We start from the raw sequence: 144,179 nt of genomic DNA on the forward strand, positions 1-144,179 counted from the left end.
GGCACTTGAATACTGGCATATTGCCAAAAAGAAAAATATAACTAAAATAAATGACAAAAATGTTATTAATACCTTAAAAATAATAACAATATTAACAATTATAATATTGATAATACTATCAATTATTTTATTAGTAGTATTAAAAGTATTATTATTATTATTAAACCTATATTTAACCAGGTAAATCCCACTGAAATTTAAGAATCCCTTTACCAAGGGAGCCCTGGCAAAAACAGCAGCAAGGCTCGGACAAGTGGACGTAGTCATCGAGACGTCACCCATTGGTTTGTGGACTGCCATTTAGATGCCTTGAGTTTGGCGATTTGGCCGTCGCCATCTTGGATTTTTGCAACCGGTGAATGGAAGTGATCATATTTGGAATCCGGAGGAGTGACGTAGAGACGGTGTATACGTCTCTGGTAGCGGCAGCGACCTGTCAATCACAGTAAGCCCGCCCTAAAGCATACTCTGCTTTATCGTATTTGACTCTAAATAGACCATAATTAACTAATTGAACATCAAGCTGTATTGAAGAAGACTTGAAACTAGCGATTGAGACCATAAACTCATGTTTACAATGTTTAAAATCAAGTGAGAAGAAGGGTAATTTTCTCATAGACAATGGGACTTCCTTTTGCAACCAGAGGAGTCGCCCCCTGCTAGCCAATAGAGAGAATGTTATAAGACACTTCAGTATTGGCTTCACTTGTCTGAACCGGAGTTCGGCGCTGGGTGAAGGCCCATTGTGGAGGGGCTCTAACACTTAGACCACATGCTTTGAACCGGCATCGTCTATAATCAGGTGTGGTTGCATATACGCATCAATAAATACTCTTATAACATTAGCTATTGCTCTGGCGTGGTCTGAATCTGCATAGGGAGGTTGCCTGAACACTGTGGGGAGAAGCACTCAATGTTCAGTCGGTTTTTGTTTGTACTCGACAGATATACCCGACTTCTGTTGAACAATGTCGGCATACGGTTTAGACACAAATCGTTTTTACATAGAACTGGATACAGCGGATCCTCTTCCTCATTGTTGGGGCCCATAAAGTAAGCAAACTAAGGTCTCCTTTAGCCCCGCCTCCCAGCCCAGTATTCCCATTGTTTCTTTTGTTGTCCGTTACATTTATTAAGCATGCTGTAACTCTGACATATGAAAAGAGCTCAAAGACACTGCCTCACTCTTAAATAACTGTAAGACGTTGCCATCTGCTTCTGGTGGAAAGCTACGCTGATTCAACATGAAACAAACATGCTTAGTCTGAAGGGGTTCCATGACATTTTCCAATTGGGTCATTCAAGGTAAAGCAGAGACAGAAATAGAGAGAATGAGTGGGCAGATTAACAGAAGACAAGCAGCAGAGAGCTTATGACAGAGGGGGAAAAAATGCCACTACAGGAGTAAATGCAAATGTTAAATCCAGTGCTTTGTTGATGTAGCGAGGTGAACAATCGTAAAAGCTGCATTCGTATTCTTGTGACCCGTTTGCTCTCATTTGTTCACCATGAAAGAGCGGGACTTCAAAGCAGCGGCTAAATAGGTAGAATTAGATCATTAGAAAATTCAGACATGCTGTTGGGTTCAATGACCAAACAAAGTGGCCGTTCATATAAAGGACACGGAGCTTTCAGGTGTCAAACAAAATGCTGCAACCCCCATTGGTTCCCAAACTGGGGCGTGCTATAAAAGCATAAAAGGTGCCCTGTGTGGTTTTCTTGTGAATAAACAAAGTCATGTTTACATTCAGAAGTTACTCTCCCAAAAGGCATTGTGTCTACGCCCTGAGATCTAACAAACATTTCTATTTGAAAAGCCTATATATATATATATATATATTTATTTTCTGTCAAAGAGGAGGATAACGTGAAACCTGCAGCAGAAATGGGTACCTCGATGCCCTTGAGCACAACAAATTTCAAAACCTAGTTGTAAAAATGTTACAACCATAAAGCTTCTAGTGATCAAAAAACCGACAGTGTCCCTTTAAGACTTTCCCCAATTTGGGAACCATCGGGTTGCACTATTCTTATTTTTTTGTGGTCACCTTTTTCAACATAGTGGTGTGGCATGTCCCCCAAAATTTCTCTTACATCCAGTTTCTTTTGTGTCTTTTATATCCATGTCCACTTACAAGACTTCAGGAAATGCATGCTATGGTAATATAACTTTTTGTTTGTCGTTTGTATTTTGTGCCATTTTTTGGCAAAAAACAAAAATGAGCTTTGTAATAACTTTAAGCAACATTGCACATATATATATTCTATGTAGGAGGTTGCAGCGAAGGAAAATGTGTGTAGATTGGGACATTCGAAATATTGAAAATACGTGTACCCGCAAAATTAGGACCTGACGGCAGACGATCAGACTAAAGGCTCCACTGCTTTAAAAAAAATAAATGAAACTGCCATAATATTTCAATTTCAATGTTTAAACCCGCACTGAAAGCCACATTAGAGGTGCGGTGGAGAAGCTCGCCCCCTCCTTAACAGTGTCTCTGGAGATCCGCCCCATTTGCTCCAAATTCCTCTGTCAGGCATGGACGCTCCGCCACCGACAGGAAACAACACATTAGAGCTTACGGAGTAAAATGCTAACTATCTCCTGAACAGCGCCAAACTGTACGTTTCCCCTTCTCCCCTCCAATTTGCTTTGCTAAGAGATCTTATTGATACTAACATATTTCGGTTAGATGTTTCTGTAGAGTTAAATGATATCGTACATTTGTCAGATATTTCATTGTGCTTTTCACCGTGCACATGACGGCATGCTGATTCCCCTGAAATACTTATTAGAGCCCAATTTGCATGCAAGCCAGATTCACCAGACTGACAGAACAATCAGTTAGAGAAACTTCCTCTATCACCTCCGTTTAAGCCCATCATCACTTCAGTTATGACAGTCTAATCAATTCCAAAGGGCCATCTCCTGGCTTTAGGTGCATGTGTGTGGGTATGCGTGCATACGTGTGTGTGTGTGCATGCGTGCGTGCGTGTGTGGAGTCGGGGTATTTGTTTGGCACCGAGCAGCAGCAGATGTGAGAGGTAATTTGGAGCCCTGAGAGACGCACTCTGATGTGTTACAAAGCATCATGGGTAAATTCATTGAACTTGAGTGGACTTCAATGACACAGTGTTCCGTTCTTTCCGGACACTTTCTTTAAGCTGGCCTTGAGCTTCTGGGTCCCATGTTTGTGTGTGATAGTCAGGATTACCTTTACAGAGTGAAGGTTTTCCTTTATATAAAAAAAAAAGCAAAAAAAAGCAAGCTTTGTTTTTATTCACTTTTAAATGTGTTGTTTTTTTCGTATTTGGTGTACACTCACTCATTAACTTGCACTGCAAATGTTAAATAGTGAATGAAAACGGACGTAGCGGTTGCACTGAGTGTACACACTGTACACTGTGTGGGGCGCAGGCTGGCACTGGTGTTTGAACTGCTCGAGGCCACGTTTATATAACTGGTTTCCTAACACGGGAATGGGTCACACTCATGCTGCAATTATGACATAACACACACAGAGAGCGAGCGAGAGCGAGGGAAAGAGAAATGAAAAAAAGAAAACAGCAACAAAGTTAAAAGAAAAAATGCTGACCAGCTGAACAAGGTATAATTAGTCAAATAAATGTCCTCAAGAGTGGGCATGGCCAGAAGAGTGGGCACGATACACTGTTGATATCATCACACACAAACGGTGCTTGCCATCAAAACAGGGTGAGAGAGAGGCGTGCGTAGCAGAGCTGAAATTACATAATAGGACAAACTTCCATCTAAAAAGGTGGGCAGTGACAGTAGCAAGCAGATGCAAACTGACTGCTGGCAGCAGAGTTTTTGACATGAACAGACAATGAGGTCACGAGCCGCCAGGGCTGTTTTTTTGTTTTTGTGCTCACCCAGGGCCTTTGGCGGCACCAGGCGGCAACCTCCAGGTCTGAAAAGAGAAGCGGAAGCGTAAGAGTATTCAACTTGCATTCTCTCTAATGGCCAGCAGGGGGGCAAGTCCTCTGGTTGCTAAAATAAGTCTATGAGAAAATGACTACTTCTCACTTGATTTATTACCTCAGTCAATTTTGTAAACAGTTTGCGGTCTCAATCTCTAGTTTCAAGTCTTCTTCACGACAGCATGATGTTCATTTAGTACATTATGGTCCATTTAGAGTAAATTAGAAGATAAAGGAGTATGCATTGGGCGTGGCTACCTTGTGATTGGCAGCTCGTTACAATGGCGTTTTCAGGTCTTGGGGTTGTTCGTCCTACAACTTTAACCGTTAACCCTAAATTGTAACCTTTTTGGTCCCCAAAAATGTCTTACTCAGCGTTTCGTTGTACTTAGCTCCATCCTCTCGTGTCACTTCTGGTTGAAAAAAAAAAAAAAAGATGGCAACAGGCAAAATCCAAGAGGGCGACGGACAAAATGCCTGACTCAAGGCTTTAAAACATCGGTCCACTAACCAATGGATGGCGTCACGATGACTACGTCCACTTCTTATATACAGTCTATAGGCGGCACCCACCCATAGCATAGCTTTAGCCTTATCAACAATGGGACGTTGACACCAACTTGTTTTCAGCTTCTCTCCATTCATTCCTTTTGTCACCCAAAGAGACACTAAGCCAAAGCTTCACTCCATATAACACGGAGCAACGCACAGACAAAAAACACACCAGCACTGGCCCGGGGGGAAGCACAAGAACGGCGGCGGGAGGAAGTGAGAAGACGCAGTCACATCCACGGTGTTGAGCAGAGAGATGATTCTCTCCACCGAAAAACAGAGGAGGAAGGCGGCTTGCCCACAGAAGACCTTCTTAGTGATGGGTTTTGTAAAGTCAAAGACAGAAGATCACCTCCGCCGCTGTATACGTTTCATGATCATGTTTATGTCAGAAGTCAGCCATCGGCACATAATGTCACCCGACTGCTTTGAAGTGCACTAAAACGTGCCGGCAAATGTCTGTCATTCCCATGCAACATTCAAGGAGAGGCCATTTGTCATTCTATCATATCAATTTTTCATGAATTGACTGCGCAGTCACAAATGGCTTGGCATTCGACAACATCACGAGATGTAAGTGCAGCACAGCACCTATGTTTTAACGCGACCACAGAAAGCATGGTGGCAAGGGAACGTGGGCTTGCTGCTGTCCGTTATTATTATTGAATTAAAACAGACAAATGACATAAGCGTCTCCTGCAGAAAAAAGAAAAGAAAATGTCTCAATCCTTTCGGCGTTTCCTCTGAAGGTCAGTCTGCTCCTGATGTTGACATCTGGGTGAAAGTGATAATATTTTCATCGGGGGGCCTTCAGCCAATCTGCAATAATCAATATGAGGGCTGACTTTTAATGGAACTGGAACGGCTGCATGAACCCCGACTCACCTTGATGCTTTGTTTATTGTAACCCATTGGGCTCCGGGGGGACAACGGCTTGTCAAATCTGCCCCAGAGTGCCATGTATAAAACCACCTGAGCAGCACTGCAAGTGTGGAGCGACGTGAACAAATAAACAGCAGGAGGCACTTTCAATTAAGGAGAACCACAGCCAGCAAAGTGAGCGGAGCCCTTCGAGGAGAACAGAATAGTTGCGTGTAGCTCCGTTTCAGCGGCGCTCAGCGATGCAGCATGCCTATGAAGTGCTGCTGCTGTTTGAAAATCCTGTCCGAACCTTCATGCACCGACACTTCCAGAATGACACTCCTCTCCCCATGGACACGGCACAAAACACTGGGAAACCATAACAGTGGAGCTGGCTCCGTTTTCTTCGATTCAGAGCTGCTTAGCTGTATATCTTATGTAAATTGGTAAAAGCAAAAACTTAGCAGCAGCTTCAAAAGAAATCATCGTGTTTGTCCAGGAGCAGTTAATTTTTTTAAATCAGTGTCCTGAATTTGCTTCACAGCATTTTGACGAATGTCGTCGAAAGCTGTGAAAAAAATAATTATGACCACACACCTTCTGTTCGCCGAGACAACAAGCTGAAATTCCAGGCGTATGCATTTGCTTTGTTTTCAGCGTTTGCTTTCCCCCGTAAATAGAAGGCCCGAACAGGCAAAGCAGCCCACAACAAACCGCCTCCTGCCAACATATAGCAAGCTGATAATGAGTGACTCCTCAGTGCTAATTTGCTGTGCTAATTTTACCGGCAAACCTCGCAGGCTTGAAGACACGCCGCTATGGCAGAATGGATGAACAGCAGGAAGCTTAACAGCAACACGGTCACGCCGTCAACATGTGTGTGTGTGCTGAAATGACGATGCCCAAATTTTTTGTCACCACAACCCCACTGATCATTGTTAGAGAAGAACATAATATATCAGTGTGCACGTGGTGCTTTAATTAAGTTAGCCGATTGTGAAAACCAGAGCTTTAGTTACCACTGAGCTACTCTTTCTGCACTCCAAACTGAAATAATTAACTTACACTACCTATAAAACAACTTATTTATTCTTTTAGACATGACTGCAGAATTTTTAGAAAGGTTTTCCTTGAATTTACCTTTAGCCATCTCAAGCATAACATGCAACAAAAATGGGCATTTTAGCTTGCTTGCTCACCAATAAAATATTCACCACACCAAATCAATTGCATTGGAAATGATGTTTGCCGACACTAGCAGCAGTGCAGCAGGTAGTGTGAGAGAAACAGCACAGGAGAGAATGACAATGAGGGACAGTGAATGGTGTGGTGCTTCAACATAGCATATGGAGAGCAATCTGCTGTGCTGTTAGGTCGGGGTTTCCCCTGCCAATCAAATGTAAGGTGGCTAAATCTGAAAAATAATTAAAAAAGCATTTTCATTTTGTATTAATTTTAAAGGCCTAAAACCACTGCCTTAAAAAGATAATATTCTAGGCATCAATGTAGTTAGTCTTAAAGCAAGACTATGTCGTTTTTGAAAGATGGCTTAACGCATTCTTATTCTTATAAAATAAAATACATCCTTTCTCGCTTCACTACATAGTGTGACCAGTAGCTTACATTATGGTGGCTAATGTTGGCAATTTTTAGATAGATGTTAGATAGGTGTAACTGATTTTTTTTTATTCTTCTATAATTGTGCTGCTGGACTACATTTTACACTTTACCATTATCATGTAATTGTCAAAAGCTCTATGCTTAAGCTAAAAAAAACATTGTCTGGAGCTGATTCCATGGAGCAGTTAAGCATTCGTATTAAGAAGTTAAACATTATGACATAATATGAAACATGCTGCATCTAATAATAATGTGTTGAATAAAAGACTGAAAAGTTAGGGAGTTATGGGCTCCGATATGAGGCTTAAGTTCTGTTATTAGTGTGTTTTAACATTTCAGTGCATATACATTTTGTTAGCTTGAATTAATTTATTATATCTTGCTAGAGGAAACAAAGTTCTGCTTTCAGTCCATCAGACCTTTAAAACATACATTTTTGTAATAGTTTTTATATTGAAATTTTCAATTTTTAATCGCACAATTAAACAAATCATGAATTCACATAATTTACAGAATACAATTGCAGTTGCAGTATTGGTGGAACAGAAATGATTATCTTATATTTACAATATTAAGCAACAATAAAGACCGTCTAGACCACTTTTCTGCTGACGTATGTTTTTGGCTGGAGCGAAGGTGGAACAATAATTCTCTGAAAAAGCCTGCTCTCCTAGCAACAAGGAGTGGGGAAGAGGGACATGGTTGAATTAGCAAGCTAGCTAGATAGCTAACTAGCCAGCTAAATTAGTGTTCGAAAAATTCACTCGAGCCGATGTAAAAATCATTAATCACAGGACATTTATTCTTGCAAGAAGGAGACAGAGTTGATTCACATACAGAATATGCATCAAGGCTGCTCGAAGTTCTGACTCTGAGCCTCTGATATTTATACTAAGTAAACACATGCAATGGGCTGGCACAGGGTCATTTACGTCACAAAGGATAACACATGAATTGCGTTTCACACAGGCGTCTACGTAGAGTATCTGGAACATCGCTTTAACAATTCGTTCTAGTACAAAGGTCAGGAAGTCATGGTCGCAAATCAGCCGGGCGTAAGTATTGACGCCTCTACGGGTTTATTATGGCTTATTTAGGGTAAACAGCTTGAAGTGTTCTTTCGGCCGTCAACTGCTTCTTAACAGACTAAACATTTGCTGAGACTGGTGTTACAGAAAGTTCACACAAAACCATTTGAGGACACAGCTCTAAACACTTAGAGGACATGAGCTTACGTCAAATGTATAACATTCACTAATTATTAAATGCATAATAATTTGTCATTTAGATTTTTCCCCAACAATTAGAAAAAAACTCAATACTTCATCCACACAATCTTATTACAGCGTAGCAAAGCACATTGCTATCAGCAGATAAATGACACCTTTGTTCGGATAATTTTCTGTAACCAGCGTAGCATGAAAGCACGGCGGAATTAGCAAGCTAGCTAAGTAGCGAGCCATCCATTAGCAAGCTAACCCGTGCTTTCATGCTGCACTGGCTACAGAAAATAAGGCCAACAGCTGGCCATCTCATATCTTTCTAATAGTTTAACCTTATAGTAACATCTCTCTCTAATAATTTAGCCTGCTGTGGTGCAGCGGCCATGCCGGCTGAGGATATTAGCAGAGGGCTAAAGTCTGAGGTGATTTGTGTTTGCCTCTAGTCTGTCCCTTGTTTTGCCTCCCCCAAACATTGTGATGCAATCATGTCTTCGACCGTAAAAGGGTCCATAGATCATGTTAAATTTGAGACCGTTTTTGGAATGGTAAATAACCACTCTGTCTCGGCCCTGTCTCTGAGATAAAGTAGGGTTTAGCACAATAGCTCAGCCAGCGGGGTAGCTGTAGCAGGTACGTAATCTATTAAAGTCACGCTGTCCATTTGCCCGCTCCTTCATTCCGCTTGGCTACCCTTGGTCACTGACTAAGACGTTTGCTTTGGGGAGGGAGGGGGTGCTTAGCTTGTTGAAAACCTGGAGTGCACACAAATAGCTCATGCATGCACAATGTCTGATATAAACTCCATCTCTATTAATATTTGAAATCCTGCAGCTCAATCTCTTATCGCTCCCTTCCTCCGCTGCTCTGAGAGCAGCTACATACTATCCATCTTGTTGGTATCAACTGCTCCCTCAGTGAGGCAGGGGTTTGCTCAGTGATTCAGTTAAAGTGGAAATCTCAGAATATGTCATCATCCGCGGCTGCAAAATTTCTCAAGGCCCGAATCTAAGGACAGAATTGATATTCCACTGGTTATTGGGTGGTAAAACACTGGCCATGCTGCTCTGCACTGTAACTGCATGACTAGGGCTGGAGTGTAAATCTGTAATAGGGTATAACTGGGTATTGAATTATTAGTACCATCACATGACCGCTCCTCTTCAAATTAAGAGACGGATAAGAAGATGCAAACAAGTTGGTCACTCGTGTGAACGCAACCGCTGCCATTTGGCAGCAAAGTAGGTTTTGCAGCAAATGACAAGTGACAGCCAGCAAATCTTGACGACACTGTGGAAGATTTGCATGCAGACGGTGGCAAGCGACAACGGGGAGAGAAAAAAAAAAAAAAAACACGTTCCCATTGCCATCTAAGAATCAATCATCCACAAACTGCTACGAACATGAGCGTGTCGGCAAACTCCACTGACAAGCCCTGAATCCATCCAACAACCGACAATGATGCAGACATTTGGGAAAACAGTGAAATATTGAAGGACGAGTGCGGGGTATCTTTACTTATCCATGCGGTGAATTACGCTCATGTTTAACCACATCCAAGTTAGTACATACAAAGCCCAAACAGTAAATGCTCAAATCACGAACCATTTTTTGTATGTCTAATTTACAAAGACAGAATATAATATGAAAATATATTGTCAGTACAGTCAAATAGTCTTTTTTAGGTGTACATTTCTCTAACTGCAGTATACTACTGCTTTAGAATCTGTGTAATCGTGTACATTTACAATTCATATTGTGGTTGTTAATATTATTATGAAGTATTTATCAATATTATTGCTTCTATGGGAGGGATTTCTAAAATCATTAATTGAAATGATGCAGAAGACACAGTAACCTTGCTCTGTCACTTGCTATGCTGTAGCTGCACAGATAATTTCTACAATACCTGAGTTAGTTGTCTTTCACGGTAGAAACATAGCAGTAATCACAAGAGTCATACCCAGAGGTGACATAATAAACAACATGTTCCTACTTCTATTTCTAGCTGGTTGGACTATTTTCTCCGCCCCAAAAAATCTCAGATTTCCTAAAGGTATCCCAGAGTCTTCCTTCTATGTGCTTTGAGAATTTTTGAAATTGGTTAAGTATTGAACGAGAGCGCTGTAACCTTCAGCCACTCAATGGGCTGCAACATAATCCTTCGATGAACTTGTGCAGCGTCAATGGACGTCCACTAAAAGTGCATGAGTGGACATGACTGGCTGAAAAAATGTTTTTGTGTCTGACAACATTGTGAAAAGGAATCCAGCAAAGAAATAAAATGTTTTTCTTTACCCTTCACTTGATCCGTTCCGTTTTTTATTGCACCTAATCAAGTCTTCCTCACTGGGAAGTCTCGTTCTAAAGTCTCGCGAGAGGTGACTTATAGCCGGAAGACAATGACGTAAACGTGAGTGAGAGTTGAAGAGAGGAGTGCCGGGAAGAGTTTGTTGTGTTGGGAGTACATGAGAGCGTAACTTAAGTGTTATCTAAACAATATTCAATGTCATGGCTGAATATTTAGCTGATAACCCTCTCGCGAGACTTCACCTTGTGTGAGACTTGGATAGACACAATAACAGACACAAACACATCCTATTTTAAAAATACCGAAGTTATCCTTTAATACCGTTGGGTATTAAATGTGCTCAATAAATAAATCATATGAGTTAAATTATGGTATTACATGCAGTGCTATACCCATGCTGTGCACAGCTACATTTTAATGGAGGATGATTGATTAAGTAGGAAGGCCTCAGAGGTTATTAAGATTAACAATGACGTTATTGCACATTGATGAAAGCTTAGGCCAAAATGTCAATGTGACTTACACTCTCCTGTGTGTCATTTGAATAAAGTTCATCAATTAATACAGTTTCCGTGTGTTGAAGCTCTTTCACTCTGCTGTGTACACCAGTCTGCTTCCTCTGATGTTCACACACATTGACAATTTTAATGATTGGAGTAGTTTGATTATTTTCTTAGGCCTGAGCCAATTCCACTTTCAAACCAATTCAACTACTTCTTCTGAATTGCCATTCAGCGCACACACACACACACACACCTTACCCAGAGTGATAATTATAACTTAGTTGCCCATTAATCAGCGACAGCTGTAATTATACTAATTCCAGTGTGTAATCTGATCAAGGTGAGGGAGATCAAATCACAGCCTTTCTCTCCTGCTAGGCTGTAAGGGGGCTTCAGTAATGGCAGCGACAGCGGTGGGGTTGTAAAGAAAATTGGTTTGGACCAAAACAATTTGATTCGACATGGTGGCTGATTAGCGGGGCGAGGTACAAGCATGTGCGCAAGTACAGCTATCTCTGTTGTCTGCGGGCCATTGTGGTGACTAAATTGCTTTTATTAATTCAACAAATGTGTTTATTTTTAGAAGTGATAGCAACCTACGAGGAATGGTTGGCCACCTGCAGTATCACAGAGACTAAAACTATGTAGGTTTCAATGTTTCATAAAATAATATTCATATGAATCAAATAATAGACCAGATTTCAGGCATTTTCAGCATATTTTCGTCATATTATATTCTTACCTTTGCTGCTTGTTTACCTGGAGACCCAAAGAGTAATAACTATAAAACTACGATTACTACACATCGCTAATAATGCAAGGGTTGATGTAAAAGATAAGAAAAAATGACTGAATCAGACAAAGAGTTGCTGTCCTAAGTTTGTATTTTACTCTTGGTGCAACACAAGCTTCTCCAGTAGCTCTTAGTTTGTTTTTTTACGTTTTGTGTAGGATATAGACTACATATCCGGGATGTCTGGATCAGCTTTTCTGGCCTCAATCCAGATCAGGGTCCTTAATTATATCCGATTATATACATTTACTTGCCTATATGTCGATTAAGTATCGACAGAAACACGTAGTCCTCTCCCAGTTGTACAACGGTGGTACAGAGTGATGCTTCTTTTACCTCAGAGTACAAAAACCCGACAAACAGCCACGCTGCTGCCTGCAACGTTTGTCATTGCTTTGGCTAAAAAGCGAAAGCTGCTAGCTGACTGTTGCATAAAGCGCTCTTTGCTAATGAGAGTGCAACCAAATTCTGTTTCATATTCTCTTATTTTCCCCTCGCGTGTGGAATGAAATGCCCTCAGTGTAGCGGTAGCTCCTTAAACCCTCTTCAATCCTGTAAGTGCATTACGACTGCGGTAAGCTAGTTAGCCGGGTTTGCTCAAAATAAACCAAAATAAACACACTACTCAATCAATTGCTTGCGCTTTTGCCGTGCAATTTATTTTTTACTGCAGTTGTGGTTTTGAAAAAGATGATTAAAAAAACACCGCCCTCCAAACTCGTTATATAACCCGTGCTGCGTTTATGTTAGCTGCTTAAATATTGGCATTGGTGAGGGCCTCCGAACTCCAGCATCAGTCAGGTCACATACTGAAAATGCCACAAGTGTATAATCATACTCATGCTATGTACACAACATGTCAGCACCAAATAACGGGGGTCATCATTCATCCTGTAAAAGTACACAGGAAACCATGTTCCAGTAGAGAGACGTAAACACAGCCCTGCCATTGTTGTAGTATGCATGAAGTTTAATCACCGGTCCAGACGCACCGAGTCCCATCTGTCGTTTGTACAGTGTAAAACAGATGTCACGGAGACAGTGAGCAGACTTGCTCGCCCGGGTCGGACCTACGCTATCAGTGACGGCAGCCTCTTGTCGCGGCTTCGCCTGGACGTCTACATTGTTTTCACATCTGGCCGCTGCTTCCGGTCCCAGGTTCCAAAGCAAACGTGGTACCGGATCCACCCGGGTCCCGTACGGTCACAGGCACGAGTGGACGGACAACCAGCGTGCACGTACGATGCGCTATTTGTACGGCAGCGAGCGAGGGTTAAAAAAAGAGAGATGGTGAGAAACAGATCAACGGAGTGTGGGTGCAGAGTGTGAAAGAACACAGGTACTCTCCAGATGGATTCTTCTCAGAGAAATACATGCTCATCAGTGTTGCTGCAGCACTCTGGCTACTGGCTCACACGGAACATATGGTGTCGGAGCATCTGAAGAGAGACGCCAAAGTACAGTAACATAATTCTGTTAAAACATAACGCAATCTCTATTTTAAGATATTGTAGGGAGGGGGCTGATGTTGATTCACATTAGACTACATGACTGAACTCAAAAAGAAAAAAAAAAAGAGTCAACAGCTTTCCAAAAGCAACATTCGAGGGAAAAGGCTTCATGGGAAAAGAGGATGGATGTTGGAAGGAACTTTTGAACAGAGGCCAAATTAAGGGAATTCATGTCCCGTTTGAACCTGGAGCGTTTGTTTTCCTGGATTTCTGCTGATGGCATAGCTCAATCTCTACTAATGCAGGGCTCACAAGCTGCTCTGAGTGAGGGCGTTAGCCCAAAATGTAAAAAAAAAAAAAAAATGTCTCCCACTTTTTTTCAAAACCTTATCGGGTGATGCTTGGACTCCTGGGGAAATTTTGAGTTGCTTTCTGTTTGTAATTTTGGAAAAACGCATGACCATCTGTTACATTTGGTCAACGCCAGAGGGGTCAGAGCACCTGGTGTGGGACAGAGGTATTATAAACTACAAGGAGAGAGCTGCAGGAGTCGTAACTCAGTCACATCTGAACATGAAAACCTATATTTCTTTGATCAATAAAACCTTTATCTCCAAATGTCCACCACAAATAAAAGTCTATGAATCTGCTTAGAAATCATAGAAAAAAAAAACGTTCCCTATAACTCTAGAACGTCTGCGTCCCACCTAGTTGTCCATCCATTGCTAAGAAGAACTGCTAACAGCTACTTCAGCATACTTTAATGGGGCCAGTTGGCCACAATGTAAACAAACAGACTCGATTTTGTCCAACCTTGAAAACCTCTGGTGTGGGACATTGATTGCAGGTTCTCATTAATTGGCAAATATTTAAGAATAAGAAATTAGGATACGGAGGGCGATATCGTTTGGAAATGATTAAATTATTTCAAACATTGAAGGAGGGGCTGGAGCTTGTGGAGAATTTCAGTATTAAATGCATTATTAGTAGGATTTAATAACACCCCTAGTGGTGAGTAGAAGTGTCACAATAATAAATATGTTAGTCACAATATGTTTCCATATGGAATGTATTAAAGGTTTACAATATTCTTACTTATAGAGGATATTATATGTTACAGTATCTCAACACATTGAATGTATTAAATCATAGAAGTATAGTCACTGTAGGTATTAAAACACTAAGAATAGTCTTGAGGGTCAGATAGGGATTCTGAGTGAGGTGTCAGACATGCAGCAGCAAATGGAGGCGACCTCATCGATGGAGGATGGGACCAGTGGGACGGTCAAATGCCAAGCTGACCAGCAGGACAGAGAGGAGGAGTCCAAGATGTTTTGCGAGGAGCCAAGATGTTTTGCTAAGGTATCGATAATGGGAGGGGGCAGAATTCAAATGAAGCCAATCACTAATCGCCACGGAGGGTCATTCACATGTTTTAGGACAGTATCGGACACTTTCCGACTGTCAGGGGATATAAAAGACAACGTTCCAGAGAGCATTCCTCAGACCACTTCCGCTCTCGTTTTTCAGAACCTGGACTGGCCAGACCTGTGAGTGAGGTGCGTGCATGTGGTCTCTGCTCTCGAGAACATTACTATTGATAGTTAATTCAGTTTGTAAGTGAACTTTGTGTAGTACATTAAATATTGTTTTAATTTTGGACCGGGTCCAGCTCATTCTTCTGATGCGCGTGCGCAGTAAGAAGCTCGCAGCAGAAGAGTACCTGCGGCCTGCAAGCTCCTTCATCCTTTGTTCTTAAAAACCTAACAAGCTCATTAAATGCTCCAGCAACATAATCCTGAGCAACCTGGAGAGCCGTTTTAATAACACTTCACTAATGTAGGTCAGTCCGGCAGGTTTGGAATCAAAACTCCAACAAAAAACCTCCACATTATTGTCCAGAGGGGTTAGCCTGGGCATTAAAAATAAAAGCTGAGGATTTCACTGGTGCAGAATTTTAAAATGTCCCAGCTTGAAATGCTCCAACTAAAGCGAGAGATGGAAAACTTCAGCGAAAGCCCCCCCGGTTGCTGCTGATTGAGGATAAAACCTTGGTCACAGGTTCACACTGTGTGTAGCCACACACGCAGTAAATATAGTGCGCCGATCTGTGTGTGTCTGTGTGTGTGTCGATGTCCTCAGACAGGGAGAGATAAACTCTAATCTCGTCTTGTCCAGGGAACATACAGTAGCAGACCTTCTCTCAGCTTTATACATAACCCAGCTCAGTTTTCCGTGACACCGCAACACACAACCCTGATGCATTAGTCCTGGCTGTGGGACCGAAGGTCACCCTTTCCAGCAGCTCCCATTTCATTGGACCGCTGCTTAGATGCACACACACACAAAAAAAAAAAAAACGTGCTCATGACACTGATGAAATATTGCTGGCCTACTTCCTGGTGGTATGAAGATTAAATCATCCGAGGCCCTTGTAGCAGCAACACGAGGAAGAAAAAAAAAAAAAAAAAAAAAAGCGAAGCTCCCATCATCATCATCATCATCACCACCAGCATCGGGACCTGACAGTAGTACTGGGCGGTATACCGGTTTTAATTTCGCGTACGATATCAATTTTTCACACACCGTCATACCGGTGCATAGCCGAAAACAACTGCTGTCACTCTTCAACAGGCAGCAAAATAGATTGTTCGCTGCTAAGAAGGCTACAGTCAGGGCAACCACGACACCATAGTTTGTGACACAAACTATTTGTAACACTAATAATTGTACATTTATAAAATTACACCGCCGAACGACATGCTGGGTACAGCTCGCTAGCTAGCCAGCTAGCACAACAATCTGTTAACAGCTGGGAGAGGCTCCGTTGCTACAGTAACGCTACATTAAAGAACAGAAAGGACCGATGCAGGATGAACAAAGACAGACCGGATATGCACCGACAGAGTCTGTGCCCAAGAGAGGAGCTGTGTCTGCTGTTTGGAAGTGTTTTGGTTTTAAAAAGTCTGACGTCCAAAAGACTATATATTGCAAAGTTTGTCGAGCCACTGCTGTTGCCGCTGGTGGTAACACGAGCAACTTTCTCCATCGCCTCAGCAGAAAACACTAGTTGGAATACCAAGAGTGTGATTTCGGTCGTCAACCGGTAATGTTAACGCGAGTGAAACAGTGAAACCAAAGCGTCACACATCGCTTGAAGAGGCATTTGCTCGAGGCACTGCATGACAAGAAAAGCAAGCAGTGGAGCAACATTACGAACGCAATAACGATCCAGCTCTGCAAGAACATGGTCCTGCTACAGACAGTCGAGGAAGACGGGCTCAGAGCAATGATTAAAACACTGGATTCAAGGTATGTCTTACCGGGGCGAAAGTACTTCAGCCAAACTATCCCAACATTATACGAACAAACGAGGACACCCTATAGTAAGCAAAGCCTTTATACATGACATTAACATGTTTTATATTCTATGTACTCCTGACAGTAGAGTAAGCCACTATAAACCTATATAAAAACAGTCACGGAATGAAAAAGATACCTTGATACACATTTTTGGTCATACCGCCCAGCACTACCTGACACTGTATCACCTAAGCATCATAGACATCAATGTGACCTGCTGCAGTGACGCCAAGAAAAATGGTGCACATCACCAACAGCTTGTACAGGGGGTTTAGAAAGCGGATGCTCTGAATGTTCAGAAGTATTATAGCAACTGAAGAGGGTTTCACGGTCTTCCTGTACAGACTTTCACAGCTGGTCCACATATGAATAAATGCACTATTGCAAAATCCTCTCAAATCGAAAATGTGGTAAAGAAATCTGCCATGTCTTTGCATTTATATATATTTTAAATACTACTTGGGTGCCACAAGCTCGTCCAAAGTCCGTCTCACTCTGCCGCCAGCAGCAACACACTGCGGCCGGATGAGCGCTGGCTACCTCGCAAAACACTGCACTAAATATTCATTAGAGTAACTGAAGGGAGGTGGACGCAAGAGGGCAGGACGCCACGTGTTGCTTTTCAAACCACGCCGCTGCCAAAGAAAAAGAAAAACCACGCTTGCAAATGTCAGCGCACACGGACAGAACAGGACATCGGCTAAAAATGCAGATTAACAGCCAATGGAAATCAACAGCAGGTTTGGCTCACGCCTCCGCACGTGAAGGGGCTGTTTGCAGGTCGATGATGTAAGCAAACATCTCTACTTTTTCTCCACCTTTACCCTGAGAGAGAGTCCCAACAAACACAGCATGGTGCCGCTACCTGAGCGCCACCGGGCACACAGCCCCCCCCCACGTAGCGACCCGCGGTGATCAGGATCATCTCAAGGCGGCCCTCCTTCTCTACCCGACAGTTCCTTCCCCCCGGCACACAGCGGGAAAACGGAGACCATTTAAGAGGAGCGCAAGAAGGGACGATAAATGTCTCTTCTTGTTAATAACGCCACAGGTGTCTGTCTGAGCCGTCCCCGGCTCTCAAAAACATTAACTGAACTGAACAATAACTGCTCAACGCTACGTAAAAATGTAGAACTAAAAAATGTAGCGAGTGCTAAAATGATTAAAGGATGGTCAAAATTGAGGAGGAAGAGGTCAAAACATCCTGACTTTTAGTCCCTAGCTCAAGATAGAACTATCCTACACTTCCCACAATGAAACTCTATAGCGTCTACCCTGCCTATATGATGAACACCCATGTCTCAAACTCCAAGTTGACATTTTTAAAATCTCAAGCCGAAGCAGAGTTCAACCTGATGACATCATCGCGGCCATTTTTTTTATCAGACTTGAGAAAGCTCCTTCAGAGACAGAGGATATTATACAATCATTTCCACAGGCCAAGTAGTACTCCCAGTGATGAGTAAACCTATCTTCATCTTCAAGTGAGTGAGTGAGTCATCACAACACGAAAAGGACAAAAGGGACACGCATGCATACATACATACATACATTACTGTACGCACTATACGTAGATGTATCTCCATGCCCTATAATTAATCATCTGTACACAACAGAGCACACAAGGGGTTTTGAGACGCAATCGAACGGGGGTAAGTGGAGGAGACGGGCAAAGAGAGACAAAAAAGAGACTGAGGAGTCCAGGATCCCCTGATATTTGAGCCGATCTAAAAATAGCCACACTGGGAGCACAGATATGAATTGTGCTCGTCAAAGTCTTCAGACGACGTAGGAAGGAGAAAAGGGAGCGAAAGCTTCTCTTCTAGGTGAACACCAGGGGTGAGGCGCGTTGCCTTCAGGTGCATGGATAAGTTACACCATTGTTTATGAGCTTTGTCTGGTGCTGAATATGAGCCCCTCTTCACTTCTGTGGGATTGGTAACCATACGCCTCATTTGGCTCATCATGTCACTGGAGTAACTCCAGGGTTGAACGAGACGTGTAGTCTAGTCCTCCGCAGCTCGGGCACAACACGGAGTTTGTTTTGCATGTGAGATACCAATGGCATATCTGCAAGGATAGCCGCGTTTACGTTCACGTATATTTTTCTGCGCATTTTGAAGCATTGCATTAGAAAAGCTGCTGATGGTGAAATTCGCAAAAAAACTTCCACCATTGCACAAAAATGTTTTGACGCTTGCTTGAGGTGGTTTTTTTGCTTTTGAGTAGGAAAAGAGTGGGTGAGATGAATGCGATCTGGAAACGCCATATTAATTCTGACGTATAGTGCCGTCAGCGCATTCCCACATATATATATATTCATAATGTCTTCGTCTCAAGACAGCATGAAACACGGCCAACACTAAATTCCTGAAGACCTCTCTCCATTTTTCTCTCGTATATCGGAGAAGGTGACTTGTTTTGTTCCCGGTTGGAAACCTCTACTTCTTCTTCTACTCTGTTTTAGTGGCGGATTACAGCCATGATAAAAGCGCAGCCTAGACCACCAACTTTTGACAAAACTAAAAAGTAGCCTAGTTCTCTGATCGTGCTTCTCTCCGTCGATCATGCTCCCACTGTTGCACCCGTTCGTCACAGTGTGTATGAGTTTCATCTAAATGTCTGAGACATCGCCGTGTCTGAACTCACCGTTCCACCGAGTAGTCGAGGGGAAAGCTCTTTTATTTGCCGATCATTTGAAGTGTAAAAACATCACACGCCGCGCCTGCAAGACAAAATGTAGATCATTAATACACGTGTGAGATATATATATATATAATATATATATATATATATATTTATATATATATATATTTATATAATATATATATATATATATATATATTATATATATAATATATATATTATATATATAATATATATATATATATAATATATATATATATATATTATATATATATATATATATATATTTTTAAGTATTCTGGACTAGCTCATTCAGTATCAGGTCTATGGACAAGGTCTATGTTAATACCACCATAACATTTAAATAATTTAAACATTAGAAAAAACGGAGATTACTGGATTCATTCCTTAAGTATGCCAAATAAATGTGCAATGTCCAGTAAATGAACAAAGTAAACCTCATGAATTATGAATACATTTTTGTTTTAGCACACTTAAAAAGAGCATTTGCAAACAAATAGCCGAATCTCTTTGTTTCTGAGAGAGAACAAACATTTCTAAATGTACATTAATAAAAAAAAAATAAAGATTGTTAATTTAGCCTTCCTGGTGTTGGCTAACTTCTTTCCATGGCAGCCATGCTGAGAAGGCTGTCTGCAGATATGCCTGCAGACATTTTTCTGTTAATTGGCCTTTTGAGCGCAGGTATCGGCCCATGCTGCTTATCTCATAGTGGCATTAATTGGCCTAACTACTCTGTACCCACTCAATACGGACAACCTGCTTTTAACTGGAGTGAAATAAGGCTTTTTTAAAATGATTTACACGGCTTTTGTTGTCACGCACAGGGTGCATTTGTCTGCATGATTTCTTGAAAAGGAGCAGACGTATGACTTTTTTTTTGAGCAGATGCCGCACATTCAACCGGAAAGCAGCGACGAAAGAGGAAACAAGGCCAAGAGTCCCTGCAGGCGGTCGGTGGGACATCACGGACCACCGCTGCATGAGAAGGAAAAACCCTCGTGGCCCTCCTGCCCCTGCCCCGAGCAGCCCGCCTCCAACCAGCCCCAAAACAGAGCGCCAGTAAACGGCCACAACCTTCACAGAAGTGTGGGGAGAGGGAGCAGACGCTGCCCCCGCCGTCCAATCATATTAGTGGTTCCACTGTTGCTGGCACAAGGACGGAAAAAAATAAAAAATAACAAGTGAACCTGACTTGCATGGTTCTAGATTAATTAAAATCAAGTTATTTGTCTCGCACTGCCCAACCAACCAGCCACTCAAAAAACTAAAAAAGAGCAAAAGATACTTTCAGGCACCAGTAGCACATTTAATGCAGGTAACATACATGAGCAATGGAGTGTTACCTTATATGTAGCGCCCTGCTAATTTGTTTACATCTTTTTTTTAATGTCTATAAAACAGTACTTTTGCATTTGTGTTCATAGTTTGGAAAAGTACTTATGTGTCCAACAGTTCGAGTTGCCCTTGAACCTCTCCTGTCCTTATAGTATTGGTTGGTCAGGTGTCAAATGTGTTGCCAGCCAATCAGAAGAATCTGATGAGACTCTGGGGTAACCTACCGGGTTCTCAAGGGGGCGGGACGAAGGACCGGGAGGCGGGAAGAAAGAAACAGGGAGAGCGGAGAGGAATGAGATGGTGCACTGTTGTTTTTAACGTCAGAAACACGGACACTGGACAATGTGAATACATAGTAGAGAACTGAAAAGATAGTATAGAAGTGTTTATCAGGAAGCTCTAACTGTAGTGAGGTTTTCTTTTCGGGGAGACGAGAAGGCGGACAGGACAGTCTGCTAAGGGCCCAACGCGGATGTTCGTGGAGTAACGGTGCGGCTCTGAAGAGGAATTAAGTGTGCTGCTTTTCATGGTAGTTTTCTGCTCGTGACTTCAACTGACGGAGCAAAAGAGGATTTCAAAGCACTAGCCTGTTTGAAAGGTTAAGAAATCAAGTCGGAGTAACCGAGGAACAGTGAGTAGTTACACCACAACTGTTCCTTCAGGATTTCAACTGAGCTCCAACAAGCGCGCCAACGTACTGTCACACGGACTATCACCTCCTTGGTATTATTGTGTTAAATTGAAGGTTTCCAGTCCAAGCTACTATCGTTCCTAGCGAATGAAGGGAAGACTATAGCTGATGTCACAGGCTTGCTTAGCCCTACTTCTGCTCAAGCAACCGCCCTAGATCTGAACACCCAGCTTGTTAATGCCATCTCCTCACTAGTTGAAAAATGCCAAGTCACACCTGCAGACGGTCCAGGCTATCGCAAACTTTGTTTGTTCTCTGGTGTCAAACCCACCCCTCTTGGAGAAGAAGAGTATGACTCCTGGGCAGAACAAACCACCCACATGCTAGGTGAGTGGCAGTGTTCCGATGTCATAAAGAAACAGAGAGTAGCTGAGAGTCTTAAAGGGCCAGCCGCAGATATTGTTAGGGGGTTCAGAGTCACTAATCCTTATGCCACTGCGAAAGACTATCTTCAGGCCCTAGAGACAGCTTTTGGAACCACAGACAGTGCTGCTGACCTCATGGTGAAGTTCCGCCACACATTCCAGCAAGGAGGCGAGAAACTATCGGCATACTTACTCAGACTAGACAAGCTATTGCATGGAGTCTATCGTAAGGGTGGAATGGAAGTGGCTGACATGAACCAAGTACGCATCGAACAAGTTGCAAGAGGCGCTCTGTCCAATGACCTCGCTGCCCTACGCATAAGATTGACTTACAAACTGAAGCCTCCTCCGAGCTTCACTGAGCTGCTTCGTGATGTAAGAGAAGAAGAGGAGATGCTCCTTGAAAGATTAAGTGTAAAGACTGTGGCTGTTGGTAGCCGCGTGGAATGTTCTACAGCCTCTGTTGTACCAGTTCAACCAGCATCAGGACCGGCACCGGTGTCTGTCACACCAGACAGTGATCCTGCAATAGAGAGTCTCAGGAAAGAATTTCAAGGGCTTAAGAATGATGTTGCACGCCTGCTTTCTGCCTCTGTTGCTGCGTCAGAAAGTGCAACACAACATGTAGCTCAAAGCCACCACCAGAAACCAAATGGAAACGCATATGCACGTGGAAAGGAGAGATCTCCCAAACCCCAATACCGTGATGATGTCTTTTGCTATAGGTGTGGGGAAGATGGTCACTTCCGGCGAGAGTGTGAAAACCCAGAGAACCTCCGAAAAGTGAACCAGCGTCTCCTGAAAACAAGACAGCCAGCGGGAAACTTCCCAGGGGCTCAGTAAGGGAACGACCTGATGCTCCGGAGAAGATACGTTCCACAAAGTGTGACATGCTACAGGAAGGAAAGGCTAATCTGCCAGAGGGTTTAGTTGGACCTAGCTCTATTGTCTCTGTACAAGTTGAGGGCATTTACGCCAAAGCATTACTTGATAGCGGATCTCAAGTTACTCTACTGTATCGCTCCTTCTATGACAGGTATCTAAAGCACCTGCCTTTGACCCCTATTGACTGTTTAGAGATTTGGGGCCTCAGTGTGGATGACTATCCATATGACGGCTATGTGTGCTTGAAACTTGAGTTCAATGAAGATGTAGTTGGAGTAGCTGAGACCATAGAAACACTTGTGCTTGTGTGTCCAGATCCGGCCATGAAAGGTGAGGCTTCTATTTTGGTTGGTACAAACACCTCTATAGTTAGGAGACTCTTCAGTTCCTGTCAAACCCATGGAGGAGATAATTTCCTTCATGCCCGCTCTGTTCATCCAGTTATAAAAGAAGCTTATGAGAAGTTTCAGGAAACCCCCGTTGACACAGCAAAGACAAATAGAGGGACAGTCTGGTTCACGCGAGAGAAGCCTTTCACTTTGCCACCTGGTGGGGTTGCAATAGTCACTGGCATTCCAAAATTTCCTGGAAGTAGCCCTGGTCAAGCTGTTCTTATTGACCGTCCAGAGGAGGGTTGTTTCCCAGAAGAGCTTCTGGTGATGCCTGTCGTTGAAAAGCCAAATGTGGTCCATTGTCGTCGCATCACAGTCACTCTGAGAAATATGTCTGATCATCATGTGACATTGAGACGTGGAATGCAAATTGCACACCTCTTTCCGGTGGATGTGATAAATACAGTCCCTGAAAAGAAAGAGCCAAGGCTGTCTACATCTAAACTTTCCCCCTCCTCTTTTGACTTTGGTGAGTCTCCAGTGCCTCCTGAGTGGAAGGAGAGATTGTGTCAGCAAATGATGGAGAGAAAGGAAGTTTTTTCCTGCAGTGAGTTTGATGTTGGTTGTGCAAAGAGTGCACAACACAGCATTCGTGTGACGGATGAGAGACCATTCCGAGAACGTTCCCGACGATTACCACTAAGTGATTTGGAAGATGTGAGGAAACATCTCAATGATCTCAAAGAGGCTGGGATAATTTCAGACTCCAGAAGCCCCTATGCTTCCCCAATAGTTGTGGTTCGCAAGAAAAACGGAACCATACGCATGTGCGTGGATTACAGGTTGTTAAACAGGAGGACAATTCCTGATCAATACACAGTCCCGCGTGTGGAGGATGCTCTGTCTTGCCTCAGTGGTAGCCAGTGGTTCAGTGTGCTTGACCTCAGAAGTGGATACTATCAGATCCCGTTAAGTCCTGCTGACAAAGAAAAGACAGCATTTATCTGCCCAGCAGGATTCTATCAGTTTGAGCGGATGCCACAAGGGATTTGTGGAGCACCGGCCACATTTCAGCGAGTCATGGAGAAGACTGTTGGAGATATGAACTTACTGGAAGTTTTGGTTTACCTGGACGATGTAATCGTTTTTGGGAAAACATTGGAGGAACATGAGCAGCGCCTTCTCAAAGTACTGGACAGATTAAAGGAGGAAGGACTAAAGTTATCTTTAGATAAATGTAAGTTCTGCTGCCCTTCTGTAACCTACCTTGGTCACATTGTGTCTAGGGATGGTATTGCTACAGACCCGTCCAAGATCAAAGCTGTGAAGTCTTGGCCACGCCCAGAGAACATCACTGCTCTTCGCTCTTTCCTTGGTTTCTGTGGATATTACAGGCGATTTGTCAAAGATTTCTCCAGAGTTTGCCACCCACTCAACCAGTTACTGCAGGGCTGCATTGTAGCTGGAAGGCAAGGGAAAAAGGCAAAGATAAAAGAAAGAAAGACACCAAAACCAGACACGGAAACCAAAGACTGGTACCACTCCAAAGAGCCATTTGGACCTAGGTGGGATGAAGACTGCGAAAAGGCTTTTGAGACTTTAAAGAGAAGTCTTACAGAGACACCTGTTTTGGTATTCGCCAGCCCAGAACTGCCCTATGTCCTGCATGTAGACGCAAGCCGAGAAGGTTTGGGAGGTGTTCTGTATCAGGACCAAGGAGAGGGATTGCGCCCAGTTGCTTTTGTCAGCAGAAGCCTGTCCCCAGCAGAAAAAAACTATCCCACACATAAGCTGGAATTTTTGGCTTTAAAGTGGGCTGTCACCAACAAGCTGCAGGATTACCTCTATGGAGTCAAGTTTGAGGTACACACAGATAACAACCCATTAACCTATGTCCTAACTACAGCTAAGTTGGATGCAACAGGTCATCGGTGGTTGGCGGAACTTTCAACCTATGACTTTAGCCTAAAGTATCGCCCTGGAAAGCAGAACATTGATGCGGACGCATTGTCTCGGCGCCCTCATGCAAGTCGAGATGTTTCTCATGAGGAGGAGAAAGCCATGCCAGCCGCTACTGTCCAAGCTGTCTGTCATATGGTGGAATTCAGACCCCGTCGCTACTGCCACCGCAGAGCTGTTGACCTTTTGGGCTCTTCCAAACATGCTGTACCCCGTGCCTATTGCAATCTGTCTTTCTTGAGTGAGCAACAGCTCCCTGAAATGAATTCTGCAGATATATCACATTCTCAGCAGGAAGACCCCTGCATTGGTGAAGTGTGGCATGCTGTTATACAGAACCGTGTTGAACGTGCAGGCAAAGACAAGCATCCTGATGTGTCATTGTTGCTTAAACAGTGGGAAAAACTAAAGGTCAAAGACTGTATTGTACAGACTGAGTACGCCACCAAACAAACCAAGTCGCCAACAACTGTTGCTTCCTCAAGAGTTCAGAGAGACTGTACTTCAGTCCTTGCATGACAAGTCGGGCCACCTCGGGTTTGACAAGACCTATGGCCTTATAAGAGAGGTTTTATTGGCCTCGCATGAAAGTACAAATTGAAAAGTACTGTAAAAGCTGTCCCAGGTGTATTCAGAGAAAGACACTGCCCAAGAGAGCTGCTGAGTTGTCGCACCTTGAAAGTGATGGACCGATGGATCTTGTCTGTATAGATTTTCTGACGATTGAACCTGACTCCAGGAACATTTGCAATATGCTTGTTGTTACGGATCATTATACACGATATGCTCAAGCTTTTGCAACTAAAGATCAAAAGGCATTAACAGTCGCCAAAGTTCTGTGGGAACAGTACTTTGTCCACTATGGTCTGCCCCGGAGAGTGCACTCAGATCAGGGCAGAGATTTCGAAAGTCGCCTCATCCATGAACTGTTGAGCATGCTTGGCATAAAGAAATCCAGAACGACACCCTACCACCCTCAGGGAGATCCACAGCCTGAGCGGTTCAACAGAACTCTTCTGGATATGCTCGGAACCCTTGAAACGCCAGACAAAAGCAAGTGGAGTAAACACATCAGCCACCTTGTCCATGCGTACAATTGCACGCTGAATGAGTCGACAGGCCATACTCCATACTTCCTAATGTTTGGGCGAGAAGCCAGACTGCCTGTAGATGTGAAATTTGGAGTCTCAAGTGATGGTACCTCCATCAAATCCTATCTGAGGTATGTTAAAAACATGAAACGTGATCTCCAAGCTGCCTATCAGTTGGCTGAGAGTATAGCAGAGAAGAAGAATGAATGGAACAAGCAACGCTATGATCAGAGAGTTCGTTTCTGTCCATTAGTCTCTGGGGACAGGGTTTTGATCCGGAACCTCGGACTACAAGGGAAGAACAAGCTTGCTGATCGTTGGAAGGCTGCGCCTTACATTGTGGACATTCAACTGCCTGGTTTGCCAGTGTTCAAATTAAAACCAGAAAGTGGACAGGGCCCTGAAAAGGTATTGCACCGCAATCACATTTTGCCTATCGGACTGGAAGTGCAGTTACAACCTAAAAAGAAGGAAGAGACACACAAACCTAAAAGGAGAGTCAGTAAAAGGCTTAAGGCAAAGACAAATGAGAACCGTGATCTCTTTTCTTTACTGGCTCCTGAGCATGATGACAGAATGGAGTCTGCATCTGACTCAGAAGAGGATGAAATGGGTGTATGGTTTGACTATAATCCACCACGAGAGTCACAGAAACCCAAACCTCAGAGCAATGAACACTCTGAGCCTTTCTGTCTGGATTTGGATTTAGCTGTCTTCCCAAGTCACTCACAAATGGAAGAGACCACAGCTCAGGAACCTGTAGCAGAACCTGTAGAGAATGAGGAGGAACCCCCAGTTCAAGACAAGGCTGCTGACAGAATCGTTGAAGCTGAGACAGACACTGAGACACCGATGATAAATGAGACAACGGAGAGACAAGACAGTGTGACAGAAAGCTCAGACGAGACAACACGACCTCAAAGACTAAGAAGGGTACCAACCAGACTAACCTACGACATGCTAGGGAGCCCGACCTCAGTAGCAGTCAGTATACATAGTGCCACCCTAGTTAAGGTTGACGACAAGAAAGATTGTTTGTCCTTATCTCCCATTAAGAGATACAAAAGCACTTTTTACAAGTGGATAGGTTAAAGGGAATGTTTGTAAACTGTTTAAAAATGTGTTTTGTAAATGTCATGAGGGCATGACCATTTTTTGGTGGGGGGGAGAGTGTAGCGCCCTGCTAATTTGTTTACATCTTTTTTTTAATGTCTATAAAACAGTACTTTTGCATTTGTGTTCATAGTTTGGAAAAGTACTTATGTGTCCAACAGTTCGAGTTGCCCTTGAACCTCTCCTGTCCTTATAGTATTGGTTGGTCAGGTGTCAAATGTGTTGCCAGCCAATCAGAAGAATCTGATGAGACTCTGGGGTAACCTACCGGGTTCTCAAGGGGGCGGGACGAAGGACCGGGAGGCGGGAAGAAAGAAACAGGGAGAGCGGAGAGGAATGAGATGGTGCACTGTTGTTTTTAACGTCAGAAACAAGGACACTGGACAATGTGAATACATAGTAGAGAACTGAAAAGATAGTATAGAAGTGTTTATCAGGAAGCTCTAACTGTAGTGAGGTTTTCTTTTCGGGGAGACGAGAAGGCGGACAGGACAGTCTGCTAAGGGCCCAACGCGGATGTTCGTGGAGTAACGGTGCGGCTCTGAAGAGGAATTAAGTGTGCTGCTTTTCATGGTAGTTTTCTGCTCGTGACTTCAACTGACGGAGCAGAAGAGGATTTCAAAGCACTAGCCTGTTTGAAAGGTTAAGAAATCAAGTCGGAGTAACCGAGGAACAGTGAGTAGTTACACCACAACTGTTCCTTCAGGATTTCAACTGAGCTCCAACAAGCGCGCCAACGTACTGTCACACGGACTATCACCTCCTTGGTATTATTGTGTTATATTGTATGTTTCTGTGGGTCACAATGTTGATGTTAAAATAAATGTTGACTGTTAAATATCCATTTGTGGAAGTAATGTATGCCAGGGCTACATAGGAATGCATGGGAGTTTGAACTCGTAGAACAGTATAGCTGTATTAAGCTAACCAGGCCTCTCTGCACATTAGACAGAGTATATTCATTAAAATTGATATTGTAGGCACATTCCTAAATTCTATATTTTCGTAGACCCTCTCCAATTCACCTCCCATGCAACAGGAGTATAATCTCAAGATCCTGAACTAAATTTGAATTGAGTAGGTGGGCTACATATATAACCTCCAAAACTGTAAAACTTCACAATCCTACTCAAACAAATTACGATTATTTAAGCCCATACCTTACGTTCTAGCAGAGCAGGTCCACACTGAAAAGCGCTGGCTTGTAGCTTAAAGGAAAGGTGTGTGTTGCGGACCATATGGTATCCTCTTGGGCATATGGGCAACTTAGTTGTAAAAAAAACAACCTCTGCATCTACCGCATCCTCCAATGTCCTGTGGATATGAGTGTGTCTATTTCGTGTGTGTGTGTCCATTATCTGTATTCAAGACACCCACCAAGGTGCTCTACACCTGTCTGAGCTGCCACAAGGATCTCTTGCACAGGAGTCACCTTCCCAAAAGTTTGCTTTAATTTACATATCACGTAACTGTGCCTGTATGGCTTTCAATGGGAAAGCCAAGTTCAGAATAGGGCTGACAAAAACCTGAGTTCCACCGTGTGCCGGCATTCTTACTTCTACGGGTGTACCGTATCACAGCAACCAGACGCAACCATGGAGGCTCAGCTGAAACAAAAATGCTGCGTCTCATTGTCCTTATGTGTTCTGCATTCAACAATGAAGTCGTTTTAAAACTGTCATCTTTGTCATTTAAAGAGCAACAATATACCTAATATAAGCCTGAGAATAAAGCAGATTTATACAGCACTAAATTAAATGGAGTAATTTGCAAACAAAAAACGGCACTAACGCCACATATTGTGCTGTTGCGCTAAACATTATCACCGCAGGGAAACTCCTTTCCTTTATTCCTTAATTCCTTTACCGCGACAGCCATAGTCCGGTTCAAATGTATTTACTTCATGGCGAAGATTAGTCCCAAACGGTCGAATCTTTCTCAGAATTGGTCTCGCAAGATTAGAGCTGATTTCAAACAGTTGATGGCGTTTTGAGCCATTTTTAACCATTAAATGCAGGTTTTGTTAAACTTTGTAGGAAATGTCCTCATCACCACCAGCACTGATGTGTTTTATCACAGTACAGTCATATCATTTAGTTTACTCTTTAATACAAGCCTAAAATCAAACAATATTCCACTGAAATTGAAACTCCTATATATAGATATATATATATATATATCTATATATCTATATCTATATATATATATATATCTATATATCTATATATATATATATCTATATCTATATATATCTATATCTATATATCTATATCTATATATATATATCTATATATATATATATATATATATTAGTGCTGGGCAAGTTAACGCGTTATTATCGCGTTAACGCATTCATTAATTGACGCCGACAATTATTTTATAGCGCGTTAACGCATTTTTTATTTTATTTTGAAAGTCCGTGGAGGAAGTCTTCAGCAGACTACGTTGATGCAGCGTGTGGGAGTACACGGAATACACGGCGTTACAACGTGCACCAGCTGTCAGCAGACACTGAGTGCACCTATATGCTGAAATTCACGGTAAACGCATTCAAACGGCACAGGTCAAGAGCGAGCGAAGGAGAAAGTTAGCGGAAAGATTAACGTGAGACAACATCCGGTTTCTTCAGACGAACATCCAGTTTTCAGAATAAGATGCCAACAAAGTATGAATTATATTCACATTAAAGTATAAAACATGCTGCATCTCGTGAGTTAAAGGGAAAATATACATATGATATAAGAAATATGATCGCTACTGTGTAAAGGGAATACTGCTGTTAAAAATAACCTGATGTGTTTAAAGTGTTTGTAAACCAAATGTTATTGCCCTTTTGTTCATATAGCAGTACTTTTAAAATAAAAGTGCACAATACACTACTTTTGAATTCATTATTGAACTTTGCCATAACAATGAGATTAATCGTGATTAATCGCAAAAAATCCATGCGATTAAATATTTTAATCGTTGCCCAGCACTAATATATATATACACATATATATATATATATATATGTGGCTGCGAGTTGCTGTGACTCACCTAGTGTTTTTCTCTCACTTGTGTCTCGTGACTGAGCAATACAACAGAGGAGCGTGCGGCCAAGTCTCTAAGGGCACAAGCGTACGCTGCTAATTTAGCAATCAATTTGAGAATGCTCACCGACTGCTCTCTGGTCTGGGGGATTCTGCCGCGCCTCCTCCACTAACTATCAAGAGCAGAAGAAAAAAAATAGAGGATGTCTGTGGAGAAACAACCCCCGTAACAAGGTGAGAGCTCATTATACAGGTGCATCAGGACGCACTGCCTTGCCAGAATGGAGGGAAATGACTTGTGTCCCAGAGATGACCCTCGCTTCCCTCCAGCAGCAGCGGTTCACCCTGACAGTCGGTTTCCACTGTGTTGCTAATTCTGTTACAAAATCCTCAGCAGCTGCAAACAGCTCCTGATTCAGGCTTCTTTTTTTTTCCACAGATGCTGTGCTTCCACATGAGCAGCCGAACACGGCAGGCAGATGTCAATCATGGTGCATTAAAGACAACAACCAGTAAGCAATTTAATGTTAATGAATCGGGAAGAAAACGCTTGGGTTGCTGATTCTTAAATGAGCTTCTCACGTCGAGGCGCTTCTTAATTTGTGGAACCTGAAGACAAATTTCTTCTTTTTTTTTTTTCCTCGAGTGCCGACCGCTGTTAACGGAGGAGCCTGCCCCCCTGAACTAATCCGAACTTTCAACACAGCGCAATTAACCCCGTTTCCAGAGAGTGAGAAAAAGTTCACTTGCATTTCTGACATCACGTCTCCCGGAGGCGGAAACCCAAAACGGTGCTCAACGATCTGTGTTTCCCGCTTCCAGTTAGTTCGAGAGACGACGCCCGCGGCCAATTAGAAATCTTTAGGTCTCTCTCATCTCTTTTGCTGAAGGTCGAGACGTAACACAAAGATGACCTCTTCCTGAGACTTCCTCTTACTGCGGCTGCATGTTTACAGAAAGGTTTGCGGGACAAACTGATAAAAATGCAGTCCATGTTACACTCGTCTCCAAACATGACATCTTCTTGGTAGTGCGATTCAGTGAAGGAAGACATGCAGCATCTCTGTTGTCCCTGAAGCATTATCTCATACATATGTATCCAGTAGTGCTTTTTTTTTTTTTTAAGTTAAAATGTACTTTTTTTCTTTCCCCTTTTTACAAAGTTGCTGAAAATCACAGATAAATTAAAGTTCCAGAGCATTATATAGGACTTGCTGTTATGTCATGCTCTAAAGCCATGCCCGGATGTCCACAGACATTCCACAGCAAGAAAACCCTCATCCGTCACCAATAACTGCGAGAGACATTTCTGCGAGGCTTATTGTATATATATTCTGGTAGGATTTATTTCTGATCCTTTTGTTTATGGTGATCCCGTTGCACACTGGGTGCACCAGCGATCAAAAACACCCCGGTGACCTTCTTTAAAAACACTGGATCTCGTTCCTAACAGACGGCGTCAGTGAGGCGTGCGGCGCACCAGTGAACAAAAAGCAGCCTTCAATTACAATGAATGATGAATGACAGTGTTAGTCGGCTAGTGTAAACCTTCAGTGACCTCCCGGTGACAGAGTTATTGTTCCCGGGTCAGATGCATTTGTTAGAGTGATGATAGATATATATATATATATATATATATATATATATAAATATATATATATATATAAATATATATATATATATAAATATATATATATATATATATATATATATATATATATATAAATATATATATATAAATATATATATATATATATATATATATATATAAATATATATATATATAAATATATATATATATATATATATATATATATATAAATATATATATATATATATATATATATATATATATATATATATATATATATATATATATATATATATATATATATATATATATATATATATATATATATATATATATATATATATATATATATATATATATATATATATATATATATATAAATAAAGGGGAAACTACATCAAAAATATTCGTACGCATGGGTGAGAGTTTCCGTAAGTCTGCACACAGTCTCCCGTTGGCGTGGGAAGTGGCGGACGACTCTTTCAGAACACCGTATTGTGCATGAATGAGACCCCCGATGATTCTGCGACAGCGACGGGCGACCGCAACAAACTCCAGCGCACTTCTGCATCACTGTGCAGATGGCGTGACAGCTCATGGTTTTTCGAGGGGGCCTGTTCGCTGCCAGAAAAAGCCATCACTTCTGAAAACTGAAGTTGGGGATTAGGATGAAAGTCACATATACAGAGAGAGAGAGAGAGAGAGAGAGAGAGAGAGAGAGAGAGAGAGAGAGAGAGAGAGAGAGAGAGAGAGAGAGAGAGAGAGAGAGAGAGACTCATTTTCGCCTACTCGAAATACTGCTGCAAAGGTGTCTCCGGGGAATTAACATCCGAGTCAGTCCAATCGAGCTGCTCGGCCGCCTGATATCGGAACGCTGTGAATGTGAGTGGCTTTGTGAATGGGGATTGTACAGGCAGCGCTGAGAATTCAGTGTTCAAGCCTCCCCTGGTTAGCAAAGTTATTTTTTTTGGAGAGAAACCTAGCAGGATAAGCCCCTCTGCCCTATGGAATTAACACTAGTTTGAAATGTGATGTTTCAAGCGAGAGACATAATTAATTACTTGAACAACAAAGCACTAAGCCAAGTCATGAACCATCCTGAGGCTAAAGAAGGATTAACCTCCAATGTAAGATTTAAACACTTTTTTTCTTTCTGTAGCCAACGCAGTTAGTTAGCACCTATCGTGTTTCTTTCTGCTTTCAGACTGTCTACCCCACATCCCTTTTTCTTTTTTTTTATAGCCCTACCCATCTGCTTTTCTTGCTTGCTCCAAAAAAAAGAAAAAAAAGAAAAAAAAGTGTTTTGACTCGTTTGACACCTCTGTTGACAGCTTGGTGCGTGTTGACAGTGCACAAGGCAGCAAAAGGCAGATTTCAGCCCAACCCCCACAAGGAGCTACAGAAGGTTCGGTTTCAGCTGACGCTTGACTTGCTGCCTGAAGACGGCAAGTATTCAGGGCCAGCGGTCAGAAGTATGGCTGAACGATGAATCGGTTAAGCCCTGCCGTCGCAAAAAAAAGGGCTAACACTGGAACGCTATCCAATCCATTTTATTGATTTTTTTAAGGAAACTACTAAAAGGTCCCTTTTTCATGACTAATCTTGAAGAGAAACAGAACCCCCAAAAACGCTGAAAAGCATGTTTTATTGAAACAATCACCAAATCTAAACTGTTCTAAACCGTTCGTTCAGAAGCAGTAAAAAAAAACGACATTATTGTCAGACTTTCATCTCTCCGAAGGTCCTTGAATATATCATGTGGGATGACGCTTCTGTCAGAAAAAGCAACCAAATACATGCTTAAAATTGTAATATTTCACAAAAACACTGTATTCTGAATTTTTCATTTGAAATGTCCGAAATTAACAGTTTGCTTTAACCAGATCCTGTAAAAAAAACAACAACATTAAATGATGCGCTCTTCAGTGCAACTGGGAAGTGTGGAGAATTTCAGTATTAAACGCATTATTAGTAGGATTTAATAACACCCCTAGTGGTGAGTAGAAGTGTTACAATAATAAATATGTTAGTCACAATATGTTTCCATATGGAATGTATTATAGGTTTACAATATTCTTACTTATAGAGGATATTATATGTTACAGTATATTAACTCATTGAATGTATTAAATCATAGAAGTATAGTCACTGTAGGTATTAAAACACTAAGAATAGTCTTGAGGGTCAGATAGGGATTCTGAGTGAGGTGTCAGACATGCAGCAGCAAATGGAGGCGACCTCATCGATGGAGGATGGGGCCAGTGGGACGGTCAAATGCCAAGCTGACCAGCAGGACAGAGAGGAGGAGTTCAAGATGTTTTGCGAGGAGCCAAGAAGGGATCGATAATGGGAGGGGACAGAATTCAAATGAAGCCAATCACTAATCGCCACGGAGGGTCATTCACACGTTTTATGACAGTATCGGACACTTTCCGACTCTCAGGGGATACAAAAGACGATGTTTTAGGGAGTTTACCTCAGATCACTGCAGCTCTCATTTTCAGCTAACTGGCCGCGCCGGACTGTGAGGAGATGCGTGTATGTGGTCTCTGCTCTCGAGAACATTACTATTGATAGTTAATTCAGTTTGTAAGTGAACTTTGTGTAGTACATTAAATATTGTTTTAATTTTGGACCGGGTCCAGCTCATTCTTCTGATGCGCGTGCGCAGTAAGAAGCTCGCAGCAGAAGAGTACCTGCGGCCTGCAAGCTGCTTCATCCTTTGTTCTAACCCTAACAGAAGCCATCATTGACTTGCCTGAGATCAACAGACACAAAATCTGTGAAACTTCGACTGACCTGCAGGCTGTTGAACACATTGTATATATGTAGCACATGGATCCTCAGTTTTGTTAACGTTGGTATTACTGATGGACACTTGGAAAAGTGTTGGACATATAGCTTCCATTGTTTTCCAATTATTGTAAAATAAAGTATCATTGTAACTGTATCATGCTGCATAAAAGAGATGTTTGAGTCTCTACTTCTAGCCATGATTGTGCAGTTTCCACAAAGGTGCAGGACTTATATACTGCAGTAAAAAATGAGGCCACAGACAGTGAAATGTGACAGGAGCACAAAAAAACTGAAACTGTTTGAACTCAAAAGCAATAGACACCACACTTCAAGCTCAATTCAACACACTTGCCGCTTTATCCTCACTCGGTCTGGTCTGACCAGTAGCTTAAATTTGAATTTAAGTTAGTTGTTGTGTAACTGACATCTCTACTTATACTGTTACACTACTGTTTTGCATTTAACCTTATCCTGTAGCCACAGTGCAGCAAACGCTAACAGAAGTTAGCTTTCAAATAGGTTCACGATCTTTAGTATTGCGGCTCTTAAAGGACTATAGTATTATCGCAACAAAAGAGTGTTTAGTACATCTAGTGGCACACCTCTATATTAAAGAGCAACTCTTGACATTACTACAAAAGACTAAATGTTGTGGAGGCTTCATAAATAATTGTCACCCATCAAGAGAAACTATGTCTGAGAGCCACTTTGCAGTTCTCAGCCCGACACGGGACACACACACACACAAAGCATCAGCCTGATTAACCCCCCCGGCTTTATACACAGTATAGATTATGAGTCACAACCACTCTTCAGAAGGGGACTAAACAGAGCGGCTGCATTAAAAGAGGTCACTCTTGGTTGACTGACTACATCACATACATTGCGACCCCATGGTGTCACCGTGGGCAAAAGTGTGTGTGTGAGTGTGCACGTGCATCCGTTTGCACGTGTATGTAACAGTTAACTGTTGACGCCATGCACAATCTCCATGTACTGTGCTTTCAGCCGAGGCCATGAACATTCAAAAACTGGATATTAGCAACCATAATATGCTGTGGTTGGCCCCTCTGTGCTCATTGGGCTCAATGTAATTTGAATCCTGACCGTAAACTAGCCTATAGGCAACAGTTAGGCATGGGCACACATAGCATACTTAATGTAAAAGATGTGTGAGGGGTTATTCGTGTCATGGTGTGATTCATTATTGCATAATTAGTAAAACAAGTTTGTGTTCGTTGTTGTTTTACAGTAGTTGCGGCTGCCAGTCCAGGCATGTCAATGTGATGGTGACATGCTGGCAGGTCTGTGAGGCTTTGCTAGCTAAATGCTAACAACAGCAATGTTAACAACAGCAATGCTAACAACAGCAATGCTAACGCGCTGATGTTTTGCAGGTGTAATGTTTACCGTGGTTCACCATCTCAGTTTAGCGTGTTAGCATGCTAACATTTGCCAGCGCTAAACAAAGTGCAGATGGGAACGTCTTGCAGGCTTTTGGTGGTAAACTAAAGTATTATTATTAGTTAAATTATGGGCCTGATGATGTCGCTATTTATGGGATCACCACGGTTGCAAATCCTCCTAGGTGGACCATGAATGCCGATATAAATCTCGGCATATCACGGCAATCCATCCAACATATATTTCAGTCAGGACCAAGGTGGTGCACATTCCCGTCCTTTGTGCCTTGCCGCTAGCACGGCTAAAAATGGCAGCCAAAACCCAAAGCAGGGAGCTATCGAAATGTGTTAATTTACTGACTCAAAGTGAACAGGTTTCTGATTAGCGTGGTATACACTTGGCAAATGCAACAGATGGGTTCAGTTAGCTGACATCCTCTGCAGCATGGAAGGTTTAGCACTCGCTCTTCCTGAACCGGTACCACATGTAAACACAGACAAATAAGGTCCTGACCCAAGTCAAATAGAAAACAGACCAATCAGGTTCTAATCCGGGGCTTAATCTATTAGCGTGTCTGAGCAAACGTTCACTTCAGAATGAACAAAACCACAAATTAAAAAAGGTAATGAGCTTAAAGCAAGGTGGGGGAAACTTTGACTGATTTAGTCTGCATGCCAAAAACTTGACACGATTTACTTTAACTTTGTTTAAAGTCTGGCTGTTCGTTCAGTGCAATACCAACACGTCAAATGTTGAAGGGCCTAAATCCCTTTTAGAGTGGCTTATATTTGGACACATTTCCTTCATTGTCATCAATTCTTTCCAGATGACACAACCCTCCTGGATGTGCGTTACTCATGTCACTGTGACAACCCACTGAACTGTATGTATGATGTCACCTGACAGCAGTGGACGGAGTACTGCGAACTAGATATTTGCTGGGTGCAGTTTGTGTGGAACAGGTGAGCTAACCTCAGAAGGAAATCAAAAAAAAAAATGTTATCCAGACGACGGAGACGAGGTCACTTTTCAATTTGACGGTCAGAAAAGGACGGAGCACGAGGAGAACTTCACCGGAATTAGTTAGGCTGCAGATTACTGTGCCGAAGACAGTGAGAAATAACGCCTGCATAGTACATTCAAGCTGTAAAACTGTGCACCCACATTTTTCAATGTACCTTTTTTGGCACTGCAATAATACATTAAGTGTTACCTTTTGTGTCAGTTCCTATACACACTGGTGATTGCTTAACACGTTGTGTAGATGATTGTAAACCGGAATAAAAGGTGTGGATGAACACTTTTGTGTCCAATGAGGCCATCTCCACCAAACAATGCTGGATCGGAAGTGTGCCAGCAGCGGAACTTTAACAGCAGAACAGTTTTCATCTGACAAATTGACTTAACATGTCATGTCAAAGGGGAAGTTTGGGAATTTTTGACATGGACCTTATTATCCCAAGATTGAAGAAAGTCCATAAGAAAACCGGTTTATGTGCTCACACCGTATGAAAGTCTGGGTACATCTACTGCTGTGAACATGATCTCAGTCACAAATGCACAGTAGTTAGTTCTATTGTGAATGCTCCGCCTTGGCAGAGAGCATGAGTTGGAAATCGAACTGTTTATTAAAGTTAAAGGTCAGCAGAAATGCAATCCATCCAATGTTTGTTGACATGTATTTGAGTTCCGATAAAAGTGGAGGACCGACCAAGCGACTGACTGATAGATACACCAGGGTTGCCGACTTTAGAGCTGCTAACGGGACGTGAAAAAAAGGGTACTACGTGTTAAAAAACATGCCTGTTGGCAAATCAATTGTCTGATTATTGTGATTTTGAAACGTGTTCAGATATTCGGGACACAGGAAATTTTGCAGTCATATACATGCAGAACTGGGAGCCGTGTGACGGCGTAGAGCGTGCTGCCAACTGAACATATGGAAACCAGTAAGGGAGAAGAAGCAGGGAGCTGTGATGTGGCCCCGCCGTGGTGACGCACGGTGTCTGGGAGACTATTTTAAAACAGCTTTCATTTTACAAGCCAGCCCCACCCTTGACTTCCTTGCCAACTGCAATGGCCACCAGTTAACAACACCAACTTGTTTTTTTTTGTCTGGGGTCTCGCACACAGTCAACAACACCACCCATTGTCATCATGAACAACTTTTACTGCACAGACTTCACAACTGGCAGCTACGGAAATGTTATTCCAAAATGAGACAGGAAACAAAATAGAAAAAGAGTGTTTAGCAGGTGGGAGAGTAGGATTATAACCTGTGCATGTAGGCCACCCGCCAGGCATGCCGAAGGCGAGGCCACGGCTGGTAATGAATAATGCAGAAACGCATTTACAAAAATAAACGTGAACGTGCACTGCGGGTAAAAGGGGTGAGGAAGAGGGTGGTGCCGTGGGAGCAAACACAGGAACCGCGAGCAGCGACTGCTAAAATAGGCGGAGCTGATCAGATTGATGTGGATTCAAGGAGGAGATTTTAAGCCTGGAAGATAGTTTATGTGTGCGTGTGCGTGTGTGTGTTCGTGTCCACTCTCGGACCCTGCAGAATTCTCACTGAAATAATTCCCTAAAAGCAAGTGTAATGCAGCGGGGTTTTCCTGAGCCGTCAGCTTTTTTTTTTTTCTCGTCGTCTCTCCCCTCTCCCTTTCTTCCTCTCTCTCATGCATTTGATGTGCTTCCTCCTAATCTTCCCTGGGCTGCCGACCTCACAGAGACAGAGGACACACTCAACCATTCAGCCATAACTGCTCACATCGCAGAGAAAGCTTTCCTTGTTCAGTGTGCTTAAGTGTTTGCCCCTGCCTGTGTGTGTGTGTGTGTGTGTGTGTGTGTGTGTGTGCATTTTTAACAGTATAATTTGCTGCATGATATCAGAGTCACCAGCTGCAGAGGGAAGATTTTATACATCCAAAACCCATTGTGGTACTGAAATACAACTCTGTAATTGAGTGCGGTACTCTACTCAGATATATACTGTATATATATATATATTTTTTTTTTTTTTTTCTGCCAGCAATGAATGGGAACTCTGTGATTCAGCGATGACTGTAGATGATTCAATAGCTGAAAGGGGGGAATGTCACCCATTTTTTCAAAGCCAAACAAGCGTTTCCTCCGACCCTCTAGGAAGCTGCCAGGGCAGGCCGGAGCAGGTCACATGACTTCTTGCCTTGGATGCTGACATGGCGTGCTCCGTTTCCAATCCAGCACAAGACCAAATAGTCATGCCAATGGAAATATGAAAGGGAAAGAGTATTTTTTTCTTTCTTCCAAAAGACAAAAACTAATTATATCTTACAAAGTTCTATCACTATTCTGTTTAGCATTGCACTGCTTTACCGATACAGACGAACAGGCATCTCCTGCCATCACCAAGGTAGAGTCTATTTTTAGCTCGTTTACCCCAAATTTTGCAACCTCTGAACTGGGAAATCTGTTAGAAAATAACAGAGCCCCTTCTGCCAGAGTGGTGAGCGTTGAGCAGCAGCCACGCTTTTTGTTTGTTGTCGTCGTTGCGGTTGATGTAGCATATGTGCACTAGTCTTCATCCGCTGCCACAGAACTCCTGCTGAAGTCAGAGCAAGATCGGTTCGTATAACTAAAAGAAAGACTTTGCAAAGCAGTCGACAGAAATTATTTAAGTCACCCCGAAATGAGGCAGTGGAGGTCTCAGTTTGTTTCATTAGACCAGATTCATGTCTGTTTATGACACACAAAAAAAAAGGAAAATTGTAATTAAGCTACATAAGCTGCTTGTGATCCGACACATTTCAGAGCCCTGGCAATTCTTGCTCCTAAAAATGGCGGAAACATCTTGCGTATAATGACAATACTCTTTCAGTTTTGGTGAAAGAGTGAGCAGTGTGTGAGTAAAGCAGGCACATAACAAGTGGATAGAGTCGGGTTAGAGTCGCAAGACCAGCAGGGAAACTCCAGATTAGAAAAGGTCAGCAATGCTTTGGTGCCCTCGAATAAAACACTTCACACTTACTGCTACAGGGGAGCATTTAGAACCAAGTAGGATTTTATTTCCCCGAGTGTCTCTACGCAGTAAAATGTCATTATTGTATGAAGGGAGTTGCTGGAAAAGAGCTTGCAATGCACGTGGTATGAGAATGTTTCGAAGCCTCCTCCTATTATGGCCACGGGCTTTTATAAATCCCTGACATGCAACAATAAAACGCATCGCCCCTCCAAGTGCTTTTCAAAGTCCAGTGGGCCATGTCTGAGATATCACTTGTGACACATGGACAAACAATGGAGCGCACCCTTGGGGCAACTGGCATAATTGTAAAAATGCCAGGACAGAGTGGTGGAAAACAATCAGTCCCCAACGGTTTTCATTGAAACATAATCGATGAGATGATGGGTCAAAACAAAAAGGAATGCAATTTTGTTCCATTCTTTTAAAATGCCGTTGTGTCACGGAAGAATACTGTGACGTGGCTACATTGTAGCCAACTACTGGGAAAGGGAAGATAATGGGACACAAAAGATGAAAAATGAAACCGCAAGTGACTGAGCCCTCCGAGGACAAACGTGCCTCGTCATTTATGTTCGGCGGCCACAGCCGAGGCCCGACCGCGAAGCAAATGTTGCTTTGTCCCCCAAAGCAACATTTTCTGCTCACAGCATGAAGGGACATGTTTAACACGCCCGTGAACAGTATCAATAGGCTGTAACTATTTTGACTAAGCTGCAGGGAATCATGAGCCAAGTCTGTAGGATACGTCTGGGTAAGTGAGACTCTCAGAGGACAATTCAAATGAAGCCACCCTTGGCTGTCTATGCTGAGCTGTCACAAGTGGCATAGTTAAGACGGTATTCCAAAAGTTCTTTGGATGTACAGCAACATGGGACACAAATACTGTATGCGTTTGCCTTAAAAGTTTTTTGGGGATAATAACAAAGTTGTTGAATGTGACTGCACCTTCCAACGGGCAGAGCATTGGAGCACTTCATCCTCCTCTTTTCAGAAAGAAAATAGCCCCCCCCCCCCCAAAAAATAGACGGTATATGAAAAGTGGACGTAGTCGTCGCGACGTCACCCATTGGTTTGTGGACTGCCGGTTTTGAAGCCTCAGATGGCATTCTGGCCGTCGCCATCTTGGATGTTTTGCAACCGGTGAAAGGAAGTGATCATATTTGGGCTGCAGAAGAGTGACGTAGAGACGCTGTATACGGCTCTGGTAGCGGTACCTTATGGCAGTGGTCCCCAACCACCGGGCCGTGGATCATTTGGTACCGGGCCGCACAGAAAGAATAAATATTATATTATTTCCGTTTTATTGATTATCGGAGTCTGAAAGAAGTTTTATTTTGAAAAATGACCGGATTCTCTCGCAATTTCATCCGCCTGTGCCTCTTGACACATGTCAAGACGCTTATCTCGGTCACGTGACCTCAAAAATTAAGCCCGCAAACTAGTGAAAATGAGTAAATAACTTTTGGAGAGCTTCTTTGCAAAGGGAGAAAGGCCCACTAAGGAGACAGAAGAAGAGCTACAACTTCCAAGAAAATGAAAGCTTCATTTAACAGACAATATCAGGAGTCTGATTAAATATCAGGAGTAATTCTGACACGCCAAACCCGCTCTGCAGAATATGTGGTGACAGAGGAAAATCAGCTGCTGGAGATTGCAAATGACAATGGCCTTAAAAGTGTGTTTGAGACAACAACTCTGCTGGTGTTTTGGATTAAAATCAAGGCTGAATATCCTGAGATTGCCACTAAAGCACTGAAAACTCTGCTTCCATTTCAAACATCCTCTTTGTGAAGCGGGATTTTCTGCAGTGACGGCAATCAAAACAAAATTACGGAGTAGACTGGACATAAGGAACAGACTTCGGGTGTCATTGTCTCCCATTACCCCAGATGCGACAGTCTCGTTGCAGAGAAACAAGCTCAGGGCTCCCACTGATTCAGCGTTATTGTCAGTTGTATTTATTTATGTATTTTATACTTGTTTTCATGCCGATCATATTTTATTTCGTCGTGTTTTTCCGCCACACCTTGAAGGCCGGTCCGTGAAAATATTGTCTTACGTGAAACCGGTCCGGTTGGGGACCCCTGCCTTATGGGACCATAATTTACAGAATGAACATCATGCTGTATTGAAGAAGACTTAAAACTATAGTGATTGAGATCATAAACTCATGGTTACAGTTTTTACTGAGGTAATAAATCAAGTGAGAAGTAGGGCCGTTTTCTCATAGACTTCAATACAATCTGACTTCTTTTTGCAAACAGAGTCGCCGCTCCCTGTGGATTGGATTGGATGGAGGGTTGGATATTCCATATGGACAACTGACTGGTGTAAGAAGATCAACTGTATTCTTTCATTGAGCGCATCGCATTCAGCACATCCCGGCTAGTGTACCTTGGCTACTCCTTCTGTCTGCATGATGCATTCAGAGTGTACTATGCCCATCACTTCTCATGAGTCAAATTACACATCACTCCGGGCAGTGTGTAAACATTATGTAATGCAGACCCTTTCCTTATAAGTTCATATATATATATATATATATATATATATATATATATATATATATATATATATATATATATATATATATATATATATATATATATACACACACAATATATATATATATATATATATATATACACACAATATATAACTTTTTTTCTTTTTTCTTTTAGGTTTGTTTGTCTTTATAAACTATGCGGCCACACAGAGGTTATGTGCAGGCTAAATAACAGAAAAGGCCATACTGCTAAAAACAGCACAATTCTAATATCTCCTGTGGGTGGCTCCTTTGCAACAAGAGGGACTAAAAATCCGAATGGGCACCGAACCTGATTCATAACTGCAGATTGACCACTGGGGCAAAGGAAGCTGCATTGGGCACACACACAGAGGGACAAACAATTAAAACTACTTCTGTGATGTGTGAAATGATTAATGCAGTACTGAATTGTATAACCAGAGGAGCATCCAAATATATTTATTGGTTTCTTCAACTAGTATTTCTTGTTGTGTGGCAGAAAAACACACCACCTTTTGGGACACATTTAATACAGTCCTGTATTCGGCTTTAATTAGCAGCACAGCATACAAATTAACTGATCTACAGCTGGGCTTATTTACACCATCAGTCCTACAACTATAAATACCCTGCTGAACTGAAGACGTGGCGGAATGAAATATTGCAGCCATGGCGGTGATTTGTGATTGCAGAATCAACCCCCCCTTTGCGTCTTTTTTACTTGCCCGACGAGCATTTTACTGCACACCAGAAGCTGCACGAGTCTTTCTTTTACATCCTCTTACAGTTGACAAGAACCTGTCCCACTGTACAGCAGAGTCTTGGAAACCGTACGTTGTCAAGCCCCCTTGAATTATCACGATTGGTACGATTTGTTTGGGTGGATCTGAGCACAGCAATGATACTCATTGCAGACCTAAGTAGCCGAGACCTTAGAGCGTTCTCCTTAGAGTCGTAACTCTGTATGTCCATTGCAAATAAACATCCATAAATCCTCCTCGTAGCTCCAGGACTCCAGGAATCATAATTCTTTTAAGGATCAAAGTGATAGCAAAAAGGAAATGCTAATTGCTAACTCTGTACTTATAATGGTGTGAATTTGATGAACCTAAACAGCTGAAACTAAGCTAACCAACTGACTCCATGGCCACATACTTCCTGTCATATCCCCCCAAAAAAGAACAACTTATGGGAACTTTAGTTTTAAACCTCAGAGCACGATTATCCCTAAAATAGAGGGAAGAAAAATAATGAAAATAGGAGTGAAAAAATCCATTACTTCCAACTTTTTTTTATCATTTAGTTTGATGGGAGGCCCAGAAGTGTCAGTGACATTGAAAACCCGTGGTTTAGTAGAGGTGGTCCTGGTTGGGCTTCAGGCTCCCACAACCAGGTCCGCTTTGCATACTGGGACGCGAATGACAAAAATCAATACTTCCTAGCAGCTAGACAGAGAATGAACCAAGAACTGACCTGGATTAGCAAACAAAGTACAGAGAACAAAGAAAAACACATTGCTGAATAGGCTGTATTTAGTGTTGGACGTACCCTACCTTTTACAGCAGCCGTTTAGGCACCTAGCTAGCCATCGACTGATGTCACGATGGGAAATTAAGTGATGTGCAATGGCGCATGCAACAAAGGGGGGGGGGGGGGGGTAAACAGACGAATATCTGCTGTGTGACTATTCTCACCGGGGTTTAAATCCGTGAAATAAAAATAAATCACCAGGCAATAGCCGACTCACTGATGACACAGGACATATATGTCACTATGTAATCAATCAAAAGCTTTTGTCCTGGAGTTGATGATGGCTTCGCTGAAAAGGGTCATGACTGACTGCAGAAGGGGGGAAGGGGAGGTTCGTACAGAAATACAGATACACGCATACAAACGGGCGGATGCGAGGCCCAGCTCACTGGCTGACTAACCACAATCCCATTTATCTCTGCCACGGAGCGATCAAACGGTGGCCTCATAAATCATAACAGCTGTCACTGTCTGCGCTCCCGTTAGCGGCCCACAAGACTACAAAATGAGCGGAAGGGAAATTAATATTATAAAGAGTCTTTGGACTGCGGGCACAGGTCCGACCTCAGCCAGCGTCGCCGGGATACATATTTCATCCTCTGTGGTCGTTTCACCGATAAGGCAGAGCTTCACTCCATACAGACATGTGTCAGAGGTCTGGAACGACACGACGAAGGTCTAAAGTGCAAATGCAGAACTCTGTGTATTGACTTTGTGGAGGGGGAAGAAAAACAAAATCAATGTTTATTGATCAGAAACTTCCAGCGTTTCAATATCTAATTAATATAGGAATTAGTCGATGCGCCTCGTTCATGACACATTCACACACACAGGCACGATGGTTTTCCTGGGCCTGACTTTCCACTGTGCCCTCGTCGGGGCCGTACAGAAGCAGGGCCACAAACGTGACCTTTTCCTTGGCAACTTTCTCAAGTTTGTCCTGTGGTGGGGGGGGGGGGGGGGGCTTCTGTAACCTGAGTGATGCTATCCCTCCATAGCACAACCATAAGTCATTTATTTTCTATATTCTGATGTATACTTTCCACAAGGAGATGGTTTGGACACATAATGAGGATTATACTTATTTTCATGTTCTTACGATATATATATCTATATATATATCTATATAGTGCGTATTGAAGAGCAAAGTCTGTCCTTGCGTGAAGTCACAATGTTGAACTATTGAAGCGGTGACGCATGGAAGAGATGGGAAGAATACGATGAGTGAGGCCAGCCGGAGGCGCAGGTTAGGCTCCAACGCTGTGCCCTTGAGGTCTGTATTAGGAGTCATCCTCCTTGTGAAAAGGTCACTCCTAACCCCTCAGTGGGTTCAAGACGACGTCAAATGAAGGACTAACGGCTTTTGTTCAACTATGTTCATTCAAGCGGAATTCTGTATATTACATATGAATTACAGCATGCCATCGTCAAACACACAGAAAAGCCCTTCCACAAGACACCAAAGTTGAAGGGTGCCATAGAATATATATATTTATATATGAGGTCTATCTAACAATAAAAAAAGCCTAATTGAACTTCCATTCATGGCTATATGTCCATGTGAACGGCTTCATATCCATAAGGTCAAATTTGTCCATCTAACCTCACAGAACTCTATAGTGCAACAAAGTGGGATTCAGTGAATGAATGATGGCGATTCAATAACAGGATATTGAGCTTTTCCCATAGAAACACATTCAATACATCTATTAGGGGTGTAAAGTACCATCGCTATGGATCAGTGTATCGATTCAATTATCAACGATCCAATACCATCGATGCAAAGTGATGACGTCGATATGCGTCATTTTAAATTGAAATTCCCATGGTGTGTCCATTTAAGCAAGATCAAAAACCCCTGAACTGAATCAAAATCATATTCTGACAGACTTTGTATTGTTGTCCAAAGAATCAATATAACGTTGTGATATTAATAATATTATAAAACTTTGGGTTTACACCCCTAGTGTGTATGCAGACAGGATTTAATTATCAGAATACCAATATGTATTCATAATTTTGAGTTAGCACTATAGCTACCAACAAGTAATTAATACTGTGTTGAGGGAGGAAAAACAAAAAATTGAAAATCAAACATCACTCTTTAAAATCATCCAAATGTCTTTAAACAACTTTTCAGACAGGGGGAGAATAGCTTTGGTCTATATTTTCAAGTCTAGTTAAAGAATCCTTATTTACTGCATCTCCTACAGGATGATATGCAACAGCAGCCGTTCAGTCCGTCAGCGGCAAACATGAAACGGTACACTCCAGCACTGCCTGTGACAGTCAACATCACTGCATCTAAAGGCAAAAAAACTAAAGATCCAAATAAATTTTCCACCAGCGCCTATACCGCATAATCACACCATCGGGGAAACTACAAGAGCTAGTTTTCTTTTGGGACGACTTGTCTTTCTATCCTTTGGCTGGTTTTAGCTGACCTAGCTATTTTTACAGGGACAACCACTGCAGTACACAATGTGTGTACTGATGCCGGTGGTAGAAGATGCTGAAATGCTCCATCGCCTGTTAATTTAATCTGATTTATGGATTTTGGAGGGTAGTTTTGACTTCTGGGCAGAATGGCATGACTTTTTGCAACCTGCAGAGCACAGAGATGGCCTTGTTGTCAAAGCCAAAACGTAGAACTTCACTTGGATAACAAGACATTTGAAAAGAAAAAAGAGACTTCAGTACCTCTCACACGAACCAGTGTTGGGTTTTGGGCAGTTCAGTCTTGTTCCAGACCTCTGAATCACCGCGGAAATTTAAATAGTCCGTTGTTTTTTTTGTCCATTTCCACTTCTAGCAAGTCACATGCACATCAATGAAAAATACCGGAAAACGGCAACAAAATTGGCATTGTGAAAAATGTTATGTTTACTGATATTAGCAGTTTGTATCCCAACTTAATAACCAAATAATAATAATAGAGAAGAAGGCCTACTGATTGGTTTGACCTCTGGATTAACTGACCCCCAGAGTGGCAATCGGTTGGATGACCCAGTAATAAAACACCTTTGCATCGTGTCACCTTGACTTCATGGATCTTCTGTCTTGATCTACAACGAAAATAACAACATAGAAGGGGAAACAAAAAAGAAAGGCATAGGTTGCCAACGGAAAAAGAGAAGCGTGCCTTTAAATTACGGTGTCGGTGAGGGGCTGCATGTCTTCGCACGCCGTCATCCATCAACAACTGGAACCTGGATCTAAAGCTTTTTTTAGAACCTTGACGGGGGGGGGATTTCCCTCCCCTTGCATCCAATATATACTAGCTTCAGTATAAAGAAACGGCGTGAGATGTATGTGATATTTTCCCTTTGGCAAGTCATGGCACACATTGCTCCGGGCCTAGAATTATTCAGGAAGCTCTGCATTTACTACACTGAAGGCTGGTGGAAGGTTACAGCTAGTCTTTCCTAAATCTGTTCTCAGCCTGCCCAAATGTAATGACATTATTACAACCCATTATTTTACTACACAAACGCTCCTAAGTGAGTTGCCTTTGGTTAGTGCTGACTGCATCCATTCGTCTGGAGCCCTCCAGAACGCAATACGTCTGCGTCTTGTTTTTGCTACTCCTCACACATCCATTGAATAAAAACAGAACTGCCCTCAAACTGTCTGTAAACCGGAGAGCCCAATTACCAAGTTATAATGGCGGCAGTGCTGGTGAACTGCGGACCCAGCCTGGGCATTTCATGTTGCACGGTCCCTAAAGGAAGAAGGCGCTGCCTCTGCCGCTCCATCGCGGTGTTAAGACAATTTAAAACGAAAACTGCCATGGGGGTCAGAATATTTGTCTCCATGCAGGAACGGGATGCCAGTTGCACATAACAGCTCCGGTTGTTTCATACAACAGTCACTGTATTTCCTCGCAATTAGCCATTTAAAATAAAGAAAAGGCTTAGAACAAGGTTGAGCTCACCTGCCACTCCTTCTGTCTTGTTATAAGTTTACTTATTCATAAGCCTGCCTTTGTATGTTTGAATAACAGTTACTGCTCACACGCTGCATGTATTTCTAAGTAGTTATTATCTGCTTTCTGGTATGTATGGGCCCAATCTGTGCCCTCGTTCCATGCGTTTTGTTTTTGGTTCCGTTTTCCCTCTTCCCATTACCCTGTGTGGCCATATGGTGAAAATATGTGTTCTCATCTTTTATTCAAGAATCAAGACTTCAACCATCTGTCAAACTATTGCCAAAAGCAAGTCGGGAGGAGAGCGTAACCATCTATTCCATCGAGAAAAAACCTGCAGTGCCATTCTTTGCCCTTCTTTTGCTTAAGAAACACTCTCCAGTTGTGATATAACTGATGCTACTGTAGCATCTACGCTAGTGCTGGGCGGTATACCGGTATTAATTTCCCGTATGATATGAATTTTTCATATACTGTCATACCGGTGCACAGCCGAAACAGCTTCTGTCGCTCTTCAACAGGCAGCAAAATATATTGTTCACCGCTGAGAGCGCTACGGTCGGAGCTAGTTATCTTAGTGCAGGGATTCCCAAAGTGTGGTGCGCGCACCCCTGGTGGTGTGCGAGCTGCCTCTCGGGGGTGCGCGAGAGGAAAAATGTAATGGTGGTCTAATGGTGCAGTCCTGTCTCCTAAAAATTACGTTCCCCCAAAACTAAAATGCATTCTCAATTACGTTTGACCATAAAGGTATTTTCTCCCTGATTACATTTGTGTTTGACGTATTACAAATACGTTTCTCATCAACATATCTTTGCCATACTCTAGTCTTTATTATTTTTCTGTGATCTGCCTCGCCTCTACCCCCGCCACCCACAAGTTGTTGACCCGCGGCCTGTTCCGAGGGCTGATAGACCTGACGATGGGGTGCCTCACGGCGAGGGCGGCTGGAGACCTCGCGTCCGGCACCAACGGGTGAGCGCCGGCCACTCGGAACCATAAAACCAAGTCCCGGATTTCACCCCGGGGACATTCTGGAGGTATTGTGGCCGGGTGATGTGCCTCGTTGCTGGGGAGGTATGAGCCGAGAGTGGCGAGGTGTTATGGAGGTATATTTTATTTATTTGTATTCATCTAACCCTAACCATAACTTCCACAAGGAAGCCACGTCCCCACCCAAACCTAACCCTTAAGAGAGTTACGGTTACTCCCGGATTTTACACGCGGGCCTTTGTGGAGGTATTGTAGCCGCGTAATGTTCCTCGTTGCTCGGCCTGGATGAGCGCGTTTCTGCTGGAGACAGGCGGGGTGTTTTGGTGGTATCTCGGCCGACAATTCGGTGTTGTTCCCGTGCGTGTATGAGCGCATTTCTGCCGGAGACAGGCGGCGTGTTGTGGTAGTATTCTGTCCGCGTAATAGGGAGAAGGAGAGGGAAAAAAATGTTAGTGTTAAAATGTTGATTAGAAATGTATTTGTAATAAGTCAAACACCATTTTTAGGAGACAGGGTTGCATGCATGCCTGGTGCAGTTCTGGCTAACAGCTGTCTGAAGCCCTCTTATTTACGTCGCCATTTGAACACCAAGCATGCCAGTGCAAGTCAAAAGCCCCTTACATTTTTATATCGAAATTGGAGGAGTTACAAAACAGCCCAAAACAACTGCAGTCTCATTCATGTGTTGGGTCTACAAAAAACGCACTACGGGCTTCATATCGGGTCAGTTACAGAATAGCAAGAAAGGGGCTACCTCACACAATCGCTGAAGACGTGTGCTTGCCAGCTGCCAAAGAGATGGTGGAATTGGAGAGAGAGAGAAGCAAAACAAGTTGGACATGATCCCGGTGTCCAACAACACTGTGTCGCAGCATCGATACTTTGTCCGAAGACATCCTGGCTACATTAATCGGTCGCGTGAAGAAGAGTGAGTTCTACTCTCTGCAAGTAGACGAGTCTACAGATGTGGCCAATCTGGCCAATCTTCTGGTGTACGTCTGTTACCTTTTCGAAGGCACGGTGCAGGAAGTTTTTGTCTTTTTTGTATTTTTTATCTCGTAAACAAACGCTACGCGCGAGCAAACTGTTCTCTCATTGGTCCGATTTTTATGCGGGTATAAATAGGCTCCGTTGCTTTTTTTTTTTTAAGGTGTGGGGGGGGGGGGGGGATTCGGGATGCGTGAACCCGGTCGGGATGTAGAAGGGGGTGCATGGCCTAAAAAGTTTGGGAATCGCTGTCTTAGTGTATTGAGAGGGAACCCTAATCATGGTTATAACTTTATAACAACAATTAACAACCCACAACAAACGCTCTTTAACAGGGCAAAACACCACGACATAACAGTTTGTGACACATAAACAATTTATAACACTAATAATTGTACATTTATACAATTTCGCCGCCGAACTGCATGCTGGGTACAGCTCGCTAACAACAGTCTGCTAACAGCTGGGAGAGGCTCTGTCGCTCCAGTAACGTTACATTAAAGAACAGAAAAGAGCGATGCAGGATGAACAAAGACTGAACAACAAAAGGTATTTTGGTTAGACACATATGCAACGCTGATTGCTGTGCAATATGTGTGGTGTACGTTGGTACATAGAGGGTGATAAGAAGCTGTACTTGGAGGGGCTTAGGACCCAGGGGAATGTAGGTGAAGGAAACAGGAAGTGACGGAACAGAAGACACGCCACACAAACAGCTGTTCGCCGCTCGCTGGCCGGTTCTTTTCGGCGTTAATTAATTAATGCTTTAGCACAAACAAAAAAAAAATACCGTGAAACCACCAGAATCTTACAAAATACCGTGATATGCATTTTTGGTCATACCGCCGAGCCCTAATCTACGCTAACCTCTTTGGGAGCTGCCAACACTCGACTCTCCATGTCGCGAACCATGCATGCAGCTACAAGCAGCTACAAGCAGGACGCCGATTGGTCAGAGCCAAGTCAGTGTTTATCATTCATTTCTGTACACTTCTCAATGGGTGGACGCGTTTTCTCTTCACTCTAAGATGTGCAAATATTAAATAGCCTTCATACAGACGCTACGAACTGCATACTGACACCTCTCCATAAACCAGTCACCACACACTCAGATCTTAGAGCTGTGCCAAGATTCCCTTCATTGATACAAATTTTTTTTCCTATTACTATTACCTCTGTGCAACAAGCGGCGCTAACACAGGAGCTAAAATGCATTCAAGTGTGGGAAAATAATGACATCAGTCTGTACGCCACACCTTTTTCCTGCAGGAAACATATAGTCATAGTCCATGGGGGTCAGTGGCAGATTTGAAGTATGTATAATCCGGACAGTTCCGGTGTTAAATGAGGGAGCACAGCCTGCAAGAAAGAACACTTCATACTTTGAGCAATCGCATCCATCCATCAGCTTTTTTTTTTTTTTTGTAAACCCGTCCCTGTGGCACACTGACTTTACCCTTCAACTCATATACCCAGTGGGAAAGATAGTCTTAATTCCGGGGACGAAAGACCCTCACTGGCATCGGGCGCATGCATCAGCAGACCTGACAATGTGACGGGGAGGAACTCCACACTCGCAAGATCACGCTGGAGGGCGCCGAGGAGGAAGGTCGGGGGGGATGGAGACTGACAAAAGACGGGGGAACTGGTCGAAGAGAGGAGGGGGGGATGAATCAACAAAAACTGTGCTGTCAGCATCCCCAGGGCCAGCTGGGAGCGTCAAGCGAGTTGACGTGGGACGCCGAGTCTCCCCCTCTTCTCCTTCCTCCTCCCTTCCATATCTCCCTTTGTCTTTCATCCATATGGCAGATTCCACCTCTTCCCCTCCCCCTGCTGCGCACTCTATTGAAATGGGGACACACACACACACACACACACACACACACACACACACACACACACTATTTACGGTTCGATTACGGCCCAACCGCCCTCCAGGACGAACATCCTCCTCACCGCACAGTGCCCAGATGTTGAATGCAGCACGAAAAGCTGCAGCGGGATCATCGCGGCGCTGGTGTCGGAGGAGGAGGAGAGGAGAGGGATGAAGCCTGACATGCAGATATGACCCGTAGAAAACACGGCTATCATTCTTTAAAAAAAAAAAAAAAAAAACACAGGAGCCTTTTTTTTTTTTTTTTTTTTTTAAGGTCGATAAGAACAAAAATGCAGCTGAGAACAGCACAAAGCCTACTGTAAACAGACAGCAAATCCCTGTGCAGTGTACGCAAGTTGAGAGCGGAGGGCTCTGCAGCAAGAGTACACACACCTCCACAGAACAAGGTAATGAAGTGTGCGCCAATGATTGGACAGAACCCCTGGGAGGCACAGCACTATCACTGCTACAGAGGTGAGTAATAGGACTGCTACGTCTTCCTTCCCAAAAAAAAAAAAAGAAAAACACGAGCGCTGCCTGTGTGCCTGCTGACGCATTCCACTGGAGTCTGCAACTCTCTGGCTCTGCAGCCTGTAGCCAACTGTTAGAATGCAAAGCCCCTCTGTGGGACGCAGACGCCTCCTTCATACTGGGGCAGCAAGCAAGCGTACATGTGCCACGCTGCTTTTGACGATAACTAAGGGGTCTTTGTTAATGCACCGACTCTGGCCATAGCATCAGGTCAGGGGGTTATGTGACACTGATACCAATAGAGCACTTATTTTGATGCCCATCATGTGAATGGAAGCTGTGTGTGTGTGTGTGTGTGTGTCTGTGTGTCCGTCCCACTGGCTAGCTAACTGCCGCCGCACCGCACAGCTGTGGAGCGGTTAGCGCTGATAACTTACAGAATGCCCACACCCCTCCGGTTCCCTTCCAGGTTAAAACTGTTAGCTGTCAACAGTGCTGCCAATGTTCGCGCTGCTAGCACAATTAGCAGCTGGCACAATTAGCTGCCGGCAGGAAACCCCGGTCGCGTGGGTTGTAGCTGCTGCTGTAGTGGGCCGATCACGCGTCACATCAAATCGAAGAACGCTTCAGGTGATTGGTTTTTGAGCAAAATCATATAATTACCAATACCCTGAACTACTTTTTAACAGCGTATTTACAAGTTACCAAAGACCAAGAAAACAAGCACATATTCACATTTGACAAAACTTAAGGCAGTGAATTTTCAGGAATTTTTGCTTTAAAAAAAACAAAAACTAATTGAAGACTTCAGGGCTAGTCCTTTGTTCAGTATTGGTGCAACGACATGCACACGTTCCTTTACTTGAGGTGTGCATTGTTTCTGATTTGTGAATGTCACATAAGAACGCCATGCCATGGTGCCATGGTTAGTTTTGTATCCCAATTCTACCGCCTTTTTCTTTTTTTACAAAACCATTTAAGCAACAGAGGAACATGTGGAACTCACTGCTACGGCTTTGACCCCTGCTCGCTTAAGTAATAACCGTTTATATTACTACCGAGATGAGCGGATCAGCAAACTGCAAAAATTGTAATTTAAATCAAAGTGTAAAAGGAGAAGCGGCCATCTGCCCTTCGGATCCCAAACAAAACTAGAGTGTTACTGGAAGTGTTGTTCCCAGACTTTCAAACGGCCCTCGCTGTTGCACTGCCATTTGAAAAAGGCAGCGCGACACTTCTTCTGCATGTGTGTGTGTGTGTGTGTGCCGTTGTTTAGACTCCGTCTGCCTGACAGCACTCTCCACTGTCTATTTAGGTCATCGGGTTGGGTTACGACACAGCTCAATAGTTTCACTTAATTGATAGACAATCACCCTGGTAAATGGGTTTCGTCTGCAGCGGTCACTGTTTTCAGCCCAGTGGTCCTTTGCCAGATATTCCTGCCGTACAAATGAGGATATACTCTGAGCTACTTTGATAATTTTCTCTTTTGTTGGTTTTCTTATAAAAAGCAGCACTAAGATGTGTAACTTGTATAAAAATGCATGTCAGAAGTGGCGAAATGCCGTGACATTTTCATTTAAAGCTGGTATTCTAATAATGGCCGACCCTTAAATAATAGCCAGAGGTGGCCAGCACAAACCAATAAATGCTGGTTGCCAACAACAACGGCTCGCATGATGAAGTCATCATTATGGTCCACAGTCAGGCCATCTTCACGTTGCTGCTCCAAGTTGTAACAGAAATAATTGTTTCATTGAATTTACTTTTCAATATTTTCACTTTTTCCTCGATCGGCATTTAGGTGCCGTCGTTGAAAGTCAACACTTCCTGTCGATGTTTCATTATAAAAGCCTACCTACTGGAAGGCTAGAATATTTGAATGTGAGAAATGTGTAGTTTAACGTTGACTGGGAAGAATAGAAAAGTTAAAGAGATGCAATCAATTGGTCTGAGAAGAGAACCGGAGACATGACACTTTTAGTGATGGAATTAGTGCTGCGGAAATATATTACTGAATTAATCAAAACAGATAAACATGAAGGAAGCATTGGGCATTAACAATAGCCATATATTTATAGCAATTAGCAATAAAAGCCTGTCTCTAATATACATTTCAACTAAAAGCCTGGTTGTCTCTGCCATTGAGGTAAATAAACAAATTTGAGAATTAACTGTATTTCATTTTTGTTTCTGTCTTTATGGAATCATTTTTTTAAGAGCCATGTTCAGTTACAATCAAGTTGAAATTGTATCCAAATACTTGTTAGATTGATTGCCAAAGTCCCCTTCTACTTCCTGACATCAACAAACAGACCACTGACTCTATGCTTCTAGCCTGTGGGATAAGAGTCTAATTTAATATTCACTAATACTCTCCAGGAGACTCACATTTTCACTTAAGAAAAACAAAAGGCTTGTGCAAAAAAACGCACACACAAAAGGACACGCGTCCCGGCTTAATCGCACACTGCACCTCAAGGTGTTGATGGGAATGTAAGCCTCTTAAAGAAAGAAAAGCTGCTAATGAAGTTCAGCGCGGCGCACATCTGAAAAGTGCAAGAATCGGGGTGCTAAAAAGTCACACGTCCTAATTTAGGCACATCTTTCAGCACTGCTCGGGCTGAGTGAGAGGGTGCGCAGCCTGGGGAGGAACACTCAACCATGGGAATAACAAAGAGCATGTGATTCTGTGAGTGTGTGTGTGTGTGTGTGTGTGTGTGTGTGTGTGTTTGCCCCGCGGAGGGATGTCTATGCATACATGCAGACAAACTGACAGAAGGAAAGAGCCAAAGTGACATTACAGAAGCCTCCGAACGGAGAAATAAAACACGGATGATTCACAAATAACAGCAACATTTTATTTCTGACGACGAGCTTAGCTGAAGAAAGCACCAGCGCTGGAAATGAAGAGCGAGTGTGAAAGAGACCCGTCTGACTGCCAGTGATGAACTTCTGATGCGATCCTGCGACCGGCACACTTGTCGGACGACAAGTCAAAAGGCTGAGAGCCAGAGTTGTACAGACAACACAGCAAGCTTTAACTGTTTAAACACCGATGCAAAAACAGTGTATTATCTTAACTGCATATTACTCCTGCTTTGAAATCAATTTTAATGATTGGAAATGAATGGGGGGAAAAAACACTTGTTAGATTAATCAATTAAAAGTAATCGTTTTACTTACCCTAGTCATGGTTATAACAACAATTAATAACCCACAACTAAAGCTCTTTAACAGGGCAAAACACCACGACACAACAGTTTGTAAAACAGTAACATTTATAAAATTACACCGCCGAACGGCATGCTGGGTACAGCTCGCTAGCACAACAGTCTGCTAACAGCTAGAAGAAGCTCCGTCGCTACATTAAAGAACAGAAAAGAGCGATGCAGGAGGAACAAAGAGAGACCGGAGATGCACCAATACAATTTGTACCCAAGAGAGGAGCCGTGTCTGCTGTTTGGAGGTTTTTTGGTTTTAAAAAATCCGACGTAGATCAGAAGACGATATATTGTAAAGTTTGTCAAGCTGCTGTTATTGCCTCTGGTGGCAACACTAGCAATTTACTCAATCACCTCAGCCGAAAACATGTGTTGGAATACGAAGAGTGTATGCGATTACGGTCCTCGGATGCTTTTTTGGGTATTTTGGTCAGACACATAAAATACCGTGATACACATTTTTAGTCATACCACCCAGCACTATTACACTGTATATTTGAATAAATCACACCAAACAAGAGCAGTCTTACAGCACAGCAGACCCTAAATAAACAGAACCATTATTATTAGTCATTGTTAATTTGAGGAGATGGATGAGACGGACGTCGAAACTTTCGTAGGCTCCCTAAACGTTCTGTGAGAACTCTTAAAAACAAATCAGTAATCGGCAGAGGATCAGCTGATTGTAAAGACATTACATCCAGTCATCGGAATCAGCTGTCATCAGACTGATTGCCTGAGAGCATCCATACCCACTGCTCTGGTAGATCAACTAGAGGGAAAGCCCTCACAGTGACCGCCGCTGAGAGGAAACACCAAGGGAGCAGTCTGCACGACCACATTTCCAAATATATTTCTTTATAGGAAAACCTAACATTACTATACAGTTCTGTCAAATACCATGTAATAAATCCTGCATGAAATTTTTGCAATGCAAACCTCAGTTTTTTTTCTTCTTTTTGTGTTATTGATACATAATGTGGTTTTGAGGAGTTAAATGTAGTTGGGCCTATTTTCATGATTTGCTTTTGCAGAGCAAAGGAACCTGCAACTTTAGGCACGCAGAGACACACAACAGAACATTCCACTGTGGCGCATACAGATTTTCCACTACTGTCGCTATCTGAGAAAAATTCCAGAAATTGAAAGACTTGTCTCAAGTATTCTCAGTATGAATGGAACATGTAAAAATGAATACCACGGCAAGATTTATTTTATTTTAACGTTCCAGATGAGACAGACCAGTTCCTGACTTTTAGTGAGTGATCTTAAGAGTCTCCTCGGTGGCCAAACCTTTCCAGTTTTTCAGAGATTTCCTAAAAAAAAAAAAAAAAAACGTGCGTGTTTTGACGATTGTTTTCTGAAAGCACGTGGCGCTGCGTCGCTCCGGCATCACCGCAGCAGCTTCTGTACGAGCACTGACACAAATTGCCCAGGGCCAGAACAAATCCTGACCTGTTTTATAGAAACAAAGGGATCAAATTAAAATGTTCCCACTGAGTGAGCAGAGTACACAAATATGCCCCCGTGGGCCGGCAGCACCTGCTACGCTCTGCTCCCAGCAACCCCCCCCCCCCCCCCTCTGAATCATGTTTAGATCCACTGTGGCATCTCTATTGGCTCAAAAACCACCTGACCAGAGAGAGGCTCAAGATTTCAAAACAGTGTGTTTATCAGTTTTAACCTCAGTTAAAATGTTTAAGTCTTAAGTCAAGTCTGACAGTGAGGCACAGAGCTTGTTGATTTACTCTTAAGCCGAGGTATCGCTAAAGACATCGGGACTGAAAGAGTCGGAACAGGGCATCCCTAGTTTGTGGGGTTCCATTATGAAAGCCCCGTTCTCAAGCAGTTCTTAGCAGTAGATCTGAACAAACGCAGGATCCAACATGAGTGGGATGTGTACTTTAGAAGTGGTGTTCAGGGACTTCAAATGGGCCTTGAGGGAGTCCTCTACTAGCCCCAACAGAGACAGAAAAATACCATAAAACCCTTCGCTTATCAACACCAATAATCCGGTCTGTTACAAAACAGGTTTTGCTCAATTCTGACACATCATAGCCATAAAAACACAGGAAGCGAGGAGCTAGAAAGGCTGTTCTTTCACAAAGGGCATTTAGCCAGAAGGAATTGTGGTTAATTGAGGAAGTCTTTCTCAGACTGCCGGGGCTTGACCTCTTCGCCTTGAGTCTCTCCAGCACAGAGAAACGCAATCTACTGGCCAAATCTGAGCATAATTAAGCCTTTCAAATGGGAGCGTGGAAGCGAGCTCGCCCAGGACGGCGCACTAAGAGGCACTCTATTTTTTCTAACTCTTGCTCCTCCTTTTCTCTGCTATATATAGCCATATCACCAAGGGCTCCGTGCAGAGCTACATACAATATGGAGGACGAGAAGGAAACGGAGGTTGATGAATGTGAATAGGGCAGGCAAGCGGAGGAGAGGGGCGCTTCATTCATACACCAAGCTACAGAATATCTTCACACATTTAAAAAGTTTGAAGAAAAATACGGGCGATACGGCCAAATTCCATTTCTCGATAACAACATATTATTATCTAATATTACTATATTGCACTATAGTAATTTAATAAATATTCTATTTAAAATTACAATATGGTAAATCCTGTTTTTGCATACTCCTTTATGAATTATTTTTCTCAATTAAAGTTACTGTGAGGAACTTTTAACAGTCTCAATTTAATACCGATGTCTCCATGTGACCTCCATAATTAAACAAGACCATCAGAGAGAAGATTGATTCTTAATGCTTGTCATGCGGTGCCACCGGGTTGGATTTCGTGCAAAATTAAAGGAAATCATGCAGGTTCATCAGAAACTCCTTCAGCTCAGAATCCAGCAGGGCCTCCAGCCGCGACCAGCCCACCTCGGACAGAACCACATCCTGGCTTTAGTTACGCCTTCTACCTGCAGTCGCAAGCTCCGGTGGGAGGTGGAGGGCTCAGCGCCCGGCAGAAGCATCCCCTCCTCCAGCCAGGAGCAGAGCCTCGCATCGCTGCTCCGACGGTGCCCGCTGGGAGCCAAAACCAACACCACACTACTGGAGGCCCAGGCCGTATTGCCGGGCCCGTTGGAGGAAAGTGAGGCACAGGAGAACCAGGACCAGGACTGCGTGTAGCAGACTGTCAGCCGGATGCTGCAGCAAAATCAGACATTTTCTAAAGGGAGTCTGGTGCTCGGAAACACTACTGCTTTTTTCCACAGGGGCCGCCAAAATCAACACAAAATATAAGTTCCTTGTAGTAACTTTAATTAAGAACTTTAAGTTTCAAGTGAAATTAGAGGAAAAAAAAATAGACATTTACAGCTTCTTATTTGTTTACATGTATGCACACAATTAGTAATCAGATTAAGGAAACAGTTAGATTTTTGAGATAGTATGCGCTTGTTATCAATTTAGGCGACATAACTGTGTCCCACGATATCTCGATACATGAATTCATCGAGATACAGTTCCGTTGAAAGACAATAAATTGTATTGAATTATCTGGGCGATAATTCAATCCTATAAGAGGGCAGAGGATTTACTGTAAAAGCACAAGGCCTCGGAGCAGAGTAGTATAAAACAAGAAAAGACTGTTTCCACAGCTACTCCATGTGGCCTGCATTATTGATGGGCTTAGCCTAATCCGCTGCGAATACATGTACAGCCACATCATGACACAATCCATGTTTTCGGGGGCGATACACACGGTGAGCAGCTATGATGTGAAACCTTTGTGCGGCTGCCTGTTCCTGTGCATACGTTCACAAAGCCTGCCCGAGACAGTGTTGGAAAAGCACGCTGTGACTGTACGGAGCATCACGGCAGCACACTATAGACACACTCTACGGCAATGTGGCAATTCCTCAAGGAGATCCACTGCAAGCTCACGTAAAAGCAATGACAGGTACACTAATGTTTTAGGCATAAGTACGTCTGAGAGCAGCGGTAACCTCCCGCAGCCTGACTGGGAGGTGCTGCGTCCACGCTATCCAAACATTATATTTCAACTTTAAAAGTAACTGGATTGCGTGGATGCAAGATAAAATACTTCTAAAGAGGGGGACAAGGCTGGTCTGGTACATGCTATGTGGCGTGAAAGAGCTAAACAGTTGTCCAAAGCAATATCAATAGAACTCAAGTTCTGTATGTAAAGTCAAAATAAGACAAATTAGTATTTTGAAAACTTAACAATGGTATCTATCTATGATATATATTTGGCAGTGCATTTTCAAAGTAGGGGTAATATTTTTGGTTAGAGTTGTTCCAATATTAATACAACAGTATCAGATGTGCCAGCCTAAAATGCTGGATTGGGTCTTCGCCAGTACTCGAGTCAATGCACCGATCTGATATCACGTTATCATATCATTCTTCAGCTCATTCATGCCACACAGGAACAACAACACTACGCTACCCAATCCGATCGGTACTGCACATGTGCAAACTAGTACTACACCCCTGTGGTTAAAACACGCTTGTGCGCCCTATTTTTTCCCCTGATAATGCTACACAGTTAACAAATCTGTGTTGATATCGGCAGGAGGATAGCTAATAACCGTTAGCTGTTAGCAGCCGCTGGGCAGCACAGTCCTGCTTCACTAAATGAGGGAGCTAACAGTTAACATACGGCGGTTCCATCAATTTGCATTACGGTGCATTCAAACGCCATTTCAGTAAAAAGGAGTATTAAGCAAAAGTAAATTATGACGCCATCATGATGTGTTCAAATGCAATCTTGTAAAATGTAGGTATGGTGAGAAACTTGAATAAATAGTTGTTTAATTCACTTCACTTAAACCCTTCACTTTCCAGTGGTTAAGTGGAACAGTTATATTCAAATGACTGAAAGGCAACCATGGCTGCCTAACACTCTTAGAATAACATAAAAATGATAATGTGCATCTTTAATATCCTGCACACAACTGCGAGTACATGGCTTTGACGCTAACGTACATAGACTGATATCCAACACCACCCTGGTCATGATCCTCTCCGAGGCTTTGACGCTGGTGTGTAGCTTGTAGTTAGTAACGGAAGCCTTGAGCAAACATTATATATGATGGCATGTTTTACACAGACTGACTGATACGGACCACTCAATTACAGACCATTTCATTTAATTTTAATGTCAACTATCGTACTTATATTTATTTTCAACAGTTTAGAAGAGTGCGCTCATAAAACACTGTGCTGAAAACATTTCAGTGTCTCTACCCTACAGATACAGACATTCAAACTGTAGTAATGTTGCTGATAAGATGTCAATATACAGTCTAAAGATCATTTTCACTGTCTATTTTGTTGTGAACAACACGCGACACGTGGGAAAAAAATTTAATAAAAATAGGCGACACTTTGAATCTGTAGAAGAGACCCAGCAGACACGCAGCTGAGCACACCTGAGCTGCTCTGACCTGTTGACACGGGCGCCGACATAAAAAGAAAGAGGTTCCACGGCGCTGCTCACACAGGCCGTGTGAAAGACGGCCCACTGATGACTGTACTTACACGGTGCTTTTCAAACAGAGGAGAACAAAGCGCTTTACAAAGCCTCTCAATCGCCCACACACACACACACACCGCCATCACTTCAGAATTCACAAAGAACAATAATAAGTTTAAGTGTGATCAAAGGAAAATTGTTTTCTATTCATTTTTTGCAGATGTATCAGGGCACATAAATGCTGGCGACAAAACAACAGATTTCAAATAACTGCACATTTGGTCTGAACACATTATGGTGCGCCACTCAACACTTTCAGCTTTAATTATTATTATTATTATTATTATAACAATCAAAACTAGAAAGTTATGAATCAACAATAATTTAAAACTCAAAACACATCTAATCAGGACTGTTTCTACTTTCTGATTGTTGCACAGATAACAAGAGACCCCCTTTGTCTTGGTTCAACTTTAACCAGTTATAGTTACTGCATTCACTTTTATTTTTACTTCTAGATTAGAGTTTTATTAAAAACATTGGCTCAAATTGGGGATATTGTAGTAACATGGCATAAGTGTTGTCTTTTCCTGGTTTTAAAGGCTGCTTTACAGTGAAGTGATGTGAAGAATAGCCGCTAAGAAAGCTCCGCTAATTCAGTGATAATGGAAATGTTGGGTTTTAATCAGCAGTTACTCAACAGCACGACTCAGTCAGCTGGTCTCAGCTGTGCTCCAGGCCCGCTCTTCCCTTTAGAGGAACTCCCGTGTGTGTGTGTGTGTGTGTGTGTGTGTGTTTCGAGACCTACGTTTGATAAATGGTCCAGACATGCTGCCCACACCTGAACTCTGGTCTGAACTCGTGTGGTCTCGCTTTTAGGATCCAAACGCGAGCCAGGTCCGAACTCGGAGCAGTACCGTGCTGACGGTTAATGCGTCCTGGCGTGGCATCGAAAAAGACAAACGCGGTCAATTGACTCCTCTGTGTCTCCTCCACATCAGAGCCAGCATATCTTCTCGCGGGAACTGGGACCGCTTCAAATGCACTGGTGGCTCATTGGTCATTTAGAGCTAAAGGCATCTTTGAAGCTCTAAACTGGTAACAGGTTATGAGCCACCCCTTGCCTTTTTCACATGGAGGTGATGCAGCTCATGTGTATCCTGTCCTCTTAAAACTTTCTTCATATTTGGCATTGGGAAATTTAGAAACGACAAGACAGGATGGTGCCACACACACACACACACAGGACTGACTGGTTGACGCGACGCCATGACATGCTAGCTGCCGTTTACTCAGCTCTGCTGATAACCCAGTGCGAGAGAAGAAAACAGGATGCGTGTTTCAGGAAAAAGCACACAGGACAAAGGGTGAGTAGCTGGAAGCAACAAATGGCACGCTGATAACGAGCGCATGGGAAGTCAAAGAGAGTTTAGTTCTTTTGACTTCCCTTAAGAAATGTTTCCTTTTCGAACAATTCAAAAGTGCCGTTAGACAAAAAAAACGGACTTCCGCTTGTAATTACAACATTGTTAGCCTCATCGGAAAAAACCATGCGGACGGGCGGCTCGTTTTCATCCCCATCACTGTTCATGACACCTCGTATGAGCGAAGTGAAGTCAACTTAGCTGACCCTGGTCCTACCAACCTTAAGATAACACTATAGCACTGCAGGGAGAACACAAATATGTCCAGGAAGGCACCCAGCAGTGGAGGCAGCTAGAGGGATTTCATTTCGTGCTAGCTGTGCGTTCAAATATTTGGCTTGAAAACAAATTATCGGCCAGTCCCTCGCCAAAAGGGACAATTTGCCCAAATTTGGTCCTTGGCAGGTATACATTTGGTCTGGCAAAAAAAAGAAAAAGGAAAAAAAAAGAAAAGAGAATTCCTGACAGTGTGACAATCATTACAAAACCCCAAAAGGGAAAGCAGAGTTACACAAAGTGACAAACAAAACATGCCCTTTCTGGGAAGAAGATAATTCATTTTTGAGGTTGTGTTTAGGTCATCAATCATGTTTTATGTAGGAGTATATTTGCTGAAGGCGAGCTAAAATACTTGCATTAGAGAATCCAGCAGCTTATGACACTAACAACTGCCCCAGTGGTATTCTTCAGGTACGTTTGCTCAAACAACAGTGTACTCCGGGGAAGGGGGAACGCATGGATCGATTGGGAGGCGCGGAGGTGACGGCTACCATTTTTGTTGCGTCCCGTTATGCGTTACAGGAGAATAAAAAATACCAAAATAAAAAAGGGGGAGTCCTGTGACAATGCATCAGCACGAGTGGCAGCGGTAGCAGCCTCTCCACGGACACAGAGCCGGCGCAGCACCTCAGCTGCATACAGCTTTCCTGAGATGGCACGATGCAGCAGAGCCGGGTGAACTTTGCTCACACACACACAGTTTGCAACGCCACTCTCAGTGCCTGGTCTAAGCAGTTTTTTGTTTTTTTTTTCCCCTCTTTAAACTTGTCACCTCAGCAAGTGGAGTTCTGCAGCAGCTCCTGTGAAATATACACAGTAAGGTCTGGTGTGTGGCGCCGGCCCCTTCGACTTAGTTTTGAGCAGTATTTGCTAAGGGTGCCCCCCCCGACAGTGTTTAGTTTTAGCTGACTACTCGCAACTGGATTTTGCAAAACCTCAATTACTCCCTTTAACTCGGCACATCAGCCAAATTGCTTTTCCCGCTCAGCTGCAAGTGGATTCAATCACTCCGCATTATTTCTTTAAACGAAGGCAAGAGTTTGTCGGCGAAATGCTTCTCTGTAAAAAAAAAAAAGAAAAGAAAAACAATCCTACTATGCTGCATTGTTAAAAAAAAAAAAAAAAAAAAAAAAAAACTCCATTTGTGGCACTCCAGCCACAAATGCATGAAAGACTTACGTTTTATTTGGTTTTAAGAGATATTTTCTTCAGAAAGTAATTCTCCACTTCGTGTTACTGCTGGGCGGTATGACCAAAAATTTGTATCACTGTATTTTTTAAGATTCTGGCGGTTTCGCGGTTTTGTTTTTTTTCCTTGACTGTGTTTTTACACAGGTTTATAGTGTCTTACTCTACTATCAGAAGTACATAGAATATAAAAACATTTAATGTCATGTATAAAGGCTTTGCTTACTATAGGGTGTGCTCGTTTGTTCGTATAATGTTGGGATAGTTTGGCTGAAGTACTTTCGCCCCGGTAAGACATACCTTGAATCCAGTGTTTTAATCATTGCTCTGAACCCGTCTTCCTCAACTGTCTGGAGCAGGACCATGTCCTTGCATAGATGGGTCGTTATTGCGTTCGTAATGTCGCTCCACCGCTTGCTTTTATTGTCATATGTGCCTCGAGCAAATGCCTCTTCAAGCGATGTGTGACGCTTTGGCTTCACTGTTTCACTCGCGCCAACGTTACTGGTTCCGACGGCCGTAATCGCATACACTCTTGGTATTCCAACTCGTGTTTTCTGCTGAGGTGATGGAGTAAGTTGCTAGTGTTACCACCAGCGGCAACAGCAGTGGCTCGACAAACTTTGCAATATATAGTCTTTTGGACGTCGGACTTTTTAAAACCAAAACACTTCCAAACAGCAGACACAGCTCCTCTCTTGGGCACAGACTCTGTCGGTGCATCTCCGGTCTGTCTTTGTTCATCCTGCATCGCTCCTTTCTGTTCTTTAATGTAGCGTTACTGTAGCGACGGAGCCTCTCCCAGCTGTTAACAGACTGGTGTGCTACCAGCATGCCGTTCGGCGGTGCCTGTTGAAGAGTGACAGCAGTTGTTTCGGCTATGTACCGGTATGCCGGTGTGTGAAAAATGTATATCATACGTGAAATTAGAACCGGTATACCGCCCAGCACTACTTCGTGTAAAAACCTTCAACGCATTAATTTAGCGATAAGGTTAGAAAATGTGAGCTAAAACCTTACGTTTCCGGGGACCAGCTGATTTTACAGTGTATTTCCACTGAAAATAGTCTTCTCTCAGCTCTCGGTACGTGTCGGCCGATTAATCGGCTATCGGCCTTTTCCTGCTCCAAACTATCGTTTATGTATCGGCCTTTAAGATTCCACTTATCGGTCCACCTCTACTTTTAACCCTTTGAGTTCCAGGGATCGTCCTCATTTAAGACCTCAAGTTCCAGCCTGCGCATCCCGTAGCACTCATTAGGAAACACTATGGGTGTTGATAATGAACTGGATCTTGTCAGCGGTTTCAAGAAGAATCATTGAGACTTGTGTAATATGTGAAAGCCTAAAAGCCTGACACATCCCCACCTTTCTCATTGAACAACAGTTAGTTACATTTTATTGCCATTACTTTTATTCATTGTTCTTGACCGTAATAAGTTGAAATTGTTGCTGCCAATATAACAATCAAGAAAAAAAACAAGGAGCACTGTCAAAGGGCAGATTTCAAGTTTTGATATCTGCCGTCTGGCTGTTTGGTGCCTTTGAATGTATTGCCGCCAGCAGCCTACAGAATCCCTGTGTAACACCAGAGGTGCAGTTGATTTTGTGAAACCATCACAGAGAAGAACGTTATAACCCTTTGAGCACTTTATTGCCAAACGTTGCAGCTTTCGCTCCAGCCAGAGCGAAACCTACAAATCGCTTTCTATTCACTTTTTTTCAGATATATTGCGTCAGCCGATAAGTGAGACAAAAATATCAACACAGACGGAGCTCTAAAGCGTGAGCAACCGTTACTGTGCAGGCATTAAAACCTTTGCAAGTCGAAGGTGATACAAGTAACTGTCCAACAAGCATGAAGTTGCCCTTTTTTCCCCCCATCCACCTTCTGTGCTCAGCCAAAGATTGTTTGTACGCTAAAAGAAGCATCACTCTGTCACTCCACTCCACAGTTGTGTGTTTTTGTAGTTCCAACTGCTCCAACAGTCTTCTGTAAACTATCTGCTCATCACATCACCGAAGTTAGGAGTCAAGAGTCTCACGTTCATCATTTCGTATTAATGATCCCTCAGAGAACCCAGCCAACATTAATATCTTTAAGAGGCTGCAGACGGCTCGGTCTTAGAATGAATGAGGCTGAATGGAGACACTGCTGTCATATGAAACTGGTCAACCCAATGAATCCATTAGTAACAACAGTGTCATTCTAGCTTGTGGGGAAGGGAGATGGTCAACGCTCAGGAGTTAGGCAAAATGTTGTCGAGGGAAAACCGGCCTGCCGATTTCTCGAAGGACTCCCTTGACCTCTCACCTCAAGATGTCTGAATAAAAAGGGATTCCATGGGTTTGACCGATTAAAGCAATCAGTTTAACTTCATACTCATCATCTCTCACACACACACTCTCTCTCTCTCTCTCTCTCTTTACTGGACAATCGATAACGTAACGGCAGGCTTGCAATACGCTGGCGGCAAACTATCTACCTGGCATACTTTGTCAAACAGCTGACAACTTGCAGCTAAACTAGGAGATTTACTGGGAACCTGGCAGCATGTGTCTGTCGGAGGGAAAAACCTAAATACGGATCACAAAGTGAGACCATTTTTTCTGAAACTTGATGTCCACGCATTAAATGACCTGCTGTGACCTCTAAGGTAATCACAGCCTCAGCCAAACCTTTACAGCCACAAACTACAGACCTAGTTAGAGGATGTATGGCTTTCCTAGGTGTACTGACAATGAGGGGTCTTCTGAGCAGAACAAGAAGTGTGCGCCATCCAATTACTGAAAAATACAATTCTTGTGGAAAACACGGGCATTTAGCTACAGAGACCAAAACCGTATTCTGCACCAGGCTGTAAACGTAAATGTTTAACTCTGCTGTGAGGTTTGACATTTAAATGATGTTTTCAGCACATCCGTGTTGGCTTCATTTCTCAGCATCGGAGGGTGCCGCCTTGTTTGATGCTCAAAAGATGCAATAGGTAACTTTCAGTAAACGAAAAAAAAAAAAATAAAAAAAAGAATGAAAACAACTAACCAGAGCCTGGAGGAGACTCAAATGGAGTGTCAACCACTGCTAGCTAGTGAGACAGAGACGGATGGATGGCTCCATAGCTAGCTTGCTTGCTAATTCCACCATGCCTTCATGCTACACCGCCTACAGAAAATTAGTCACTCATCTGGCGATAGCAATGTGCGGACAAACAGACTTTTATGCAGAGCCGGTCGGACATCGGAGAAGTTTTCAATTCCACTCATTCAGTGGTCGGCTAGTTAGCTTGCGTTTACCCACCATGCTTTTCGCGCTAAAACTGCTTTCAGAGAGTGAGCCACACAGCGTGGCTGGCTGGCCAGGTAACATCTGACCACTTCTCCCACATGACGCAGACATGCAACACTGCCAGAGCATCCACGGGTGCATCGTGGTGAAACTCCACTGTCTGGATTCAGTACTTGCAGAGATGACATGCACAGTTGCAGCAAAATCTGATTTCATCTTCGATTGTCCTCGTGCTTTAAGTAAAAGCAACAGGGGAATCAGATTGGGTGTTACTGACTTTTCAATAATCCAGTTGTTACACTTTTTAGACAGGAAAAGAGGCACTTCCAAATACCGTGCAGGTTAGAACCGCACTATGTATACGTACGTCAGTCCACGTAGTTCAATCTGTTTTAACCTACTCGCCGGGGTTATGCAAACCACGCGAGCACATCCGTACACTGAGACGCATACCTGCATAACACTTCCAATACATTGCAGCAGCAGCAGCAGCTAGCATAGCATCCATATGACTGTATCCCTGCGGATTGTTGGCTACATGATGCGGTCTCCCGGCGAGACCTTCACAGGCACCACTGACAGGGAAAAGCTGAGGTAAGATGACAGCCATAAATCCCGCTGTCGCGCTGCGCACACACGAGGTAATTTCGCAACGCTCACAGAGGTAGCAGTACATATTATGGTGAACCACTGTTGTCATTTTGACCGGCAAGTCACCACATCCGCGCCGTTCAAGAGGATCGCTAGCCTTAATATTACATAAATACAACCGGAACCTCAAATCACATTAGCAAACCCCGTTCGTTTCATCCTCCGCAAAACGAACGAAATAACACGCCGAAAGCCTACTCACGGTTTTGGTACTGCAACGGAAAGTTCGGATTTCCGGATACGTTGGTGATCTTCTCCGCCACTTCACTTCAAAACAAAGGTGACTGTTTTCCTCCGTGTCGTCGCTGGCGTTGGAGAGAAGGAGAAAAAAAAAACCGAACAGAGGATGAGGGCTGTTGTACGCTCGCATGTACTGCAGTGTTCACAGCCTCCTGTCGGCATTCTCCTTCGTCTTCATATTTTTGTCGCGGTCGGCAGAGGAGATGGTGCACTAGCGCCGCTGAGCGGTGTGGAGGCGCTAGGGGATGTTCCCTTCAGCCTTCTGCCTCGCTTAAGGAGGAGTTTCAAGGTACCGCCGGTTAAATGTACTTCCGCTCATGATTTTTAGAATAAAAACCAACAGAATGAAAAGTTTCAAACTGGTTAGATGACTGTAGCATGTTCTCACTAATTATTACATGTTCATTTCAGCCGTAACATTGAGACATAAGAAAGGATTTGTGTAAGTGTTTCACACCAGAACCTTTCCTCATCGCTTCACTTGCATGTCTTAATCTTGACTTTTACCTTCATGACTCACACTAACAATTCCATGTTGGACATAACGTATACAAACCATTTGCATTGCATTATATTCTCCACTCACACAACTGTAGTTCGCAGGAATAACTGCAGATGGCTTGGCCATTAGCAAAAAACAAAACTATATTAAAGGAGTGTCACAATCCACCGAATACACAATTCCATTTGACTTTTATTTTTAAAAGTCATGATTCCATTTTCAATTATTTTTTTCAGCACTGATGGCAATGCCATCGTAACATAATGGTGTCTTGATTTGTTATGATCAACAGATCATTGGTTTCATGCAATGACATGCATTTTCTTCTGTAAAAAAGTATGTACCACAGTATATGGTCAAATTTAATAAGCTTTTTTTTATTTTACCAGTCAATTGGGAACAAACTATTTTATAACAAAAAGATGATCCATCAGATAGCAGGGGGTTACTTTACAACACCTTGAGTTTCTCAGAGTTTAAAGTACACCCAGTGCCAGGGCCGGCCCTGTACGTCTGGGGGCCCTGCTCGCGCCCTTTTTTTTCAGCAGTAATTTGAATGCTTACATAGTGTTTTTATGCAGGTATAAAGACAATCTGACGATGCTACTGTTAATTAAATGCACTCACTGAAACACTCAAAGTAAAGCTGACTACACATGCCATTTTTTCTCCTACTTAGTTTTTGTCCGAATGCTTTGTGGTGAAGATGTAAACATTGACATTAACTGTGTGTGTCCACTAGGTGGCTCCACACCTCCAGTATTAAAAATCTACTCTTGACCATTCCCTTCATTGTTTGATTATACAGCTGGTCTACAAGGCTCCAGACTATTTTTTTTTTTTTTTTTTGCCACAGTCCAGAAAATAATTTCATCCGCTCTGAGGTCAGTGTAAACCATCAAAAATTCTAAATGTTACCCTTTTACTTTGCTATATTCATTTATAGTATTTTTTTCTTCCTAAAAACCACACAATCCAAATGATAAGGAAATAAAATATTGTATTTTTATGTATTAAAACAAATCTTAGTAGTTAGTAATTAGTAGTTTTTATGATGTATTATAAGTTGCTTAGAGGTTGTGTAAACAGGTCATAATTCCCTCTCTAATATCTATTTATGTTGTTGTAAACACTACAATTAACACTACATTTTACATTTGCCCAATTCTCATTTTCACTGAACAGAGCCTGAACGCTTCATAATATAACTGAGTGGAACCTTCGTTTGTTGTCCGTTAGCGGTGCTGCTATCATTAGCTCTCCTGTCAATTTAAACGCGGGTTGGTTGTTTACAATGTAACATTATCAGAGATCGGCGACTAGAAAAGCATTCGTCGGCAGTTGTCCGTTACACCACTCCCGTCCGATCAATTGTTTTTCCCGTTTTAACTCGAAGTTCTAATTCCTTCCATGCTATCAAATGAGTCGCCATGATAGGGACTCGTTTCATGAGACTTCAATATTGCACCGAATAAGGCCCAGTCATTCTGTCCCTCTGTGGTGAGCTTTGAGGACTTCTTTGAAAACAATTTTCAGCAAAAGCAGTATAATGCATTATTCTACTTTGAATATGTCACCAATTACGTCTGGTAGTGAAAGCTTCTATTAAAATGTGACTTGGAGAATTTAAAGTCTCTCTTTACCTGCACAGGACCCCGGCAAACCAAGTCAGTCCTTTCTTGGTCAGATGGATTTGATGGCCACTGAGCAGGATCAATTGTTGGAGAGAGAGCAGAAACCGAAGACGTTGGTTGTCAAATATCCATTGGAGCTGTGGGGTGAAATTAGTTGGAACATTAGTTGGAAGCTACTTGTGTTCACACAATTACATTTTCTAACTAAGATAAAGACTTTGTGACAGCAAAAAGGGAACTTACTAACTTTATCTTAATTATTATAACATGAATAAGATCAATTTAATGTAAACAAATGCATAGCATTAACTTTACATTGGCAACATATAGTTAACTTACCCGCATCATCATCTGCTGTGGTATCCTCTACACCTGAACCAGGAACTGCAGTAGAATCATCTCCAGCTGCTGTGTGGGACAATTATAATATAATATAATATAATTATAGAACATGCAGAATACAAGATAAGTTACACAAGGTAATATACAAGTACAAGAAGATAACACAGTGAATTTGGATTTTACATTTTTTTTTTTTTTATAGGCTGGAGTACAAGTAGCTATCAGTGTACACACCGGTTGCACACACAAAAAGAGAAGGCAGTAGGAACTTACCAGTGCTTTCATCATCTCTCGTTGAGCCTGGTGGTCTATTTTACTTTAAATGGGGCCATAATTTACTAAATGAACATCATGCTGTATTGAAAAAGACTTGAAACTAGCGATTGAGACCATAAACTCATGTTTACAATGTTTACTGAGGTAATAAATAAAGTGAGAAGTAGAGTCATTTTCTCATAGACTTCCATACAATCTGACTTATTTTTTCATCCAGAGGAGTCGCCTGTGACCGCCTGTCAGTAGAGAATGCAAGTTTTAAGACTCTTCCTCAGCGGCTTGACTCGGCAGAACTGGAGGTAGCCACCTGGTTGGGACTCACCGGTACGCAGTACCGGCACTTCTTCATTTTACTCCACGTCCTCTCCTTATCAGGTTCTCTCGGTGATCCATAATAGCGATTCATGACAACCCAGCGACAGCGTTTTTGCGTCGCACCTCATAAGCCGTCTGAATGTAAAAACCAAAACAATGTGGAGAGCATCCCGGAAGAGCCCACGCACAGATGAATGTCTATTTCTATATAGATTCTCAATGCTTGTCATCAGGGCCACTGGGTCAGGTTCTGTGCAGAATCAGATCAAACCATGCAGGTTTACCACACACAGGCAGGTAGCAGGCAAACCGGTAACACAGAACACCATTAGGGTGGGGAATTCACACAGACGTGAAACTAATTGAGGCAGGAAGCAAAAGTTCTCGGAAATTAGAAAAAGGTAACTATATCAAAATAAAACAGGAAACTATGAAATAATGATAAGATACAAAAAAAACATAAACTCAGAGCAGAACAGATCATGATGCGCCGAGGACCAATTTGCATTGGGCAACCCTGCCAGTATTGTCCCCAACAACACAGCTCCCAGGGTCATGATGGTGCGCAAACCCCTCCACCATTTTAAAAGGGAAATTTGCCTTCATTTTTGTGGATGTCCAATCACTTCTGATAGTAAATGTAATCCCCTGAAGGAATACATTCCCCAGTGCATGCTATTTTGACGGAAAAAGCTGATTTCTCCTACTTGCGAAGTCGTGGCGGCTGTGCCTACATTACCAATAAAGGAAATTTTCTTACACCATAACAGAAAATACCATCATACACCTTCTGAATTAAACCGTCTCTTTTACACTAAAAATAATGCAGATTTAATTTCCTTGTCAACTCTTTGTTAAACACACTTAATTTAAGTTGGACAGAAATAAAATAAAACTCACCAAACCATGTCTTGGTTAGGCTTTCCACTCTTCCGGCATTACACGCTGTTTTCCTCACTGTATTTCTCTGCTGTGCTGGCTGCCTGCTGAGCAGGTATCCTGCTGCAGCGACTCGTTGGCGGCTCTCACTTCTTGTTTAGAGGCAGACCATTAAATTACAAAAACTGCAATGTAACATCTCCCCAAAATCGTCCCGCTGGTCTTGTTTGTCTATTCCAGTTTATCTTCGGTGGAAGGTCTCTCTCCAGCACACCTAGTTCTAAGTGTGGAAGAAAACATCCATGCATAGTAACAGACACACGGTGCCCTTTCTCGGGGTATCCAACTAAAAGTGCCCACGCTGAAATTCATTACATCACAATGATTTAATTTCTGATGGCATCGGAGGGTAAGGGTCCTATCTGGAGGGTCCCCTGCCGGCCATATCGTCTTTTAAAAAATCTTACACTGCAGTTCTTCCTTGCCCTGAACATGTCTGTGACAATGCCTATCACCGGATCTGTGAGGGCGACGAGTGGTAGAAGGCTTTCAACAAGCCCATTGGACATTATGAGTATTTGGTATTGCCTGTCAATTCCTGGCCTCTTCCTGACTCATGGAAATGGTTGCAACGGTTCCTGGTGTTCGCCAACTTTTACCGGAGGTTCCTCTAGGGCAGGGGTCGGCAACCTTTACTATCCAAAGAGCCATTTTGCCCTATTTTCCACCAAATAAAATTTGTCTGGAGCCGCAAAAGCTATTTGATATCACAGCTTATAAAGTTTTGTATATAGTTATATTATATATACAAAAACTATAGTTTGTTGTATTTATGAAATTATATAACAAGAATAAAGACAATTCTTGACATTTTATTGCTATTTTACCTGTTCGAACAATATCAAACTCTTATTAAGAGAGTTTGCTGCAGCAGTTGAGAAATCATCTCCAGCGTGATACTTTTCAGCAAATGCTGTGTGCTTGTTCTGGAAGTGTCTTTCAACATTACATTTTTTGCACATATCAAACATACAGGTAAGCAAGCATCGTTGGCAGTGAAAGTAAATGAATACGTCCACGCAGAATTAAACTCTATTTTCCTCCGTGACTTTTCTTTTTTTGGATTTATCCATTGATAGTTTACCGAGGGCGAGGGTCTGAAAATCATGATTAGCCACTTGCAGGGAAAGGCGCTTGACAGGTGTAATAGGATGTGACGCACATTTTAGTTGACAAAATATTAAAACATTTTTATTTAAGGTCAGGTATTACTGACCTTGTTGTCTTTACTAGCAGCTGTTGTCCAGTTAAAGTCTACATTATTACGGAGGAAGCAGCTGTTATTGGAGCGAGCAGCGTGTCCAGCGGCGTTATCAGACCTACGGAGCGGCCGTCTGAAGTCACGTTAGCGGCTTTGAGCAACCAATCCACTTCCTGTTTACACCGGCACCCACCCACATGCCCACTGTACGTGAATAGTCACGTGATATTCGAGTTCAGGCGTTTGAGTCTGGACGGAGATCATTTAGAACAGTGGTCTCCAACCTTTTTTGCACCACGGACAGGTTTAATGTAAGACAATATTTTCACGGACCGGCCTTCAAGGTGTGGCGGAAAAACACGACGAAATAAAATATGACCGGCATGAAAACAAATATAAAATGTTTAAATAACATTTAAATAAACACAACTCACAATAACGCTGAATCAGTGGGAGCCCTGAGCTTGTTTCTCTGCAACGAGACTGTCGCATCTGGGGTAATGGGAGACAATGACACCCGAAGTCTGTTCCTTATGTCCAGTCTACTCCGTAATTTTGTTTTGATTGCTGTCACTGCAGAACATCCCGCTTCACAAAGAGGATGTTAGAAATGGAAGCAGGGTTTTCAGTGCTTTAGTGGCGATCTCAGGATATTCAGCCTTGATTTTAATCCAAACACCAGCAGAGTTGTTGTCTCAAACATATATTTAAGGCCACCGTCATTTACAATCTCCAGCAGCTGATCTTCCTGTCGCCACATATTCTGCAGAGCGGGCTTGGCGCGTCAGAATTACTCCTGATATTTAATTAGACTCCTGATATTATCTGTTAAATGAAGCTTTCTTTTTCTTGGAAGTTGTAGCTCTTGTTCTGTCTCCTTAGTGGCCCTTTCCCCTTTGCAAAGACGCTCTCCAAAAGCTTTTTAGTAATTGTCGCTAGTTTGCGGGCTTTTATGAGGTAACGTATCACGTGAGCGAGACGAGCGTCTTGACATGTGTCAAGGGGCACAGGCGGATGAAATTGCGAGAGAATCCGGTCATTTTTCAAAATAAAACTTCTTTCAGACTCTGATAATCAATAAAACGGAAATAATATAATATTTATTCTTTCTGTGCGGTCCGGTACCAAATGATCCACGGCCCGGTAGCGGTCCACGGCCCGGTTGGGGACCACTTATTTAGAAAACGATGCTGAAATGCCATGTGGATGGAGATCGTTTAAAACAAAAACGTATTAGTTTGGATGTAGACTCAGAGAGCCGCAACAGAGGGGCTGAAGAGCCGCATGCGGCTCCCGAGCCGCAGCTTGCCGACCCCTGCTCTAGGGCTACAGCCCTGTGGCCATATCACTTACGGCCCTTACATCCTTTAAGGTGCCGTTCCAGTGGTCTTCCTTGGCCGAGGAGGTCTTTCAGAACCTCAAGGCCCCCATTCTTCAAGTTCCTGACTCTTAGAGACAGTTTGTTAAGGAGGTGGATGCCTCCGACGTTGGGGTTGGAGCCATCTTGTCCTAGCGGGCTGCCCACGACCAGAAGCTCCACCCCTACGCCTTCTTCTCAAGACGACTTTCCCTGGCTGAGAGGAATTAAGACACTGAGAACCGGGAATTGTTGGCTGTCAAGCTGGTGTTGGAGGAAAGGTGTCACTGGCTCAAGGGGACAGATCACAAAAATGTTGAATATATTCAGTACACCAAAAGGCCGAACTAACGACAAGCCAGATAGTCGCTATTCTTTACTAAGTTTAATTTTTCCCTCTTTTACCGGCCCGGTTCCCTCAACGTCAAGCCTGACACCCTTTCCCACTTGGTGGGGAAGGAGGACTCCAGCGCACCAGGGAGGTTCTGCAGCGACGGTTCAGGTGGGCATCCCTAGAGGAGGTCACTAGAGAGTTTGTCAACTCCTGCCCTGTATGTAACCATGACAAGCCATCACACCAGTTCCAGCAAAACAGCAGCTGCTGCAAGTCAAATACTTCAGGCCGGTTCAACAAAGAACACTGGTTCCTTCTACTCCGCCTCCACTACCACCCCGGTTCATTGATGGACGTCCTGCCTACATGGTTTGCTGCCTGCTACATTCCCGCCGCCGTAGAAGTAATAATTGGTTGACTGCGAAGGGTATGGTCCAGAAGAGAGGTCCTGGGTTTCGCCCGACTCATCAGGGAGTTCCACTGCCTCCATTCTGACCAGCCATCCAAGACCTCCATACCCAATGGGGCGCCATCCTGGAAGCTCTTTTCTCTCTTTCCTCCGTGGCTTCGACAGCGAGGAAGGCAAGGATGAATCACCCCATGATGCTGAGGAGGAGGCAAAGATGGACAACTCCGACGCTGCGATGCTCTACTGAGTTTGGCATTAAAATTCATTACCTACTCTTTCTGGTCTCCTGTGTGTTGCAATTGGGTTCCATATTGATATATATTTAGCCTATATATTTTGTATCTATAATTTGACAAAGTCAAAATGATTATGGCATTAAGTGAAGATGACAAACAAAAACGTATTTCAAACAAGTAAGACATATTTTGCCTATAGGCCTATGATTGATGCCTCCTAGGCCATTGCAGTAAGCCTACTTTTGGCAAACATTTGGTTACTGTGAGACTACTGTCAGAATACTGTACACAATATGTTTTGCTTTTTGAGTTGATCACTGTGTAATATTTGATGATCATAGTGTCAAAGATTCTTGGCCTACGGACATGGCAGACTACACAGTGGACCTCAACCAATCCAAGCTTTCCTTCTTAAAAACTTGCATGGTGATATAGGTGATTGAAAATGAAGTGCTCGGGACAGACTTCACACTTCCACCTGACAGCTCAGCAACATCAAATGCACCAGTTAAAAAACTGGGCTGAATTTCCCCACTGAGGGGGATGAAGACACCATGTCAGCTGATTCAGGCCCTGTCAGCTGATTCAGGCCCTGTCCACACTACTCCGATATCTAACACTTCAGAGTGTTAGATATCATGTGTTGTAACTGCTGATATTGAGCAATATTAAACCTCCTTGTCCACCAACATTGCCGGCCATTACCACGAGGAAGAAGGGTCGTTCCCCTCCAAATCACAATTTACTTTTCTTCAACTGCAGATAAGAGACCAAACTAGAAATACTGAACTGGAAAACTACTTAAGGTTGGGTGGTTAGCAAAAGAAGGATATATTAACTTTTTGACAAAAATATTTCTATTATTGCATTTTTATGTAAAAGAAATAAAGAGAAAGGTGTCACTGTCAATGTTGTGAAAACATTATCGAGTTGTATATGTGCCACAATTATGTCACACAATCCTTCTGAATTCACTGAAAGTTGAATTTAACAAGGCCTCACTAACACAAGCAAGGCGTGTAACAGAGCCGTTTTTGAAAATGTAAAATATACATTAATTAAAAGATTTTAAAGCATGGGACTCATGGTAAATAATCTAGATCAAATATACAATATAATTATATGCTTATAGTTGTGTTTTGTAAAGTAGACAATACAATGTGTTGCTTCTTTTAATTGTGCTGAAAATAAGTAATGCAAATTTAAAATATCAAAATCAATATTGCAAAATAACCGCCTTAAGTGAGTCAACAAAGTTTTACAAAGAAAAGGCAGCTTAGATTTGAAAGGTAGAAATGCTCTTTCATCTATTCCTATATTTTCCTGCTCATTAGGACATGAGTTTCACCAGGGGCGTTTCTAGGATTCAAAGAAAGGGGGGGGGGCTTAGCCCCAAGGGGAGAGGCATGTTTGTGCGCAGCAATTTTTTTTGGGGCCCATTTGGGGCCGCGGATATCCATTGTTTCAGACAGTTCATAGATTGGTTCAATCAGAAAGTGTGTGATTTTGCTCTGTAGTTTTGCTTGCATTCATTATATGATAACACAAGAGACAGAATTTCAGGGTCATAGTGAAATTTGACAACACAAATATGAACTTTTCTCAAATAAAGAGAGAGAAATAATTTTCCTGCTTGTAAAGGAAAGACGGATAAACTAGCTTTCATATCCGCGTCACTCCCAAATCCTAACTCTTAAAGGGACCGCACACAATGGATGGAGAATGGACCTGACAGTGTCAACTTTTGAGTTGTTTTATTATGAGCAGAACGGAATAAGATTTTGATCAACATTTACATATATTTTGTTGTCCGTGTAGTTTTTACATACCAGTGATATTTTATGCTAATTTGGACACTATCACTGAGATAAAGATGAACTAGTTCAGTGTCAAATATACCATTCAATGGAAAAAAAAACATCCACGCAGCAGCCTCCCCAAGGTTCTAGTGCCAGGAGTTTATATCGTTAAGTATGATGATAGGCTTTTGGATTGTAATTTGAAAGGGGTGAAAACATACAAAAAACAAAAAAGATCTTTTTTTTTTTAAAGCCAATAATGCCAAATTATTTGGGGGGGCTGAAGAACATTTTAGGGGGGCTTCAGCCTTTAATGAAAAGTGCAAAGATATTAAGGGCAAACAGATTGACCTCCTGTACAAGGATCATAAGATATGCACACATTTAATTTAAAAATATACATTCAACCATTAGCTAAAAGCAGATAATGTACTGTGCATGTTATCATGCAGCCCAAGTAAGGTACAGGTTACTCCTCTACCTTTGCCCTTCATGTCATATAAATCTTTTTTTTTGTTGCAGATAGCAAGTTCACCTGTGTCATGTTTGAAAGGCTGAAAATTATGATCTATTTTTTATATCCTTTCTACTTTGGCATATCTGTCTTCTGATCTTTGTGCATCTACAGTCTCAAAAGCAAAGCCACTGACAAGTGTGCTAAAAATATAATGACAAGTTTCAGGTTTTATATTTACATTCATTTAACTTCTAACTGCAATGAGGCAGACAAGTAAGTGAACATCCGAAAAGCTTTCAATGCAAAACAAAAGATATTTAAGGCAAACAATTTAATTTACAAGGATCATCTGGGATGTGCACACAAATAATCAAATCAGTAAATTTACCTAGACCATTAGCGAAAGGCAGATCATGTAAATATGGAAAAAGAAATATGTCACATACAAAGTTCATATTTTAAAGTTCAAGAATTCATATACAAAAAACGTATGCGTGCATTATTACATGCCTTTGAGTTTCCTTATCACAGAAGACAAATGCATTCAATTTTAAAAGTAATACAACCCAGAATTCTGTTCCTAATTTTGGTCAATTTAAAAACATAAACGAGAGGATTCATGATGGGAGGTATGATGAGAAGTTCTATTGCAAAACTAATTTGAGTGTTTGGAGGAAGATTTTAACAAAATCCTATATTTGTCACAGCTCGGTTACTTCTATCTAGCTTTTTCCTCCTTTCACTCACCTAATCAGTTCATTCAGTGCACCTGCCAGTCACACTCACCTCATCAACTCATCACTCTCACCTGCTCACTCTGCCTCTTCACTATTTAAACCCCTGCCTCACACACACTCACTGCCAGATCGTTCTTTGCATTCATGCTCAACTTTCCCGCACTCACCCTTGGACTGATTCCCTGTTGCCGACCCTGCCTGTCCCGGACTACCTCGCCTTGCCTCTGCCCTGGTAACTTACTCAGCCCTTCTGTCCTTGACCACGAGAAATCTGTTGGATTCTTCCAGAGAATCTTCTGCCTGTCGTGTGTTGCAAATAAAGAACTCAAATCATACCAGTCCTGGTGTTGTCATACTGCTCCTGGGTCCTAACTACACCCGTTACAATATTACAGACATCCAAAAGTATACTCACAAGGAAATGAGCATGGAAGGTAAATGTGGCACACAATTTAACTTTCAAAATTGAGACAACAAATGTACATTGTATACCTCATTTTATGATGCAGCCCAAAAAATGTTACATCTCTGCCTATGGCCTTCTTGCCATAATCATTTTTTCTTTGGTCTGTGAAGCAAGTTCAGCTATATCGTGTTTGAAAGGATGAATATTATAATCATTTTCTCATTCTTTCTACTTTGGCCTATCTGTCTTTTGCCCTTTGTGCATGTAAAGTCTCGAAAGCAAAGCCACTGAGAAGTGTGCAAAAAATGTAATGACAAGTTTCAGGTTTCATATTTCATATTTATTCATAACTGCAATGAGACAGAATAACAAAAACTAAAATGCATTTAAATAAAAGTGGAGGGATATTTAGTGCAAACAATTACATTTACAAAGAGCAACACAAATAATATAAAACCCTTCATTTACCTAGAACCATTAGCGAAAAGCAGATCATGTAAATTAAGAGTTAGGATTTGGGAGTGACGCGGATATGAAAGCTAGTTTATCCGTCTTTCCTTTACAAGCAGGAAAATTAGATATTGTGAATATCATATGAGGTGGCACTTGAGGTGTAGAAGAGTCACCCTTCAACAACTTCCTTCGTGGACAAGAAGAGAACCAACAAGTTACAGCCACAATCATGGCAGGCAGAAGCAGAATTATTCACATGTTAGTCATGATTTGCTCTAGTAGTTCAACAGATAATTAGGCTACTCAAAACTGATATACTTACCTGTAATTAAAACAAAAAGTTCATTCATTAACATTCCCTGTTAATCTGTGTCTTAGTTAGACCGGTTCAGTGTTCAGTTCATTTGTTGTTTCAAAGTTCTGAGTTTCAGTTGTGAATGTTAAATCACAAGCAGGTCAAATACATTTATGTTAAAAAAATCAAATATATTTCAGATTTTATTCTATTTATTTTATTCCTAAATACAAAAAAGAAAAACAGTGTAGATCTGGATCTTGTGAAGTGATAGAGTAAAGCATTTTCTTTATCTGTGCACACACATGTTCAACAATATGAAGCACTGAACAATTGACTAGACTCGGCTAAGTGAGATTAATGTAGATAAACAGAAAATACATATAGAAAGTAATATTTTATTGTATTATCATGTTATTTTAAAATTACTACCCGATTAAAAAAAGGCATAAGATTCAGCACCCTCAATCATGAGAAATAAGAACATTCTATACAAGTAAATGCGATCCAAGGTATTAAAATAGAATTCACAAACGGCATGTACTGTACATTAACCGAACCCATTAGCTAAAAGCAGTTATGTGACAAAGTACAATCATTTATATTTCCAGAATGCATTATTGTAGGTCTTATCAGTTTCCTTATCATCTAAGTAGTTTAATTTTAAAAGTAATACCCCCCAGAATTCTTTTCCGAATTTTAGTCAATTTAAAACCATAAATTAGAGGATTCATAATTGGAGGTATGACAAGATATTCTATTGCAATAAAGTTGTCAAGTGCTTGAGGTAAGTCTGTTGACCTGAATCTCATATACATGAAATCAGACAGTATAGTCACAAGAAAAATGAGCAAGGAGGTTAAATGTGGCACACATGTCTGCATGAACTTGGCTCTGTTTTCTAAAGAATTCACACAAGTTTTGATGACATACATGTAGGAACAAAATATGAAAAAACCATGACATGCGAAAATGATTATTGTAATGTATGCAACTATGTTGTTAACAATAGTGTCAGCTGGGAAACAAGCAAGTTTTACAATAACCCAATTCACACAAAAAAGTCTGTCAATATATGGGCTGCATAGCTTTAATCTAAATGTGAGGATAATATTTGTGCCTATAATGCAAAAAGGTGTTAACAAGGAGAAACACACCAACAGTAAGAGTCTTGGCGTTGACATGAGAGAGTGATACTCCAGGGGTCGACATATAGCCACATATCTGTCATAAGCCATAACTGCAAGAATAGACATATCACTGCAGACAAACGAGTATATCACCAGAGTCTGAACAAGGCATCCATAATAAGAGATCACATGAACGGGAGACAGCAGATCCCACAGAATCTTGGGGTAGAAACCTGTTGTCCCATAAAGTCCATTCATGCAGAAAGTGCACAATAGAATATACATTGGTTCATGCATGTTCCTATCCAAGATGATGGTCACAATAAGACCAACATTTACCAGCACAATGAAACAGTAACACAGTAAAGTGAGAGAGAAGAGAGCAACTCTGTAGTTCATTGTTTCACTTAAACCTGAAAGAAAAAACAACCTTACATGAGAAACATTATGCATCATGGTTAGAAAATTGCTTTTTGCCCTGTGTTATGTACATCCAACCTTAACAGAGTGTTTGCTCCCTCATCTTACTGTTAGTAATATCTCGTCTTACTGCAGTCACACATGAGCTGGGAATTCAAACCAGCCAATCAACGTTTAGAAATAGGTTACCTCCTTGTTTCAGCGTGCTGCAAACTACTGTATGAGCAATGCATAAAATACATAAAACCTAAAGGAACATTGAAAATGGAATTAATTTTTGTCGTTTTAATAGTCATAATTAATATAGTTCATATGAAGTTCGGATGGCGGGTTCCGAAGATTGTAACATTTATATGAAAACAGCTATTTCGAACGGAAGTCAAGAGAAAGATCATACGCGTATTTGCAATAGCTTTGACCATATATGTATCTCGTATGTAATCTATTGCAAGAGCGAGGCACTTAGACAGATAAAGTGTCCTCCTTTTTGTGTAGCTTGCTGTTGTATCCAAACTAGGGTCCTGCATAGGCCAAAAAACGAGACAAGAATTTGGACTGTAGCCGCAACTTTCAGACCTGACCCGCCTAATACTGCAGAATTTGAGACCTGAACCGTGATTCCGAGCCTATATTTTTGTTCCCTTTCACTCGATACAACAAATCAGTCTCTCCTCCTCAATTCATCTACACCTCACTCTGAAACCTGACTACAGCAGAACCCTTACTAGCGATTTAGGCTAACTATCCACAGTCCCTGCCATTGAGTTTAGCTAGTGGATATTTGTTTAGCTTTGTTATCAGATATGCTATTCCCTCACTTGAGCATTGGCCTTGCTAATGACGTGCTTGTTTAGCATGCTTAATTGCGAAGTGAAATGGTCCCAGTGAAGAAAAAAGGCTCTCCTAGTGGATCCCCTAGTTCTTGTCTTGGCATGCTTCATGCAAAAGCTGCATTTGCGAGACCGTAGGCCTGCGTGCACTGTTGCAGACTCCAAAAGACAACCCTGGAGTGATGCTTGGCGTTCCTGTCGAAAGATCTGTTTCTGTTCTCTGAAGCTGTCAAATCCTCTTCAGAATTGGAACCTGAAAGTGAGGACTATGAGAGCAGGGCAGACAGATGGATGATGTCCTCCCAGCCCCTGAGTACGTGGTCACATGGAGGAAGACCCAGCTGACTTCACTGTCTGTATGAACAATGTATCACCTGATATTCTGTGATGAGGAGGTTCCTCCGAGGACGACGCCAAAGTTGGGAGATTTGAGGATGGAAAGGAGCCTAAGGTGCTCACACTAACTTCTGGCAAAAGTCGTCACATTAACCTGAAAAGGTCAAAGCCCTGCAAGATATTTTTGCAAGATATAGTGTCACTAAATGTTAGAAATGTTGTGCCAGGTGAATACATCTGAAAACAGAGTTTACAAGGGGAAACAAATTGTGTCAATTTCTTTGTAAATTTGTCAGTATTTTGAGGTCATCTTAAAAAGTTCTTTGTCCATGGTGAAACTAAAAAAATAACAGTAAAATGGCTGACTTCATCAAGGGATTCATAATAGTTGAATAACTATTATCTTCACAGCTGGAAAAAAAACGCATTATGGTTGACGTCTGGTTCGTTCATATGATTCTATCTCTTGGACATGTTGAACAAAAACAATCACCGTAGAGAGCATCAGCTGAAGGCAGATAATGAGAATATGCATATGAGGTGACACATGAGGTGTAGAAGACTCACCCTTAATAATAATATCTTTGCACTTTTCATTAAATGCATTTTGGACGTTTACTTACCTGTTTAAAAGTTCTTCAGTCTATCATTTCATCAGTGAAACTCATGTCCTAATGAGCAGGAAAATAGAAGAATAGAGGAAAGAGCATTTCTACCTTTCAAATCTAAGCTGCCTTTTCTTTGTAAAACTGTGTTGACTCACTTAAGGCGGTCATTTTTCAATATTGAAATTGATGTTATTTTAAATTTGCATTACTTATTTTCAGCACAATTAAAAGAAGCAACACATTGTATTGTCTACTTTACAAAACACAAATATATGCATATAATTATATTGTATATTTTACCTAGATTATTTACCATAACTCCCATGCTTTAAAATCTTTTAATGTATATTTTACATTTTCAAAAACGGCTCTGTTACACGCCTTGCTTGTGTTAGTGAGACCTTGTTCAATTCAACTTTCAGTGAATTCAGAAGGATTGTGTGACATAATTGTGGCACATATCCAACTCGATAATGTTTTCACAACATTGACAGTGACACCTTTCTCTTTATTCCTTTTACATAAAAATGCAATAATATAAATATTTTTGTCAAAAAGTAAATACATCCTTCTTTTGCTAACCACCCAACCTTAAGTAGTTTTCCAGTTCAGTATTTGTAGTTTGGTCTCTTAAGTGCAGCAGAGTTGAAGAAAAGTAAATTGTAATTTGGAGGGGAACGACCCTTGTTCCTCCTATTAATGGCCGGCAATGTTGGTGGACAAGGATATAATCAAGTAAGTCACAAGGTTTAATATTGCACAATATCAGCAGTTACAACACATGATATCTTACACTCTATGAATCAGCTGATACGGTGTCTTCATCCCCCTTAGTGGTGAAATTCATTAATTTATAGGCTTATAGGCAAAATATGTATTACAGTGTTTGAAATACGTTTTTGTTAGTCATCTTCATTTGCCTCCATCTGCATTTTTTTCTGTCAAATTATAGATACAAAATATATAAGCTAAATATATCATCTATATGGAACCATTAGTACTACCCAATTGAAGCACACGAGACCAGGAAGAGTAGGTAATGATTTTTAATGCCAAACTCAGTAGAGCATACTCGTCGGAGTTGTCCATCTTAGCATCCTCCTCAGCATCATGGGGTGTCATCCTTGCCTTTCTCGCTGTCGAAGCCCCGGAGGAAAGAGAGAAAAGAGCTTCCAGGATGGCGCCCCATTGGGTATGGAGGTCTTGGATGGCTGGTCAGAATGGAGGCAGTGGAACTCCCTGATGAGTCAGGCGTCCAGGATGTGTCTAGCCGATCTAGCATTCATGATCTCACATGAATGCAAGAATTGACCACAACCGCCCAACAGCGCATCACCACATTAATAATTTACCGTTACATACCCACATAGTTAGGTTTGGAGAAAACCTCAGGGTTGGGCTTGAAATAGCTACGTAAACAAAGTAAAATATGTCAACATATCGTGAACGTCACTTCACAATAAACTCAACACTTTGAGAACACTGGTGTCGGACACCGGTCTCCCGGTTGAATGTCCTGTGCCTCCTCTCCCATCTGACATAGTCTTTCTCATTGTGTATACTAAGTCACTAGCTCTGAGCCTTGTACATCCACATGGATGGGTTTCATTTGTGTGTCCACCACAAAAAAATAATTGACTTTCATTGCTTTCATCGTTTCCCACCACCACGTAACGTGCTGTTAAGAGATTGTGGTAATCTCACGTACTTCTGTGTGATCAGGCTGGTCATCACAGTCAAACATGTGCGAGGTCACAAGGTCAGTCATTTCTGTTTTTCCAAAACCAAGGTTACACTTGTGTGTTTTCTTGTTCGTTCTCTTGACCATTTGCCAAACTGAAAAACACATTTGTTTTGGTTTGGTTACCCAGGGTGGCACTCCAGGGTAGCCAGGCATGTTTAATTGCTCTCCAGGGATATTGGAGATAATGGCCTGTTGACCATTTCCAACTTAGTTACTCTACATTAATAACCTTTGAAAAATAAAGCATACAGTGTACCGTCCCATGGGCTCTCATTAGTGTTGACATCATCAAACATTGCATCAGAGGCATTGAGGGAAACCCATTATTCATCACATCTAACGTCCTTTCAGATTTTCTGTCACTGAAGCCAGTAAACAGCGTAACTATCCCTCAAGCACTGTTTCCATACCTGGTGAAGATACACTAGGAATGTCAGGGCAGTGGTGGGCATTCAGGATGCCTGAGGGACCAATAAAAGTACACAAACCTTTCATCCCTCATGACCTATGTGTGTGTGAATGTCTGTGACCAGTTGTTGTACTGTATTACACAAAACATAATCAAAAGATTACATCACATGTCTTCCATAATTATTAGTTTTCTTCTGATCCTTAGTAACTCAGATTGGTACACATGGGTGTTTACAGGTCTAAGCTATTATTTGATTATCATTTCTAGAGATGAATCTTTCTAAATACAATCCTTGCACACTACTATAAATCATAAAGTTCCAAAGTACTATGCTGAAAACCTCAGAGCTAGTTTGGCTCAATGAGACATTTTTATCAGTATTTGTTTACCTCTAAGTATCAAAGATGAATGCACAACCAACTGGACTTGTGCATTTGCTTCCTCATTTATTTGCTTTACTAAAGAAAAATCCTGAAACAAGAAAAAATTGGTGTGATAGTTTTTACTGTCAACTTTGGACCCAAGAGCCCCCCACGGGACCAGGTTTAGAAAAGTGTAGCATTCAGCGTGTCGTAGAAAGCATTTTTCATAAACAAATATAATTAATGCTCCAGACATATTAAATATCGAATTAATGGGAAAAGTCCGAGCAACATCATCATACCAGCCATTGTAAACACTGCAAACACAATTATACATGAACTAATATCATATCTGGAAGATACCTAGATGATTTACCACAATTTTGGCCAAAAATCGACGAACTATGCTCTTTGTATGGATCTCTCATCACGAAGCAGGCAGCGCACATGGTGGATTGATATATCACATAGGGCTGCGTTTCAATGGCGCGACGAACAGCGTCGTCGAAATTACTCTCTTTCAAACCGTTCAAAAGTTATGGATATATAAGCCAACATCAGCCAGAGGTCACCAGAAAACAAAATTGGGTAAAAAAACAAAAAACAACAACTTACGTTTTGATGGTTTTGGTGATGAAAAATGGATTTAATCCATCGGAGTTTTGCGCAGCTATTTCCTGCATGTCGTCCTGCATGTCTGTGAGTGAGATCACTGCGCTCCGAGAATGAATGACAAAATGGCAGGCGATTCTGCGAGGTGGACCAATGCATGTACACAGGGGGGGGGTTCAGCCAGCATTTCGCGATTTTTAGTCAGTAAACAGACCCGGATATTCTCAAACACCCCCGCATGGCTCCCGTTGGACTATCCCGCATCCAAAAAGATGTCCCATGAATAAATCGGCCAATCACAGGCCTTACCAGGGTCACATACACACACATAATGAGCCATTTATTTTTATGATTGACAGATATGACACCTGAAAACTGTTCAAAGTTAATCCAAATGGTGTCAAACTGCTTTATTAGGATTATTGAACACTCTTAGTGATAAGAAAAGTGAATATATAGTTAATATTTAGTTATACAGTATATAAAATTATAATACAGCAATGCAACTGCTGGTTCCGAAAATCAAAATTTTGCTTGACTCAGACCATTTATGCTGGCCGGCTTCACTCAATCGAAGTAAAATATGTTGTGGGGACATGTAAAACGTGTTGTGCTATGTCTGTGGCGTATGTTTAGGCAAGAATCTGCATTATTAAAAAAAGAAATGTTCAATACAAGTGCATTTTTTCAGGCGAACCTGAAACTTTTTCAATTTGAGCTGTGCCATAAGTGTATCTGTTGTTAACCAGAAACATATACACAATATTTACACAATTCAACACATCTCACAAGTGTTACCTGTATTCTAGCATCAAAATTATTAAAATAGACCTTGTAGTTAGAGCTGTGGACTCTCTTGAGTATGGGTATGCAATTTCCGAGCAGAGGCCTAAAAATAGGGCTAGGGTTCAAGAGGATAAATCCTTCTGGCTACGGGCGCCCCCCATTTGCCAGCATCTAGAAAATGTGGCATAAAATCATGAAATCCTGGGCAGAAATCGGCATTATGTCTGCCTCAAATCAATATTTTCACCATGAAGCTAGCAGCTAGCCGGCTAATCCGGACATCGTTTAGCATTAGCATCACGCAGAGAAAGCGTACATACCGTCGGTTCTTCTCTCCGTGGACGCACCGCAACGCTGTGACTGGACAACGGTCCAATGCCACTGGTCTTCACCGGAAAAAATCCATGGTTTTTGGTCAGGTATTAGTACAAAAACATCGAAAATGCTCCGGTTCAGAGCTACCGTCATGGCCGCGAAGTGCATCCTGTTTACAGCCGAGCTGTTTCCTGTGGAAGGGGGGTCAACCCACCTCGGGCCAGCGGTCAGACTTTCGGCCAATGGAATTTTACGCTCGGGGAGACGCGGCACTCTTTGCAACTTTACTGGCTGAAACTTATGTCAATCAACACCAAATTCGACACAGGCCTTCCTGAGACGCTGACGCGTCGAAGGAGGGCTTATTGACTGAAATCGACCGATGATAGGCTGAGATACAGCGCCATACACACACAGGGACTGAGAAAATCCTATGGCTGAGAGCCAGAGACAGGCTGATGATGTTAGGAATCTCAAAATGATTCCTAACATCTGTATTTGGATGTATTGAATAATATGAGTGATAAAAAAAGTGAAATATATAGTTATATAGTATATAAAATTAGAATAGAGCATGAGAGAGAAATGAGCATTCGGCTTGAAATTCTGTACTCAGACCTCCTATTATGCTGGCCTGCTTCACTCAATCTAAGTAAAATTAGCTTAGAGAGACCACAACCCTGTTGTGCTATGACACAGGAGTATTTGTAGGCTTCACTCTGCAATAATTCCAAAAAAATGTTCAATGAAAGTGCTTTTTTTTAGGCGAACCTGGAACTTTTTCAACTTGAGCTGTGCCATAAGTGTATCAGTTATTAACCAGTAACATATACACAATATTTACACATCTCACAAGTGTTACCTGTATAGACCATCAAAATTATTAAAATAGACCTTGTAGTTTGGGTAGTTTACTCTCATGAGTATGAGTATGCAATTTTCGAGCAGAGGGCTAAAAATAGGGCTAGTAGTTAAAAGGTTGGGCAAACAGATTGATCTCCTGTACAAGGATCATAAGATATGGACACAGTAAATACAAAAACATACATTTAACCATTAGCTAAAAGCAGATAATGTACTGTGCATGTTATCATGCAGCCCAAGTAAGGTACAGGTTACTCCTCTGCCTTTGGCCTTCATGTCATATAAATCTTTTTTTGTTTCAGATAGCAAGTTCACCTGTGTCATGTTTCAAAGGCTGAATATTATGATCTATTTTTTTATATCCTTTCTACTTTGGCATATCTGTCTTCTGACCTTTGTGCATCTACAGTCTCAAAAGCAAAGCCACTGACAAGTGTGCTAAAAATATAATGACAAGTTTCAGGTTTTATATTTACATTCATTTAACTCAATTCATTCATCTAACTGCAATGAGGCAGACAAGTAAGTGAACATCCGAAAAGCTTTCAATGCAAAACAAAAGATATTTAAGCAAACAATTTCATTGAGAAGGATCATCTGGGATGTGCACACAAATAATCAAATCAGTAAATTTACCTAGACCATTAGCGAAAGGCAGATCATGTAAATATGGAAAAAGAAATATGTCACATTTTGTATGTGACATATTTATTTTTCATATTTTAAAGTTCAAGAATTCATATACAAAAAACGTATGCGTGCATTATTACATGCCTTTGAGTTTCCTTATCACAGAAGACAAATGCATTCAATTTTAAAAGTAATACAACCCAGAATTCTGTTCCTAATTTTGGTCAATTTAAAAACATAAACGAGAGGATTCATGATGGGAGGTATGATGAGAAGTTCTATTGCAAAACTAATTTGAGTGTTTGGAGGAAGATTTTAACAAAATCCTATATTACAGACATCCAAAAGTATACTCGCAAGGAAATGAGCATGGAAGGTAAATGTGGCACACAAATTAACTTTCTGAATTGATAGAACAAATTTACATTGTATACCTCATTTTAATATGCAGTCAAAAAAATGTTACTCCTCTGCCTATGGCCTTGTTACCATACTATTTCTTTCTTTTGAAGCAAGTTCAGCTGTATCGTGTTTAAAAGGCTGAATATTATAATCTATTAACAGTACAGTGTCGAAAAGCAAAGCCACTGACAAGTGTGCTAAAAATGTAAGAACAAGTTTCAGGTTTCATGTTTCATAATATATCCTAACTGCAAAAATGAAAATACATTTAAATGAATGTGCAGGGATATTTAGTGCAAACAATTACATTTACAAAGAACATTTTAGATGAATAGACATAATAACTTACTTAATAGTAACTTACTTAGAACAATTTGCGAAAAGCAGATCATGTAAATATGCCAAAAAATGCCAGATTTAAAGTGCATATTTTAGAATAATATGATGGCATTATTATAGACCTTTGAGTTTTCTTGTTGAATAAGACAAAAGTTATTTAATTTTAAAAGTAATTCCACCCAGAATTCTGTTCCGAATTTTAGTCAATTTAAAACCATAAATGAGAGGATTCACAACGGGAGGTATGATGAGAAATTCTATTGCAATAAAGTTGTCAATTGCTTGAGGTAAGTCTGTTGACCCGTATCTTATATGCATGATATCAAACAGTATAGTCATGAGAAAAATGAGCAAGGAGGTTAAATGTGGCACACATGTCTGCATAAACTTGGCTCTGTTTTCTAAAGAATTCACACAAGTTTTGATGACATACACGTAGGAACAAAATATGAAAAAAACATGAAGTACGTAAATGATTATTGTAATGTATGCAACTATGTTGTTTACAAAAGTGTCAGCTGGGAAACAAGCAAGTTTCACAATAGCCCAATTGACACAAAAAGGTCTGTCAATATATGGGCTGCATAGCTTTAATCTAGATGTGAGGATAATATTTGTGCCTATAATGCAAAAAGGTGTTAACCAGGAGAAACACACCAACAGTAAGAGTCTTGACGTTGACATGATAGAGTGGTACACCAGGGGTCGACATATAGCCACATATCTGTCATAAGCCATAACTGCAAGAATAGACATATCACTGCAGGCAAACGAGTATATCACCAGAGTCTGAACAAGGCATCCAGAATAAGAGATCACATGAACGGGAGACAGCAGATCCCACAGAATCTTGGGGAAGAAACCTGTTGTTCCATAAAGTCCATTCATGCAGAAAGTGCACAATAGAATATACATTGGTTCATGCATGTTCTTATCCAAGATGATGGTCACAATAAGAGCAACATTTACCAGCACAATGAAACAGTAACACAGTAAAGTGAGAGAGAAGAGAGCAACTCTGTAGTTCATTGTTTCACTTAAACCTGAAAGAAAAAACAACCTTACATGAGAAGAATTATGCATCATGGTTAGAAAATTGCTTTTTGCCCTGTGTTATGTACATTCATCCTTAACAGAGTGTTTGCTCCCTCATCTTACTGTTAGTAATATCTCGTGTTATTGCAGTCACACATGAGCTGGGAATTCAAACCCGCCAATCAATGTTTAGAAAAAGGTTTCCTCCTTGTTTCAGCGTGCTGCAATCTACTGTATGAGCAATGCATAAAATACATAAAACCTAAAGGAACATTGGAAATGGAATTCATTTTTGTCGTTAAAATATTCATAATTAATAAAGTTCATGTCAAGTTCGGATGGAGGGTTCCGAAGGTTTTAACATTCATATGAAAACAGCTATTTCGATTGGAAGTCAAGAGATAGAACATGTGCATATTCGCAATAGCTTCGACCATGTATGCATATGTATCTCGTATGCAATCTATTGCAAGAGCGAGGCACTTGGACAGATAAAGTGTCCACCTTTTTGTTTATAGCTTGCTGTTGTATCCAAACTAGGGTCCTGCACAGGCCAAAAAAAGAGACAAGAATTTGGACCGTAGCCGCAACTTTCAGACCCGACTTGACGAGAATTTGAGATCTGAACCCTGAGACTATATTTTTGTTCCTTTTCACTTGATACACTCGATACAACAAATCAGTCTCCCCTCCTCAATTTATTTGCACCTCACTCCGAAACCTGACTACAGCAGAACCCTTGCTAGCGATTTAGGCTAACTACCCACAGTCCCTGCCATTGAGCTTAATTAATTAATTAACGACTAATTAATGACTTGCTTGTTTAGCATGCTAACTTGCGAAGTGAAATGGTCCCAGAGAAGAAAAAAGGCTCTCCTAGTGGATCCCCTAGTTCTTGTCTTGGCCTGCTGCATGTAAAAGCTGCACTTGCGAGACCGTAGGCCTGCGTGCACTGTTGCAAACTCCAAAAGACAACCCTGGAGTGATGTTTGGCGTTCCTGTCGAAAGATCTGTTTCTGTTCTCTGAAGCTGTCAAATCCCCCTCAGAGTTTGAACCCAAAAGTGAGGACTATGAGAGCAGAGCAGGGCAGACAGATGGACAGGGACGTGCGATCAGGGGAGGCAGGGTAAGGCAGAGCCTCACCTGTCATCATGAAAAGTAAAAAACAAATAATGATAAATATAAATTTTTATTTTATTCTATCTACTGATCTGTGCTATAAATGTAATTTCTGTATGATTCCCATAATTTCAAGCATTTTTGTAATCAAAATCGCTGAATTTGCGCATTTCCTGTTCAAACAGAGAGGAGACGCGAGGTGAGGCAGCGACGAGCTGTGCCTCACCTCAGATTGCGCAATCCCCACAAACTGGGTTGAGCGCGTGCCTTTTGCTTTCTCATTGTTTGTCACCACTGTACTATTTGTATACACTTTTATTATATGTCCTTTCTTTCCATAGAATAGGTCATGTATTTCACGAATGTGTAGAACATATTTAGTCTTGCTGATCTGACAGAAACCGCAGTGAAAAAGCACAGAGGGGTACCTCTACCTCAATGAAGGGGGCGTGCGAGAGCCCACTGGTCGGGTTTATGCTTGTGCACGCTCTTCTTCTACACTTCTCTTCTTCGTCGTATATTTAGCTTTGACCGCAATAATGGAAGAATCTATAGCTAAGCTTAAACATTTTTCAAAACTGGACTTTCAATCGAAACGTGAAGTGATAAATGATGGGAGACCAATACCGGAGCTAAAAGGTTTGCTTCAAACGACGGGACAGAAGATAACTCACTCTTTTCAAACGGAGTGGTACGATCGAAAAGAAACCGCCTTCACTGCTTTCCCTGTCTTCTGTTCTCAACGTGTGACAATGTCTGGACTAAATCAGGATTTTGTGACTTGAAAAATCTACCAAGAAGCCTCAGCAAACATGAAAGATCAACTACTCACATTCAAAGCCAAATTGCTTTGAAAACTTTTGGAACCTCGAGAATAGATTTGGCTTTGGACGAACAGCAGAGACTAAATATTAGCATCCACAATGCTAAGGTAAAGGAAAACTGAGAGATTTTAAAAGACCTCATTAATGCAACCTGCTTCCTAGCCAAACAGGAACTGGCATTTCGTGGTAACGATGAGAGTTCAAGCTCTTCTAATCGTGGCAACTATGTAGAACTATTACATGCCTTTGCTGAGAAAGATGAAAGATTAGCTAGACATTTGGAGACATCCACTGTGTTTTCTGGCTTGTCAAACAGAATACAGAACGATTTAATCGAAGCAGTCGGTGAGGTGATTAGAAATGATATCAAAAAGGAGATTAATGCAGCCTCATTTGTTGCTGTAGAAGTAGACGAGACAACGGATGTCACAAGTAAAGCCCAGATCTCTGTCATTTTGCGTTATGTGGCTAAAAGTGAGGTGGCCTGTGAACTGAGGGAGGCATTTTTGGGATTTGATGATGTGAGTGATGAGTGATGACAGACGAGCCCCTGCTATAGCCGAGTATGTCTTGGGAGTGTTGGAGAAATACAAGTGTGTCGAAAAGCTGGTAGCTCAGACCTATGACGGAGCAGCTGTGATGTCATCGGAGCTTAATGGGGTGCAGGCCAGGATTAAAGAAAAGGTGCCTGAGGCCATGTTTACTCACTGTTACGCACACAAATTGAACCTGGTGCTCTTGCATTCAGCAAAATGCATGCCTGAGTGTAGAACTTTTTTTAAAACACTTGAGGGACTAGTGGCATTTTTCAGTCAGTCCACGAAGCGCATCCACTTATTGGATGATGTTGTGAAGCGACGTTTACCAAGAGCAGCACCCACGAGATGGAGCTCAAATTCAAGACTGTTGCAGACAATAAGCATGTACCAATCTGATCTGCGTGCTGTATTCCGTATTATGAGAGAAAATCCAGATAGTTGGGATAATGACACCCTAATGATGGCCGCTGGATATGAGCGGTGGCTGTCAAAGGCATCAACGTGCTTTTTCATTATGGCATATGAGGACATTTTCAGTGCAACCGATGCACTCTTCAGAGTGCAGCAAAACAAAGTAATGGACATTGGATTTTGTTGTGCACGAATTCGCGACACAATTGGATATGTGGAACGCCAGAGACAAGAGTTTAACAGTTTCTATGAGCGATTTGAGCAGAAATTCGCCACGCTCGGGACGACAGATAGTGTCCGAAGTCAAAACTCAGTCAGAGATGAGAGGAAACAAATGTTTTATAACATTCTGGACAATGTAAGTGTTCAACTGAAAGCTAGGTTTGATCATTTTGGTGAGCTAGCTTTCCTTGGTTTGGTCGATTGTACAAAATGTAATGAAATGTCACAACATTTTGATGACACCAAACTGCAGAGCCTGTCAAAATATGCCAGGTTCTTTGACTTTGTGAAACTAAAGGCTGATCTCATCGGACTATATAGCTCACAAACAGTGAGGGATGGATGTAAATCCCCTGGACAGCTTCTCAGCTTTTTGACCCAGAAGGATCTGATGCAGACTGTTCCTGAGGCAACAAAGTTACTCCAGCTGGTGCTCACTATACCGGCTACAACAGTGTCTGTGGAAAGGTCATTCTCTGCTTTGAAAAGACTCAAAACATACAGTCGGAATCGGACTGACCAAGGACGACTTTCATCCCTGGCAATGATCTCCATTGAGACGGAGAGACTTCTAAAACTGAAAGACGATAAGGAGGACTTTTACAACAAAGTCACGGAGATTTTTGTCCAGAAGGATAGACGAATGGACTTCATTTACAAGTAAAGGTAAGACACAAAACAAGCATGCTTAAACCGTGAGGGGGGATCCGTACGGATCATGGATCGGCAGTCGTCCGTTACACCACTCCCGTCCAATCAATTGTTTTTCCCGTTTTAACTCGAAGTTCTAATTCCTTCCATGCTATCAAATGAGTCGCCATGATAGGGACTCGTTTCATGAGACTTCAATATTGCACCGAATAAGGCCCAGTCATTCTGTCCCTCTGTGGTGAGCTTTGAGGACTTCTTTGAAAACAATTTTCAGCAAAAGCAGTATAATGCATTATTCTTCTTTGAATATGTCACCAATTACGTCTGGTAGTGAAAGCTTCTATTAAAATGTGACTTGGAGAATTTAAAGTCTCTCTTTACCTGCGCAGGACCCCGGCAAACCAAGTCAGTCCTTTCTTGGTCAGATGGATTTGATGGCCACTGAGCAGGATCAATTGTTGGAGAGCGAGCAGAAACCGAAGACGTTGGTTGTCAAATATCAATTGGAGCTGTGGGGTGAAATTAGTTGGAACATGTTTAGCTACTTGACTAGCTACATTTAGCTACATGTTTAGCTACTTGACACAATTACATTTTCTAACTAAGATAAAGACTTTGTGACAGCAAAAAGGGAACTTACTAACTTTATCTTAATTATTATAACATGAATAAGATCAATTTAATGTACCGTATTTTCCGCACTATAAGGCGCACTTAAAAGCCTTTAATTTTCTCAAAAAACGACAGTGCGCCTTGTAATCCGGAGCGCCTTATATATGGATCAATTGGTTAATTGGTTGATCCATACTGGTTGTACACGGCGCTCTGTCAAAATGTTTCAGTACGACTGGTAAACTACAAAGCCGCACCGCGGTAAACACCGGTACTGTGCTTACTCCTAGTCCAACACCACTTGTGTGTATAAAGACCCCAAAATGGCACCTTTCAAGAGACACGCTTACGACGCTATTCTATTCTATGCGCCTTATAATCCGGTGCGCCCTATATATAAGAACAGTTCTAAAATAGGCCATTCATTGAAGGTGCGCCTTATAATCCGGTGCGCTTTGTAGTGCGGAAAATACGGTAAACAAATGCATAGCATTAACTTTACATTGGCAACATATAGTTAACTTACCCGCATCATCATCTGCTGTGGTATCCTCTACACCTGAACCAGGAACTGCAGTAGAATCATCTCCAGCTGCTGTGTGGGACAATTATAATATAATATAATATAATTATAGAACATGCAGAATACAAGATAAGTTACACAAGGTAATATACAAGTACAAGAAGATAACACAGTGAATTTGGATTTTACATAAATAAAGTGAGAAGTAGAGTCATTTTCTCATAGACTTCCATACAATCTGACTTATTTTTTCATCCAGAGGAGTCGCCTGTGACCGCCTGTCAGTAGAGAATGCAAGTTTTAAGACTCTTCCTCAGCGGCTTGACTCGGCAGAACTGGAGGTAGCCACCTGGTTGGGACTCACCGGTACGCAGTACCGGCACTTCTTCATTTTACTCCACGTCCTCTCCTTATCAGGTTCTCTCGGTGATCCATAATAGCGATTCATGACAACCCAGCGACAGCGTTTTTGCGTCGCACCTCATAAGCCGTCTGAATGTAAAAACCAAAACAATGTGGAGAGCATCCCGGAAGAGCCCACGCACAGATGAATGTCTATTTCTATATAGATTCTCAATGCTTGTCATCAGGGCCACTGGGTCAGGTTCTGTGCAGAATCAGATCAAACCATGCAGGTTTACCACACACAGGCAGGTAGCAGGCAAACCGGTAACACAGAACACCATTAGGGTGGGGAATTCACACAGACGTGAAACTAATTGAGGCAGGAAGCAAAAGTTCTCGGAAATTAGAAAAAGGTAACTATATCAAAATAAAACAGGAAACTATGAAATAATGATAAGATACAAAAAAAACATAAACTCAGAGCAGAACAGATCATGATGCGCCGAGGACCAATTTGCATTGGGCAACCCTGCCAGTATTGTCCCCAACAACACAGCTCCCAGGGTCATGATGGTGCGCAAACCCCTCCACCATTTTAAAAGGGAAATTTGCCTTCATTTTTGTGGATGTCCAATCACTTCTGATAGTAAATGTAATCCCCTGAAGGAATACATTCCCCAGTGCATGCTATTTTGACGGTGTGGAGAATTTCAGTATTAAACGCATTATTAGTAAGATTTAATAACACCCCTAGTGGTGAGTAGAAGTGTCACAATAATAAATATGTTAGTCACAATATGTTTCCATATGGAATGTATTAAAGGTTTACAATATTCTTACTTATAGAGGATATTATATGTTACAGTATATCAACACATTGAATGTATTAAATCATAGAAGTATAGTCACTGTAGGTATTAAAACACTAAGAATAGTTTTGAGGGTCAGATAGGGATTCTGAGTGAGGTGTCAGACATGCAGCAGCAAATGGAGGCGACCTCATCGATGGAGGATGGGGCCAGTGGGACGGTCAAATGCCAAGCTGACCAGCAGGACAGAGAGGAGGAGTTCAAGATGTTTTGCGAGGAGCCAAGATGTTTTGCTAAGGGATCGATAATGGGAGGGGGCATAATTCAAATGAAGCCAATCACTAATCGCCACGGAGGGTCATTCACACGTTTTATGACAGTATCGGACACTTTCCGACTCTCGGGGGATACAAAAGACGATGTTTTAGGGAGTTTACCTCAGATTACTGCAGCTCTCATTTTCAGCTAACTGGCCGCGCCGGACTGTGAGGAGATGCGTGTATGTGGTCTCTGCTCTCGAGAACATTACTATTGATAGTTAATTCAGTTTGTAAGTGAACTTTGTGTAGTACATTAAATATTGTTTTAATTTTGGACCGGGTCCAGCTCATTCTTCTGATGCGCGTGCGCAGTAAGAAGCTCGCAGCAGAAGAGTACCTGCGGCCTGCAAGCTCCTTCATCCTTTGTTCTTAAAAACCTAACAACGGAAAAAGCTGATTTCTCCTACTTGCGAAGTCGTGGCGGCTGTGCCTACATTACCAATAAAGGAAATTTTCTTACACCATAACAGAAAATACCATCATACACCTTCTGAATTAAACCGTCTCTTTTACACTAAAAATAATGCAGATTTAATTTCCTTGTCAACTCTTTGTTAAACACACTTAATTTAAGTTGGACAGAAATAAAATAAAACTCACCAAACCATGTCTTGGTTAGGCTTTCCACTCTTCCGGCATTACACGCTGTTTTCCTCACTGTATTTCTCTGCTGTGCTGGCTGCCTGCTGAGCAGGTATCCTGCTGCAGCGACTCGTTGGCGGCTCTCACTTCTTGTTTAGAGGCAGACCATTAAATTACAAAAACTGCAATGTAACATCTCCCCAAAATCGCCCCGCTGGTCTTGTTTGTCTATTCCAGTTTATCTTCGGTGGAAGGTCTCTCTCCAGCACACCTAGTTCTAAGTGTGGAAGAAAACATCCATGCATAGTAACAGACACACGGTGCCCTTTCTCGGGGTTGTCGTCAGCGACAGCATCCAACTAAAAGTGCCCACGCTGAAATTCATTACATCACAATGATTTAATTTCTGATGACATCGGAGGGTAAGGGTCCCATCTGGAGGGTCCCCTGCCGGCCATATCGTCTTTTAAAAAATCTTACACTGCAGTTCTTCCTTGCCCTGAACATGTCTGTGACAATGCCTATCACCGGATCTGTGAGGGCGACGAGTGGTAGAAGGCTTTCAACAAGCCCATTGGACATTATGAGTATTTGGTATTGCCTGTCAATTCCTGGCCTCTTCCTGACTCATGGAAATGGTTGCAACGGTTCCTGGCCCATTTGGGGCCGCGGATATCCATTGTTTCAGACAGTTCATAGATTGGTTCAATCAGAAAGAGTGTGATTTTGCTCTGTAGTTTTGCTTGCATTCATTATATGATAACACAAGAGACAGAATTTCAGGGTCATAGTGAAATTTGACAACACAAATATGAACTTTTCTCAAATAAAGAGAGAGAAATAATTTTCCTGCTTGTAAAGGAAAGACGGATAAACTAGCTTTCATATCCGCGTCACTCCCAAATCCTAACTCTTAAAGGGACCGCACACAATGGATGGAGAATGGACCTGACAGTGTCAACTTTTGAGTTGTTTACTTGTATTTGTATTTCAGATTTTATTCTATTTATTTTATTCTTAAATACAAATAAGACAAACAGTGTAGTCGCCACTGGACCTTGTGAGTAAAGCATTTTCTTTATCTGTGCACACACATGTTTAACAATATGAAGCACTGAACAAATGACTAGACTCGGCTGAATAAGATTAATGTAGATAAACAAAAGATAATACATTTGGAAAGTACATATTTTACTGTATCATCATGTCATCCTCATCATTTTAAAAATACTACCCGATTAAAAGAGGCATAAGATTCAGCACCCTAAATCATGAGAAATTAGAACATTCTATACAAGTAAATGTAATCCGAGGTAATAAAAAGCAAATATTCATTAAAAAGGACATCTTTCAAGAAATACTGAGCTAATATTTGCTGAAGGTGCCAAACCTGCAGCCTAATAATATTTATTTAACTCCAGCAAAACATGCAGACAACAGCCTGTTAAGCAGTGCATGTTTAATTCATGTTTAATTTAGATAAAACCTAGTATTGTTTTTCAAAAGTAAAAACAGAGATTTCTGTTTCACATTTCGGCATATTAAAACCATACATGAGAGGATTTGTAAGAGGAAGAATGACAAGAAGTTCTATTGCGACAACATTTTGAAAGGTTTGAGGAAAATATTTTGAGCCAAAAAGAGCATATAAATGACATCAAAAACTATTGTGACATGAAAGATAAGTAAGGAGGTTAAATGTGGCAAACATGTTTGCATGAATGTTGCCCTGTTTTCTATAGAATTTGCACAAGTCATGACAAATAATAAAAAAAAACTACATTACCTAGAGCATTAGCTAAAAACAGATAATGTGAAAAAGTACAATAATTTATATATGAATAATGCATTATTGTAGGCCTTATCAGTTTCCTTATCATCTAAGTACTTTCATTTTAAAAGTAATACCACACAAAATTCTGTTCCGAATTTTAGTCAATTTAAAACCATAAATGAGAGGATTCATAATTGGAGGTATGACAAGATATTCTATTGCAATAAAGTTGTCAAGTGCTTGAGGTAATTCTGATGACCCGAATCTTATATGCATGATATCAAACAGTATAGTCATGAGAAAAATGAGCAAGGAGGTTAAATGTGGCACACATGTCTGCATGAACTTGGCTCTGTTTTCTAAAGAATTCACACAAGTTTTGATGACATACACGTAGGACCAAACTATGAAAAAACCATGACATACGAAAATGATTATTGTAATGTATGCTACTATGTTGTTAACAATAGTGTCAGCTGGGAAACAAGCAAGTTTCACAATAACCCAATTCACACAAAAAAGTCTGTCAATATATGGGCTGCATAGCTTTAATCTAGATGTGAGGATAATATTTGTGCCTACAATTGAAAAAGGTGTTAACAAGGAGAAACACACTAATAATAAAAGTCTTTGCTTTGACATGATAGAGTGATACTCCAGGGGTCGACATATAGCCACATATCTGTCATAAGCCATAACTGCAAGAATAGACATATCACTGCAGGCAAATAAGTACATCACTAAAGCCTGAACAAGGCATCCAGTATAAGAGATCACATGAACGGGAGACAACAGATCCCACAGAATCTTGGGGTAGAAACCTGTTGTCCCATAAAGTCCATTCATGCAGAAAGTGCACAATAGAATATACATTGGTTCATGCATAGTCTTGTCCAAGATGATGGTCACAATAAGAGCAACATTTACCAGCACAATGAAATAGTAACACAGTAAAGTGAGAGAGAAGAGAGCAACTCTGTAGTTCATTGTTTCACTTAAACCTGAAAGAAAAAACAACCTTACATGAGAAGAATTATGCATCATGGTTAGAAAATTGCTTTTTGCCCTGTGTTATGTACATTCATCCTTAACAGAGTGTTTGCTCCCTCATCTTACTGTTAGTAATATCTCGTGTTATTGCAGTCACACATGAGCTGGGAATTCAAACCCGCCAATCAATGTTTAGAAAAAGGTTTCCTCCTTGTTTCAGCGTGCTGCAATCTACTGTATGAGCAATGCATAAAATACATAAAACCTAAAGGAACATTGGAAATGGAATTCATTTTTGTCGTTAAAATATTCATAATTAATAAAGTTCATATCAAGTTCGGATGGAGGGTTCCGAAGGTTTTAACATTGATATGAAAACAGCTATTGCGATTGGGAGTCAAGAGATTGAACATACGCATATTCGCAATAGCTTCGACCATGTATGCATATGTATCTCGTATGCAATCTATTGCAAGAGCGAGGCACTTGGATAGCTAAATTGTCCACCTTATGTTGTAGCTTGCAGTTATATGCCATAACTGCAAGAATAGACATATCACTGCAAACAAATGAGTGTATCACTAAAGCCTGAACAAGGCATCCAGAATAAGAGATATTATGAACGGGAGACAACAGATCCCACAGAATCTTGGGGTAGAAACCTGTTGTCCCATAAAGTCCATTCATGCAGAAAGTGCACAATAGAATATACAGTGGGTACGGAAAGTATTCAGACCCCTTTAAATTTTTCACTTTGTTTCATTGCAGCCATTTGCTAAAATCAAAAAAGTTCATTTTATTTCTCATTAATGTACACCCCATCTTGACAGAAAAAACAGAAATGTAGAAATTTTTGCAAATTTATTAAAAAAGAAAAACTGAAATATCACATGGTCATAAGTATTCAGACCCTTTGCTCAGTATTGAGTAGAAGCACCCTTTTGAGCTAGTACAGCCATGAGTCTTCTTGGGAATGATGCAACAAGTTTTTCACACCTGGAGTTGGGGATCCTCTGCCATTCTTCCTTGCAGATCCTCTCCAGTTCCGTCAGGTTGGATGGTGAACGTTGGTGGACAGCCATTTTCAGGTCTCTCCAGAGATGCTCAATTGGGTTTAGGTCAGGGCTCTGGCTGGGCCAGTCAAGAATGGTCACAGAGTTGTTCCGAAGCCACTCCTTTGTTATTTTAGCTGTGTGCTTAGGGTCATTGTCTTGTTGGAAGGTGAACCTTCGGCCCAGTCTGAGGTCCAGAGCACTCTGGAAGAGGTTTTCTTCCAGGATATCTCTGTACTTGGCCGCATTCATCTTTCCTTCAATTGCAACCAGTCGTCCTGTCCCTGCAGCTGAAAAACACCCCCATAGCATGATGCTGCCACCACCATGTTTCACTGTTGGGATTGTATTGGGCAGGTGATGAGCAGTGCCTGGTTTTCTCCACACATACCGCTTAGAATTAACGTCAAAAAGTTCAAGCTGAAACACAGCTACGGTTATTATTTGTTTCGTGTAAAAATGAAGCCAACACCTATAGATACACTAACTGCAGAGAATACGCTGAGAGTGCGTCTCCTCTCTGCTCTGACTGCAGCTGGGATTGCTGTGCGAGGCTTCTGTGAGAGTACCCGCCTGTGTGTGCTTTGGAGGGGCTCAAGGCAGCAACCGCTGCTCGTTCACGACAGTCAAAACACCAGAAAAGTCTCAAATAACACCAGAAAAAGTCGCTAGATTTGTCGCTATTAGCTTTTGACAAAAAAAGTCGCCATGAGAGTTTGGAAAGTCGCCAGATTTAGCGAGCAAGTTGCCAACACTGGCACCAGCTAAATATGTCCCCAGAGCAACATTGGACGTAATAATGGTTCCTATCACATATTAAACCAAACAAAAATCCATCTCCACAAAAACAAGTTGTACAAATCATAATATATAAACAAGCATATTAAAGCGACTGCAGATGTAAAAACAAACACATTTAATACCAAAGCTGCTGTTCACTATTTAAAGACAAAGTCCTCCTTTCTTTGTTAATAGCCCGAGCGAGCCCCATTTGGGGTTCCAGTACCGGTACCGAGGTTCCGAATGGACTTTTCATCAAATAATATGAAAAATAGTCCACACATGTAAAAAAAAAAAGAAAAGAAAAAAAAGAAGTCCGAGCAAAATCATCATGCAAGTCATTTTACTCAATTATACACAGTATACACAAATTAATTCAATACACTAGAAGATTTATCACAATATCAGGATTTTTCTGCAAAAAATCCGCCAACTATGCAGCAGAAATTCATCTTTTATCACAAAGCCGGCAGCAAAGATGGCCGATGGATACATGAAATCGCACGAGGGCTCGATACGGCGTCGACCCAGCGTGTCCAAATAGACCTCCGACAAAGCATTCAAAGGCCACAGGAGAAACCCCAAGAAGACACACACTGCTCTCGAGAAATAAAATTGAAAATCTACATACCTTTTGGCGATTTTCGTCCGGAAAAATACAGTTAATCCATTAAAAAATGCTGCAGCGCTGTAGTGCATTTCCTGCTCTGTCTGCCTGCATTGAAATGAACGTGCTGTGACCTGGCATGCGAAAATGGCCCGCATTCTTCGCCTGGACCAACCTATTTTTCGCATGGGGGTCGAGCCCACCCTATCAAGATTTTTACTGACTAATGTCCCTCAGCATTCCAAATAACACCCCTGACGGCTTTCAATGGACTATTCCGGACCTAACGATGTGTCATATACCTAAATCCGCCAATCACAGGCCTTACAAATCCCACATACACACTGAGTCAGAGCAGGTTTTTTTCATGAATGACACATATGACATCTGGAAATAACTGAACATGGCTGAAAATTATTGCAAACTGCTTTATTATGATGTATTGAACACTCTTAGTGATAAAGCAAGTGAATATATAGTTAATATGTAGTTATATAGTATATAAAATGAGTATACAGCAATGCAACAGCTGGTTCCGAAAATCAAAATTTAGATTTTTATGACCATTTATGCTGGCCTGCTTCACTCAATCGAAGTAAAATATGTTGTGGGGACATGTGAAACGTGTTGTTCTATGACTGTGGCGTGTTTTTAGGCCAAGACAGGCATTATTTTAAAAATAAATGTTCAATACAAGTGCTTTTTTTCAGGCGAACCTGGAACTTTTTCAATTTCAGCTGTGCCATAAGTGTATCAGTTATTAACCAGTAACATATACACAATATTTACACAATTCAACACATCTCACAAGTGTTACCAGTATTCTAGCCTCAAAATTATTAAAATAGACCTTGTAGTTAGAGCTGAGGACTCTCTTGAGTATGGGTATGCAATTTTTGAGCAGAGGGCTAAAAATAGGGCTTGGGCTGTAGAGGTTAATAAAGAGTTTAATCTCACGGTTGTTTAGTACATCCCTGCATTTTAGTTCCAGTAAGAAGTCCTTCTCGATTCATGGACGCCAGTGAAGACAGTCGAGCCTCCCCAGTTGTATTTCTTGAATACGTTTTAATGCGTTTGACGGCTGAAAATGTCTGCTTGACAGAGGCAGCAGATATTGGGATTGTCACCGCCCAACATGTCAGGCTAGCCCACTGACCAATCACGTATGGCTAGGCCAGCTAGCAGGCTCTGGCACGTCAAAGAATATGCCCAACATGTCAAACTAAAGATCTGATTGGTTGAACACTATGACAATCAACAATATCGTCCCCATTCACTTAAACTGCAAAGGGATTCACTTGTGAGCCCTGTGTCTCTTCTTACCTAGAGACACAGAGGTGAAATCTGATTGGATAAAAGCTCTACTTGAAGCAAGCTGCACTGGAAGCAGAGCAACTGAGGAAGACAGTAGCTGTGCAATGAGAAAATAAGATAATGGGAAAAATATTTTTAGAAATTATAATACATGTAGTGTATTTAAGAAAAATTATTAAATTATAAAATAATTTAATGTGATTCTGTTTAGGCCAGCAGAGAAGGCCTTGCAGGCCCTGACGGCCCACCACTGTGCAATCTACTGTATGAGGTGAACAATGCAGGAAATACATGAAAACTAAAAAAATATTTTTCTTCAAATGTTCATAATTATTTATGTTAATAGGAAGTTGAGGTGGCGGACATAAGTTCCTAACGTTTTTATTATTCACTATGAAAACATCCTATTTCTAGTTGTCAAAATAAACTCACATTTAATGAAGGGAATGATGAACAACAGAAACTATTTTGGGTTTCAGCCAACATCTAACAAAGTGAGGATTTAAGAAGTGTAGAAAGCTTGCCTATAATTTTGCTGATTATAAATTAATTGTTAATTAAGAAACTGAATCAGAAACGGTTTATTGCCATGTACGTTACACATACAAGGAATTTGGCTGAGTGATTGGTGCGTGACAATAAACATGCAATAGTAAAAGAGCTAATTTGAAAATTGAAAATGTGAAAATTTACAATAAAATATGATTAACAAACAAACAAACAAACAAACTAAGAGTATGTTAAAACAAGTATGTTATTTAAGTGTCAAGTGTACATTTAAAGAGTAGAGTTGTGCAAGGATGTGTAACTGTAAGTAATTGTTCTGGGGATGTAAGAGTGGGGGTCCCGGGCTTTGTTGATGAGCCCAACTGCAGAAGGGAAGAAACTGTTTTTTTGGTGTGAGGTCTTGGTCCTAATGGACCGCAGCCTCTTACCAGAGGGAAGGGACTCAAAGAGTTTGTGTGCAGGGTGAGAGGGGTCAGCCACAATCTTTGTTGCCCGCCTCATGGTCCTGTGGGCAAACAAGTCGTGGAGGGACAGCAGATTGCAGCCAATTACATTCTCAGCAGAGCGAATAATACGCGGCACTCTGCCCAGTGTCTTGACAGTGGCTGCAGCGTACCAGATGTTGATGGCGGAGGTGACCATGGTTTCAATGATGGCTGTGTAGAAGTGCACCATTGTTGTAGGAGCCAAGTATGGCCTGTGCCATTTTGTACACCCTTTTTTCTCACTTCCGGTAATTGAGTCACGTGGTGTTGGGGATAGCAATGGGGATACATGCTGTTCCGTAGTTTAGTTGGATGAATGGAAGGAGAGGGGGTGAGAGAGGGAGTCTTATTCTTTGCTGACCGCTATTTACGCTATTATTAGGGCCTGAGCAACCGACAACGTCGGGCCAGCGAAGGCCCTATTGAAATTGTACCCGTTTAGATAAACGTACGCATGGTTGGAGGACTTGCCATGCATGAAAACTCACCACATTTTGGGGACTTGTCAGGCCTGGTGAAAATAGCCATCTGAAAAAGGATGCATCTTTCTGTGTAAAACAATGGCTCTCTAGCGCCCCCTACAAATCGGACCGGCGACGCCCCTCGGCCAGTATCTCTGATTTTCTTAAAATTCGACACACATGTCCGACTCCGCTAGATCTACAAAAAAGCCTCTCAGACCCCTAAGCTCCGTCTACTTAGATTTTCCGCCATATTGAATTTAGTGAAAAACACATTTTTGCCACCTCCTCCTACATGCTGGCTCCGATTGCTACCAAATTTGCTGTCGATAATTATTGGATCTAGATCATCAAAACTTAGCAAAAGCTTTTTGATAGCCCTTAGCGTTTACAATATATGGACCAATAAACTTAATAGGGGCGTGGCTTAATATCAATACACATAAGTTCTCAACCGTTTGTCCTAAAATTACAACATTTGCAGCATATGTGCACATCGCATGCTGTAACATACCCTGAGATTTGTTTTGCATTCAACCACTAGGGGGCGCTACAGTAAACCCGCGAAGTTGTGCTTTTTGTCAGTTTTTGCATTTTTCAACCTTCGTACTTTAACGAACTCCTCCTAGAGAATTTATGCGATCAACTTCTCCCTTGGTCAGGATGCTCTTAAGACCTTTGTGATTAAAAGTTATCAAAATCGAGAGTTTTCATCGAAGAACCTTGACGTGGCGTGGCGGCCATTTTGCCTCATTGTTTATGAAAAAAGAAGTTGTTATAACTCCAAGGTACATTATCCAATTCGCACAAAACTTCTTATGCATGATGCTACTTCAAGTTTGAACATACTCCAATTGAAAAAATGCAATAACTCATAGCGCCGCCTACTGGCTAAAGGAAATGTCATATTTTATACTTTTATTTATTCCTCCTAGCCAGGTGGCGACGCATCGTTCGCCATGAAAAAGGAAGCTGATGGTTTAGTGACTTGGGATGCTCAAAAACTCATGCAACTTTGTACATGTGTCAAAGGTCATTGGAAGAAATATGTTATGCATGTTTGCACGTGTTCTGTAGCACCAGGCAGCGGATACAGGAAGCATTGGACTATTTGCAAAGCATCATTTCCAGCATCAGGCAGTCCACGCGGGATTAAAAACTGCTCACTCGCGGACGCGCAGTCCGACGGTCGCGGACGTTCTCGGCCGCGCAGGCCGGAGTCCCGCCGCCACGCTGGAAGATGCGAGGGCCCGTTCATCGCTGCTCGCAGCTTTAACCTTCTGGCTACGAGCGCTCGTGTTGAGGGTACCCCAAAATCAAATGCGGAAAATAGCATGATTATTAGCCAGTAGTGTGGACACGGCCACTTTTTTTTTTGGATGAAATAGCAACGTGTGGACAACAACATCATATAAGTCACTTATTATAAACTCCAAAGACAACTATAGGCTACTCATATAAGTATAACAATATCGTGGCATAAAAGCACCAAATCCGGGCCAGAAATCGGCGCTATGAGTACAGTAAATCAATGTTTGTACCCTCATGCTAACAGCTACCCAGTCATACAAAGCATTTATTAGCATTAGCACACGTGACGGAACACGTAACTAACTTCTGTTTTACGATCCGTAGAAGCACTAAACCGTTGTGTGTGATCAAATGTACCTTCATGCTGAACTTCGCCGACAAAAATCGTGGTTATGCGCCCAAGTTTTCTCAAAATATGGATAATAACGTCGCGGAATTTCCGTTCCAAAGCTGTAGTCATTGCTGCCAACTGCATACTGTTGACTTCCGACTTGTTTCCAGAATAAGAGCGGTCAAGGGGGCTTGGGCGAGTGGTCAGACTGCCCGCGACCGGAAATTTCCGCCGGGGTACACGCCTCACTTCTGGCAACTTTATTCTATGAAATCTTTTGACGATCACCACCAAATTTGGCATGAGTCTTCCTAAGACGATGACGCGTCTAAAGAGGGGTTGTTTTTGGAAATCGACCGAGGATAGGCTGAGATCCAGCCACACACACACACATGAAATGAGAAAATCCTACAGATGACAGCCAAAACTGGCTCTGATGATGTTATGAATATGAATATGATTCCTATTATCTGTATTTGGATGTATTGAATCATATGAGTGATAAAGAAAGTGAAATATATAGTTATATAGTGTATAAAAGTACAATGTAAGAGCTGCAACAGCTGGTTCGAAAATGATGACCTCGCCTGACCCCTTTGTAATAAAAACCTCTTATTATTCACTTTATTCCACTCTAACCATTTTGTAATAACTACTGATCAGTTATGCTATGACTTGGGAAAGTTTTTAGGGATCATACTGCATTATTTCAATAACTTTTTATCACTGAAAGTGCATTTTTTCCAGGCGGAGCTGAATGTTTTCAATTTCAGCTGTGTAATCTCTTATTTTTCTATATTAACCAGTAACATATACAAAATCTATATGTATATCAACACATCTCACAAGTGTTACCAGTATTCTAGCATCAAAATTATTAAAATAGACCTTGTAGTTTGGGTAGTGTACTCAAAGGAGTAGGAGTATGCAATTTCCGAGCAGGGGGCTAAAAACAGGCCTAGTAGTTAAAAGGTTAATTATCACTATTATCATTGTTTGACGCTGTTGATTACCTTTGTACACCAAGGAGAAAGTCTTTTGAACGTTTATGAATGTGTGTTATCCACAAATAAAACCACAAAACTCAACCACCGGATCCGTGAATCATTAACTGCCAGCGCGTCCGCAGGTTAGGTTCCCCTACTCAGCCTCTCGGTGACTAATTTTAAGTTGCCGATAGTCACCTACAATTGTCTTTGGCAGGTTGAACTTCTTCAGCTGCCTCAGGAAGCGCTTTGTCCTGCTGTCCGCCTGTCAAGTGCAGCTTGATCCGGGATGAACAATGGAGCCAGGGCTCTGTGAAGATGTGGGCTCAACAGACACTGACCTCCCTCTGCCTTCATCCGTCTTATTTTTTGCAATCGAACATCAGCCAGCAGTAGGCTGGGTAATGGAGTAGCCTCAGGTCCTAGCTGGGTTAGCTTAAGTAAGTAAGTAAAATGTATTTATAAATCGCTTTTCACAGACATTAGTCACAAAGTGCTTAACATAAGCAGAATTTCAAACAAAAAAACACAATGTGACCATATAAGGGCCAATAATTTACATTAAAATGCACAAAAACAGAAAGTACAAACGTAAAACAGTGTTTAAAAGCGGGCCTAAGACATGAGTTGTTACCCAAATGGCAGTCTAAGCAGGTGTGTCTTGAGCTGATTTTTGAATTAGTTCACAGACAATGCAAACTGTAGGGGTGGAGGCAGAGCATTCCACAGCTTTGGTGATACTGCCACAAAGGCTCGGTCACCACGGGTCTTAAGGCGAGCGTGTGGGACCGACAGATAATTTAACATGTTTGACCTGAGAGCGCGGGCGGGTGAATTAGTTCAGTCCCATACTGTATGTAGGAGTCTGACCGTGTAGTGCTCTGTAAGTGAGGGTGAGAATTTTAAAGTGGATCCTAAATGCTACAGGGAGCCAGTGAAGAGATCGGAGTATGGGGGTGATGTGAGAGCGTCGATTTGTCCTAGTGAGTAATCTGGCGGCAGCATTTTAGATTACCTGTAAATGGTTGAGAGCAGATACACTGAGTGACAAGAAAAGTGTGTTACAGTAGTCAATGCGTGAAGAGATAAAGGCGTGTATAATCATCTCTAGTTCAGCTGTTGATACTACAGATCTCAGTTGTTAGACATGTTGGAGTGTTTTGTGAAATTGTGAATGCCTTCTACACGGAATGCCCTGGTTATTAGGTGTTAACAAGCACCGTACTGCTGCTCAGCAAAACAACGAATAAAAAATTTAGAAAAACAAAAATGTAACTTAGAGAGGCATAGGGCTCTGTGTCTCTTGTATGATGACGCCTGCTGCACGGATGTGCAGATAAGACACACACACACACACACACTCACATTCGCAGGGCTTGAAGGGGCTGTCCAGGTGACTAGGTGATTGGGTTTATGACCTACTTTTGTGACCCAGATTTGTGACCCAGTTCTGTGTCCTACTTTCCTGGTGACAGATGAAGGTGACGTGATGTTTTCACAACCTTACACATAGTTTCACACAGGATTCAACATCTGCTGATGTTTGCATTCTGCATTAACCCTGGAAGCTTGTCAATCATTAGCCCTTGACCTAGCAGGATGACCGCATACCTGCACACACATTTTTTGTCACAATCAGGCTTTGCCTTGGGTGTTTTGTGTGTGGTTTTCTGTAGCTCCTCACTTCCTTCACCTGTCCCTAATCAGTTGATTCAGTGCACCTGCCAGTCACACTCTCCCTCATCAGCACAACTCTCCTCACCTGTTCTAGTCACTATTTAAACCCCTGTCTTTCACTCACTCACTGCCAGAGCATTGTTTTGTTTCCTACCTACCCGCCCGTTTTGCTCTTCCTGTTCCCGGTTTCCCAGTCTGTCTGCCCTGTTTTTGCCCTGCCTTGTCCTGCCGGATTTCCCCCCTTGTCTCGTCCTTGGATTACCTGTTTTTGTTTCGTGAGTTATTAAAACCCTTTTGTTCACTACTCTGACTGTCCGCATTTGAGTCCTCATTATGTCCCGTGACAGAATGATCTGGCCAACAATGGACTCAGCAGACCACGGTTGGGAGTGCCGTTCCCCTGAGTGGTACGAGCAGTTCAGGGGAACCCGCCTGGCTTTTGGTGGGCCTCGGAGTGTCCAGAAGGCGAACCGCGACCTGATGGACAACCAGCTCAACCCTCGAAGGAGACAGAGGAAGGGTCAGACTCCCGCTGGGCCGCAGCGATCCCCCGCTCCCGCTGGGCCGCAGCGATCCCCCGCTCCCGCTGGGCCGCAGCTAACTCCAGCTCCCCTTGTCCTGTCGGCGGTCCGACCGACTCCAGCTCCCCGTGTCCTGTTGGTGGTCCGGCCGACCTCCAGTCCCGGCTGCCGCCATCTCCGAATGGCAGCGACCTCCAGTCCCGGCCGTCGCCGTGCCGCAGCGACCTCCAGTCCCGGCCGTCGCCGTGCCGCACCGACCTCCAGCCTCCGTGCCGCAGCGACCTCCAGCCGCCGCCGCCTGTTCCCCGTCTGATCTCCAGCCCCTGGAGACCTGTTCCCCGTCTGATCTCCAGCCCCTGGAGACCTGTTCCCCGTCTGATCTCCAGCCCCTTGGTCCCCAGTCTCTCGAGTGCAGTTCCCCTCTTGGTCCCCAGTCTCTCGAGTGCAGTTCCCCTCTTGGTCCCCAGTCTCTCGAGTGCAGTTCCCCTCTTGGTCCCCAGTCTCTCGAGTGCAGTTCCCCTCTTGGTCCCCAGTCTCTCGAGTGCAGGTGGAACTTTCCCCCGGTGTTGTGAGAGTATAAATATTCTTGATTTTAAAGGATCGAGGCAGTAGTTGGGGAGAAGTCCACCAGGTCTGTACCTGCGTGGGGTTCAACTTTAAATTCTTACAAATCTCCGGACATTTGAAAACAACTTGCTCACTGAGTACAGGGTTTTTTTAAATTCTTTTTCGATTTTTCTTTTATATCTTTTTGTTAATCGATTTTTCTCTGCATTTGGACCAAAAGAATATACTTTGAATTGGACAGAAATAAATAACAATTTAACTTTTTTCGGCAACTCAGAGAGAAGAGGTCTCCTCTAAGGGGGGAATCTCCCAGCCCCTGTGGTAAGTTGACGGACCTCCAGCACGGCACACGACTGATGCATACTTTATGCACACACACCTACACATACTAACGTCCGTTTCTAAAGTTAAGAGAGACCCGGGGAAGTCCCGCTTCAAACCGGTCCCAAAGAACGACCGTGAGTTTGAAAGAGCTTTATAACTGTTGGGCTCTGAGCAGGGAAATACAATTTTTAAAGATTTTATAAAACCGACGGCTATTCAAGCGACAGATTATACTATTTAGTATATCAATGTTTGGCAATTCGGAGAAGAAAGCAAACGAGCTATCGATTGTGCTTTTGTTGGTGATTTATTACTATTTGGTGCAATGGCTACCGGTATAAGTTTCTCTTAAGCGGAGGCGATCGAGGCAAATTAGGGAGACGTGCGCGGGAGCCACTCTCCCTCAGGTCAGGTGAGTGAGTCATATAGAGAACTGATCCTCTGCCTCTCTCCCCCTTCACGCAGTCTCTTGCTGCACCAGGGGCACTCACAGGGGGCGACCGGACATCGGGGCACGAGTCCCGTGGTCACCCCGGCGGCAGCTCGGGTCTGCCCGTCGCCGGCGAGGTCCTCTCAGTTCGCGCACACACTACTGAAGGATCCTCGTTTCACTTTTGTTCGTTTCAAACAAAAGGCCTCCTATTTCATTAATTAACTTTTATTTTTAGAAAGCGTGCGGCAGCTCGTCGCACGTTACACAGTTTACTGATATTTCTTCGGTGGAAGAAACATGATCTGGACAGCTGCTTAACATGGGAATCAAACAACATGGATCGATCAAAAATAACCCCATGATTGCGCAGGTTGAAATGGGCAGCAGTGGAGAGTGGATCAATACTCAGCTTGATTGTAGGGACAAACTCATCTGGTGCAATAACTAGAACCTCCGTCTTGGTGTCGTTAAGTTGTAAGCAGTTTTCTGCCGTCCAGTCTCTCATAGCATTTACACAGTCCAGGAGCCTAGTTCATGCAAAAGCCTTACTGGGTTTGAATGACAGATGGAGTTGTATGTCATCTGCATATAAATGATAGGACACATTATCATTTTTTATAATCGGTCCCAAAGGCAACAAATATAGGGAAAATAACAGAGGCCCCAGAACCGAGCCTTGCGGTACACCACAAGACAGTAGAGAGGTAACAGACACAAAATCACCCACAGAGACATTCAAACTTCTGTCAGCGAGGTAAGATGTAAACCAGTCTAACGCTATGCCAGATATGCCCACCCAGTCACGTAGCCTCTTAATCAAGATGTTATGGTCTACAGTGTCGAACGCAAAACTGAGGTCCAGAAGTATTAACACAGAGCAGTCACCTGTATCGGAAGACATGAGAATATCATTTGAATTTGGAGAGCGGTTTCAGTAGAGTTTTGTTTACGAAATCCAGACTGAAATTTATCATACATATTGTGCCTCTCCAGTGCAGCAGTAAGTTGGTTGGCCACCACCTTCTCTAAGATTTTTGAAAGGAAAGGCAGTTTTAATATGGGCCTATAGTTCATGGGCAAAGCCGGATCTAGATTGGGTTTCTTTAATATAGGCTGGATAGTGGCATGCTGAAAATAGGAGGGGACAATTCCTGTAGACAATGATGAATTAACAATAGATGTTACAGGAGGGCCTGAATTGGCAGAACTTCCTGAAATAGAGAGGATGGTATAACATCCTCTCTAATAGCTATACCTAGCTATTACCTTATCAAAAAAATAGGTAAGGAACTTGTAACAATCGTCAACAGAAGAGCATGGTAATGTACAGACAGACGGTGAAACAATTCTATTAATTGTGTCAAACTCAATTTTGGGATTTCTCTTTGACGAAGAAATTAAGTTGGCAAAATAAGCAGTTCTAGCTTCCTTTACTACAGCATTAAAATAAAGTCTGAGGTCTTTGAGATATGTACGATGCACTTCTAGCCCAGTGGCTTTCCAGAGCCGATCTGTCCTGCGTCACTTCTGTCTCAGGCTGCAGACAGCATCTGTCATCCACGGAGAAGTGTTGTCGGCAGCCCTGGTCCTTTCCTTAAGAGGTGCCACTTCATCCAGCAATATGGTGCAATGTTCATTAAAAGACAGTATTAAAAATTCAACACCATTGTGATTTGTATTACCATCACAGCAAAAGTGCATTGAGAACTGATCAGCTGTACTCTGAGTTATAATGCGGGAATGGAATGTTCGTTTCAGACACAAGGGGTCAGCATTTACAGAAAGATCAAAGAAAATACATTTATGATTACTGATCAGTAGGTCCTCACAACAGGTATGATCAATATCAAGACCCGGAGAGAACACAAGGTCCAGTAATATTAAGAAACTCAGTGGCTGTACAATCTGTGGCATCATTGATATGCAGATTAAAATCACCAACGAGAAGCACTTTATCTAGCTTGATAATAGAGGTAAGAAAGTCTGTGAACATTCCATATTCCGTTGCCAGGTTTCAGTCAGAAATAAAAAAGCCACATTATGACTTGTGAACATGTAATTCAAAATGTGAGCCTTGTTTGCAACAGAGCGTGTATTAATCAGACACATTTTAATGGGGGAAGACACTGTGTTGTCATCAGCACAGGAAGCTTTGGGGGTATGTGCGATAGGATGGATCACTCGTGCAACACGGCGAACCCGACCATAAGTAGGGCGCGAGCACGAGTCTGTAATTCTGATGGGAATGTTCATGGGTCGTGGAGTGGAAGTTACGGTGGAGACTACGGAGAAGTAGGAGACCCTCCAAGCCGCCAGGGGGAGCTATTGTTGCTTGTAGGAGACCCTCCAAGCGCTCAGGGGGAGCTAGTGTTGCTTGTAGGGGAGGGAGGGGAGGGCTTGCATTGACAGGCTACCAGGTGAGGAAATGAGATGTGGGGTAGTCAATGCGACGGTGAAGTCAAGATGGTGTAGAAAATATTGTCGGATAGAGTGCGTGACCCCAGATCAGTTGGGTGGACGCCATCAGGGCGTTTCCAGAAAATATTAAAATTATCAATAAAAGCCACGTTTCGGGCTGCAGAGATTGACTTCAGCCACATATGTAGATTCAGCAAGCGGCTGAACCGACCCACACCGCGGTTGTGTGGGGGGATGGGTCCACCGATAAAGACCCGTTTACCGTGGACCGCAAGGGAGTCCAGGACAATGCTGAAATCCTGTTTCAGTAATTCAGAGGACTGGTTGGAAATGTTATTGCATCCCACATGCACGACCATGTCCTGGGCAAGTGGGTGTTTGGCCAAGATGCTGGGGAATTTTTCCAGGATGTCAGTTATCTTAGCGCCCGGAAAGCAGAAGGTAGCTGCAGCTTTTCTCCTCATGTTCCTCATGATCGAGTCGCCAATGATAAGCGTGGTGAGAGGTGGAGCGATCGGAAGAGAAATCTTTTCTGCGACGGTGGAGTGGAGGGCTGAGGACTTTTGGCTTGCTACTCCTTGTAGGTTGATCAGATCGTCTTCAGATTTGTTCTCCTCAAATGTAAGATGTTCATAATGTCAGCCCACCAGCTTTTGACCTTTTGTGCAATGCTGTTGCCGTGATGATACATTATTCGCCATGAAAAATGAAGGTGCTTTTGAGGGGTTAAAAATGCCCAAAACATAACTAAACTTGGCTCACACATTTAAAGACAAAAATGTAGTTAACTGATGTTGTGATGCTTGGGAGTGGCAAAGGGGCCCTGACAAAATTTCGATAAAACAGCCCTCGCAATATGTTTCACATGTAGACTTCAAAAAATAATCTATTGGGGCCATGCTTTAAACCCAACCGAAAGTGTGCCATTTTTCATTTTGTATACATTTCTTGTGTTTTTTTTGCCATTTCCAGGTGCTGTACTTTAACGAACTCCCCCTCGGGAAATAATCGGGTGAACTTCAAAATGTGTTAGTAGCCTACAATGTAAAGACCTTTGTGATGAAAACTTATCAACGGTTTGTTGTTTCATGGAACGGTGTTGCTGTGGCGACTCATTCTTCACCATGAAAAACGAAGGTGTTTTTGTGGGGCAAAAAATCCTCAAAAAAGAAAACACACATTTAAAGTCTTAAATTTTGTTATCAAGTGGCAAGTCGGCTCGATAGTGCCCCTTACCAATTTCATCGATGCAGCCCTCGCTGTACGTTTCACCTGGTCATACCAAATTTGGTAAGTACATGTATCACATGTACTTAAAAGAAAGTCACATGGGTCCATGCTCCAAGACCAACCTGAAGTCGGCCATTTTTAATTTTGTGTGAATTTCTCATGTTTCTTTTGTCATTTCCAGGCACTGTACTTTAACGAACTCCTCCTAGGGAATTTATCTGATCAACTTCAAATTTGGCCAGTGCAATCCAAAGACCTTGGTGATTAAAAGTTATCAAAAGCTTGAGGTTTCATGGAATGGTGTTTCACATGGTTCGCCATCAAGCTGTAGTAATTTAACTGTACTTTGTCAAAACTGTCCCAATCTGGACATGCTTGATAAAAGTCATGCTTTGAGGGCTTCTGCATGCCAATATTAACTTATAATCATAGCACCACCTACTGGCAACCATGGCTGTAAGCAGGATTCTATGAATACAGCAGTCCAAACACTTAACTTATTAAAGGGATTCGTGGGCACGCCAGAACAAAATACTTCTTTGATCTAAATATGTGCAAAATCAGATGTTTGGAGAGCAAAAACTGAATAACAATAGTTTTCAAATCGCGGTTGTACGTGGAGTTTTCATTAATAGTACTGTTGGGGATTCGACCCCTGAGAGACTGGGGTAAAGATGATTATTGACCACTACAGGGTTCCGGTCAGAGAACACGCAGACATCTGTTTGTTCCATACGTTACTGTATTCAGTCTGGCATACAGTGTTATAGTGTGGTGAAAGATTTTTACAGATGTTGAACGATGTTGAATGAGTTTCTGAAATAAACACAGAAAACGAATTACATGACCGAAGTATTAGCAATAGTAAACCCTTAACTAAAGCAAATACACATACATTCACAGGAATACAGGCTCGCTAGCCAGGTTAGCCACTTAGCTCAACTTTGGACTATTATTTGAACGGCTAATTATATGACAAACACTTACTGACAGTAAATGCACTTAAGAACATAAGTAAAACTATAAACGGAACAGTTACGCCACATAGGCCCAAAGTTACAGTTCGATGACTTACATCATCAATGACTCGATCTGACTGTACTGTTGGTCCTACGTAGGATCTACGATTCACGTAGGATCTACGATTTATTCAGAAGTTCTCCTCCACACCAGCCCTCTCTTGCATCTCAGTCAATGAGCTTGTAGATAGCTTCAAATGTTATTGATGCCATTGCACCCACTAAAGTGAAGGTTGTGTCGGGTAAGCAAAGATCTCCTTGGAGAAATGCTACGCTGGTCAGAATAGAGAAAAGAGAGTGTCGGAAAGCTGAACGCAGGTGGCGAAAAACAAATCTCCAGGTTCATTGTGACATCTATAAAGAGAGACTTCGCAATTATAATTTGGAACTTAGAAATGCAAGGCAGTCCTTCTTCTCTGACATCATAACCAAAAACAATAACAATACACGTGCCTTATTTGCTACCGTCGACAGGCTAACAAACCCTCCAGTGTCAGTAGCTGCTGAGCTCCAATCCACCTGGACATGTAATCAATTTGCCTCCTTTTTTACTGAGAAAATTCAGAAAATTAGACAAGCAGTCAGTGCCTCCACACCAACCACAGGATATGTGTTGTCCCCATCTCTGAATAACATCCATTCAAATATGACACAATTTCATTCAATCGACCGTAGAAGCCTAGAAGACATTATATATTATCTGAAGTCATCCTCCTGCTGCTTGGATATTCTACCAACACGCTTTTTCAAAAATATTTCAAACTGCATGACCACTGATCTTTTACAAATCGTAAACACATCTCTTCTCTCAGGTGTCTTCCCACAAGCCCTAAAAACTGCAGTTATTAAACCACTCCTAAAGAAGGCTAATTTAGACTCCACAATAATGAAAAATTATAGGCCAATATCAAACCTCCCATTTTTAAGTAAAATAATTGAAAAAGCGTTTTTTCAACAGCTGAACAACTTCTTGGCCGTAAATAACAGTTTTGATGTCTTCCAGTCAGGCTTTCGACAGCACCACAGTACTGAAACTGCTCTTGTTAAGGTTTTCAACGACATCCACTTAAACACAGACAATGGCAGAAGTTCAGTCTTAGTATTACTGGATCTCAGTGCTGCATTCGACACAGTCGACGATAACATACTACTAGAAAGACTAAAAATCTGGGTGGGACTCTCTGGCACAGCACTTAACTGGTTTGAATTGTTGGGATCTGGCCCTAGTCTAGAAGCACCCATGCTCCGTCCTGTCATACAACGTCTGATGGAAACTCCAAGATGAATGACTACACCTCCCAGCACAGCCAAAACCTGATCCTGGCCCCTCATTGGCCAAGAAATGGCCCCCCACTGTTCGAGACCTGGTTTATAAGCGAGCAGGAAACGCCATTCGCTCTCTTCCGTCCAGACACCGCTGGTGTAAGGAGATCCACAAGGCTCTCTTCACCCCGGACACGCGCTGGTGTCAGGAGGTCCACAAGGCCTCTTCACTCCGGACTCGTCCAGGGGACAAGAAGATCCACGAGGAACCGCGGCCTCATCAAATCCTATCAGGTCACATGTAACATTCGCTGGTCGAACAGACTGTGTTTTATTTTGAGTTTTGGATCCTGTAGTGCGAGAACGGATAACTTCTATGCCCCGTTCTCCCACCCTTTTTGTGTACACACCGCCGGCAGAAGGTAACAATCGTTCCTCGCCGAAGATTTCCGGGAAGGACGACCCAAACCTCGTCCCTCAGCCGAAGTTAAAAAGCCCCTCTCTGCAGCGAGGAGGCCGAGTCTGCGCCAGCCAGCCCCGAGGCCGCGCCACCGAGAGCCAGCGGCTACTCGAGGACCGAGTGATCCCCACCACGGGAAACGTACCCTACCGAACGAAGCTTCTACAAGTAAGAGTTACTGGTATCTGGGCCTAGCTTAGCTTAGCATAGCATTAGCTTAATTTAGCCTATTCGTTATATCGTTGTTATTCCTGTATCTTGTTACATTAAGTTACTGTCGTGTTATAACGTGTTATTGTGCAAGCATCGCGGACCACGGAGTCCCGTTATATTGTGTATTTTCTGCTGTAACCGTTCGCATTTGATCCGTCGCTGTTAGTGGATGTGGAGCTTGTGATTCTATCACTTTAAAAACTAAAACTACGGTGGCCGACTCTCGTCTGGCCGACCGAGTTTCGGGGTGATAGGGAGACAAACTCGCGTTTCACCACAGTGATAAAGATCTGTTTGTTTTGGGGATTCTTTTATTTTGTTTTTGGTTTTATTCTCTCTTCTTTAAATCGGCTCTGTGAGTGAGATCTAGAACCGCAACTATCACCGTACAAGCGTGACCGGTCGGTTCAGAATCCGACAGCAGAGTTTACGAGTGATCAGCTGTTCCTCACATTCTCACTGCGAGCACCGCGCTCAGAGCTCCTCTCTCCCTCTCTCTCTCTCTCTCTCGCTCTCTCGCTCTCTCTCTCCCTCTCTCCCTCTTCCTACTAACCCGCACACACATAGTTAGATTCACTGATTTTGGGTGAACCTCTCAGACACGTGGTCGCGTAATCTATTGTCTCAACCCACATTGTGTGCCGTCCCACGTGGTTACACGTAGCCATCTCTCAGCTATCTTGTCGCGGGTCAATAGACTCCGCCATCTTTGCTTGTAGGCTCACACGCCCCTTTTTAGGGTACGTACCATCACTGTTTGAGTAGGCCCCCCCCCCCCCCCCCCCTTTGTTTCCACACACTCACACATGTACATATATCTATATACATATCCTTACCCCACTTTATTCATTTGACTTTAGGTATTAGACATATAATTGTATGATAGTGTTTGTTGATTTTGATATTACTTGATTTGATCATTTATTATTTTATTTAATAAACTCTGTTATATTTTAAAGAGCAGTCGTCTGTGATTACTTGTGCATATGTGTGTAATAATAACTGGATGTAGTGGCCTGTGCTCGAACTTAAACCTTCACTTTCACTCTGAATGTGTAATAGTACTCAGACTATTGACATTATGAGTGAACGCTAATTATGAGACTTAGTTTTATTGTTTGGTTATTGGTCCCTGTTCGCAGGGTGGTGCCCCGTTATTATTAATAATCATTAATAATTGTTACTGACATTAATAATTCTATTGATGTCAAGAATTTAGTTTCTTAGATGCTGATAACCAAACACGCTCCTCTACGTTCCCAACAGAATCCTACTTGAAGGACCGAGAATACTTTCTGTCTGTAGCTAATTACACATCAGAGCTGACTAAAATGACATGTGGTGTTCCCCAGGGTTCAATACTGGGGCCTCTTCTGTTCAACATCTACACGCTTCCACTAGCTCAGATTATGGAAAACAACAACGTGTGCTATAATTATGCAGACGACACACAAATCGACATAACTATATCACCAGGGGACTATAATCCCATACAAGGGCTGGATAAATGCATTGAACAAATCAACAACTGGATGTGCCAGATAGTTCTTCAATTAAACAAAGATAAAATAGAGGTAATTGCTTTTGGTACCAAGGACGAACGATTGAAAGTCAGTGCTCAGCTTCAATCACTGATGTTAAAAACCACAAACTAAGCAAATCTAGGTGTAGTTATGGATTCAGACCTCAACCTGAACAGCCATATCAAGACAATTACAAAATCAGCCTACTATCACCTGAAGAATATATCAAGGATTAGAGGACTTATGTCTCAACAGGATTTGGAAAAACTTGTCCATGCATTTATCTTCAGTAGACTCGACTACTGTAATGGTGTGTTTACAGGTCTCTGTAAAAAGTCAATCAGAAAGGTGCAGCTGATTCAGAACGCTGCAGCTCGAGTCCTCACTAAGACCAAGAAAGTGGATCACATCACTCCAGTTCTGAGGTCTTTGCACTGGCCTCCTGTCCAACAAATAATTGACTTTAAAATCCTGCTGTTGGTTTATAAAGCACTAAATGGTTTAGAGCCAAAATACATTTCTGATCTGCTGCTACCTTATGAACCATCCCGACCCCTTAGGTCGTCTGGGACTGGTCTACTTTCTGTTCCCAGAGTCAGAACTAAACATGGAGAAACAGCGTTCAGTTTTTCTGCTCCACATATCTGGAACAAAGTCCCAGAAAGCTGCAGGTCTGCTGAGACCCTCAGCTCCTTTAAATCAAGATTGAAGACTTTTCTGTTTGCTGCTGCCTTTAATTGAATCAGATTCAAGGATATTAATCAATTTCTGCATTTTACTACTGTATTTTATTTCTTACACTGCTTTCTATTGTTTTTATGACTGTTTTTAATGTTTCAATGAATGTTGTCAATTGCTTTTAAATCTCCTTTACTTTTGCCTTATGTGTTGATGCTTTTAATGGTTTTATGTGAAGCACTTTGAATTACCTTGTTGTTGAAATGTGCTGTACAAATAAACTTGCCTTGCCTTACCTTACGATTAGCGCAACCGGAAGCGGAAACAGTTCGCAACGTCAAAATACAGTTTCAGAATAAAAGCGCCTTAACTTTATCGTCTCTGTCCGTAAAGAATTCACAACAAGTACAGTAAATTGCTTTTGTTCGGTTTGGAGCCAGGACGTAATGGAAAGTAATTTAATGCAACATAAAGTTTGTGAAATAAAATCAAACTGCACGCAGTCATATTATATAGATTATACTACATTGGCTCACGTTTTGGCTTCAACTTATTTCTCTACAAAGAGAATGGAACATGGAACTATACATTCTGCCAATTCTCCTCGACTCTTCCCACTTTGAGTCACTCGGGAGTGATTGTCAGAGCTACCTGCACAAACAAACAGTCGGTTTTGAGACCTGCATTTACATGACAGTCTGTTATGTGACAAACACTAAAGCACATTCACATACATTCTGTTTTTTGTTGATCTTTAAAGGCTTACATTTATGATTGTATTCAGAGCTCCACTCAAAACATTCAAGGCTTAAGACCTGGCAAAAAGACCTGGCTACATCGCTGGTCCACGCAGGCAATAATGTCTAACTCGTGGATGCAGTGTCTGATGGTCACACAAATGCATGGCCGCATCAACCAGAGTCCAGCCAGTACCCTCGATGTGCGCAAAGGTGCAAGGGCCTGATCAATGCTGCTTAAAGCTTTAATTGTTATCTATATTTGACAAAGACAAAATGAACATGACAAACAAAAACGTATTTCAAACAGGTAAGACATATTTTGCCGATAAGCCTATGATTGATGCCTCCTAGGCCATCGCAGTAAGCCTAATTTTGGCAAACATTTGCTTGCTGTCATATTTCTTGCTTTTTGAGGTGATCACTGTGTCATATTTGATGATCATAGTTGCATAGATTCGTGGCCTAAAGACATGGAAGACTACACAGTGGACCTCAACCAATCCAAGCTTTCCTTCTTAAAAACTTGCATGGTGATATAGGTGATTGAAAAGGAAGTGCTAGAGACAGACTACACACTTCCACCTGACAGCTCAGCAACAATAGTTGCACCAGTTAAAAAACTGGGCTGATTTTCACCACTGAGGGGGATGAAGACACCGTATCAGCTGATCTAGCTGATTCTTCAACTCTGCTGCAAATAAGAGACCAAACTAGAAATACTGAACTGGAAAACTACTTAAGATTGGGTGGTTAGCAGAAGAAGGATGTATACATTTTTTGACGGAAAAAAAATTATATTATTGCATTTTTATGTGAAGGAAATGAAGAGAAAGGTGTCACTGTCAATGTTGTGATATCTGTATCGAGTTGTACACATGGCACAATTAAGTCACACAAACCTTCTGAGATTACTGAAAGTTGAATTTAACAAGGTCTCACTAACGCAAGCAAGGCGTGTAACAGAACCGTTTTTGAAAATGTCAAATGTACATGAAAAGATTTTTAAAGCAATGGGAGTTATGGTAAATAATCTACATAAAATATATAATGTAATTATATGCTTGTATATATATTTTGTAAAGTAGACAATAAAATTAGTTGCTCCTTTTAATTAGCTGAAAATAAGTAATGCAAATTTATAATATCAACATCAATTTCAACATGGAAAAATTACCGCCTTAAGTGAGTCAACAAAGCTTAAAAGGTGCAACGATATTAAGGCCAAATAGATTGATCTCCTGTACAAGGATCATAAGATATGCACACAAATAATATAAAAATATACATTGAACCATTAGGTAAAAGCAGATAATGTACTTTGCATGTTATTATGCAGCCCATGTAAGGTACAGGTTACTCCTCTGCCTTTGGCCTTCGTGTCATATACATTTGTTTTTGTTCCAGATAGCAAGTTCACCTGTGTCATGTTTCAAAGGCTGAATATTATGATCTAAGTTCACATTCTTTGTACTTTGGCATATCAGTCTTTTGACCTTTGTGTATGAACAGTCTCAAAAGCAAAGCCACTGAGAAGTATGCTGAAAATATAATGACAAGTTTCAGGTTTTATATTTTCAGTCATTTAACTTCTAACTGCAATGAGGCAGACAAGTAAGTGAACATCCGAAAAGCTTTCAATGCAAAACAAAAGATATTTAAGCAAACAATTTAATTTACAAGGATCATCTGGGAGGTGCACACAAATAATCAAATCTGTAAACTAACCTAAAACATTAGTGAAAGGCAGATTATGTAAATCTGGAAAAAGAAGTATGCCATATGCAAAGTTCATATTTCAAAGTACAAAAAATCATATACAATAATAATATGAGTGCATTATTACATGCCTTTGAGTTTCCTTATCTTTGAATTTTACAAGTAATACCTAGAATTCTGTTCCTAATTTTGGTCAATTTAAAACCATAAATAAGAGGATTCATAATGGGAGGTAAGATAAAAAGTTCTATTGCAATAACATTTTGAATGGTTGGCGGGAGATTTGGACCAAATCGCTCATTAAAGACATCAAACAGTATAGCCACAAGAAAAATGAGCAAGGAGGTTAAATGTGGCAGACATGTCTGCATGAACTTGGCTCTGTTTTCTAAAGAATTTACACAAGTTTTGATGACATACACGTAGGACCAAACTATTAAAAAACCATGAAATATGTAAATGATTATTGTAATGTATGCAACTATGTTGTTAACAATAGTGTCAGTGGGGAAACAAGCAAGTTTAACGATAATCCAATTCATACAATAAAGTTTGGCAATATATGGGCTGCATAGCTTTAATCTAGATGTAAGAATAATATTCATCGCAGAAATGCAAAAAGGTGTTAACCAGGAGAAACATACTAACATTAAGATTCTTTGCTTTGACATGATAGAGTGGTACACCAGGGGTCGACATATAGCCACATATCTGTCATATGCCATGACTGCAAGAATAGACATATCACTGCAGACAAATGAGTGTATCACTAAAGCCTGAACAAGGCATCCAGTATAAGAGATCACATGAACGGGAGACAACAGATCCCACAGAATCCTGGGGTAGAAACCTGTTGTCCCATAAAGTCCATTCATGCAGAATGTGCACAATAGAATATACATTGGTTCATGCATGTTCTTATCCAAGATGATGGTGACAATAAGAGCAACATTTACCAGCACAATGAAACAGTAAGAAATTAAAATGAGAGAGAAGAGAACAACTCTGTAGTTCATTGTTTCACTTAAACCTGAAAGAAAAAACAACCTTACATGAGAAAAATTATGCATCATGGTTAGAAAATTGCTTTTTGCCCTGTGTTATGTACATCCAACCTTAACAGAGTGTTTGCTCCCTCATCTTACTGTTAGTAATATCTCGTCTTACTGCAGTCACACATGAGCTGGGAATTCAAACCAGCCAATCAATGTTTAGAAAAAGGTTTCTTCCTTGTTTCAGCGTGCCGCAACCTACTGTATGAGCAATGCATAAAATACATAAAACCTAAAGGAACATTGAAAATGGAATTAATTTTTGTCGTTGAAATAGTCAGAATTAATAAAGTTCATATGAAGTTTGGATGGCGGGTTCCGAAGATTGTAACATTCATGTGAAAACAGCTATTTCGAACGGAAGTCAAGAGAAAGATCATACGCATATTTGCAATAGCTTTGACCATATATGTATCTCGTATGTAATCTATTGCAAGAGCGAGGCACTTGGACAGATAAAGTGTCCTCCTTTTTGTGTAGCTTGCTGTTGTATCCAAACTAGGGTCCTGCATAGGCCAAAAAACGAGACAAGAATTTGGACTGTAGCCGCAACTTTCAGACCTGACCCGCCTAATACTGCAGAATTTGAGACCTGAACCGTGAGTCCGAGCCTATATTTTTGTTCCCTTTCACTCGATACAACAAATCAGTCTCTCCTCCTCAATTCATCTACACCTCACTCTGAAACCTGACTACAGCAGAACCCTTACTAGCGATTTAGGCTAACTATCCACAGTTCCTGCCATTGAGTTTAGCTAGTGGATATTTGTTTAGCTTTGTTATCAGATATGCTATTCCCTCACTTGAGCATTGGCCTTGCTAATGACGTGCTTGTTTAGCATGCTTAATTGCGAAGTGAAATGGTCCCAGTGAAGAAAAAAGGATCTCCTAGTGGATCCCCTAGTTCTTGTCTTGGCATGCTTCATGCGAAAGCTGCACTTGCGAGACCGTAGGCCTGCGTGCACTGGTGCACCACTCCAAAAGACAACCCTGGAGTGATGCTTGGCGCCAAAGTTGGGGGATTTGAGGATGGAAAGGAGCCTAAGGTGTTCACATTAACTTCTGGCAAAAGTCGTCACATTAACCTGAAAAGATATAGTGTCACTAAATGTTAGAAATGTTGTGCCAGGTGAATACATCTGAAAACAGAGTTTACAAGGGGAAACAAATTGTGTCAATTTCTTTGTAAATTTGTCAGTATTTTGAGGTCATCTTAAAAAGTTCTTTGTCCATGGTGAAACTAAAAAAATAACAGTAAAATGGCTGACTTCATCAAGGGATTCATAATAGTTGAATAACTATTATCTTCACAGCTGGAAAAAAATGCATTATGGTTGACGCCTGGTCCGTTCATATGATTCTGTCTCTTGGACATGTTGAACAAAAACAATCACCGTACAGAGCATCAGCTGAAGGCAGACAATGAGAATATGCATAAGAGGTGACACATGAGGTGTAGAAGAGTCACCCTTATGCCGTGTTCACACCAAACGCGGCTTGAATTCATCGCACCGCATATTCGCGTCAATCGCGCCGCAGGTCTCGCCGGGGACCATTTGTGTACATTCGCGCGAATCGCGCCGGAGAGGGGGCGGGGCTTATCGTTCAACTGTCCGCCATTAACCATGGAAAAAATAACCTATATTTCTGCTTAGTACGTGTTGTGGAAGTCATAGATATCCCGGGAAACTAAACGCCGTCATGTCTGGGTTCATAATATTGTTCAGAGGAGCTCCGTGGATTTTATCGAGCTGTATTCACTGTGTCTAGCAAGCCACAGGTCGCTGTTTACTACAGCTGTGTGAACACAAAATAAACTGATTTGGCTGTGATTTAACGGCAATAAACCGACAAAAAGGGACTCCGAAATAACTACGTAATGATGCCGATTTGTAGGCTACTTGTCTTCTCAATGGAGCGGTGCTAGGCTATGCTAACATTGTACAACAGCTCCACCAACACTCAGACTAACGTCATCTAGACGTAAATACGGCAGCGTCTATTCATTGTTTGTACCATATGGTTTACACACACATAGTTTGGTCCGGTCTCTATTGATATGAGGTATCGTAGAGCTCTGGGTGAACACAGACGGCTACAGTATTTATTTCCTGATTCAACAATGGCAGGAAGTCAGTGATGACAGGGGAAGCAACTCAACACTGATAGGCTATCGCGCCGGGGCGTAACGCGAATATTTCGCAGAAGTTGAAAAATTTCAACTCACGCGTTTGGGGCGAATTCGCGTCCATCGCGCTGCGCCATCGCAAATTCGCGCCGTGCCGGTCTCATCGCGTCTGTGCATAGACTTTGTATGTAATCTACTCGCGCGAATAATTCATGCCGCGTTTGGTGTGAACGCAGCATTAATAAACTACTTTCTTAGTGGAGAAGAAGAAATAACCAGCAAGTTATAGCCACAATCATGGCAGGCCCAGAGTACCCATAGTGTCAGCTTCCCATCAGCCGGGAGTTTCCGCTACTCAGCTGCAAGGCAGACCTCAAGCCTGTTGCTGTGTCAGAGGCTCCAGCCGACTAAACAAAGCTCGACAGCTGTTCCTGCTGGGCCGCAGCAAACTTCTGTACTTGTTCGGCTTTCCCCTGTTCCTACTGTGACGACCCTCTCACTCTGCTGGCTGTGTTCCTGCTCAGGGTTTCCTGGTGGGAGGAGTTACCTGCACCAGTCATCCAATGATCTGATTGGAGCCTCCAGGAAGGCAATAAAAGACAGCCTTCTGGGAGTCTATGGTCTCTCTCGCTCAGCAGGGCCTGCTGCACCAGCCTAATCAGTTGTGCAATCGGAAGTTGTGCAGCTAAATAAACTGTTTTTGTGTTAGATCTCTGTGTGGCCTCCCTTTTTGTTGCCGGCCTTGAGCCAGGTGGTAACAAATGGGGGCTCGTCCGGGATGATTTGGAAAGGTTAGTAGGTACTGGAAAATTGTTAAATGTAACTTTGTTAAAGGGAGTTTTCCACACAGATTTTTTTGGTCAAATTGTGTTTTCTGACCTGCAGTTAGTAGTACAGGCTTGTGAGTCATTTGGAACCCTTTTCCTGATAGGCATAAGCAATGAGGGGCACTGGCCGTCTCTCATTGACCCTTTTCTTTTTTTTTTTGTTGTTTTGGTGCAGTACGTGGTTAGAGCAATGGCTCGGGGGCACTTCCATGACTGTCTAGGTGATTTTCAACTTGCTGAAGGTTAACCGGGTTACTGGGTTTTGTGCTTAATTTATCCTGCCACTAACCTGCATGAAGACTAGGGATGAGTTACTCAGCTAGACCTGGTTAGGCAGTTAGTCAGAGGAATTGGGTTCCTTATTTAAAGCAGCCTGTCATCCGTTAGCTTTGGGTTGAAAAACTTTGTATTAATTGTAATTGTGGTTTGTTGGAAAAGTGCCTAAATGGGTTGCAGGTGAACTGATAAAATGGCTTCCATTGAAGACTTTGTTCAGTCTCCAAATGATGATTTGTTGAATTCTTACACAAAGGATCAGCTCTTGACATTAGCGGACCATTACAATGTTGAACTTCCTAAAAAGGTGAATAAAGTAAAATTGTTGGCCACATTAAAGGATCACTTGTTGGAGGAAAAAGTGTTGCCTGTCATAGTGGGGATTGCAAAGGCACCTGTAGAAATTGATACATTTTCAGAGGTAGTTTCCCCCAGGGTGAGTGAGTCAGTCAAAGTTTCCAAAATGGCTCCTGTTTTGACTGGACTTGGAGTTGGTTTGACATTTGAGCAACAAAAACAACTTATCTTGCTACAAATGCAAGAGGAACATAAAAATACTTTGGAGTTAGAAAAGTTAAGACAAGATGCACATCTTCGGGAGGCTGAACTAGCACATGTTCAGGCAAGACAACAATTAGAGTTGGAGCGATATAAGCTGGAGCTTATGAGTGAAGGAAAGCTTCAGGCTGATCCACACAAGATAGGAGAGTCAGTACTACCTGTTCCTGCTTTTCCCTCATTTGATGTTGCTGTTAACCTACGGTTGGTTCCAAAGTTTAATGAAAGGGACCCTGACATTTTCTTTGTTTTGTTTGAACGTTTAGCAGAGGCACGAAATTGGTCGGATGCTGAGCGTACTCTTTTGCTTCAGTGTGTGCTCACTGGCAAGGCCCAGGAGGCTTTTTTAGCCTTGAGTGTTACTGATAGTGGTTGCTACCAGTCGCTGGTGTGCTGCTTCACAGGTAAATACTATGGAGGACCTTGAAGAATTAATCTTGCTGGAACAGTTCAAAAATGCTTTGTCTGACCGTGTTGTTACCTACATTCAGGAAAGGAAAATAAGCAAGGTTACAGATGCTGCTAGATTGGCAGATGAGTTTGTCCTGACTGATAAAGGATATTTCGGTGAGAACCGTGGTCGTGGAGATTTAGGCTTCCGAGAGAGTAATGTGGGAGAAAACTCCAGTAAGTTTTGGTCAGAAGGGACCAGTTCAGTTAAAGCAGACCGGGTTTTACGGGGAAGGATGGACCCCAATCGTGTCTGTAATTATTGTTTTGGCAAGGGTCACTGGCGAAATGAGTGTCCAATGTTAAAAGAAAAATTAAAGCCTGGGTTTTTACCAGCAAAACTATCTGGGGCTGCTGTGTCTTTCAATGCTGAAGAAAGAGACCGTGTCATTGCTGCCGTGCAGGCACACACAACACCTTCTTCGTCAGAGTCAGTGACTGAGGTTACAGTTTTGGATCAAGAACAGACAGGTTCCGCAGCTCAGCAGGAGATTGACCCTGGTTATGCTGCATTGTCCGATGGTTATGTTTCACTGGTAGGAAGTGAGATAAAAGTACCTGTAAAAATATTAAGAGATTCAGGGGCTCTGGAATCGTTTGTTTCAGGAGAGAAATTCAACGCAGATTCCAAAATAGATGCTGGTTCCAGTGTTGCGGTCCGAGGGATGGGTTTGACAGTCTTTTCTGCGCCACAGCATAATTTGATGCTAGTATCAAATCTGGTCCAAGGTGATGTGATCATGGGAGTGCGCCCTTCGTCGCCTATGGGGGGAGTACAGGTCATCTTAGGAAATTACCTGGCTGGCAATCGGGTGTGGCCTGAGGTGTCAGTGGATACTCTATCCTCCCAGGTAGAAGAGCCGGAGTCCTCCAAAACACCTTCTGCTATACATCCCACCTGTACAGTGACACGTGCTATGAGCCGAGCCAGTGGTGATTCCAGTTCTGAACCCTCAGAGAAGAAAAGAATGTCTGTTTCCTGTGCCTGCTTTCCCCTTGCCTGTGTCTTGCAGTGACCTCCTGAAGGAGCAAAAACGTGACACCACACTTCAGGCTCTGTACAACCGAGTTCTCCAGGATGATGAGGTGGAGAGTTCAGCCCATGGTTATTTTCTCCAAGATGGCCTGTTGGTGAGAAAATGGGTTCCCCAGGGAGAGGGTTTTATGAGGGAAGAAACTTTGCAAATAGTTTTGCCCTTTAGTGTAAGACTTGCTGTACTTCAGACAGCAAGTCAGTCACTTAGACATTTCATCTTGTATGTCTATAACTCCTCGTGAGAAGCAACGTTTTAAGCGTTCTGCCTTCTCTCCCACTTCAAAATAAGTTACAGATCATGCTGAGGGAGTCTGAATTTCAGACAGTAGCGAGCCTGTTGAGTCCCACAGGGACACACGTACAGGAAGCTATGAAAGCTGTAGTATTACATGTAGCTCCAACAATCAATTAAATTTGTACCACATTAAGAATCACATTATCCTATATCCCATTCATTCTCATTGTAAATCACTAGATAATGGAGTTGCATGATGGAGTTGCAGGTAATTTGGCGTAAGAAAAACCTATGATAGAGTTAGGTGACACTTTTACTGGCCTCTGTTGAAAAGAGACATTTATGCTTCCATTAAAACTTGCCATGTATGTCAGTTGACTGGAAAACCAAATAAAACAATAAAGCCTGCTCCTTTGTATCCTATTCCAGTTGCCGAGCAACCATTTGAGCATCTGATCATTGACTGTGTTGGTCCCTCGCAAATCGAGATTTTTAGTGGCTAAAAGTCTCTCAATCTACTAAATAACCCGCCTACTGCTTTCATGAGTCTCTTCCGCATTGAACAAGGTGTCACATGATGAAATCCGCCAATCACAGGCCTTACAAAGGCTTACAGAGACACAGACAGAGAGGAGAAAATTCCATGGAGGAGAGATATGGGAGCTCAAAATGATGCCAAACTGCTTTATTAGGATGTATTGAACACTCTTAGTGATAAAAAGTGAATATATAGTATATAAAATTAGAATAGAGCAGCGCAACAGCTGGTTCCAAAAATGAGAATTTGGCTTGACTGTCCGTACTCAGACCTCATTTATGCTGGCCTGCTTCACTCAATATAAGTAAAATTTGTTTGTGGAGACTGTAAACATGTTGTGCTATGACTGTGGTGTATTTTTAGGCTTGGATCTGCATTATTTCAAATAAATATTTTCAATACAAATGCTTTTTTTCAGGTGAACCTGAAACTTTTCAATTTGAGCTGTGTTTCATCTTCATTCACTATTAACCAGTAACATATACACAATATTTACACATCTGAACAAGTGTATCACAAGTTTTACCTGTATTATACCATCAAAATTATTAAAATAGACCTTGTAGTTATAGATCTGCACTCTCTTTAATATGGATATGCAATTTTCCAGCAGAGGCCTAAAAATAGGGCGAGGGTTTCATATAGCTTTTTTGTCATTTGGAAAGGTATACCTCAGATGAAATGATGCCCTTGTTGACAGTGAAACTATATACTTTATAAACCAGGGGTCTTCAACATTTTTCAGGCCAAGGACCCCAAACTGATAGAGAGATGGAGCAGGGAAGCTATTCAAATTGATGTTTTAAACATAAATGTGGAAACGAAATGAGTTCAACAGCCCTCATCAGATGCACTGAACAGCTGTTTGCGTGCTTCGGGGATGGTGTGGCTAGTAAAGGCCCCATCCATGAAATGCCTGGTGGGATGTTTTTGTGAGTACTTCTCCCAAACTAATAGGTAGACTGGAAGAGACCCTTCTACTGTTAACCTCTCTCACTACACGCAGTGTGGCATTGTCAAGGACATATGTAAGGCAGCGTTGTGGTTCACACCTTGTCCATTCATATGATTCTGTCTCTTGGACATGTTGAACAAAAACAATCACCATACAGAGAATCAGCTGAATGCAGACAATGTGAATATCATATGAGGTGACACATGAGGTGTAGAAGAGTCACCCTTAAACAACTTCTTTTGTGGACAAGAAGAGATAACCAACAAGTTACAGCCACAATCATGGCAGGCAGAAGCAAAATTATTCACATCTTAGTCATGATTTGCTCTAGTAGTTCAACAGATAATTAGGCTCCTCAAGACTGATATAGTTACGTGTTATATAAAAAAAAAAAAAATTCATTCAATAACATTCCCTGTTAATCTGGGTCTTAGTTAGACCGGTTCAGTGCTCATTTGTTGTTTAAAAGTTCTGACAAACTTTTTTGAAACAGCTAGTTCGATTGGTAGTCAAGAGATAGAACACAGTTATTTACACGTTATTTTGTTCCCCTATCCCTATAAAGTATTACTTGCATGCAAAGTGGCACAGTCTACTCATGCAAAACTTATGGGAGAAAATATATCGAGATTGTGTGTTTAATATTTAAAACATTTTTAAAATAGCTTCTGAAATAAATTATGATAACATACAATAAATGCAATATAACCATTAACTACTAAAACCTTAAAAAACTCCAAAACTCTCAAGGTTCATTATTTTTTACTGTTATTTCATCCTGTATCTATTCATAATAAGTGGCTTTATTTCCGGTCACCTTTTATGTAATGTAAATCATGTTTCTTTTTTTTTAAATGCCCATTTTCCAAAGTTCACAATGCCATTTTTCCTGGTGACACTATTATGTCATACAATAAGACCACTTTTCATCACAAACTCTTTTTCTGTCAATCAAGAGTGCCAGAAAGAATATTTATATTTGATTTAATTACAACACTGAATACAACATAACATAAAACATTATAAACAGATCTCTACACATTGATTTAAAACAAAGTAATTTACGATGAAACACATCATTGTTGCAGCAGATTTGAAATTGATGATGAAAAACCTCAGTATAGATCAGACCACTTACTTATAGAAACGTCACACGCTACTCTTATTTTTTGTGGTTTGTTCTCTCAGTTTCTGAGCATGACAACATATTTAACAAACATTTTCTAATTTTTGGTAGCTTCAGGCCATACACAAGAGGATTCACAATGGGAGGAATCACAACGAACTCGAGTGATAGAATTATTGCTAGAAATGGATTCAGCGCTTCAAGATCAATTCTGCTGAGAGCAACATCACAAAACACAGTAACGGAGTAATTGACGAATGTAACAATGTGCGGCAGACAGTTTTGTATGACTTTGCTCTTGAACTCTGAAGAGCGTTTCCTACAAATGAGAATTATTCGTATATATGTATACATGACAAAAGCCAGGGGAAGAAAGACGGTGCTTGTGGACACAAGCATGCCGACAAGGTTATTAATCACAGTACTGGCGCATGACAATTTTACAACAGGCCAGTTGGCACAGAAAACCTTCGGTATCTTATTACCACACAATGGAAGTCTGGAGGCTAGATAAACACAGGCTGCAATAGAAAAGCCTGGATAAATCCATGCAAAGGCAACCAACTTGGAGACCATCTTGGATGTTATTTTGTTGTGGTAATTTAAAGGTTGACATATAGCAACGTAACGATCATAGGCCATGATGCCCAACAGCGTGAGCTCGTAAGATGCATAGGTGTAAATGACATAGATCTGAGCGAAACAAGCTGTGCGTGGGATCAAATGAGTATCAGACAGAAGGTCTCTCAGAAATCTGAAGAAGAAGCCAGCAGAGCCGTACAGAGAGTTAATAGAAAGACACATGATAAAAATATACATGGGCTCATGTAAAGTTTTCTCTCGTGATATCAACACTATTATGACAAGATTAGCTAAGATAATAAAAGCGTACAACAGGAGACACAGCACAAATGCCAGGTAGCGGTAGTTGCCTAGGTTCACAAACATGGTGAGGTTAAAATACGGAGGAAAAGTACTGTTTTCCATTCAGCCCATAGACAGTAGCAGAGATCGTGTGATGAATTAAGAATTCTACAGCTGGATCCTGTCGACAATGCAGCTGAAACTCCTTGTTTTTTTAGTTAAGGGTTGGTTTTGACATTAACTGAGGCACTGACACCTATTTGGAAAGCACTGAATCAAACCAGATAACAGAGTTAAAAATAACAAGAAACATATAGTCACAATCAACAACAAGCAAAAAAGTTAGTACGTTAAATCAGAATGGCTAGAGTCACAGTTATATGCACTGTATAAATCCAACTCCGAAGCAAATCACCAACTCCTAAATGTTGTTAATGCTGACTGTGTGTCCTCTGTGTGGCACGGCAGGTAAATCCGCTGTGGCTTCACAGGAGCCGCTGAGAGCCTGTATATCTTGTCACGGAATATGTCACTGCAGTCATCACTCAATGGGGAATCTATGTTGATGTGTATGCAAAACACATCAACCAGTTATTGATACTCACTTCGTAATGGCATGGGGATTAGATGGTGAAGATAGAAAAACGTTTGCTGATCTTCATAAAGATTGCTTAGTAGATGAATAACTCTTAGCGTACATACATTTCCCCAAAAAATGATTAATGACAATATCTGGCCATTGTTGATATACATACTCACTGACTCCCACTGAGTTCTGCAGGTTAAGATTTAAAAGAAGAATAATCAATTGCATCAGCTACAATTTTTAGTTTTATGAAAAACACAGAACATTCCACTTCAAAGGCCAAATTCTGGATTAAAACTATAAATTCCAAGTGTGGTGTAAGGTGGCGTAAGGTATATAACTGCACACTATCATCACAGGCCTTAGTGAACGCTTGAAACCAGTTATGAAACACATAAACACACCATCTGTAATTGTTGCCGTTATATAGTTTCTTTCTAAATCATTTTTATAACTCATTCACTTGAGAATGAATTTCAGTTCCACTTGTTTACTTGTTTACACATTATTACATTTAGTACAAAATGAATAGTTGCTATTATTAAAGTCTCTCAATGGGTGATGTCATAACGACAGTGGCGGGCCATGCATTTTATACCTGGGCCTTCACTGCTGTCCTGCAGCTGAAACACAGGTACTGTTATTATTTGTTTCATGTAAAAATGAAGCCAACACCTATAAATACACTAAATGCCGAGAATACGCAGAGACTGCGTCTCCTCTCTGCTCTGACTGCAGCTAGGACTGCTGCGTGAGGCTTCTGTGAGAGTTACTGCCTGTTTGTGCTTTTGGTGCGGGGCGGAGGGGCTCACGGCAGCACCCGCTGCTCGTTAACGACAGTCAAAACACCAGCAAAGTCTCTAACAACACCAGAAAAAGTCACTAGATTTGTCGCTATTAGCTTTTGACAAAAAAAGTCGCCATGAGGGTTTGGAAAGTCGCCAGATTTAGCGAGAAAGTCGGCAAGTTGGCAACACCGGCAACGGTAAATATGTCCCTAGAGCAACATTGGACGTAACAATGGTTCCTATCACATATTAAACCAAACAAAAATCTTCATAAAAACAAGTTGTACAAATAATAATATACAAACAAGCATATTAAAGCTACTGCAGATGTAATAACAAACGCATTTAACTTACCTGAGTTAATAAAGAGTTTAATCTCACGGTTGTTCAGTACATCCGTGCGTTTTAGTTCCAGTAAGAAGTCCTTCTCGATTCATGGATGCCAGTGAAGACAGTCGAGCCTCCCCAGTTGTATTTCTTGAATAGGTTTTAATACGTTTGAGGGCTGAAAATGTCCGCTCGAGAGAGGCAGCAGATTATGGGATTGTCACCGCCCAACATGTCAGGCTAGCCCACTGACCAATCACGTATGGCTAGGCCAGCTAGCAGGCTCTGGCACGTCAAAGAATACGCCCAACATGTCAAACTAAAGATCTGATTGGTTGAACACTATGACAATCAACAATATCGTCCCCATTCACTTAAACTGCAAAGGGATTCACTTGTGAGTCTGCAGGCCTCGGGCCTCTCTTCTTACCTAGAGACACAGGGGTGAAATCTGATTGGATAAAAGCTCTACTTAAAACAAGCTGCACTGGAAGCAGAGCAACGGAGGAAGACAGTAGCTGTGCAATGAGAAAATGTAGCTCAAGTGCAAGTTCAGTCAGGAAGACACTCACTCGTAATCTCTGTCTCTCCTCTCCTTGTAATTACTCTATCAGCTGATTGGGGGTGTGCACTTTTAAGTAACCAACCAGATTCGGCACACAGTTTCCTTAAGCCAATCAGATCGTTGCTGTCAAACTTTAAAGTGTTCTCCTCTCTGCTGCTGTCAGTTGTCATTTCAGTATTAAGCAGATGCGAGAGCATTAAGCAGTGGCTTACCCCTTGCAGCTTAGCATTTTGTTGGTACCGAGTATGTCGGACTCCGATTATGATCCTTTTGTAGGAGATGCAGGTCACAATCTCGATAGCCAGCCAGAGCCGGCATGCAGCCCGCCGGGCGTCCGGCGGAAAAAGCACTCACCTTGGGCGGCGTAGCGGCTCCCACCCAGACGAGCAAGAAGCCCTCTTGGCTCAGCTGGAAGGTCGTGGCATTAATCCAGCACCAGGCCTTCCGCTATCCCAGCTCCGTGAGTTGATGAGGCTCACAGTTAGCAGCGATCTAGTAGATCCCCAGCTGCACCAGTGCGGAAAAGAGCGAAGAAAACCGGCTCAGCCCAAGCACCACAGGCGAAGAGGAAAGAGGCAACGTCTCGGAATCCTGCTCCACCAGCAACTCCTGGCTAACACAGACAACGCCGTAATCTCCACTCAGCAGTCACTGGTGAGCTCCATGCACACCATCGAGGCTCGCCTGCAATCCCTGGGGAACGCGGCAATTCCGGCGCCAGCATCAGATACTATAACCGTCACCCAGGACGCCATGCGGCAACCAGCCGTCATGCTTAGCCAGGCCTCCACTTCTTCACAAATAGAAGTAGCCCAACATTTGCTGGCATCTGCAGTACCGGCTCCTCCAATGGGTAGGTCATACATCCCACAGGCAGCTAATATTACTACTCGTCCTGGGTCTAAAATCCTGCAGGGGAAAGACATCAATTTGGTAAGCATAATGTTGCCCTCCCCCTAGTGTGATACAAGCATAGCCTCCGGTGGTAACATCGTTGCGATGCTTAAATCGACAGATCCAAGGCTAATCAGAGATCTATCAATCGGACAGTTTATGGTAGCGTTCGGGGTATATCAGGACGTGACATGTGCGGTATACCCAGACAGAAGACAGGAGCTAGACACCTACATGCCACTGATCGGCGAGCTACAGCTGAAATATGGGAGGAACATCTTTTACCAGTACCATAAGGCGTTCTCGAGTAAAGCCGCCCTGTATATTATGCAGTATAACTCCCGGTTGGACTGGTCTGTGCTGGATACCGAGTTACTGGTCATGGTCGCGGGTGGCACACAAACTGTATCTTGTGGTTCGTGCGGGAATTCGGGCCACCTAGCCCCGCTTTGTCCCTCAGCGGCGTTCAGCCAACGTTCGCTGGGCGTGAGGTGCCTAATCAAAAGTACATGCAAAGTTGTATGAGCTTTAAAGAAAGCGTGTGTACATACCAAAACTGTCGTTATCTTCACATCTGCAGCTACTGCAAGGATGCTCATCCCCGGTCAGTCTGCCCCCGCCGCACAGCCAGACCTCCCCCACAGGGAGGGAAACATCGTGGTTCAAAAACATTTTGAAACAGCATCCCTCTACACCAATAAATCTCCAGTCACTGTCGATTGAACTTTCCTCTCATCCTGACTCTGTGTTTGTAGATCTGCTGACGGGCTTGTCACAAGGTTTCCGTGTTGGAGTCCTTGCTATGCCTACTGAAACGTATGTGGCTAAGAATCTGCAGTCAGCAGTAAATTATCCAGATACGGTTTTTCAGTTGATCGAGAAAGAGGTTAAGAAATAGTACGTCATTGGCCCCTTCAAGTCCTCTCCATTCCCCGTGTTTCGCACCAGTCCTATAGGGGTAGCCACGGCAGTACTCAGGGAAGAAAAGATTAATCTTCGATAACAAAACATAACAAAACAGCAGTTACTCTCCCTGCTGGGGCATCTTAATTAATTTTGCCATGCGCGTCATTCCGCAGGGATGCTCATTCAGCTCCCGCTTGTTGGACATGGCATCTTCCGTGAGCAAGTTGCACGATCTAGTGTATCTGGATAAAGGCTGTCGCTCTGACCTACGGTTCTGGTCTCGTCTGCTCGATAACTGGAATGGGGTTACATTCTTCTACAATGATCTCGTGAATTCCCCGGACTCTTTGAAGTTTTACACAGATGCCGCACCATCTGTGGGTTTTGGGGGGTTCTATCAAGGCCAGTGGTTTGCTGAACCCTGGCCCCCCGCTTTTGCAAAGTTTGAAAATTCCTCAGCACTGTATGAGATTTACCCCGTTGCCGTGGCTTGCTTTGTCTGGGGGCAGCACTGGAAATGCAAGCGCATCTCCGTCATGTGCGACAATCAAGCAGTTGTCGATATTATCAATAGAGGGCGCTCTTCTTCCAAAGATATCATGCCTTTCATGAGAAGCATCACTTGGGCAGCCGTCACCCACAACTTTATTATCACCGCCTGCCATGTGCCAGGTCATTTTAATACTCTGGCTGATTGACTTTCCCGCTTTAAATTCCAGGCTTTCCGGAACATCTGTCCAGAGGCCAGTCCCGTGTCAATGACGGTGCCCTCATGTCACACCCTGATGCTGTCTTAAAGCAAAGCCACGTGGGAGATTATATGGAGGCAGCTAAAACATATATGAGGAAGGGTTTAGCAGTTTCTACTATAAAGACATACGATTTTGCTTGGAGTACTTTCGCTTTGTTTTGTGTTACTGTTGGCATGCCTCTTAAACCTGTTCTCATGAACACAGTTTGTGCCTTTATTTGCTACCTCCATATATTCGTAGTTTGCTTGCCGGCATTCAATTTAATATTAGATGCTATATCCTGCGGCATCTAGTTTGTTTTCCAATGCAGCCATCAAATTACTGCTAAAAGGTATTGCTAAATCTTCTCCTCACCTTCCAGACCGTAGACAGCCTATCACGCTTCCTATATTGCACAGGATGCTTACCGTACTCAGAGCAGGTGTTTTCTCGCCTTACGTTGATGTCTTGCTCGAGGCTGTGTTTTCATTAGCTTTCTATGCTTTTCTCAGATGTGGCGAGTTTACTACCTCGTCTAATTCCTTCACTTCTAAAATAGACATCACTTTTGCCGATTTGACTTTTCATACTAATCATTATGACTTATGGCTCAAACACTCCAAATGCGGAGGTGCTTTCTCTGTTATTGTGGCTCGCATAGACTCTGGGTTTTGCCCGTTCCAATCCATGATTAAGTTCCTACGGTTAAGACCTATTACGTGCTCCACTTCTCCCCTGTTTCTTACCCCAGGTAACGGTCTGTTATCTAAAACTTGGTTTAACTCTCATTTCGAGGTTATCCTCGCTAGACTTCACTTATCACCTCAGCTATACTCAGGGCACTCTTTTAGAATAGGGGCCGCTACTTCGGCGGCTAACCAAGGCATCTCCACTACTACCCTACAAAAATTGGGTCGTTGGTCATCCTCTGCCTTCACGTCTTACATCCGCCCCGATCTCAACACCATCCTCGATAATCAAAGATCATTGAAGCCTTAAAATCCGGTAAGGAATGCATATAACTGGTGGTGGTGACGTGTTCATGTCGGTTGGTGTATTATTGGTAGGTCACATTATTATTATTATCTCATAGCAGGGGATAGCATTATATCCTTCTTGAAATGTTCCTTATAATAACACTAAGGTATGTATCACATTCTATTGTGCAAATGGATATCCTATCAGCAGTGTATAATACTGTGCTCTGCGTTTACCTTGCTCCATTCCTCTGGTGTGACTCGACCATTTTCTCCATCTGATTGGTCTAGCACTGTTTTCCAATCTCCTGGTCTCACGTGACCTGGCTTATCATGACTGTGTTTCCTAGGTGAACGTGACCTGGTTTAACGTGACAGTTTTTCCTAGGTGACCGTGACCTGTCTTAACTGTAAGAATTACAGATACAAGAACCCAAAAGCACAACTCGGAGACAAGATACAAGTTCAGTTCTTTTACTAGAGTTCAGGCAGGGTCAAAACCGGGAGGTCAGTCAAACAGGCGAACAAATCCAATAAGGGGCAGGCAAAAATCCAAGGTCAAAAACAGGCAGACAGGGTCGGAACAGGCAGATCATGAACAATATATAGATACGCTGGAGAATTTGGCAATAACACACAAGACAATCTGGCAGGGAACAAGTGCAAGTGAGGGGACCTAAATAGTGAGGGCTAATGAGGGAATGGGCTGCAGGTGAGATGGGTGTGGAGGACCAGGTGAGGGAAATGGGAGATGATCGGGTGTGAATGGTAGGATCTGAAATGACAGGAGAGTTAATAAAAGAAGCAGACAGGATGAAAACAAACTAATATGAAGGGGAATTCGTGACATTAACGTGTCTGTTTCCTGGTCTGACGGGACTACTTTCCATTTCCTAAAAGAAAGAAAGGGTCTGAGGTGCCCTATTTCTAATTTCCTGGTTCGAGTAATGTGAGACCTGTCCAAGGATGACAATTTCTAATTTAGCAGTCAGAGATGACATAATTTCTAGTTTCACGGTCCCAATGTTGTGAGACCTGTCAAAGTATGACATACGTTCTAGTTTCCCGGGCGGGCTAACCCGGTCTGGTTGTGCTGAGGCAGTGAGACCCCCAACAATGCTGTTCTACGTTCTCCCTTGAACCCCTCTATTCTGCTCTGCGGTCTAAATGTGACCCCCGACTATCCTAAGCTGCAGTCTAACATGACCCAACCTATCCTTGTCTGCGGTCTAGCTTGACCCTCACCTATCCCGTCCTGCGCTCGGACCCTCCGCAGGGCTGACCCCTCTCTATGTTTCGGGACCTGTTGAAATCCTACCATACTCCACTATGGGCTATCTAGACCCGCACTATCCTGTCTCTGCGGTCTTCCAGACCATCGTATCCTAGTCTGCAGTCCATCGTGACATTCCTCTATCTTTTGCTTTGACTAAACTGGACCACTTACCTCTGGTCTAACATAGACTCACGCACGTTTTAACCTTAAAATTTCTCTCATGACTAATTTTATGTTCTCTTCGGAAATTCACCACAGCAATAGGTAAGGTATTTATTTATTCATATAAATACATTTCTTTTGGGGGATTAGGCCTATTGGACCTCAGTATCCCTACCCTCGGTGATAGTACTTCAGGATGGAGTCCAATCGCCAAAGATCATATTTGTTGCAGGATTAAATAAATCATTGTTCAATTACATAACAAGCCTCTCCTGATTGAAATGTAGCTCAAGCACAAGTTCAGTCAGGAAGACACTCACTCGTAATCTCTGTCTCTCCTCTCCTTGTAATTACTCTATCAGCTGATTGGGGGGTATGCACTTTTAAGTAACCAACCAGATTTGGCACACAGTTTCCTGAAGCCAATCAGATCGTTGCTGTCAAACTTTAAAGTGTTCTCCTCTCTGCTGCTGTCAGTTGTCATTTCAGCATTAAGCAGATGCGACCCTCCTCCACCCCAGTCACCTCCAGTCAGTATCACAGCCATGCTCCTGATTCATCATCAGATGGCAGCAACTCCTTTCACCATCACCACCAGTGTCTGGACTCTAGGGGGGATTAGGCCTATTGGACCTCAGTATCCCTACCCTCGGGGATAGTACTTCAGGATGAAGTCCAATCGCCAAAGACTTTGCACTTTTCATATTTGTTGCAGGTTTAAATAAATCATTGTTCAATTACAAAACAAGTCTCTCCTGATTGAAATAAGATAATGGGAAAAATATTGTTCTAAATTATAATACATGTAGTGTATTTAAGAAAAATTATTACATTATAAAATAGCTATAACTTTGTGATTCTGTTTAGGCCAGCAGAGAAGGCTTTGCAGGCCCTGACGGCCCACCACTGCATAACGACTATGTCCACTTCTTACATACAGTCTATGTTCATAACGGACCTTCATTAGGTTATAAAGACACCAGAAGACGTCTCATGCCGTAATGACATTCCCACCAGCTTTAGCTTTAATTTGTGCTGATAACATGATGAACATGGTCAACGTTATACCTGCTTAACATCAGCATGTTAGCATTGTCATTGTGAGCATATTAGCTCGGTGATGTTAGTATTTAGCTCAAACCATCGCTTTGCCCATGAAGTGCAGCCTCAGAAAGCTGCTAGCATGGCTGTAGTGTATTTTTATTCTTTCGTTTCACTCACTTTTCATGACTACATGCACTTCATTAAAGATTTGAGGCCATACAATTATATCCTGACTCACATATTCATGAAGGGAGTTTGGTTTGCTGTCTACCTGATGCTACAACCAACACAGTCTCACTTCCAACTCGACAAATACCGACACTTGGTCAGTGGCCCTGAGTGCCAGACTGTGACACTTTAGGTTACCCTCTAGCGTCAGTTTTGGACGTGGCAATGACGGTGTGTCAGTTTTCACTCGTTACATGCAAAGTGTCAAAATAATAGTTTTGGACAACAGTATATCAGACCTTACTAACACAGACAACAGGCTACTTGCTATCAGGATCGATTCACTTGTTTTAATGGAAGTTATTGACAGTAAGAACAATATCACACCCATTTTATCTTTTCTTAAGATTTTTCTTCAGTAAAGCAAATATATGAGGAAACAAATGCACAAGTCCAGTTGGTTGTGCATTAATCTCTGATACTTAGAGGCTTTAAACACAGATAAACAAATACTGATAAAAATGTCTCATTGAGCCAAACTAGCTCTGAGGTTTTCAGCATAGTACTTTTGAACTTTATGATTTATAGTAGTGTGCAAGGATTGTATTTCGAAAGATTCATCTCTAGAAATGATTATCAAATAATTGCTTAGACCTGTAAACAAACAAGTATCCAACAATAACTTCTGTACACCGATGTGTACCAATCTGAGTTACTAAGGATCAGAAGAAAACTAATAATTATGGAACACATGTGATGTAATCTTTTGATTATGTTTTGTATAATACAGTACAACTGGTCACAGACATTCACACACATAGGTCATGAGGGATGAAAGGTTTGTGTACTTTTATTGGTCCCTCAGGCATCCTGAATGCCCACCACTGCCTTGACATTCCTAGTGTATCTTCACCAGGTATGAAAACAGTGCTTGAGGGATAGTTACGCTGTTTACTGGCTTCAGTGACAGAAAATCTGAAAGGATGTTAGATGTGATGAATAATGGGATTCCCTCAATGCCTCTGATGCAATGTTTGATGATGTCAACACTAATGAGAGCCCATGGGACGGTACACTGTATGCTTTATTTTTCAAAGGTTATTAATGTAGAGTAACTAAGTTGGAAATGGTCAACAGACCATTATCTCCAATATCCCTGGAGAGCAATTAAAACATGCCTGGCTACCCTGGAGTGCCACCCTGGTAACCAAACCAAAACAAATGTGTTTTTCAGTTTGGCAAATGGTCAAGAGAACGAACAAGCAAACACACTAGTTGGAAAAACAGAAATTAACTGACCGTGTGACCTTTTGACTGTGATGACCAGCCTGATCACAAAGAAGTACGTGAAATGACCACGATCTCTTAACAGCGCGTTACGTGGTGGTGGCAAATGATGAAAGCAATGAAAGTCGATTAGGATTCTTTTTTCGTGGTGGACACACAAATGAAATGCATCCACGTGAATGTACCAGGCTCAGAGCTAGTGACTTAGTATACACAGTAAGAAAGACTATTTTAGATGGGAGAGGAGGCACAGGACATTCAACCGGGAGACCGGTGTCCGAGACCAGTGTTCTCAAAGTGTTGTTGAGTTATTGTGAAGTGACGTTCACGATATGTTGACATATTTTACTTTGTTTACGTAGCTATTTCAAGCCCAACCCTGAGGTTTTCTCTAAACCTAACTATGTGGGTATTGTTAGGAAATTAAGTTTTAAAGCGCTCCTAGCGATGCATATTATGTGTTACAATATGTTTACTTGTAGAAGGTTTAAACTAAAGGGAGAGTTACTTAATTTGTTGTGCACTGTGAGAGAAACCAGAGAATTTATGACACCGCCATGAAGTCAGAGAGAGGGGGATGTTGCTGAAGAGTTTCTGAGCACAGCCTTCAAGAAGGGGGGAGGAATTGGTCAAGGAAGTGGCCGACTGAAGTCCGAAGGGTTCAGCCAATCACTGAGCTGATCGATGGGCTAAGGAATGTGTAATATGAGACATTTCAGACACTTTGGAGGGACAAAGAAACTGTGAATCCCCGGAGATAATCAGACCTCATCTGGACCATGAGGCAGACACACCAGTCTGTCGTGTGGTGCGGATGGGGCCTCTATTTCATGAAATATTACGATTGATAGTGTAATTCAGTTTGTAACTGCATTTGCTTTTGTTAGTATATAAAATTCCTTTTGATTTAAACTTCAACCAGCTGATTCGGCCCTGCTTGCTGATGGAAGAAAGAGAGCAGGGGGGCTGCCTCTTATCCTCTGCGTGCTTCTTCTCCTCTGAAACAAGGAGGGGGGCTTTTTCCTTTGCCTTTTGTATGAGAAATTTTGAACATAACACTATGTAACGGTAAATTATGACAGAAGTCACACTTTTTATGGTACTTTCATTCAATGTACTTTGTACTAAAAGTGACATGTGATCCAAGAGGTCGTCAATCCAGCAGCAGTGAGGCTCAAGCTGCCGTGGTCCATGCGGTTCCACTCAATATTCCATGTCTCCAAGTTCAAGCCGGTTAAAGAAAGCCCACTGGTTCCGTCTACTCCGCCTCCACTACCACCCCGGTTCAATGATGGATATCCTGCCTACATGGTTTGCTGCCTGCTACGTTCCCACCGCCGTAGAAGAGGTCTGCAATACTTAGTTGACTGCGAAGGGTACGGTCCAGAAGAGAGGTCCTGGGTTTCGGCTAGAAACATCCTGGACGCCCGACTCATCAGGGAGTTCCACTGCCATTCTGACCAGCCATCCAAGACCTCCACATCCAGTGGGGCTCCATCTTGGAGACTCTTTCCCCTCTTTCCTCTGTGGCTTCGGACGACGAAGACAGCGAGGAAGGGAAGGATGACACCCCATGATGCTGAGGAGGATGCTAAGATGGACAACTCCGACGAGTATGCTCTACTGAGTTTGGCATTAAAA

General features: G+C 42.1%; 5 protein-coding genes and 1 long non-coding RNA gene across 7 annotated transcripts; all 6 read right to left on the minus strand.

Annotated features, from left to right (window-relative positions):
• Nucleotides 1-7,750: 7,750 nt before the first annotated feature.
• Nucleotides 7,751-71,391, minus strand: LOC142938568 (uncharacterized). Of its 2 annotated transcripts, XR_012949663.1 has the most exons (4): nucleotides 70,403-71,391; nucleotides 70,073-70,200; nucleotides 67,890-67,992; nucleotides 7,751-19,341 (listed from the first exon to the last, which is right to left on the minus strand). It is a non-coding gene; the product is annotated as an uncharacterized LOC142938568 (long non-coding RNA). The 2 variants fall into 2 exon arrangements; XR_012949662.1 differs by lacking the exons at nucleotides 70,073-70,200; nucleotides 70,403-71,391 and having other exon boundaries at nucleotides 67,890-68,105.
• Nucleotides 71,392-80,263: 8,872 nt separating this feature from the next.
• On the minus strand, nucleotides 80,264-81,205 carry LOC142938534 (olfactory receptor-like protein OLF2). Its single transcript, XM_076081789.1, has one exon. The coding sequence runs from the start codon at nucleotides 81,203-81,205 to the stop codon at nucleotides 80,264-80,266; it is 942 nt and encodes a 313-aa protein (XP_075937904.1).
• Nucleotides 81,206-89,562: 8,357 nt separating this feature from the next.
• Nucleotides 89,563-90,495, minus strand: LOC142938615 (olfactory receptor 4B13-like). Its single transcript, XM_076081909.1, has one exon. It carries the CDS (start codon nucleotides 90,493-90,495, stop codon nucleotides 89,563-89,565), a length of 933 nt encoding a protein of 310 aa, XP_075938024.1.
• Nucleotides 90,496-99,278: 8,783 nt separating this feature from the next.
• LOC142938535 (olfactory receptor 4B13-like) lies at nucleotides 99,279-100,220 on the minus strand. Its single transcript, XM_076081790.1, has one exon. The coding sequence runs from the start codon at nucleotides 100,218-100,220 to the stop codon at nucleotides 99,279-99,281; it is 942 nt and encodes a 313-aa protein (XP_075937905.1).
• A 22,705-nt stretch (nucleotides 100,221-122,925) lies between these two features.
• Nucleotides 122,926-123,855, minus strand: LOC142938620 (olfactory receptor 4B13-like). Its single transcript, XM_076081916.1, has one exon. It carries the CDS (start codon nucleotides 123,853-123,855, stop codon nucleotides 122,926-122,928), a length of 930 nt encoding a protein of 309 aa, XP_075938031.1.
• An 8,079-nt stretch (nucleotides 123,856-131,934) lies between these two features.
• On the minus strand, nucleotides 131,935-132,950 carry LOC142938659 (olfactory receptor 6N2-like). The gene has a single exon (XM_076081974.1). The coding sequence runs from the start codon at nucleotides 132,948-132,950 to the stop codon at nucleotides 132,000-132,002; it is 951 nt and encodes a 316-aa protein (XP_075938089.1). The 3' UTR covers nucleotides 131,935-131,999.
• Nucleotides 132,951-144,179: the final 11,229 nt, after the last annotated feature.

The sequence above is a fragment of the Anarhichas minor genome, unplaced genomic scaffold (genome assembly GCF_050575085.1).
Source record: "Anarhichas minor isolate MPS153535 unplaced genomic scaffold, ASM5057508v1 ptg000087l, whole genome shotgun sequence".
NCBI lineage: Eukaryota > Metazoa > Chordata > Actinopteri > Perciformes > Anarhichadidae > Anarhichas > Anarhichas minor.

Coding starts and splice junctions, on each gene's coding strand:
- LOC142938534 (XM_076081789.1), bottom strand. CDS start 81,205: ATGATGCATAATGTTTCTCATGTAAGGTTGTTTTTTCTTTCAGGTTTA.
- LOC142938615 (XM_076081909.1), bottom strand. CDS start 90,495: ATGATGCATAATTCTTCTCATGTAAGGTTGTTTTTTCTTTCAGGTTTA.
- LOC142938535 (XM_076081790.1), bottom strand. CDS start 100,220: ATGATGCATAATTCTTCTCATGTAAGGTTGTTTTTTCTTTCAGGTTTA.
- LOC142938620 (XM_076081916.1), bottom strand. CDS start 123,855: ATGATGCATAATTTTTCTCATGTAAGGTTGTTTTTTCTTTCAGGTTTA.
- LOC142938659 (XM_076081974.1), bottom strand. CDS start 132,950: ATGGAAAACAGTACTTTTCCTCCGTATTTTAACCTCACCATGTTTGTG.